A 144,179-nucleotide genomic window follows, 5' to 3' on the forward strand; every position below is an offset into this window, starting at 1 on the left:
GCATTGCTTTCTTAATGAGAAAAAAAGTTTGTTTTCTACAATAGAAATATAAATAGACTCCAATTTCATCAATTGTTCTTTGGCAGCTGTTTTTGAGGAAAGTGAGAATCTTCACATTCACCTAGTATGGGAGAGCTGAAATTTGACAAGGGTTTTCAATAATGAAGTGAGGTCATTCATGGGAGATAGGAGGCACAAGACCACTGGCCAGGACACTGTGCTGAAATGCACATAAGGAATGCCACACTAGGGTCCTCTCCAGGAAGAGAGTACATCCAACTTAGGTTGAATTTTTTTTTTTTTTTTTCGGTATGCGGGCCTCTCACTGTTGTGGCCTCTCCCGTTGCGGAGCACAGGTTCCGGACGCGCAGGCTCAGCGGCCATGGCTCACGGGCCCAGCTGCTCCGTGGCATGTGGGATCTTCCCGGACCGGGACATGAACCCGTGTCCCCTGCATTGGCAGGCGGACTCTCAACCACTGTGCCACCAGGGAAGCCCTTAGGTTGAATTTTTAAAAATCCTTACAACATAATGTACATCACGATAAATATAATTAACACTGCTGTATATTATATATGAAAGTTGTTAAGAGAGTAAATCCTAAGGATTCTCATCAGAAGGAAAAAAATTTTTTCTTCTATTTCTTTAATTTTGTATCAATATGAAATGATGGATATTTACTAAATTAATTGTGGTAATATGTAAGTCAAATCATTGTGCTGTACACCTTAAATTTATACAATGCTGTACATCAATTATATCTCAATAAAACTGGAAGAAAAATTAAAAATACAGTGGCATATACATATGTGCATGCTTTTGTAACCATCAGAAATATGCATGTGTGTATCCATCAGAAATATGGTTAAAAATACTCAAAAAAAAAAATCCTCCAATAGGCATCATTAGGCAGGTACCTCTCCCTGAACTTATTGGAGGCAGACCCATCATCTTTAAAACGGTGCTCTACACAAAACAGCTTCTCAAAATGTCATTGACAAATCAGATTAAAAAAAAATCAAATCGTGGGCTTCCCTGGTGGCGCAGTGGTTAAGAATCCGCCTGTCAATGCAGGGGACACAGGTTTTATCCCTGGTCCGGGAGGATCCCACATGCCGCGGAGCAACTGAGCCCATGCACCACAACTACTGAGCCTGCGCGCCTAGAGCCCGTGATCCGCAACAAGAGAAGCCACCGCAATGAGAAGCCCGCACACCGCAACGAAGAGTAGCCCCTGCTCACTGCAACTAGAGAAAGCCCGCGCACGGCAGCGAAGACACGACACAGACAAAAATAAATAAACAAAATTTAAAAAAATTTTTTAAAGAATTTAAAAATAAAAAATCAAATCATACGCTGAAAGTGAACTTTCCTTGACTTGATTGTGAAAAGAACTTAAGATAGGAGAACAAAGGTAAAAGATAAAGAAAGTGGTGGGAGGGAGATTAGGTCATTTGGGGAAGCATACCTCCTAGATGTGCAAGACAGAGATATGCTCCTGGTTGTGCCTTCACCAATATGTGAGAAAGAATTAAATCCAATTAAGATGTCCATTACTAAGTTGTAAACATATTAGCTTTATTGCAGTCAGGCCTAGCTGCCATCAGTGCTTGATTCAATGTCAAACACTGTTATCTCTACTCTTATAAAATATGCAACTCCATCTTTACTATAATGGGTTTAGGAAGGACAGAAAAATACCATGAGAGGTTTCTAGGTCTTTGACAGATGACTCTTCTTCCTAATTCCTACCCCAGTTTTGTGGCATTCTAGGGCAGTTGTCCACAACTGGGGGTGCCCTTCAGAATTATACCTAGAACTTTATAAAGAAAATACACATGGTGGTCCCCACCACAGACCTACTGAATTATAATCCCCAAGGCTAAAGGTTTTTTAAAATTGTTTTTGCTCGATTGTTTTTAATGTTTTTGTGGAGATAAAATTTGCTTACAATGAAACGCACAGATCTTAGTGTTCAGTTCAGTGAATTTGACAACTATATAAACCCAGTAACTACCACCCAAAACAAGATATAAGACATTTCCATCATCCTCATATTCCCTTGTGTCCAGTCCAATCTGCTCCAGCCTATCAGAGGCAACCATCCTTCTGATTTCTATCACTATAACTTAGTTTGGGGTTGCTAGGATTTTAAAAAATACAGGTAAGTGGGGTGAAGTATAGCTACATGAACCAACTTGAATAAATCTCAAAAACGTAATAAAAAGCAAAAAAACAAGTTGTAGAAAAATACAAGAAAATGATTTTATTTATATAAATCATTTACAACTTAAAGCAATGACAATTATTCTTTAGAGACATATACACATGTTATAAAAATATAAAGATGTACATGGCAATGATAATCATTTCAGAACAGAGGCTGCCTTTTGTAGAGTGAGAGGGACTAAGAATAGGGAAGAGCACTCAGGGGGTTTTACTTTTTATTTTTAAATATTTATTTATTTATTTAGGCTGTGCTGGGTCTTAGTTGTGGCATGTGGGATCTTTTACTTGTGACATGCAGACTCTTAGTTGCAGCATGTGGGATCTAATTCCCTGACCCGGGATCGAACCTGGGCCCCCTGCATTGGGAGCACAGAGTCTTACCCACTGGACCACCAGGGAAGTCCCGAGAGGGTTTTAATATTTTATTTCTTAAGCTGAGTAGGAGGTACACAGGTGTTCTTTATATTTGTACTTTATGTTTGTAATATTTCATAATCAAATAAAACTTCACAGCGGATTTTGATGCTCATGCTCTTATAATCTCTACACACCAAGAAATACTCAAATTTTTTATAAATAAATAAGTAAAAATTTCAAAAATCAAAATTAATTGTGCCGTCATCTGTTCAAGGAGCACTTTTTTCTTCTTTTTTTTGCAACAAACTAAGGTTCTATTGCAGGGCGACAAGCAAGGGGAGTGGGAGACAGCCTCAGATCAAACTCCAGCTTGTCTCTGAGTTAGGGGTTTCTTTTTTTAATGTATAAATTTATTTATTTTTGGCTGCGTTGGGTCTTTGTTGCTGCGCGCAGGTTTCCTCTGGTTGCATCGAGAGGGGGCTACTCTTTGTTGCAATGCGTGGCCTTCTCTTGCTGCGGAGCACAGGCTCTAGGCGTGCGGGCTTCAGTAGTTGTGGCACGTGGGCTTCAGTAATTGTGGCTCGCGGGCTCTAGAGCGCAGACTCAGTCATTGTGGCGCACGGGCTTAGTTGCTCTGCGGCACGTGGTATCTTCCTGGACCAGGGCTCGAACCTGTGTCCCCTGCATTGGCAGGCCGATTCTTAACCACTGCGCCACCAGGGAAGTCCTAGGGGTTTCTTAAAGGGGAAGAACAAAGAAGCTGGGGTTAATCATCATCTTGTGACATTTCTTTTTTTTCTTTTTGCGGTACGCGGGCCTCTCGCTGTTGTGGCCTCTCCCGTTGCGGAGCACAGGCTCCGGACGCGTAGGCTCAGCGGCCATGACTCACGGGCCCAGCTGCTCCGCGGCATGTGGGATCTTCCCGGACCGGGACACGAACCCGTGTCCCCTGCACCGGCAGGCGGACTCTCAACCACTGCGCCACCAGGGAAGCCCTCTGTGACATTTCTTAATCGTAGTCTCAGGAGTCAAGATGTTTCTGGTTTACAATTCTCTCACCAGGTAGTTCATGGCTCAGGAGTCAGGTAGTTCATCTTGCCCTGGAGAAACAAGGAGCATTTTAAAATTCTATTTTGGTCCTTACCCTATGTTCTACTGTAATCCATTAAGCGCATATACTCCATGAGAGCACAGATAGTGTTCTATTTAATCTTTTAGTCCTCTGAGTACCTAATGTTATATGCATGGCACTCACAGACAAAAAACAATTAAAAAACAATAGAAGATTCTGAACCTACCAATTGACCCACATTTTAACATTTCACATTTGCAGGTTTTCTATCATCCCGCAATATTTTAAGGCCTTTTGACATCTACAAACATCAATTTCACATCCACCTCCTTTTTAAGGTTTTTGGGTCCAAAACGAAAAGAACAGGCCCAAGGACCTAGTTATACCCATCTCATACCAGTCTTGTTATGTCACCACTATAACATTTAACATACTAGAGAAGGAGAAAGACAGCTGATACAAAGAAAGAAGATAAAAGATTTTTGTTTAGGATATACAGATTTATGGATAAACAGGAAAGCTTACGCATGAGTTGAGTTTCAAAGTTCTCTCCATGTCCTCTGTACATACCGCCTTATGGTATTTTTTGCACCATATTGCACCTACTTACAAGTCGCCCCTAATTAGACCATGAATGCCTAAGTAGTAGAGCCAGAATCATCTGCATTTTGTTCTTCTGAATCTAGTAGATAGCATTGCTCAATAAACATTTATTGGAATAAGGACAGGAAAAGTGACGGAGAGGAAGAGAAAAGTAGATGTGTCTGGCACATGGCAGGGAAGAATGGAAACAAATATGCAGAAAGAAGATGAAAGGAAGGTAAGTAAAAGTATTGATTAGGATTAGGTTCAGCTGTGACTGACAGAAACTCCAAATAAACAATGGCTTACAGAAAAGAGAAGTTCATTTTTCTCTTATGTAAAAAAAGTCTGGAGATGAGTATTCCAAGGCTGGTAAAGGCTTCACAAATTCTTCTTATCTTGCTACTTACTCAGACTTAAGATGTGTTTTTTGCCTCATCATCCAAGATGGCTGCTTAACTTCCAGTCATTATGTCCTCATTCCAGCCAACAGAAAGAATAAAGGAGAGAAGTGCTTACCCTCTCCCTTCAAAGACACTTTCTGGATGCTGCACACTTAACTTCTGGGCTTACTTCTCATTGCCCAGAGTTTAGCCATGACCACACCTAGTTACATGGGGATTTGGAAAATGTAGTCTTTATTCTAGGTGGCCTCATCCAGGAGGCAACAAGGGTATAAATATTTTTATACATTACTATGTTTATTATACAAATATTATGTATATTATATATATTTAATATTAATTGAATACCAGGAAAATGTACTGTAAAAATGTTTTTCTTTAAAACAAATTCAAGCTTATTCATTTTTTTCTTTGTAAAAGTCTTTTTTTTAAATGAATTTATTTGTTTATTTATTTATTTTTGGCTGTATTGGGTCTTCACTGCTGCGCGCGGGCTTTCTTTAGTTGCGGTGAGCGGGGGCTACTCTTCCTTGCAGTGCGCGGGCTTCTCATTGCGGTGGCTTCTCTTGTTGCAGAGCACAGGCTCTAGGCGTGCAGGCTTCAATAGTGTGGCACGCGAGCTCAGTAGCTGTGGCTTAGTTGTTCTGCAGCATGTGGAATCTTCCAGGACCAGGGCTCGAACCCGTGTCCCCTGCATTAGCAAGCAGATTCTGAACCACTGCGCCACCAGGGAAGTCCTAAAAGTCTTTCTTGTTATCTACTATGAATATAAATAACATAGTAGAGCTTTTAAATGCATGGACCCCAGAGGAGAATGTCTATATTTAAATCATGGCTCCATAGTTTACTTCCTGTGGCTCTGTAACTTTGGATAAGTCACTTATCCTCTCCAGTTGAAATTTCTTCATCTGTAAAATGAAGATAGTAATAGTACCTACCTTACAGGGTTGCGGCAAAGATGAAATGTATTAATACACATACTATATACAACAATAAGTGCTCGATGATTCTTAACTATTACTATTTATGGTTGAAACTTTAGAAGATTCAAACAATTAGAAAGAGTAGGAAAAGTAATCTATAGTCCCACTTCCCCCCAAAAAACAATAATAAAATGTTTATGTATTTACTTAAATATAATTGCTACGGATATTTTTATACTGTTGAAATACTTGTGTATATGATTCGTACCCTGCTTTAGTCCAGATCAACTTCTCTCCCTTCTCCATTCTGCTTTGTGTCCCCAGAAGCTGACCAGTAAGGACTCCATCAATAAGTTCTATTGCGTTCTTCTGTATGGATTAACCCAATACCACATAAGAGTATTTATTTTCCCCTCCCTCTTTGAGGGATTGCTGTGGGTTGGCTGTGTTCCTTTATGGAAGGTTCCATCTCCTATCAGAGGCTGTCTCTCTCATACCTACCCTTTCTGGGATCTTCCCTTCTGGCCTAGGATTGGTAACAGCTGTTGACAGACCCAAAGCTCTGCAATAATCCTTATTGGTTTCCCTAAACCTTTTGTAAATAATCCCTTTGTTAAATCCCCTCAAAATACGCAGTTTCAGTGTACCAGGTCCTTTCTTCCAGGACTTTGACTGACATACATAGGAGAACAAGAATTTTTTTCAGAGAGGTTATTTTAGTAGCTGTATAATATTCTATAGTGCCAATGTACCTTAACAATAATAACAATTACTTAATGTACCTGTCAAGTACTTTACAGACACCAATTTTATTTACTCCTCACCAACCCCAGGGATTGGTATTTTACAGATGAGGAAACTGAGCCTCAGGGAAGTCTGAAAATTTACTTGCCTTTGGTTTCAGAGCTGATAAGCAACAAAGTTAGCCCTACTTCTATTCTTCCCATTAAACCCAGTGGTTCCAAAACCTGGCTAATCATCAGAGGAAACTAAGGAATTTTTTTTCCCTGTGTCCACTCAAAGAGAGCTTAATTTTGTAGGTCCAGTGAAACCCAGAAATCTCTATTTTTATGAAAGTTGCTCAGGGGAGTCTGACGATCAGCTAGATTCGAGAAGAAATTACCTCATTTTAGTATGCATATGTTTCCTTTTGTTGGATATTCAGATCATCTGTATATTATATTTTTATAAATAAGACTGCAATAAAGATGGTTATATATAAAGCTTTGCCTTATTTAGTACTGTTCACGTAGAATGAGTCTCAGAGAGTGATGAGTGAATTAATGAGATAAATATTTTTGATTTTTTTTTTTTTTTTTTTTTTTTTTGCGTTACGCGGGCCTCTCACTGTTGTGGCCTCTCCCGTTGCGGAGCACAGGCTCCGGACACGCAGTCTCAGCGGCCATGGCTCACGGGCCCAGCCGCTCCACGGCATGTGGGATCTTCCCGGACCGGGGCATGAAGCCGTGTCCCCTGCATCGGCAGGTGGACTCTCAACCACTGTGCCACCAGGGAAGCCCAATATTTTTGATTCTTGATGTGCTTCGTTCAAATGTTTATTCATTTAACTACTTAAATATTCACTTAAAAATATTTTTTTTCTACAAATATTTATTTACCATGCTCCAAGCTCCAAGCATTGTGCTGATGGTTTGCAATGTAACAGTGAGCAAGACACATAGTGGGGAGATGGATATTAAACAAATAATTATCCAAATAAAATATTTAGATTATAATTGTAAGAGGGTCTATGAAGAAAAAATAAAGAGGACTATAAGCCTGGTTTGAGAATGATTAGTGAAGATATTCCAGAGAAAATGATATTTAAATTGAGGCTTGATGAATGAGTAGAAGTTCGCCATGCAAAGAGAAAGGAGAGAGCATTCCAGACACAGAAAGTGGCATATGCAAAGGCTCAAAGGTATGGGAGAACTTGGAAAGTTATATAAAACTAGATTTATATCATAAGAAGATGGTATAAATATACTGAGGTAAAGCAAGAGTGAATGAAAAGGGAGAAATTAAGAGGCTATTGCAGGGACTTCCCTGGTGGTGCAGTGGGTAAGAATCTGCCTGCCAATGTAGGGGGCACGGGTTCGCGCCCCGGTCCGGGAAGATCCCACATGCCGCGGAGCAGCTGGGCCCGTGAGCCATGGACGCTGAGCCTGCGCGTCCGGAGCCTGTGCTCCGCAACGGGAGAGGCCACGGCAGTGAGAGGCCCGTGTACTGCAAAAAAAAAAAAAATTTAGTTGATGGAATGAGTTGAGAATTGAATGATATGCACAGATGATATTTCATCAAATGAAATGAACAGGGAACTTCCCTGGTGGTACAGTGGCTAAGACTCCGTGCTCCCAGTGCAGGGGGCCCAGGTTCGGTCCCTGCTCAGGGAACTAGATCCCACATGCTGCCACTAAAGATCCCATGTGCCGCAACTAAGGCCCAGTGCAGCCAAATAAATTAATTAAAATAAATAAAATTTAAAAAAATGAAATGAACCAAGATGATCACTGCAGCCCTATTTGTGGAAATAACCTGTCTCCTAGTATAGCAAAAGATACTTATGCTCACTGATTTTATTTCTCCGAAAGTAAATACTCATTTTAAGGTTGGTATGGTGAAGTTATTTTTTTGAACAAAAATTGGGGCATATTGTTGGACAATTTATTCTATGTGAAATATCTATAAGAACAGGTTTGTAATCTTATAAAATTAAACCATTGTTAATTACAAAAAACCCCCGGATAGATGCACTGTAACTTAGTGAGGGTGAGCCTTCTGCAAGTAATATGTAAAAGAGGGATAATCCCTGAGGATGTTGAAGGAACACTGTAAAGGGATTAGCCTCAGGTAAGGGAAGAGATGCCTGTCTTGTTAACGGGAAAAAAAAATCAAAGAATGATTCACTGATAAAAGTTAACAGAGTTCTCTTCTATTATTATTTCTAATAATCTTCTACTATTATTACCAGTTGCCTTTTCTTTCTACAGTAAGAGATGAGGAAACTTGGTACTAGTGAGAGAGAGGCAGTAGGATTGGAGATGTGATAAGAGTAAGGAAGATCTATGAAGAATGGGTGTGTGAACAGGATATGGGAGTCAAAGAATTCCTGGACAGTGTTGTAAGAGCCCAGTGGAGATTGGAGACCATGAATTCATTGTGGTGCCAATCATACCAATTTGCACATTATGCTTTTTTCCAAGTGTTCACAGCAGCACAGGTACACATACGGATAGTATGAACCATCAGATTGATCGAGGCCTGGGATTTTTGCCAGACTGGTGCCAGAGAAGGACAATTGAGCCAGCGAGTTCAAAATAGTAGTCAAAAGTAGTTGATATTATAAACCACAGAGAATTTTATTCAGTAAAATGGGGTAGGAAGTGGGGAAGGAGAACATTTCTCTTAAGTAAAAGCAGTTTGAACAGGAGACAAAACTACCTCTCAAGGTTTGCCAGTAGGTGGAGAGGGAAAAGAATGAGACCCACCCAAGGAGAAAACAGAGGGAGAGTCCTTGAGGGGAAGGGGGAAAGGGATAGAGAAGAAAGACAGGGAGGAAGAGGTAGAGATGGAGAAAGGTAGGGAAGGAGAAAGGGACGAAGAGGGAGAGAGAGTAGGAGACAGACAGACAGACCAGAGACTAAGAGGACATTTGATTTTGTGTGTGATAGTTTTCCATTCTTAGTTCCCTGGCTATGTTTCAAACCCATGGGTTCAAGAGATTCCCCTGTATCCTTACAGTGAATTTGCTTCTTTGGCTGAAGTTTCTATTTCAAAATAGTCTTAACTAAGACAAGAAAATGTAATATAGACTCTTGTACTCTCATAGCGTGTTTTTATTTGTCTTGTTTCTGGGGTTAGGGGTGGGGGTGGGTAATGTATAGCCAAAGTTGATCAGTTTTTCAACCCCTAAAGGGCACTTCTGTTGAAGCCATCTAACAGCCCTATTGCATAAGGCTCAGAGTTCTGGCAGCCCCTCTGGGGCTTGGAGTCACCAGCAGGTTTCCCCAAGGGTCCCTGCCTCCTTGCCTCACTGGCCCTGTTCAGGAACAGCCAGGGCTTCATGCCTGGTGCTGCTGGGGTAGAAGGTGGCTTTTTTGATCTGCTGAGGATCTGGTCCTAGGAAAAAGGGAATGTGAGTCCTCTGTTCTTGACTGTATCTGAGATCTTTCCCCACTGGTTTCCTATTACGCAGTGAATCAGTTCACTCTTGAGGTAGGTCGACATTGCCCCCACCATCCGTCTCGTCTCTTTCCAGGTGGTACCACTTTGAGATCATGCTATTACTAACCCTTGTGTCCTCCTTCCCAAAGCCATCAGATACAGGTTTACCAAAACATCTACCTCTTGTTTCCTACTTCCTATCTACAATACTAAATACTAACAACGTGGGAGCTCTGAGGTTGCCTGTTTGGGCATTTACTTGATTGATTGATCTTTCTGCAGGCATTTAGTTTTAGTTTCCCACAACAGTAACACGCAAGCAACTCTCATTCTCTTCTCAGTCCTCCTGTCAATTTAACAAGCTGCTCTCAAGGCAGGTTCTATAGTGAATCCTTGGTGTGCAGAAATGACTGCAATGTTATTGATTTAAATTCCATGAAGTGATGTCACAATTTATTTAACCATTCCCTACTTGTTGGACATTTAGATTGCTTTCAATATTTGATTTTATAACTGATTACTATAAAGCATAACTTTATGCCAAGAAGTTTTTCTGTATTTAGGAAAATATGGGATTCCTCCTTAATTTTTCAGTTTTCAATACCACTAGCATGTATTTATGTTGTTTACTACTTAGCCTAGAAGTGTAGAATAATGACATTAACCACCCTCACCCTACCCTTTTTTTTTTTTTCCTCTGTTTAGTTTTCTTTGAACCTCTGACTAGGTTCAAAGAACTTTCTCCCACATTCTCCTTCTGTAAAATGCCTGCGAATCCCATTTTTCACCCTTTTCATTGCCACTTCCTCCCCATGTAGACCTCCCTCCTAGAGATGTCTGTCCTCAGGCTTGGATCTGTACTGATTTCTTTCCAGACCTATCACACAGTAGTCATCCTTGGACTATCCAGGGTCCTGGATCTGATGACCTACTCCTTGGTTTACTCTCTTGTTTTGCTGAAGTGCATCCTCCAATAGCATCCTGACGAGGGATAAAAAGAAGATAAACGTTTTGATACTATGCATGTCTAAATATATCTAAATTAAATGTCGTTTTCTAATTCTGAATTTTAAGGACAATGATCCATTGTCTTCTAGCATCCAATGTTGTTGAGAAACTTAATACTATTTTAACTCCCAACCTTTTGTATGTGGTCTTTTTTTTTTTTTTTTTTTGCGGTACGCGGGCCTCTCACTATTGTGACCTCTCCCATTGCGGAGCACAGGCTCCGGACGCGCAGGCTCAGCGATCATGACTCACGGGTCTAGCCGCTCCGCGGCATGTGGGATCTTCCCGGACCGGGGCACGAACCTGTATCCCCTGCATCAGCAGGCGGACTCTCAACCACTGCGCCACCAGGGAAGCCCTAATTTTCTTATCTTTTTTACTCCACCCTCATTTTTAATGTCCAAAAGCACCTAATGTTCTCTAATGTTTCTCCCTCCTCCCTTTCATTTCCCTCCCTCTCCCCCTTTCTTTCCTTCCTTCCTGAGAGAATTTCAGTCTTATTTAAGGGATATAAAATCTTATCTCCCTGAGAATGTTAATTTAATGTTAATCTACCGTCTGCATTATCTGTTTCCTCTGAGTTCTTCTTTTCCCCCTCCAGTTTATTTGTTTTGATCTCTGTCTTTACTGTTGGAAACTTTCCTCAAAGATCTGGTGATCCTTGAATGTTTGTTCAGATTTTCAAATGAATCGCTGCAAAGCTGATTGGAAGCTCTGTATGAGTGGGCAGTTCTTGTCAGCTTGTGGGCTTATTTTTAGATTAAAGAGGTAGTCAGCCAGCTTGTGGGTGTGGGTGTGAATGTGGTCCCCCAAATGTCAGTACGTGTAGGTATTTTCTCTGTAGCAATTTAGTTTATCAAGAGAAAGAGCCTGTAATCTGCGGGGAAGGATAAGCCTGGCCATTGGCACTGTAGCACAGGGTGAGGTAAGGGGACTGAGGAACCTCAGTTCAGTAGGCAGACTTTCATTTTCCTTAAATCCTCACTCCTGCCCTCTTCCTGCCTGTTGCTCCCCAGGAAGCCTCCCCCCAGATAAAGTACTGTGGGAGTGGGGGAGGGGTGGTTGGCTGACTGATGGGAGTGGGGCTTGGAGTGCTAACTGCTTTTTTAGTCTTTTCAGACCCCACTCATCGCTTTCAATGCCCTATTCCTACCACTGCCTTCCAGGGTACTGCAGGCTTCAATCCTTCCCTAGGTAGTCTTGCTTCTCGAGGGTATTCTCCAAGAAAGTTCTGCTAACCATTCCCCCACCTGCTTTTTGTCTTCATATGTTGGGGTCTGGGGGTACAAATATTTCCTAGTTTTATTGAAGATGGGGTTTGTGTTTCTGTTTCTCGTTCTCACTTTTTTGGGGGGTGCTGCACCGTGCGGATCTTAGTTCCCCGACCAGGGATTGAACCCCGGGCCCTTGGCAGTGAAAGTGCGGAGTCCTAACCACTGGACCGCCAGAGAATTCCCTGGAGGAGATTTTCAAAAGAAGAGGTTAGAAATTTCAGTGATCAGCCATCTTAATCCTGGGAATTGTGGAGGTGACTTCCAAGCATTTGCTTTGATCATGACAATCCAGACTTTATTGAAAATAAAAAAACCAAAAATCAAAACCAGCAGTTTTCTGAAAGCAGTTCTTTCTGCATGTACTTGTTCAATGGCAGTGCCAAGCAGTGATATGCCTAGCTATGCCGAAGAAGCCTGAGACCAAAGAGAAAATCAGCAATACTGATCCTATCTTTAAAATTTTGATATTCTGTTTTTTTGAGGCTTTCTGCACCAATTTTTATTTTTAAAAATATTGTATTAAATATTATTTATCTTGATTACTGAGCTTTTGGGGCACCCCTTAAATTTTGCCCCCTAGTTGAGTGACTTACTTGCTCTACCTTAATCCTGGCCCTAGAGGGGTATCGCATTCTTCATTAGCTACCCTCACCCCCCCGCCACCCCCCCCCCCCCCCCCCCCCCCCCCGTAAACCACTACAAATAAACATACAATCTAAGTAAAAGTAGCCTACTTATTGTGCAAACTTACAGCTTCAGGACAAATTTCACAGTCACCCTTCCAATCAGTTTGCCTTTTTAAAGAGTGTGTTATAGGTATTTCTGAGCCCTCTCTTCTGTTCATAGCAAGAGTTGGTCTCTTTCTAGGAAATACTGTATAGGATTGGGTCAAAGCGACTTCCTCCCAGTATATTTGAGATGCCAGAGCTCTATTGATGCATGTTGCAAAAAGGACAGGTGTGGCACTGCCATAATAATGAGTTCCGCAGCTTTTCTTACTAAGATGATGTGACATCAATGGAATCAGAAGCATTTCCCCTAAGTTCTTCTGGTGTTGATTTTTCTCCTACAAACCTTGAGATAAAGTAAAAGAAGTAAAAATTCTTCAAGTATTTCTACACCCACTTATACACACGGGCGGTGTCAGGAAAGGATCCTCCCTTGCTAATTGCAGGATTTTTGGTTGACTAAGTGGGAAATGGAGGAGGCAGGTGTTTGAGCTTCTATGGGGACTATGATACAGTGAGAGTGAATTTTTTTATTCTTTTCAGTTCTTGTTTTACCTAACTGTAGTGATGCAGAGGAGTCTTTTAGACCACTGTGCATTGTCACAGTGAAGATCAGTCATGTTGAAGGCATTCTCAGTCCTTGTGTGTTTATAGGAAATCTTAACTATTTTGGGATGCTCTGTCTATAAGCCATAGAGGCACCATGGCTACATAAAGACACAGTGGTTACCTCACCTTACTTGCCATACCACACCCTTGAGGAAGATCTAGAGGAGTGCTACTCAAAGTCTCAGAGTGTGCACCGTGGACTAGACTTAGTTCCTGAACTAGTATTACCTGTCTGTGTCCAGATAATCATGGAAATTGAGAACAAACATTTAGAAACTTTTATAGCAATTTGACAGAATAATTTATGTTTGTTGCATTTAATAATAAAAATGTCAGCTTGCATTTTTGAGGTCTTTCTTCTTTTTAAAGTCACTTTCTAGTAATTAATTTTTATTGTATTTTACAAAAGTATTTGCTGGCGATGGATTGTAAAGAAAAAACTTGGCTTTCATCACAGGTAAACAGAAAAATCTGGATCTGGAGAGCATTTTTTTTTTTTTTTGGCCACACTACGTGGCTTGCAGGATCTTATTTCCCTGACCAGAGATTGAACCCGGGCCACTGCAGTGAAAGCGCCAAGTCCTAACCACTGGACCCCCAGGGAATTCCCTGGAGAGCATTCTTGGTATTTAAGAAAGTGTTAAAGTTTTCATGATATTGGACTTGGCAATGAGTGGTCTCTTGGATATGACATCAAAAGCAAAGGCAACAAAGGCAAAAATAGAAAAATGGGACTACTTCAAACTAAAACTTTTGTGCATTAAAGAGCACAGTCAATGGAGTAAAAAGATAACCTTCTAAATGGAGATAATATTTGTAACTCATATATCTGACAAGGGGTTAATATCCAGAATATATTTAAAAACTCCTACAACTTAACAATAAAAAAATCAAATAACTTGATTAAAAAATGAGCAGAGGGGGCTTCCCTGGTGGCGCAGTGGTTGAGAGTCCGCCTGCCGATGCAGGGGACACGGGTTCGTGCCCTGGTCAGGGAAGATCCCACATGCCGTGGAGCGGCTGGGCCCGTGAGCCATGGCCGCTGAGCCTGCGCGTCCGGAGCCTGTGCTCCGCAACAGGAGAGGCCACAACAGTGAGAGGCTCCAGTACCGAAAAAAAAAAAAAAATAAGCAGAGGATTTGAATAGACATTTCTCCAAAGGTGATATACAAATAAGTGACACACATATGAAAAGATTCTCAACATCTCTAGTAATCAGGAAAGTACATATCAAAAGCACAATGAGATATCACCTCACACCCATTAGGATGGCCACTATCAGAAAAACAGAAAATAGGAATTCCAAATCAGCGGCACTATTGTTCATTTTCAACGGCAATGTATGATGGTTCCAATTTCTCTGCATCTTTGCCAACACGTATTATTGTCCATCTTTTTAATTATAGCCATTTCAGTGGGTGTGAAGATTACTGATTTTTAAGCTAATCAGAATAATATGTGCAAATATGACCAACTCACTCCCATTCAATGGTCCTAATTTGTTTTTCAGAATAAATTCCAGAAGTGTAATATAACATAAGAAGCCTTCCATGTTGCTATCCCTACCTCCCTATCTCTAGTCTCACCATCTGCCACTTCCCTTTCCTGCACTTTATACTCTAGGGATACGAATTGTGTGAAGTTTTCTGCATGCGCTTTGCTACCTCTAACCTCTGAAACTTTGTTTCTGCTTTTCTGTCTGCCTAGATTTTCCCTTTTTGCCTAATTTTTACTCACGCTTTAATACTACCCAGGCAATCATTTCTCATGGAGCTCTTCTCTAAATCCCCAGGTGTTATTATCATTTTTTCTACTAGGTATTAGCTTATGGATGTAACAACCCTATGAGGCAGGAATTCTTATCCTAATTTTATGCATAAGGAAAATGACCCTTAGAGACAGTGAGAGATAGAGATATTAGTAACTTGCCAAAAAGTCACACCGTAAGGGAGTGAAGATTGAATTAAATGCCATTCCTCTGTGCTCTCATAGCAGCCTCTGCACACATGGGTTCGTTTGTTTGTTATTTTATTTTTAATCTTTTGGCTGTGTTGGGTGTTCGTTGCTGCGCACGGGCTTTCTCTAGTTGCGGCAAGCGGGGGCTGCTCTTCGTTGCGGTGCGTGGGCTTCTCATTGCGGTGGCTTCTCTTGTTGCGGAGCACGGGCTCTAGGCGTGCAGGCTTCAGTAGTTGTGGTACACGGGCTTAGTTGCTCCGCGGCATGTGGGATCTTCCCGGACCAGGGTTTGAACCCATGTCCCCTGCATTGGCAGGCGGATTCTTGACCACTGCACCACCAGGGAAGTCCCACACATGGGTTCTTTATCTCATTACATATTTATTATCTCCTTATATCTCCCAATTCAATCATGCACTCATTTACCTATTCATTCTCCAAGTATTTATTTATAGTTTACCATATGTCAGGCACCGTGGCAGGTGCTAAGGACACGACGTTGACAAGACAGATCCTATATGGGACCTCATTGAACTTAAGAGTCTATAGGGGTGTACAGATGATGCAACTAATGGATATTTGCTATGGTAGCAAGTAGCAGAGGGACCTAATCAGTAGTTAAAGAAGCCTGGAAAAAATGATCTTGAAGCTGATAAGGATAAGGATGACTGGGGAACATCTTTAAGGATGACTGAGGATTAGTGAGGTAAACATCTTAAGATGTTTGGCTTGAGGGTGACATGTAGCATGTCATATTATATAAGTTATCTCTTTTTTAAGCCCCAACGTCTAGTGGCTTAAGAAACAAATATTTGCTTTTTTAGCATCATCTGCTCATGGTGCCACCTTCTGCTCCCACCCCTGCCCCCCACCCTGGCTGCCACCCTGATTCACTACCTGTGCAGCTCCGGCCACCTGGCTCCCTGTGCTAGCCACCGATATTTGGAGTTCTTACAGTAACACAGACATTGACAAGAAAGAGCAGTCTGAACTTGATCAAGGTTTGGTTGATGTTGAAGAAGTAGAAGAAGAAGAAACTGGTGAAGAATCAAAAATCAAAGCAGGTCAGCTGACTGTTCAGGTGTTGCAAAATCCTCAGATTCTTGCAGCCCTTCAAGAAAGATCTGATGGTCTGGTAGAAACACCAACAGGATACATTGAAAGCTTGCCTAGGGTAGTTAAAAGACAAGTGAACGCTCTGAAAATCCTTCAAGTTAAATGTGCATAGATAGAAGCCAAATTCTATAAGGAAGTTCATGACCTTGAAGGAAAATATACTGTTCTCTATCAGCCTCTATTTGATAAGTGATTTGAGATCACTTATGAACCTACATAAGAAGAATGTGAATGGAAACCAGATGAGGAAAATGAAATTTTGGAAGAACTGAAAGAAAAGGCCAAGATTGAAGATGAGAAAAAAGATAAAGAAAAAGCAGACCCCAAGGGAATTCCTGAATTTTGGTTGACCATTTTTAAGAATGTTGACTTGCTCAGTGATATGTTTCAGGAACATGATAAACATATTCTGAAGCACTTGAAAGATATGAAAGTGAAGTCCTTAGATGCAGACCGGCCTATGAGTTTTGTCTTAGAGTTTCACTTTGAACCCAGTGAATATTTTACAAGTGAACTGTTGACAAAGACACATAGTATAAGTCAGAACCAGATGATTCTGTTCCTTTTTCTTTTGAAGGACCAGAAATTAAGGCTTGTACAAGGTCCACATAGATTGGAAAAAAGGAAAGAATTGTCACTTTGAAAATCATTAAGAAGCAGAAACAAGGGACTTGGGGCAGTTTGTACTGTGACCAAAACAGTTTCTAATACTCTTTAATATTTTTGCACCTCCTGAAGGTCCTGAGAGTGGAGATCTGGTTGCTGCTGCTGAAGCTATCCTTGCTGCAGACCTTGGAAGTCATCACTTTTTACATGAATGTATAATCCCAAGATCAGTGTATACTTTACTGGAGAAGTTACTAAAGAAGATGATGATGATTATGATGAAGAAGGTTAAGAAGAGGATGAGAAAGGGGAAGAAGAAGGAGATGAGGAAAATGATCCAGACTATGACTCAAAGAAGGATCAAAACCCAACAGAGAGAAAGCAGCCGTGAAGCAGGATGTATGTGGCCTTGAGGGTAACTTGCACTGATCTAACTTCAGCTTCCTTGGAAAGGAGGAATTTACATAACTTGAAAAGCCTATTTCAAGTTTTTTGTTGTTGTTTGTTTGCTTGTTTTTGTAGCTTAAAATAAAAATATCAAATTAAAAAAAATGATCTCACAGTTTCTGTGGACAGGAATTTTTTTTCTTTTTCTTTACTTTCTTTTTTTTTTTTTTAATTTTTGGCCGCACCGTGCAGCATGCAGGATCTTAGTTCCCTGACCAGGGAAGAGTGGAAGTGCAGAGTCTTAACCACTGGACCAACAGGAAAGGCCCTGTAGTCAGGAATTTGGAAGTGACTTAATTGGGTAGTTGTGGCTCAGGGTCTCTCATGAGGTTACCATCAAGATATTGGCTGGGGCTGCAGTCATCTGGATGCTTAATAAATCTGGCTGGAGGATCTGCTTCCAAAATGGCTCATTCTCATGGTTGTTGGCAGGAGGCCTCAGTTCCCTACTGAAACCGTGCACCTCAGATTGGGACTTGAACCCACATGCCAGGACTTCACCCCGGCCAAAACCCAAGAGGCTGGGACTCGAACATGGCCAAAACCCAAGGTCTTCTAACTGAGATCACACACCTGGTTTCAGGACTTAATGAAGCTCAGGTTCTTGATGTCTCATTGCAGAAAGAATTCAGTGAGACATAAAGTGATAGGTGAGACGTGGATTTATTTAGAGAGAAACACACTCCACAGACAGAGTGTGGGCCATCTCAGAATGCAAGAGCAGCACCAGGGTATGGGGTTGTCAGTTTTTATAGGGATGGGTAATTTCACAGGCTAATGAGTGGAAGGAGTATTCTAGCTATTCCAGAAAGAGGCTGGGATTTCCAGGAATTGGGCCATCACCCACTTTTTTTTTTTGCGGTATGCGGGCCTCTCACTGTTGTGGCCTCTCCCGTTGCGGAGCACAGGCTCCGGACGCGCAGGCTCAGTGGCCATGGCTCACGGGCCCAGCCGCTCCGCGGCATGTGGGATCCTCCCGGACCGGGGCACGAACCTGTGTCGCCTGCATCGGCAGGCGGACTCTCAACCACTGCGCCACCAGGGAAACCCCACCACCCACTTTTTGATCCTTATGGTCGGCCTTGGAACTGTCATGGCACCTGCCAGTGTGTCATTTAGCATGCTAATATAGTACAATGAGCGTATACTGAGGCTCAAGGTCTACTGGAAGTCGACTTGTCCGCCATATTGGACCCTTTAGGTTCTAATCAGTTTATGTCATGTCCTCAGGCTATGTCGTTCTTTCAAAGGTTGTGTCCTACCCACTTCCTTCCTGTTTCACTACCACATGAGTCTATCCATAGGGCTACTTGAGTACCTTTGAAATATGACAACTTCCCTAAGAGAGAGCAAGGAGGTCACAATGCCTAATGACCTAGTCTTAGAAGTCATGCAACATCACGTTACCACATTCTACTCATTAGAAGTGAGTCACTAAGTCTAGCCCATATTGAAAGGGGAGAGAATTACACTTCAACTTTTTGAAAGTAGGAGTGCCAAAGATCTTGTAGACATATTTTAAAACCATCAAACATATTCAAGGAAAAAAAAATTCAGCATGGGGCTTCCCTGGTGGTGCAGTGGTTGAGAGTCCGCCTGCCGATGCAGGGGACACAGGTTCGTGCCCCGGTCCGGGAAGATCCCACATGCCGCGGAGCGGCTGGGCCCGTGAGCCATGGCCGCTGAGCCTGCGCGTCCGGAGCCTGTGCTCCGCAACAACGGGAGAGGCCACAACAGTGAGAGGCCCGCTTACCGCAAAAAAAAAAAAAAAAAAAAATCAGCATGGCTAGAATTAGAGTAAAAGATGACGGTAATGACTGATGAAGAGAGGACTGGTGAATGATGACAGTGGAAAAATTAGCTGGAACCAGATTCCTTATTTCCCTATTAATCTTAGTGATTTAGTTTTTATTTTTAGGGCAGTGGTAAGCCATTGAAAAGCTTTCTTTTTTATTTATTTTTAAATTTAAATTTGTTTTCATTTTTTAATTTTTTGGTCACACTGTGTGGCTAGCAGGATCTTAGTTCCCTGACCAGGGATTGAACCCATGCCCCCTGCAGTGCAAGCGTAGAGTCCTAACCACTGGACTGCCAGGGAATTCCCAAAAGTTCTCTTTTTTAAAGCTTTATTGAAATATAATTCATAAACCATACAAATCACCCATTTAAAGTGTTCAACTCAATGGCTTTTAGTATATTCACAGAATTGTGCGGTTATCTCTACAATCAGTTTTAGAACATTTTCATTACCCCAAAAAGAAACCTTTAGTTGTTACTCATCCTCCCTGTCCCTAGGCAACCACTAATCTACTTTTTCTCTCTATACATTTACCTATTCTGGGCCTTTCATGTAAATGGAAATGTGGTACTTTGTGACTGGTTTCTTGAAATTATGTTTTCAAGTTTCATCTATGTTGCAGTATATATCAATAGTTCATTCTTTTTTTGTTTTAACAAACATTTTATTTACTTATCTTTTGGCCTTGCTGTGCGGCTTGCAGGATCTCAGTTCCCTGACCAGAGACTGAACCTGGGCCACAGCAGTGAAAGTACCAAGTCCTAACCACTAGACCACTAGGGAACTCCCAATTTTTCATTCCTTTTTATGGATGAATAATATTCCATTGCATGGATATACACATTTTATCTATCTATTAATTGATAGACATTTGGGTTGTTTCTACTCTTTGGCTATTGTGAATAATGTTGCTGTGAACATTCATGTACAAGATTTTGTGTGGACATGTTTTCATTTCTCTTGGGTATATACCTAGGAATGGAATTTCTGGGTCATGTGATAACTATATGTTTAGATTTTTGAGGAACTTCCAGGCTGTTTTCCATTCATTTGCACCATTTTATATTCCTACTAGCAACATATGAGGGTTCCAGTTTCTTCACATCTTTGCCAATACATGTTGTTGTCCATCTTTTTGATAACAGCCATCCTACAGAGTGTGACAAGGCATTTCATTTTGTTTTTAATTTGCATTTTTGTCTTAAAATGTAGATTTTGGGACTTCCATGGTGGTCCAGTGGTTAAGGCCCCGTGCTTCCACTGCAGGGGGAACGAGTTTGATCCCTGGTTGGGGAGCCCGGGATCCCACATGCTGCATGCTGCGGACAAAAAAATAAAATAAAATAATAGATTTTGTTATTATTCAGGTATGACAAGGTCAACAGATCAGATTGCCATTGAAAAGACAGCTGTTATGCTCAGAGATCCCAAGAGGAGGTGGCACGCCATGCCATGGCAGAGGAAACCACCAAGTTCAGTCAGGAGGGGAGGGGAATGTGGGTAAGAATTTTATTGTGATTTCTGTGGTAACCACAAGTGAGGCTGAGTACGGTTTAGGATTGGCTAGGTTGAATAATTTCCATAAACCATGGGGCAAAGGGACTGCTCCTAGCTATGTGGTACCTGGCCGGGGGGAGTAAGATAGGGAAATAGTAGCCTGCAGTATAAGAGTTTGATAAAGAATGTGATTGAGGATTTGGGCTGTAGATTGGTTGGTTTGTCTATGAAAGGCATGCCTCCAGGCAAGTCGTTTTAGTGTCTATAAAAATTGGCTAACCCCGGCAGGGGAGGGGCAGGAGCTTCAGGTCAGCAAGGTCCCAAAATGTCAGAGCATCAGAAACGTACAATGCCCCTGATAGTTAATGTTGTTGAACCCTTTCATATGCTCATTGGCCATCTTTGGAGAAGTGTCTGCTCAGATCCTTTGCCCATTTTTAAATTGGGTTGTCTTTTATTATTGAGTTGCAATAGTTCTTTGTACATTCTAGCTACAAGTCCCTTATCAGATATATGATTTGCAAAAATTGTCTCCTGGGACTACCCAGGACTCCTTGCTTCCACTGCAGGGGGCACGGGTTCAATCCCTGGTCTGGGAACTAAGATCCCGCAAGCCTTGCAATGTAGCCAAAAGAAAAAATAAATTAAAATTATAAATAAATAAATAAAGGTGAGGGGTGAGATCTAGAGCACAGGGAATAAGTAGCCTTAGTTAGGAGGAGAAGTTATGCTGCTCCCATGGAACCAGGAAGGGTGGCAGAAAGCATGAGTGGCCATGTAGGTAGGTTTACTGGCCCGCTGGCAGGAAGCTGATGGAGTTCTTCAAAGGAAGGCCATGGCTGCACCCTCAATGCCCATCACAGGGCCTGCCGTAGAGTAAGGACTCAGTAAATGTTTAATGAACTGAACAGGCTTGGGTTTCAGTCATGATTGCATCATGATTATATCACGATTTCTAGATACGATCTTAGGAAAGTTACTTACTCTCCGTGCCTCATTTCCTGTGAAAGTGGGGATAAAAATCCCAGTCATTGAGTCAGAAACTAATATATATATATATATATATATATATATATATATATATATATTCACCAAAATCTGTTTCCTTTTCTTCTTGGACACACATCTAGATAATGCTTTGCCTCCTCCAGTTATGTTAGGCACATACTGACTGGCACATCATTGGCTCTCAATAGATGTCTAATGAAAGACTATAACTACTGAGATATTCCATTATAAACTTTGTTGTGTCACCAGTTCTTCCTTACCTTGATCCAAGATGACATCTTGTCTGGCCATGGAGGTAGTTAAGTCCAAATGAAAATTTCCTGTGGATGATCTTTTGTAAAGAATATAATTTGTTTTACACAGAACTAACTAATGATAATTAATTTCCCCCTAATTATAATTCATGGAGAAAAGCAGGTGGTATTCTTAATTCCCTGAATAGAACTGGAGGGAAGCAGTAGTTGTGGAAAACTTTTGCCAGAGTATTTCTCCCCCCACAGGCCCCCCCCCATGTAATTTAAGGGTACACTGTTATTAGAAGTAGTGTGAGGGACGTTTTGATTAGAGAATGGGAAAATTGAACTGCCGCTAACAAAAACTTGCTGACTATGGAGGTGGAGCGCTCTAGGGTTTTAGTACCTTAGATGAAGCTGTCAGTGATTCAGATTTTCAACCTCAACTTTTCTGGTTTAATAACATGGTCAAGTCAGTTACATGAATGCATTAAACAAATTCATGAATTCTCATGCCAACCAATTTCTTGTGCAAATAATATGTAAATCAGGATGCTAATTTATTAATTTACAATGATAAATGTAACCAGAGAGCAGGTTGTATGGCTTATCAGCTGCTTGATACACTCTTTTTTGGTAGGAAGATATGGGAGGCCATATAGTTATAATCAGAAAGTTTTCTGGTAAACTGAAATCTGGAGCAAGAAGAGTTAGATGGGCAATCTTAAAGGCCAGGATTATCGAATTATGGTAAGTGAATGTAACCATTTCAGTAGTAAGGACAGGCTTGCTAAGAGAGGGTTGCTTTTTCTCTACTGATTTTTTTTTTTTTTTTTCGGTACGCGGGCCTCTCACTATTGTGGCCTCACCCGTTGCGGAGCACGGCTCTGGACGCGCAGGCTCAGCGGCCATGGCTCATGGGCCTAGCCGCTCCGCGGCATGTGGGATCTTCCAGACCAGGGCTCGAACCAGTGTCCCCTGCATTAGCAGGCAGATTCTCAACCACTGCGCCACCAGGGAAGCCCAAGAAAATGTTTTAATATATGGTATTAATATATTTTATTTATATCAGTGCAGTCATAAAATATGGCTTTAAATATTTTTTTATGGAAGAAGGGACCCATAAAGGCAGAAGTGCCTATGGCCCCATGCAAGACCCAGTGTGGCCCTGTGCTGCCTGTGGAATAGGGTGGGGAAGTCTACTTAACTGAGTTGTTCAGGTGACAGATCAGTTTGGTTCTCATAAGCTATAGCCTCCAGTTGGTCCTTATCAGTTCAGGAGATACTTGATCCATCATTTACCTTACACTTGCCCTTTATTCTCAATTTAGACAGAGAAGACCAATGCTATTTACTGGGCTCCCTGAAGACCCCCACATAAATCACAGGAATATATATTTACTGGGAATTCCCTGGCAGTCCAGTGGTTAGGACTCCAAGCTCTCAGTGCCAAGGGGGCGGGTTCAGTCCCTGGTTGGGAACTAAGATCCCACAAGCCCCGAGGTGCAGCCAAAAAAACCCAAACAAAACCAAACAGAAAAGGAATATATATTTACTGAATTAAATGGAAGGAGACTGGAGAATTTGTGTACTGAGCAGGGCTACTCTAATCAATGATGGTCAATCTCTGACAAATTACTGTTATTTAACTTCCCTTTTCTATGTTCCATGCAGCTGCAAATTCCTCTGTATTTTGGAATCAGCCAAAAGAAAATGAGGAAACTCCTTGACATCATCCTACAAACCATCCTGATTTGGAACAGGTATTTTTCAGCAGTCCATCAAAGCAAATAATGAGAAATTCCTATGCCCCACCATGAACAAATATCCAATGTAGTACATATTTTGAAACACTCACATCTATATGGGACCTAAAGTAAAATCTGGAACTGTTTTACATGTGACAAAGGCACTTAGGTGATATTACATTCAGAGAGCAAGTTGGAATGACAACATTTTTTCTAGGAATGATAATGTTTTTCTAGGAAAACAATATTTAATTTTTTTCCCTTATCTAGTTTACTTGATTAAAACTCTGGATATCGGGCTTCCCTGGTGGCACAGTGGTTGAGAGTCCGCCTGCCGATGCAGGGGACACGGGTTTGTGCCCAGGTCCGGGAAGATCTCACATGCCGCAGAGCGGCTGGGCCCGTGAGCCATGGTCGCTGAGCCTGCGCGTCTGGAGCCTGTGCTCCGCAATGGGAGAGGCCACAACAGTGAGAGGCCCGCGTACCGCAAAAAAAAAATAATAATAATAAATAAAAAAATTGTACATACTTAAAGTGTATAACATGATGATTTGATATAGGTATACATTGTGAAATGCTTATCATAATTAACACATCCCATCACTTCTCATAGTTACCTTTTGTGTGTGTGCGTGCACACGAAGAACACTTAAGATGTATTCTCTTAGCAAATTTCAATTCTTAAAAGTTATCTCCTCTCCGTAGATATTCTTAGTACCCTATTCCTTCCTTCGAGATATTTGTTTCCTCACTTTTTAAAAAAAAAAAGCAGCACTTTATGCCTGCCTTTTTATAGATAAATAACTGCACAGAGAAAATTACTTTTTCTTCATGATTGAATCCATAATATCTGCAATTAATAACTACCATCTATTGAGCCTTTACTTTTACATGCTTTCATTATTTTAATTAATCATAAGTAGATATAATGAATGCATTAGAGAGATGAGAAATTTGAGTTTTAGAGGGCTTAAAGTAATTTTCCCAAGGCACAAAGCTTGCAGCTCCTGTTGAGTGTGGTAAAGAAATCTTTTATAAAGATAAGCCCACTGATATTACTTACTTTAGATAACAGCAATATAACTCACTATCCAGTTTCTACCAGATTTAAAATTGAAAAACACAGGAGTTCCAGCATATGTTGGTTCTTACTTTCTTTTAGTAATGTTATTGCAAAATGTTATTCTAAGTTTAATTGGGAATGAAAACAAGTATTTATCAGCCACTATGTAAAAGAGGAAAAAAATCCTGAGACAGATTTTCTTTTGATTTGCCATATGCTGTGTCATGGAGTAATGCTCATTCTTTTACTCATCAAGTGTTCAAGGAGTGTTTTGTACAAGGGTCTGAGTTTGGTAATGAGGAATACAAGACTAAATGGGAAACAGAACCTATCTTCAAGGAATTGATGATCTACTAAGGGAGATTATAAATATGTAAATAATTAAATTAAGTGGAATGCTCCAAGTCAAATTAAAAGGATAGAAATGTAAAGGTGGCATAAATTATTTTCGACTGAGAGGAAATCATACTTATGTTCTAAACAAGCATGTTTAGAATTTAGCTGTTAAATAGACCGAAGATGCTTTAGACAAATATCAAAGATTTGTTTATAATAAATTACAAAATTTTATTTATTTACAAAAACCCAAGACATTTTTAAAAATGTAAATTTTATTATTTCCTTAAAGGCCAGTCTTTCATCTAAAGAAATGCCAGGGTTCATCTTATTTAAAGTGTTAAGTGGTAGCATTTTGCCATTCTACAGATTCATCTGGCATTTTAGAGAATTAAATATTGTAACATAACCAACTGGAAGATTATAGAGAACAATGTGAGATCAGGAGTAGCACCCTGGTATTTAAGGTACATCAAGATACTCAATAATTCAGATATTCTTAAATTTCTTCTTTAAAATTAAAAGATACCCCATCTCAAATGAGAATGAGCATGATAAACAATCAGTTTATCCAATGTTTTAACCTAATGCTTATGTCTCATCCTTTAAAAGATGTGTTGTACTTTTCCCATTGGTTTAGAATTTAAACCAATAAGGAAGGAGGAAATCTTTATAAATATTCACAAAGAAGGCTGGCATTGTGGATGTTGAGTAAAGATTGCTTTGTTCTTCATTTGAGTCTGACTTTAGAACTTTATAGTATTGATGTTTTTCTTTTATTGATATAGGAAGCAAACACTATTTTTTCTTTAAATATTCAGCCTGGGTGATGTCTTGCTGGCTTGAAATATATTTTCCAGTGTTAAGAATACTTTATTTCTTTTTGTTCAGACCTAAGATGTGATGAATCCTTAACAATGTTCAAAGGAAAAATCAAGAATTTAAATGCCAGTTTTTATTATCATGCTGATATTATCAGCATGATAATCATTTTATTATCATGTTCATATTTCATATGAATAAAATTAATATTAACTTGCTAGATTTCTTTGAAGTTTATAATTACTAGGATTCTTTCATTACTAAAGTGGCATGTATCACTGTTATTAGTCTCTTTTAATGGATGTGCAGAGGCAGAGATAATGTCAGGGTCTCAGCAAAAGTTATTTATATCTTGAGATTCTGGGTACTTTGTTAAAATCTCTGCTGCTTCAAAATTAATAAAAGCATTGATAGGGGTGTTTGTATTTTAATTTCTTAACAGGGGCTCAAGAGACTTTTAAAAATACAAAAATCATACAAAAGGGAAAAAAAAAAAACAGACCTTTTTTTCCCCGTGTGGTTGGTTTCATTAGAACATGTACCAAACCCGAGGTCTCTGCTTAAATATTTCGGGTTTCTAAAAAAACCACTAGAATGTTTTCGTGAGTTACTGTTCCAACTAGACCTAAATGAAGATAAAAATTCACTTGCATTTTCCCCAAATTTCCACTCAGTTTATAGCAATTACTAAAACAACACTGACAGTCTGTCTCTTCGATGCAAAGGAATATTTTGTCAGGGAGCTACTTCTTTTCGCTACGAAAAACACTGATGGTGGAACAAAAAGTAATTGCAAAGGGAGGGGAACAGAGAGAGGAAAAAAACAAATAAGCATAATCACCACCCCCAGAAAGCAAGGGTGAAAAATTCGTGTGCCTGAAAACACAACATTTCACGTCAGAACACAGAAGAAGCAAACAAAGGAAGGCAGAGTTTAGGAGGACAAAAAAATGGAGCAGGTTTTGGGGACGATCTAATAAGACAGTGAATGCAAAAGGGCAGAAAACCTCGTTGCTTTTTCTTGGCACCTCAAAACTGAAGCTCTAAGCGGGGCAAAGGTCAGCGTCTGCGGTTCTACGTTGCAAACGTGGTCTCGTTTTTTTGTGCTTCCGCCAGCGTGTTCTGACCGCATGTCGGTGGCGCCGGTTGGGACCAGGCGGCCTCGGTCCCGGCTGCGGCCGCGGCTGCAGCCGACCCCTTTGTCTCCCGACTCCGAGGCGGCCGCGCCGTGTCAGACGCCCGAGCGCGCAGAGGGGCAGCGGGCCGCGCGCCCGGAAACCTCCCGCGGACAGCGCGGCGCGCGCGGAGGCGGGGTTCGCGCGCCCGCCGCCGCCTTGGCCTTACACGCCTCGAGTCAACGGCTCAGTTAGGCTAAGCCGAGGCCGCTTGGCTCGCCCCGCGGTCTCTACCAACTTGCCGCTGGGACCCGCGAGCTGGCGGGCCCGCCCCGGCTTCCATTTCCTTCCCAGCCTCAACCAGCGAGTACAATCTTGTGTTTCTGTTTTGCTTTTGAAGATTGCGAGAGAGTGAAGAGGCTTATACACGGCTGTGTCTAACACGGTTACCGCGCAGCTTGTTTCGGCCGAAATTACGGGCCCCTTATTGCTACGTTCACCAGCTCAAAACGGCTCCCGCCTTCCCCGAAAACCCGACGCATTGAAAAGGGCTTGCTTCTCCGTGTGACCCCACCACAGGGAGAGGGGGAAACACGTCAGGCTTTCGGGCTTTCGGGGGTGGGGGCGGCTCAGATGCAGCAGAACCGGCCAGGCCGGGGCCCGCTCTCAGTGGGGAGCGGGAGAGGCGGGAGCGCCCGCGGGCAGGGGTCGCCGGGGCTGGCCCTGCGGGGCGGGCCGACGCGCCGCAGCGGAGCTCGGGGACGAACCAGAGGTCTTGGTCGGGAGCCGGCGTGGGTGGGGGAGGCGGAGAGCAGCGATTCACCTGGGCGACGTGGCAGCCATTCCCTACTCTCCGAGACCCCTCCCCATTCGGCCGCCCACCCGCCCTCTCGCGGCTGGTTGCTGCGAGGCTGCTCTTCCCCGGCCGGACGGAGAGCGGCAGTGTCTCCCCGCCGGGCGCCCGCCGTGCGTCTCCCCCGCGCGGCCGCCGCTGCTCGCCAGCCCTGCGCCGTGCTGGAGAGCGCAGTGGCGGCGGCGGGAAAGGGCTGCGGAATCGCGGCGCTGCGTCTCACACTCGACGACGCGGCCTCGGCCTCGACGCCCTCCGCCCGTTCCCGGAGCAGGTAAAGGCGGCGGGTGGGAGGCGGGGCGGCGGGGCTGGGCTGAGGGTCCGGTTGGGAAGGAATCCCGGAGTCCCCGAATCCGAGCGGAGGGCCTGAGGTAAGCGGCGGGAGGCGCTGCCACTGAAACCCCAATCCCCGAAGGTGGGGGGCCGGCGCTGGCAGTCCGGCCCGCGGGCCCGGTCGCCCGGACGGAAGGGAAGTGAGGCGTCGGTAAGAGGCGGGCCATGGCGCGCCGCCCGAGGTCGGGCGAAGGCGGAAGCTGCGGTCGCTTTCCTGGCCCCCCAGTCCCTGGCGGCCCTCCAAGCCCTTGACACACCCCTCTCGCCCCCAGTAGCTTCCCTGTCAGTTCCCGCCCGGACTTGACCTCGAGGCCCTCCGAGCGCCTTCGGCTTTTCCCAGGCGGATCCTTCTTGGAACTTCGGGCCACCCTCCCGAGCACGTAGTCCTATTAGAGCTGTTTATTTACTCACTTCCAATCCAAACACAGCCTCTCCGCACGTTCCGAGTTTGGATACTGCGGGGAGGCATTCCCGGTTCCCGTTGTCTGTGCCGCTTGGATCGTCGTCCACACCCCCTCCCCCGCGGCAACTTTGATCCTCGCTGGGTCCCTCCTTGAGCCCTACCGTGATCCGGACCCTCTCCTAGAGGTCCGTGTGGAAATCCGTCTTGGATAGAGTGAGTCACTCGACCTGGGGCAGTTTATTTCTTAAGCTCTTGGTTAAAACGTGGTGTTTTTTGTTGTTTTCTCTCCGAAGGAGAGCTAGAGTAATTTAAAAAGAAAAAAAGTGTAAACGGCCGATTGCGCTCGCTGTTGGCTTTAAAGAATCTTCTTTTCGGCAACAGTCTTTAGAACTAGGATCTGATATTTGTGGCACGGACAGGTTTGTACACATTCTCGCCATGCAGTGGTTGTAATGTCTTCATAGCACAGTTCTGACTTGAAGGTAGGATTGGCTGGTTTTTCTACTCGACATCTTTAAGCCAATCAAGAAGCGGTGCTTGCCTGGAAACTGGATAACTCAGAAAAGGTGGGGATTGGTTGAGCTCAGAGAAAAAAATCCTGGACATGAACCTGGCTTCTCAGAAAAAACTGATTTGCAGCTGCCTCTCTTCCCCCACTTAAAAAATAATGTTACCATTTCATCTCAACAGCAGGCTTTTTATTCTTTTTTTATTATTTGTACTGTTTTTCTATCAAACGCCCAGCTCTCTTTTTAACTCATTTTAGCTTTCATCCTTCAGTTTTCAATGAAAGAATCTTTAAACGCCTTAAGAAATGTAAACATCATGTGTTTGTTTTGATAATAAGCATGGTTTAATTTTCTTACGTTGTCCGTTGTTAAAGGTCAGAAATTAAATCAACAATTTTTTGTTCCTGTGCCAGAGCCTTTATTATTCAAGTGGCTGTGGTAGGATGGGGGGCTGCCGTGATGGAGATGGTGAAAAGAATAGGGAAGAAGTGGCTGCTTTTCTGCATGGATGCTACACTTTAGTTCATGAAAAAAGACTAACGTATAAAACAAACAAAACCCATGACAAATCAGCATTTAGTACTTACGAATGTCAGTTTGTGCACCTGTTGACTTTAGTTGCTTTGAAGGGGAGAGTAAAGAGGACCGATCACTGGACTTCATATAGAAAAAGTGGGCTTAAGTTATTGAATGTTTTTTTTTTTATTAAAGTAGGCATAGTATCTGTACACAAGAGAGGCTAAATATATTATCAGTGTAGGTGCATGTTTTTTTAATACTATCTGAGGATTTTCCTTCTCTTAAAATCTCCCTTTTCTTCTTGATTATCTAATGATTATGCATGTCTTTTGATATGCAAATCAGTTAGAAGAGAATTACCGTCTTTGCCTTCCTTCTATTCAGCTTTTTATATGCAAACTCACATTCTAAGTCTTGGGAATAATCTTAGTTTGTCAGGTCAAACATTAAATCTTAGCAGATCACATTATTAAGTGCCTTTAGTAGTAGTTTTATTAGGAATTGAAGAAGAGATTGAATTTTTTTATTTTTATATTTATCATGCCAGTCTATGAGTAAGCCAAACGTCATTAGAATTATATCTGGGGCTTCCCTGGTGGCACAGTGGTTGAGTATCCACCTGCCAATGCAGGGGACATGGGTTTGATCCCTGGTCCGGGAAGATGCCACAGAGCAACTAAGCCAGTGCACCACAACTACTGAGCCTGTGCTCTAGAGCCCATGAGCCACAACTACTGAGCCCGTGCACCGCAACTACTGAAGCCCGCACGCCTAGAGCCCGTGCTGCACAACAAGAGAAGCCACCGCAATGAGAAGCCCGCGCACTGCAACGAAGAGTAGCCCCCTCTCGCCACAACTAGAGAAAGCCCGTGTGCAGCAACAAAGACCCAACACAGCCAAAAATAAATAAATAAATAAATAAAATAAATAAATTAGAAAAAAAAGAATTCTATCTGGACTCTTGACTTTTAATAACAATCCTTCCATCTTTTATCGAATTTTTGTAGCCATACCATTTAATTGTATAATGTTACTTTCATAATATGATATAGTATTTAGTAGAATGAATTTTCCCTATGTGTCTTTAAAATTTTTTTTTAATATATCTGCTCTATTTATTAAATTTAAGAATTAGTTTTGGAGACTGACATGAATAATATTTAATTTTTCTGTTCTGAAGCAGGGTATCTTTTAAAAAATTTTTTCTTTTGTGTTTAAATTTGTTTCTTCCGCCTGTAGTGTCTTCACTGTTCTCTGTGTCCTCCTCTCCCTAAACTCTCTGCTAACCTACTTCAAGATTTAGGTGGTACATGTTGTAAAGTCTTCTTTCCTTCCTTCCCCCAGCAGAGATAATCACGTACTCATTGTATTACCTCTGAACCATTACATACTTACTGCTATATTGAGCTACCTCCTCCCTATAGTAACTGAGTTTCACTGAATTTTACTCAATTCTTTTTCTCTAACACTAGTCCCAAAGCTATAGTTGTATAGATATTAAATAAATATTGGCATGAATAAAGGAGATATTTTACTTTAAAAAATATTTTTCCCAGTTACTATCTGTATGCTGTTAATTCTTAAATCTCCAACCCAAAGCTCTTTCCCGATAACCGACTCGTATATCATCTACCTTCATGACATGTTCATTTGTATGCTCCCACAGGTAACTCAGACTGAGCATATCCCAAACTGTAGTTATTATCAACCTTCCCTCTCCCAGCCTCAAACCAAAAATATGAAACAAACTGTGTCTTCTTTTTAGGGGAAGATTAAATGAGATAATGCATGTGTGCTAAGAATTCGGTAAATAGTAGGCGCTGCTAATAATAACTTGGCAGAAACATGGGCTATTCCGTTTCCTCTCTTTTTCGCTTCATATTCTGATTGATCACTGAGCCCTGTTGAATTCTTTCTTCTTAATATCCCTTGAACCTGTGCCTTTTCCTCTATTCCCAAGGCTAACATCCAACTCCATGGTTAGCATCATCTCTTACCTGGATTGCCGCAGTAGCCTCCTAAGTGGTTATCCCTTCTTCCAGTCTTGCCTTCCAATCCACTTTTCCCACTATAGCCAGAGTAATCTAACACATTTAAACCTGTAACTCCCCTGCTAAAAAAAATTTTTTTTTTTTTTTGGCCACACTGTGCGGCTTGTGGGATCTTAGTTCCCTGACCAGGAATCAAACCTGTGCGCCCCTGCAGTGGAAGTGCAGAGTCCTAACCACTGGACCGCCAGGGAAGTCCCAAAACATTTTTTTTTTGTGACTTTTCATCGCCTTCAGGATAAAATCTGAACTTTTGAAAAAATTTTTATTTATTTATTTTTGGCTGCGTTGGGTCTTCGTTGCTGCGCACAGGCTTTCTCTAGTTGCAGCGAGGGGGCTACTCTTTGTTTCCGTGCATGGGCTTCTCATTGCGGTGGCTTCTCTTGTCGCGGAACATGCGCTCTAGGTGCGCGGGCTTCAGTAGTTGTGGCTCGCGGGCTCTAGAGCACAGGCTCAGTAGTTGTGGCGCACGGGCTTAGTTGCTTCACAGCATGTGGGATCTTCCTGGACCAGCGCTCGAACCCGTGTCCCCTGCATTGGCAGGTGGATTCTTAACCACTGTGCCACCAGGGAAGTCCCTGAACTTCTTAATTTGGCTTTCAGGATCATGATCTGGCATGTTTACTTCTTCATCCTCTGTCACTTTCTCCTTTTGCCCTCAATGTGCTGCTAGTCATAAACAGTTACTTGGATTTCTCCCTCAAGATGCCACATTTGTTAAATCTAGGCCTGAGTACAGAAGCTTTCCTCTGTCTGGAATGTCTTACCTAGCTCCCTGCTTCCTTCCCCTTTGGTTTTGTTAGCTCATACTTATCTTTCAGGTCTCCGTAGAGGTGATGACCTCTCTAGGGAAGCCAGCCCTCTACTTGTTTGCCTAGCATTCTACATTCTCATTGTAATTGCTTATTGTTATCTCACCATATACTGGTTAGGGTGTAACAAAGAAAAAGGTAAATTGACTATGTTAAAAAATGATGTGAAGGACTTCCCTGGTGGTCCAGTGGTTAAAACTACATGCTTCCACGGCAGGGGGCACTGGTTCGATCCCTGGTCAGGGAACTAAGATCCTGCATGCTGCGTGGCATGGCCAAAAAAAAAAAAAAAAAAAAGATGTGATTTGCATAGAGTGTATTAAAAAGGGAATTAAATAGTAATTTGGGGGTTTACCTAGTAGGGAAGAGAAAGACATTATATCGGATAGATGAAAGTTTTCTTAGTAGGAAAGGCATACTAAGTAGGTCCTTTTACAGTTTCAGTGAAGTACACCTTTACATATAATTTCCATCTTATTCAGTTTCTCTGAATATTAGTTAGAGGTTATTAGTTAGGACTTTTTGGATTGCAAATAACAGAGATACAGTTTGAAATGGCCTATGGATGGAAAAGTTACTGGTTCAGTAACCATATAACAGAAAGTGTATGGATAGAGATGGCCATAAGGAGCTAAGGTGGGAACTTGCCCATAGTTAGATCCTTCCTATAAATTTTTTTTTTTTTTTTTTTGGCTGCACCCCGCGGCACGTGAGATCTTAGTTCCCCGACCTGGGACCTGGCAGTGAAAGCGCCGAGTCCTAACCACTAGTCCTAACCACTGGCGCCATCTCTCCCACTGCAGATATGCTTCTTCACAAAGTGGGACCTGGTTCCTGGCGCACAGGCTTACCTACTTAGAGACTAATGTCAGAGGATCTAGATAGAGTGGCTCACATGCCTGTCCTTCGACCGGTTCCTGCAGCTGAGGGGATGAGGTACTATGCCTAGTTCAGCCTAGATCATGTGTTGTGCTTACTTATATAGCCAGGGGTCTATTAGCAGGAATCAGGCCCCTGGTGGAGTAGGGGAGGAGAAGGAGTTCTGGGCAGACACAAAGAATATCCATTCTAAATCTTAACCACCCTTCTGACTTTCAATTTATTTTCCTAGATATTTTATTCATGGGAAAGAGATGCCCTGTATTATGGACCTGAGTATTCCAGGTACCGAAATGGTAAGTCCAGTATTTTAAAGGACTAAATTGGCTTTTTGGTTTATGCTGGCATATAACAAATATTTGTTAAGCTTTTGTTTGCTAAATAGAAACACATTGTGAGATGCTTATAGACTAGTAGTGTAAACAAATAAATACAAAGGTGCTAAGGTAGAGGTGTATCTAGGATGCAGTGGCAGCTCTGTGTAAATCAAACTTTGGGATAGTGGAAAACTTTCCTGGAAGAAAGTTAATTGAGGCAAGAAATATGGGTTGTGTGGGATGGGGTAGAGGGACTTTTGGGTAGAACGTGTGTGAGGCACAGAGATGTGAGATGGACCAGGGGCCCATCTATCTAGTTATTTGGGAAACAAATAATTAGATACAGGAGGAGTAGAGAGTACCTGGGGAGGAGTAGAGGAAGAGAATGGTAGGGGTAGGTAAGAGGCCAAATCATAGAAGTCCTTGAATGGTTTAACCAAGGAGTTGGAACTTGATCTTGAAAGCTGTGGAGTCATTGAAGCATTTTACGCTGGAACTCTCAGGCCTGAAGTGCCTGTGCAATATACACATGGATATGTCTGTCAGGCAGTTTTTGGAGAGACAGCAGTGAGCAGTCCTGAAGAGAGATCTTAGTTCTCTGCCCAGGAATTGAATCTGGGTAGCCTGGATGAAAACTAGGAATCCTAGCTGCTAGACCACCAGGGGCTAGAGGCTAGAAGCAAAGTGGCCCTGGCTCTTGCCCCCATTTGAAAGCAGGAATGTTTCAAGGAGGCAAAAACTGTAAAAACAGGTACAAATTTTATTATTAGAGACACAACACAACAAGTGGGAGAGCACACAGAGAAACAGTTTGTTTATTTAAGCCTGAAGCAAGGCAGAAATATACACTTGGAGAGAAAGGGTATGAGTCTCTTCTTTAATGAGAAGGAGCGCAGTAAAGAGGTGATTTAAATCACTTATATAGGACAGTCCTTCCGGGTCTTTGTTTACTTTAGGCCAATAATCTTGTTTCTTTTTTCACATCTGACCTGTCCTAGGACTCTCCCCAGCATGGGTGCGCAACTTTTTGCTAAGATGGATTCCACCGCAGAGGGCTGTTGGGGGTATGTCCTCACTTATTATGGGGTGGCGCCCCCTCCCTTTTTTGACCCCTCAAGGAGCCTTCCTGTGCATGTGCAGACAGGGAAGTTTTTGTCGACCTCAGGAGTGGTCATCTTATCTTTTTACTTCAGCAAAGCTCAGCTCTTGCCACTAACTTTGTCCTTGGAGTGTCTAGGGAAAACAAAGCTTCAATTTTACTCCACTTGACAAACACCAGCTGTCTAGCCAGGGGCCCATCTATCTGCTATCTCAAGGCAGTTAACTATATTGGAGTTTGGGAGAGAATTCTTGGCTGGAGTCATAGGTACTGAAGCCATGGATTTGGATGGGCCTAGAAAAAGGTGGTGGAGCAGAAGGTTGGGAACAGAACCCAGGGTAACAATGACACTGAAAGAGGAGCATGAGAAAAGCAATCAATGAAGGAGACTGAGAAAGGGCAGCCAGAGAAAAACCAGTAGGTGTAGGCGGCAGATTGCATTGGATCAAGAAGTCAACAGAAAGTGGGAAGTTGAAACAATAAATTGTAAACTACTTTTATTTTAAGGAACTGAAACTGCCTAGGAAATACTGGGAGTTTGGATAGTCTGAGTTAAGAATTCGCTTCATTGTTATCAATTCAGGGTGTATTGAGAAACCAAATTTCAAACAGTTTTTCCACTACAGGAATTTGAACTTTTTAGAATTAGAATTTTTAAAGATAGGGAGGAGAGGATGGAGGCTTTTTGGAGGGTGGTAGTTGGTAGGAAAGAAGTGGTTGAATAGGGCATGGATATGGTTTATGTACAATCAGTCATTTTGGGGTGTACAGAGCACCTAGTAGAGTATTCTGTGTATAGTTTCTGGAGCTATAAAGATTCAGTAAGTCTATTTTATCAGGAGACCTAGAGTTGATAAATGATGGTGTAGTTGAAATTAAATTTGTACTTCTTGGGATTTCTATTTGTGATTTTCTTTCCTGTTCTATTTCTGACTTAACCTCTCTTGAGTGAACATTTTCTTTCCCTTCTCTTATATTTGTTTTTCTTTGTAGTTAAACCCCTTATAGATTTTTTAAAAATTGTAATAAACGTATAACAAAATTTATCATCTTAACTACTTTTAAGTGAACAGTATAGTAGTGTTAATAATACAGTAAGTCCCCTACATATGAACAAGTTCCATTCTGAGAACGTGTTCATAAGTCCAACAAAGTTAGCCTGGGTACCCAACTAACAATCGGCTGCATGGTACTGTAATATAATAGATTTATAATACTTTTCACACAAATAATACATAAAAAAACAAAAAAAATAAACATTTTTAATCTTACAGTACAGTACCTTGAAAAGTACAGTGGTACTGTACAACAGCTGGCATACAGGAGCTGGCATCAAGTGAACAGGCAAGAAGGGTTACTGACTGGAGGAGGGAGAGGAGCTGGGAGATGGTAGAGCTGAAGGACCGTCAGCAATAGGAGACAGAGGGCAAGCTGCAGTTTCCCTCACACCTTACTTGATTGGACATGCGAGCACATGTTTGTATCTTTGGAAGTTCGCAACTTGAAGGTTTGTATGGAGGGGACTTACTGTATATACATGGTTAATACAACAGGTCTGTAGAACTTTTTCATCTTGAAGAACTGAAACTCTATACCCATTGAACAACCCCCCCCTTCCCCACCTCACCTCTAGCCCCTGGCATCTGTCATCCTACTTTGTAAGAGTTTGACTACTATATTTGTTTATTGAGGTATAGTTAATGGACAGTATTATATGTTTCAGATGTACAACATAGTGATTGACCATTTTTAAAGGTTATACTCCATTTATAGTTATTATAAAATATTGGCTATAGTCCCTGTGTTGCACAGTATATCCTTGTAGCTTATATATATATATATATATTTTTTTTTTAACATCTTTATTGGAGTATAACTGCTTTACAATGGTGTGTCAGTTTCTGCTTTATAACAAAGTGAATCAGTTATACATATACATATGTCCCCATATCTCCTCCCTCTTGCGTCTCCCTCACTCCCTCCCTTCCTCCCTTCCTATCCCACCCCTCTAGGTGGTCACAAAGCACTGAGCTGATCTCCCTGTGCCATGCAGCTCCTTCCCACTAGCTATCTATTTTACGTTTGGTAGTGTATATATGTCCATGCTACTCTCTCACTTTGTCACAGCTTACCCTTCCCCCTCCCCGTATCTTCAAGTCCATTCTCTAGTAGGTCTGCATCTTTATTCCCATCTTGCCCCTAGGTTCTTCTGACCACTTTTTTTTTTTTAGATTCCATATATATATGTTAGCATATGGCTTGTAGCTTATATTATACATAGTAGTTTGTACCTCTTAACTCCCTACACCTATCTTGCCCCTCACCCCCTTCCCTCTCCCCACTAGTAACCACAGATTTGTTTTCTATATCTGTGAATCTGTTTCTTTTTGTTATATTCATTAGTTTGTTTTATTTTTTAGATTTCACATATAAGTGGTATCATACAGTACTTGTCTTTCTCTGACTTGTTTCACTTAGCGTAATATCCTCCAAGTTTATCCATGTTGTTGCAGATGGCAAAATTTCATTCTTTTTTATGGCTGAGTAGTATTCCATCGTGTATATCTTCTTTATCTATTCATCTGTTGATGGACACTTAGGTTACTTCCATATCTTGGCAATTGTAAATAGTGCTGCTCTGACCACTGGGGTGCATCTGTCTTTTCCAATAAGTGTTTTCATTTTTTCTCACATATACCCAGGAGTAGAATTGCTGGGTCATATGGTAGTTCTAATTTTAGTTTTTTGAGAAACTTCCATAATGTTTTCCACAGTGGCTGCACCAATTTACATTCGTGAGGGTTCCCTTTTTTCCACATACTCACCATTTGTTATTTGTGTTCTTTTTTTTTAAATTAAAAAAAATTATTTATTTTTGGCTGTATTGGGTCTTTGTTGCTGCACATGGACTTTCTCTAGTTGAGGCAAGCAGGGGCTGCTCTTTGTTGCAGAGTGTGGGCTTCTGTTGTTGCAGTTGTAGAGCACGGGCTCTAGGCGTGTGGGCTTCAGTAGTTGTGGTGCGCGGGCTCAGTAGTTATAGCTTGTGGGCTCTAGAGCGCAGGCTCAGTAGTTGTGGCACTTGGGCTCAGCTGTTCTGCAGCATGTGGGATCTTCCCGGACCAGGGCTCGAACCCACTTCCCCTGCATTGGAAGGCAGATTAGTGACCACTGCACCACCAGGGAAGCCCCTGTGGTTTTTTTGATGATAGCCATTCTGACAGGTGTGAGGTGACATCTCATTTTTTTTTTTTTTAAGTCTTTATCAAATTTGTTACAATATTGCTTCTGTTTTATGTTTTGGTTTTTTGGGAGTGAGGCATGTGAGACCTTAGCTCCCTGACCAATCAAACCCGCACCCCCCCTGCATTGGAAGGTGAAGTCTTAACCACTGGACCGTCAGGGAAGTCCCGCATGTGGTTTTTTTTTTTTTTTTTTTTTTTTTTTTTGCGGTACGCGGGCCTCTCACTGTTGTGGCCTCTCCTGTTGCGGAGCAAAGGCTCTGGACGCGCAGGCTCAGCGGCCATGGCTCACGGGCCTAGCCGCTCCGCGGCATGCATGTGGGATCTTCCCGGACTGGGGCACGAACCTGTGTCCCCTGCATCGGCAGGTGGACTCTCAACCACTGTGCCTCCAGGGAAGCCCCCCTCATGTGGTTTTAATTTGCATTTCTCTGATGATTAATGATGTTCTGTAGGCCATCTGTATGGAACTTGACTACTTTAGATACCTCATATAAGTAGAATCATACACTGTTTGTCTTTTTGTGACTGGAATATTTCACTTAGCATAATGTCCTCAGGTTTCATCTATGTTAGAGCATATGACAGGATTTCCTTTTTTTTAGAGGCTGCATAATATTTCACTATGTATATGTGTGTGTATCCCACATTTTCTTTCTTTTTCTTTGTCTTTATTTATTTGGCTGCATTGGGTCTTAGTTGTGGTGCGCAGGCTTCTCTCTAGTTGTGGCACACAGGCTCCAAAGTGCGAGGGCTCAGTAGTTGTGGTGCGCAGACTTAGTTGCCCTGCGACATGTGGGATCTTAGTTCCCTGACCAGGGATCGAACCCGCATTCCCTGCATTGGAAGGCAGATTCTTAACCACTGGACCACCAGGGAAGTCCTTCCCACTTGTCTTAATCCAGTTTTCTATTGATGAACATTTAGGTTGCACAAACTTTTTTTTCTTAATTACTTGTATGTTCTTCTGTATCAACTAGTCTGCTGTCAACTCCTTGTGTGTATTTCATTTCAATTATTGTATCTTTCAGCTCTTACTGGTTCTTTTTTATATTTTCTTGTTTCTTGTTAAAATTCTCACTGTGTTCATCTCAATTTTTTCCAAGTTCAGTTAGCATTCTTATTACTAATGCATTGAACTTTTTATCTGGTAAATTATTTATCTGTTTCATTGGCTGTTTTCTTTTTGCCCAGGGTTTTTTTTTCTTATTTTTTCATTTGAAAGAAATCCCTTTGTCTTCTCATTTTGTTTAACTCACTCTGTCTCTATGAAATTAGGATACCTATCCCAGTCTTGAAGGGGTGTCCTCTGCATGTGAGTATGGGTCACATCTTCCCCCAGGGTGTGCTGGAAGCTATCACCTTGGTGTGAGGTGAGACTAGAGACTGAGAGGCTAGAACCAGAGACAGGTGTGAACTGGAGCTTCTCCCATATTCAGTGGCCATCACCACCCTATTATGGGCATCGTCAGGTCCCAAGGTGTTGGAGTTAGAAATCCTGAGGGTCGGGTCCTAGCTGGTCTGTTCTCTCTAAGTGTGCACTCTCCCCATGCCTGGTAATGGGGAGCAGCATTGAAGCAAGAGGAGCTGGATCGTGTGCCTGGTCCAGGCTGGGACACATGCTGGGACAGTTCTGGTATGCCAGTCAGAGCTCAAAACAGCTCCCTATCCAACATCTCCATGAGCACTAGCAATGGCTGCCCTTACCCCTTTCAGTACAGTGCTGGGCCCAAGTTGGCTCTGTCCCCCAAGGGTGAGATTGCATGGACTTTTAATTTGCTTCTACCTCTTGACTATTGTGAATAATGCTGCAGTGAACATGGGTGTGCAAATATCTCTTGGAGATCCTGTTTTCAATTCTTTTGGACGTATGCACAAAAGTGGGATTGCTGGATCATATTCTATTTTTACTTTTCTGAAGAACCTCCATACCATTTTTCATAGTAGCTGCACCGTTTTACATTCCCACCAACAGTACACAATAACTTTATTTATTTATTTATTTGGCTGCGTTGGGTCTTTGTTGCTGTGTGCGGGCTTTCTCTAGTTGCGGCGAGTGGGGGCTGCTCTTGGTTGCGGCGTGCGGGCTTCTCATTGCGGTGGCTTCTGTTGTTGCAGAGCATGGGCTCTAGGCGCATGGGCTCAGTAGTTGTGGCTCATGGCTCTAGAGTTCAGGCTCAGTAGTTGTGGCGCACGGGCTTAGTTGCTCCACAGCATGTGGGATCTTCCCGGACCAGGGACTGAACCCATGTCCGCTGCATTGGCAGGCGGATTCTTAACCACTGCGCCACCAGGGAAGTCCCCACAATATCTTTAACTTTTTTTTCTTCCTCAAGCTTGCTTTGGCTATTTGGGGTTCTCTTAATTTTTTATTTTAATTTTAATTTATTTATTATTTATTTAATTTTATTTTTGGCTGTGTTGGGTCTTCGTTTCTGTGCGTGGGCTTTCTCTAGTTGTGGCGAGCGGGGGCCACTCTTTATCGCGGTGCGCGGGCCTTTCACTGTCGTGGCCTCTCTTGTTGCGGAGCACAAGCTCCAGACGCCTGCAGGCTCAGTAGTTGTGACTCACGGGCCCAGTTGCTCTGCGGCATGTGGGATCTTCCCAGACCAGGGCTCGAACCCGTATCCCCTGTATTGGCAGGCAGATTCTCAACGACTGCGCCACCAGGGAAGCCCTCTTCTCTTAATTTTTATCCTTTAAAAATTTTTCTTTCATTTTCTTCCTTCCCTTACCACATGATTAAATTTTTCTTTTTCTTAGAACACATACGTAACCAGATATAACCTTTAAAATATGGAGTGTGCCCTGCTTTTATTAAAACTTTGTATATTTGAATTCAGAGTTTCAAATTAAGGGTTGGTATTTGAATTTAAAAAGGATTTTTTACTTTGTAGAGGTAAACAAACCAGTTTACTTGAAGCATGGTACATATAAAAAACTTTTATTAGCAAAATACATAGACATATATAGAAAAGTAGAAAAGTACATTGAACTCATGTAAACCCACCTCCTAGATTTAATGATTACTAATATTTTGCTACATTTGCTTTATATATGTGTATATTTCTATGTATATATAAATTTCCTGAGCGTTTTAAAAGTAAATGGTGGCAAATGAGGGTTTTTTTTTTTTTGTGTACTATACATTTGTATTATAAATGTTATATATATTTTGAACTTTGATAATTTCATTTAAGGATTAAGCTTGAAATTTACTCTTTTAAAAAATCATAAGAGGGCTTCCCTGGTGGCGCAGTGGTTGGGAGTCCGCCTGCCAATGCAGGGGACACGGGTTCGTGCCCCGGTCCGGGAAGATCCCACATGCCGCGGAGCAGCTGGGCCCGGGAGCCATGGCCGCTGAGCCTGTGCTCCGCAACGGGAGAGGCCACACAGTGAGAGGCCCGCGTATCGCAAAAAAAAATAATAATTCATAAGACGTATTATCTTTGACATATCTTCCAGAAAAAGGATATTCTCCTATATAACCACAAAACCATTATCATTCCTAGCAAAATTATCAGTAAGTCCCTAATATATAATACTTGTACCATATTCAGATTTCTCTAATTGTTCCAAAAACATCTTTTATTGCCTTTAAAAAATATGAAAATCTAGTCAAGAGCTACCCATTGTATCTGGCTGTCTCTTGAGTCTTTTTTAATTATAGAATTGTCTCTTACCTACCCACCCCCTTTACCACCCTCCCTCCTCCTCCCCATAATACAGATTTGTTGGCTCTGTTGGGAATGTCTGACATTTTGTATTGCTGATAGTTTCTTCATGGGCAGTGTAACTTTTTCCTCTATCCCCTGTATTTCATATAAACTGGGAGTGAGATTTAAAGGTGTTTCAGGTTCAGGTTAGACATTTTTGGAAGAGTAGTTCATTTAGCAATGCTGTGTACTCATATTGTTTCACTTACAGGCATGTAATGTTTAGTTGTCCCACCATTTGGATGCTGTGTTTGATCACCAGGCCAAGGTGATGACCACCAGATCGTTTTATTGTAAAATTATATTTGTCTTTTTATATCTTGCGAATAATCTGTGGCATGGTACTTTGGCACCAGGTATGTCAATATCAACCTTTCACCTAATGATTTTAGCCTTCATTGATGATTGTTGATCAGCTATTTAATTATGGTTTACGATATGGTAATTAGTTTTAGATCCTATTACATAGTTGTCTTCAATAAAGAAGGTTTCCCTCATCAATTAGCGCTATTTTGTTGCCTTGAAATAATGTTTTACTTAAAAGACAGAATAAATGCTTAGGTCTTTCCCTTGTATAACCATTTCCAGAGTGTAATAGTCACCTCTAATGGCGGTGGATGAAGTTGGTCTTTTTTCTTTACTTTGTGGTTTTCTCTTTGGAATATGATATATATCTATATTATAAATATGGTATATATTTTGGACTTTGATTTCATTTGGGATTACTATTTGATATAAATTTGCTTTTGTTACGTATGTATATAATATATCATCATTTACATTTTTTTTAATAGTAAGAAGACATTACGTGGATAACAGGAAGAGCTGTAGAGTTTGCAGGTGTCAGCTGTGGCCTTAATAAGCACATTGATAGCATCAGTGATAGACAGATGGTAAGTTTATTGAAGTCTAGAGTGAGTATATTTTACACATAGGTTTTCAAGCTTTTATTTACATATTTGAGTGATTAAAGAAATCTCTCATAAGAAGGAAAATGTAATCACATATTTTGTTACTAGAATTTCTCAAAGAGCTTGTGGTTGCATAAAACATGCTGACCCAAGAAGTCTAAAGAACTGTTTTGTGGTTTTCCCATTTAATGTGTGTTTTGGTGTCTTTGCTTCTAAAATACTACTTCTTACTCCTTCATATTTTACGTATTTTAGCCATCCACAAATATTTTTTGTGCACCTATTTTATGTATGGGACTATGACTAAATGCCAAATTGGAGTAGTATGTATCATAATCTGTGTTCTCAAGGAACATGGCTAATTGGGGAAATAAACACATACAGATGAAAATATGTCAGTAAAACCAACAATGTGAGAATCTAAAATATCTAAGGAAGATTAGTACTGGTAGTAAGTAATGAAGGAGTATAGAAAGTGTTGAAGAACTGTAGAGAAATACACTTTCCTGCCATTCTTTGGCCCAAAGCTGTGTATGGTTCAGCAACTGGCTTTTTCCCTTAAGAATATGTCTCAGAGATCTTTCTGGTTTCTACATTATACCTTCAACTTTTCATAGCTGCATAGCATTACAAAGCATGATTTTTTTTTGCCATAATTTATTTAACCATTCTTTATCAATAGTTAGTATGTCCAGTTATTACTTATAATAGTTCTTATGACAGATGGATGCATTTTAAGATTATTGGTTACCTTAATTTGGTTACATTTTCTATAAATACTGTCTTTTTTAGTGACACACCCTTTGGTACCTTGATGAGATTTAGTATCTACCTTCAGCTTATCAAGCAGGAGACTTAAAATCATCTTGTAGGGTAACTTACTCCCCAGTAAGTGATTGTATTGGTTCTTGGTAGCAGTTGTTTCTGAGAGAGATGTTTTCTGATCTTGTCTGGGATTGTGCCATATTTGAGTCTTCTAACTTCCCTATATGTTCCTTATAGAGAGATGATTTTTGTTTTTGTTCCTTTTAAAGGGATGATTTTTGTTTTCGTTCCTTTTATGGTGGTTTTAAAGAGCTAAAATACTATTGATATATTTGATTGTTAGTATCAGTTTTCTTAGGCCTGTTATTTCTAGATGGTTGATATTGAGTATTAAATAGAATATCTTTCTTGACTGTTAACAGAAATTTATTTCTGGATATTTTTCCATAAAGATAAGTTCTTTAAAATTACTAGCCCTTATATGCATGTAACAGATTTATTCATAAACTGATACAGGAAAATTTTTAAGTGTTAGCACTGTGTTGATGATGTAGTGTTTAGTAGGAAAGTTTTTTCCTGAAGTGTTGTTTATTGGTATATCCACTTTAATGGCAGTACTGACCATTACCATACCACTTCTAGAGTTCATGTTTACTTCTACTACTATTTATAGACTTCATGTTCACCCTGAATTTTTTTTAATGGTTAAAAGAACATATATCCTTATCTGTTAAAAAAAAAAAAAAAGAACTAGAGTTAATAAGACCTCTGCTTATCATGCTGAAATTTTTTTTTTTTTTTTTTTTTTTGTGGTACGCGGGCCTCTCACTGTTGTGGCCTCTCCCGTTGTGGAGCACAGGCTCAGCGGCCATGGCTCACGGGCCCAGCCGCTCCGCGGCATGTGGGATCTTTCCGGACCAGGGCATGAACCTGTGTCCCTGCATCGGCAGGCGGACTCTCAACCACTGCGCCACCAGGGAAGCCCCATGCTGAAATATTTTAATGATAATCTGTGAGCAAGTATGTATTGGTTAGCTTCTCTCAGGTTAAAACTGAATAATAGAGGTAGAAGAGCTTGGAAAATGGGTATATGAAATTTATATATATATTCATGGTATCACTATTAATAACAATTTATATTATTTGTTTTTAGGTTCTTCATTTGAGAACCAGCCCTTTCACATTTCTCCATAATATATCAAACCTTCTTACCCATCCTAATTTCCCATATCCTTTTAGAATATTTAGGTCAGGTATGTATATGAAGAAGCTACACAAGCTTGTTTAGTGTATTAATGAGACCTTCTTTATGGAAAAATGAAGATATATAAAATCAGGTGTTAAAAGTTAAATGTGAACATTACTTAAGTGAATAAATAGGATTGAAGTAAACTGGATCTACAGAGTGATTGGGAGGTAGTGTCAGCTATGTATGTTTTTTGTTTTTTGTTTTTTTTTGTAGTACGCGGGCCTATCACTGTTGTGGCCTCTCGCGTTGCGGAGCACAGGCTCCGGACGCGCAGGCTCAGCGGCCATGGCTCACGGGCCCAGCCGCTCCGTGGCATGTGGGATCTTCCTGGACCGGGGCAGCGGACTCTCAACCACTGTGTCACCAGGGAAGCCCAACTATGTATGTTTTTATACTTAAGAGTTTCTTCCCTATACTGGTTGGATACTTAAACTGCCTATATGTTTAGATCCTTTTCCATATAGGTAGACACAATAAAAAAAGGGGTGGAAGGATAATATAGTTTGCAAGCTGGAGGAAGTGTATAGGGAAGTCCAAGATTCACCTTTAATTGATAATAGTGGTTGTTTTTTCCCGTGATGATGAAAGAATGTATATATTATAGATTATTTGGAAAATGCAAAAAGTAGTTTATAAAAAGTAGATAAAAAAAGTAGTAGTTAAAAATAAAGTTACCATTACCCAGGATTTCCTTTCCAATCTAATATAGTCCAGTCCCATTTAGGTGTCTGTATAAATTATATTCAGTTTTGTGTCTTGCTTTCTTTTTTAACATAGTTTTTAAAAAAACTCTAGTTAATATCCAAAATATAGTCTTTAATGGCTGTATAAAATTCCATTCTTATGAATTTACAGGGATATTGTATCTAGTAGAGTCTAGCAAACCTGGGTTCAGATCCCAGTTTTGCTACTTAAGAGCCTTAAGCCTGATAACTTACTTTTTCTAGTCCTTAGTTTTCTTACTTGTGAAATAGGCATAATATTAATTACTGTTTTAAGAATTAAGTAAAATCATGATCTTAACATTCTAGCTGGCATATGTTAAGTATTTAATACATTGTACTTACCGTCATCAGAAAGTTTTTTATCATTTCTTTCTCACCAAATATTTAGTTGTTTTCCATTTTTCTTTGTAAAAAGTTACAGTATTTTGAACATCTCTATATAAATATTTATGTAGATCTGTGATTATTATTATTATTATTTTTTGCGGTACGAGGGCCTCTCACTGTTGTGGCCTCTCCCGTTGCGGAGCACAGGCTCCAGACGCACAGGCTCAGCAGCCATGGCTCACGGGCCTAGCCGCTCTGCCGCCTGCGGGATCTTCCTGGACCGGGGCACGAACCCGTGTCCTTGCATCGGCAGGCGGACTCTCAACCACTGCGCCACCAGGGAAGCCCTGTGATTATTTTTTATGATGAGTTCCTAGAAGTAGAATCCAAAAAATGGGTCAAAAAATATAAGTAACCTAAAATTTCTTGATACATAGTCAGTGCCATTTTGCTTTTCAGAAAGGTTATACCAGTTTACACTCATCACAATGTATAAGAATTTTTATTTTACTCTAGCCTTGCTAACACTGGCTATTGTCATTTTTAAAAATTATGTTTTATTTAATAGGCAATATAAAAATGTTTTAATCCTATATTATCTCTTTTAATTTGGTTTTATTAATGGGGTTAAACTTTTTAATGTTTATTGAGTATTTCTGTTTCTTCTTAGAATTCTGTACCTATTGCTTTCTCGTTCTTAGTTCTTTTTCCCTGCCTTAATCCTTTATTCATCAGCAGAAATTTATTGAGTGCTTACTATGTGTTAGACATTGTTTTAGTATTGGTATTTAATTTTGATATTTACTATAGTTTAGTGATGGCAATGCAGGAGTGAACAGAATTGACAAAAACATTTTTTTTCAAAGAGCTTACTTTTAGTGTCAGTATACTGGCATTAAACAAAATAAACATCTAAATTACAGAGTGATAACTGCTTTGAAGCAAAAAATAATGAAAGGGAGATGGAGAGAACTCTGTGTGCGCACGATTTTACACTGGGTGGTTAGGGAAAGCCTCACTACAAAGGTGCCATGAGTAAAGTCTTGTAAAAAGCAAGTCAGATACATATCTGGGGGGTGGGGAGGAGTGCATTTCTGGCTATGAATCAAGTGTTAGGGCAGTGAAGCAGGAGAATACTGGGTGAATTTAAGAAAGAGCAAGAGGGAGACTAGCAAGAAATGATGTGAGAGAGTTATTAGGGAACCAGACTGTTTAGGATTGTAACTAGGCCATTTTAAGAACCTGGGCTTTTACTCTGCATTAGATGCAGAGCTATTGGAGGTTTTAAAGCAAAGGAGTGACCTGATTTGACTTATGATCTACTGATTCAACGCAGTCCCTGTCAGTGTACTGTCTGACTTTGCAGAAATTGACGAGCTGACTCTAAATTTCACATGGAAAATGCAAGGGGCCCGGAATTGCAAAACAGTCTTGGAAAAGGAGAACAACGTTGGAAGACTCACATTTCCTAATTTTAAAATTTACTGCAAAGCACAAGAATCAGGACAGTGTGATACTGGCATAAGAATAGACATATAGATGAATGAAATAGAACTGAGAGTCAAGCAGTAAACTCTTATTCTCATGGTCAGTTGATTTTCAGCAAGGGTACCAAGACCATTCAATGGGGAAAGAATAGTATTTTCAACCAGTGGTGATGGGACAACTGGCTATCCACATGCAAAAAAATTAACTTGGACCCCTGTCTTACACCATATACAAAAATTAACTCAAAATGGATTGAAGACCTAAATGTAAGAGCTAAAACTACAAAATCCTTAGAAGAAAGCATGGCACATATCTTTGTGGCCTTGGTTTAGGCAATGGTTTCTTAGGACACCAAAAGTGTAAATGACAAAAAAAAAAAAATTCATCAAGATAAAAAATATGCTTCGAAGGACACCATCAAGAAAGTGAAAAAGACAACCCACAGAATGGGAGAAAATATTTTATATTTGATAAAGGACTTGTATCCAGAAATACAAGGAATTCTTAAAGCTCAGTAATATAGACAAGTAACCCTTAACTTTAAAAATAGGCAAAGGATCTGAATAGACATTTCTTCAAAGAAGATATATGAATGCCAGTAAGCACATAAGTGATGGTCAATGTTAGTTATTAGGGAAATGCAAGTTAAAGCCACAATGAGATACCATTAGGATGGCCATAGTCAAAAAGAGAGACAATAACAGGTGTTGGTGAGATTGTAGAGAAATGGGGAATCCCCATACAATACTGGTAGAAGTTGAAAATGGTGCAGCCACTTTGGGAAACAGTCTGGCACTTCCTCAGAAGGTTAAACATAGAGTTACCACATGATCTGAATATACATTGAATTTAGAACTGGCAAGATTTGCTGAATGATTAGACATGAGGTGTGAGGGAAAGAGGAGGCAAAAATGACTCAGTTTTTTTTTGCCTCAGCAACTGGAAACTTCTATTGCTGCAGTTGAGAGGATTGTAGTTAGGGGGGGTCTGCAGTGGAGTTTCAGAAGATCACTTAGACATGCTTGGTTTGAGATGTCTATTGGATACACAAAGTGGAGATGTTCAGTGGGTAGTTTGGTGTGGGTATGGAGTCAGGGAAGAGGTGCAGATTGGAGATGTAAATTAGTTAGCATTTTGTTAGTGTTTAAAGCCATGGAAAGATCACCAAAGGAGTGGGTAAGCTCCACTGTTTCCAAACTGAGTGATGAGGAAATCCTGAGAGTGGCACTGTCCTGAGAAGAAGATAATGTTAAACGTTCTTTGGAGGAGGGATTTATCAGCTGAGTAAATGTGGCTAGTAAGTCTAGACCATTAGATTTAATTTCATTTTCTCAATGTTGGTGTTAAAGAGATATACAGTCTGGCAACCTTGCTAAATTATCTGGGTAATCCAACAGATAATCTGTAAATTCTTTTGGATTTCATATGCACTCAATTTTAGTGTCTGAATAACGATGGTTCTATTTCCTCCGTTCCAATCTTTAGAACTTTTATTTCCTTTTCAAGTCTTAATGCTCTGGCCATGAGCTCTGGTACGATGTAGTTGATTATATGACTTTTCTTCTTTATTTTGTTAATATCAGGAATTGCATTGGTTGACTTTCAAATATATTTTTTAAATTAATTAGTTTTATTTTTGGCTGTGGTGTGTCTTCGTTGCTTGCGTGGGCTTTCTCTAGTTGCGGTGAACAGGGTCTACTCTTCGTTGTGGTGCATGGGCTTCTCATTGCAGTGACTTTTCTTGTTATGGAGCACGGGCTCTAGGCATGCGGCCTTCAGGAGTTGCAGCGTGTGGGCTCAGTAGTTGTGGCTTGCGGGCTCTAGAGTACAGGCTCAGTAGTTGTGGAGCACGGGCTTAGTTGCTCCGCGGCATGTGGGATCTTCCCAGACTAGGGCTCAAACCCATGTCCCCTGCATTGTCAGGCAGATTCTTAACCACTGTACCACCAGAGAAGCCTGACTTTCAAATATTTTGACAACCTTATATTCTTAAAATAAATTCAGATTAGTGATGCATTATTCTTATCAGTCACTAATATAATTTTTGTATTTTATGTAACATCACTCATAATTTATGTATTACTACTTTAATATTTTGTTTAGGAATTTTGTATCTATTTTCATGAGTGAAATAGGCTTGTAATTTTTCTTTCTTTTAATAACTTGCAGAGTTATCAGGTTATATTGGCCTCATAAAATGAGTTGGGAAGTGTTTCTTCTTTTTCTAGTCTCTGGAAAAGTTTGTGTAAGATGGGTATTAGATTATTTAGTGGAATTTATTTTATTATTTTTTTTATAAATTTACTTATTTATTTATTTTTGGCTGCGTTGGGACTTTGTTGCCGTTTGTGGGCTTTCTCTGGTTGTGGCGAGCGGGGGCTACTCTTCACGGGCTTCTCACTGTGGTGGCTTCTCTTGTTGTGGAGCATGGGCTCTAGGCGTGCGGGCTTCAGCAGTTGTGGCTTGCGGGCTCTAGAGCACAGATTCAGTAGTTGTGGTGCACGGGCTTAGTTGATCCGCAGCATGTGGGATCTTCCCGGACCAGGAATTGAACCCGTGTCTCCTGCTTTGGCAGGCAGAATCTTCAACACTGTGCCACCAGGGAAACCCGTAGTGGAATTTATTTATTTTAAAAAACTAGAAAAAAATTTTTTTTGGCCATGCACTCGGCATGTGGGATCTTAGTTCCCCAACCAGGGGTGGAACCCGAGCCCCCTGCAGTGGAAGAGTGGAGTCCTAACCACTGGACCGCCAGGGAAGTCCCTTTAGTGGAATTTATTGATGAAGCCATGTAGACTTGGAGTTTCTTTGTGGGAAGGTTTTAAATTACAGATTTCATTTCTTTAATAGATACAGAACTATCAGGTTTTTTAAATATCTGGTATGGTATGATGTTTGTTTTTTAAAAAATAATATGTGCATTTCATTTAAAGTTAAAAATTTATGGATGTTAAATTGTTTATGATATCTTCATCTCTCTCTTTTTTTATTTTTTACAACCAAGACAAAGAATTTATTCATTAATTTCAAACTAACAGGTGAAAAGGAAGCAAATTTCTTCCATAAATTGTATATAGACATATACTGGACTCCTAAAGAGATGCATCAGAGTCTTAAGATAATGAGAGTCTTGTAAGACAAGATTCATCTCTTTTTTTAAATGTCCGTGGGCTTGACAGTGATGTCTCCGTTTTCATTTCTGATATTGGTTGGTTGTGCCTTTTCTTTCTTTTTTTGATCACTCTTGCCAGTGATTTATTCTTGTGCTTTTTTTTTCCCCCAGGGAACCATCTTTTGACTTTTTCGATCCTCTGTACTGTATAGTTGTTTTCTGTTTTCTCTTTGCTCTTTATTATTTCCTTCTTTCTAGTTTCTTTGGGTTAGATTTGCTGTTTTTTCCCCCCAACTGTTATTTGGATGCTTAGATCATTTATTTTTTTAGCCCTTCTTCTTTTCTAATATATGCATTTGTATGCTCCTCTTCTACACGTGACTTTGTTTCTCACAAGTATGGATATATAACATTTTTATTTGGTTAAAAATATTTTCTAATTGATATTAATAATTATTTTTAAAATTAACTTTAATTGTATGTAATTATAATGAATTCTTCTTTGATATATAGACATGTATTTCTTAATTTTCAAGTAATTTGGTTTTCTAATTATATTTTTGCTACTGATTTCTAACATAATTCCATGTGTACTTGAAAATAAAGTGTATTCTGTGGTTATTGGGTCCAGTGTTGTATAGATATTAAGTCGTTATACTTATAGTATGGCTCAAATCTTTTATGGCCTTACTGTTTTTTCTCTCCCTTTTTCCACCTCCTCCTTCTTCTCTGTGTGTCTGTGGTGGGGACCTCCTTGTTCTAATAGTTACTGAGAGAGGGCTTTCACTAGTTGAATGCAAATTTAGAACTGCTGCATCTTCCCTGTGGATTAGACCTTTTGTCTTTGACTTTTATCATTGACATAGGTTACTGGTGATTTAGATATGAGCAGTTGTTAGTGTAGTGGTAGAAATGGTGGGGGCAAAATCCTGTCTAAGAAAGAATGGAAGGAGAGAAATTGGAAAGAGTTGCCATTTTCCTGTTTTTTTTTTTTTTTTTTTTTTTTTTTTTTTTTTTTTGGTGGTACGCGGGCCTCTCACTGCTGTGGCCTCTCCCATGGCGGAGCACAGGTTCTGGACGCACAGGCTCAGGGGCCATGGCTCACGGGCCCAGCCGCTCTGCGGCATGTGGGGTTTTCCCAGACCGGGGCATGAACCTGTGTCCCCTGCATCGGCAGGTGGACTCTCAACCACTGCGCCACCAGGGAAGCCCCCCACTTTTTTTTTTGATATACAGGTATTTTACATTTAAATGTGGCTAGATGTGTTAGTACTTCTTTTTCTTTATGACCTTCAATTTGTACTTTTCTGTATATAAAGCTTCTTAACTTCCTAAAATGGGATATTCACTTGCCCAATGGAACTTATATTCTAGAACAGTGCTGTCCAGTAGAATTATGGCAAAGTTCACTGTGCAGTATGATAGTCATTAACTACATGTAGCTATTGAGCACTTGAAATGTGCCTAGTGTGACTGAATTTTTAATTTTACATCCTCTTTTTCAAAATTAGACTTTTTGAGATTGTAGATTCACATGCAGCTGTCATAAATAATACAGAGAAATCTCCTGTGCTCTTCACCCAGTTCCCTCAATGAAAGAAGCATGTTTGCAAAACTTAGTATGGCATCACAACCAGGATATTGACATTAATACAGTCAAGATATAGAACATTTCCATCACCACAAGAGTCCCTCAAATTACCCTTTTATAGCCACACCTACTACTACCCTCTCCTTCCTCCTCCTTAACCTTTGACAACCGCTAACCTGTTATCTATTTCTATAATTTTGTCATTTCAAGAATGTTAAATAAATGGGGACCATTCAGTATATAGCCTTTTGGGATTGACTTTTTGTACTCAGCATAATTCTTTGGAATTTCATCCAGGTCTTGTGTATCAATAGTATATTTTCTTTTTATTGGTGACTAGTACTTCATGAATGGAAGTAACATAGTTTGTTTAACCATGTTACCCATTGAAGGGCATCTGAACTGTTTACTAGTTTTTGGTTATAATGAATAAAAGCTGCTACAGACATTTGTGTGCAAGTTTTTGGGTGAACGTAATGTTTCATTTCTTAGAGATAAGCACCCAGAAGTGCAATTGCTTAATTGTATGGTAGTTGCAGGTTTAGTTTAAGAAACTGCCAAACTCTTGTCCAGAGTGGCTTTACCATTTTACATTCCCATCAGCAGCATATGAGCCATCCAGTTTCTCTGCATCCTTGCCAGGATTTGGTGTTGTCATTATTCTTTATGTTAGCCAACTTAATAGATGTGTAAGTAATATTTCATTGTAGTTTTAAATTGCATTTACTTAATGGCTAATGATGTTGAAATCTTTTATGTGCCTATTTGTCATCTGGATATCCTTTCGGTGTAATTTTTTTTCTGTTTTTTTCCCCCCATTTTCTAACTGAATTATTTGTTATTTTTTCCCCCTCTGATTTAATTAATCAATTTATTTATTTATTTAAAAAATGTATTTATTTTTGGCTGCGTGGGGTCTTCATTGCTGCGTGTGGACTTTCTCTAGTTGCGGCGAGCGGGGGCTACTCTTCGTTGTGGTGCACGTGCATCACATTTTAGTGGCTTCTCTTGTTGCAGAGCATGGGCTTTAGGCACGCGGGCTTCAGTAGTTGTGGTGTGTGGGCTCAGTAATTGTGGCTTGCGGGCTCTAGAGCACAGGCTCAGTAGTTGTGGCACATGGGCTTAGTTGCTGTGCGGCATGTGGGATCTTCCTGGACCAGGGCTCAAACCCGTGTCCCCTGCATTGGCAGGTGGATTCTTAACCACTGTGCCACCAGTGAAGTCCCTGTTTTTACTTTTGAGTTTTGATAAAGTTCTTTTGTATATTTTAGATACTAGTCCTATGTTAGATACATGGTATGCAAGCATTTTCTCTCAGTCTGTCACTTTTCTTTTCATCCTCTTAACAAGGTTCTTCACAGAACAAAAGTTTTAAATTTTGATGAAGTACAGTTTATCAATTTTTCCTTTTATGGATCATACTTTTGGTGTTTTTGCCTAGCCCTAGATCCTGAAGATTTTCTTCTTTTTTTTTTTTCTCTAAAAGTTTTATAGTTTTATGGATTTAAGTCCTTGATCCATTTTTTTTAACTTTTTATTTTATATTGGAGTATAGCTGATTAACAGTGTTGTGATAGTTTCAGGTGCACAGCAAAGGGACTCAGCCATACATATACATGTATCCATTCTCCCCCCAACTCCCCTCCCATCCAGGCTGCCACATAACGTTGAGCAGAGTTCCCTCCTTGATCCATTTTGAGTTTTTTTTTTTTTTTAATAAAGTGTGAGACTTAGGTCAAGGTTTATTTTTTTTTATCTGTGGATGTCTGCTTGCTTCAGTTCCATTTATTGAAAAGGCTATATTTTCTCTATTGAATTGCTTTTGCACTTTTGTCAGAAGTCAGTTGGGCATATTCATGCTGGTCTATTTCTGGGTTCTCTTGTCTGTTTCCAAATCTATAATTTGTTCTCAGATCTATATGTCTGTCCCTCCCCTGATACCATATAGTCTTGATAAGTTTAGCTTTATAACACGTCTTAATAATTGAGTTGACTGATTCCTCTTGCTCTATTCTCTTTCAAAATTGTTTTAACTATTCTAGTTCCTTTGTCTTTCCATTTAAATTTATTAATAATCTTGTCCATATCCACAAAAAATCTTTGCTGGGGTTTTGATAGGAATTGAGTTAAACTGTATATCAATTTGGGGAGAATTGACATCTTTACTATATTGAGTCTAACAGCCCATGAATCCATTCATTTACATTTTTGATATTTTTCATCATGATTTTGTATTTTTAGCATACAAGCCTTGTATATGTTTTGTTAGATTTATATCAGAATATTTCATTTTTTGGAGCATTTGTGAGTCATATTGTATTTTAAATTACAGTGCCCATGTATTCATTGGTAGAATATATAAATACAGTTGCTTTTGTGTGTTTATCTTGTATCCTGCACTTTGCTGAATTCACTTATATGTTGGAGATTTTGTCAGTTTTTTGGGATTTTCCACATAGATAGCTATGTCATCTACAAGTAGGGACAGTTTTATTTTTTCCTTTTGAATCGGTATGTCTTTTATTTCCTTACCTTCTCTTACTTCACAGGCTAGAGCTTCCAGCATTGTCTTTAATAAGAGTGGTGAAGGTAGACATCCTTGCTTTGTTCTCAGTCTTAGGAGGAAAGCATATAGTATTTTACTATTAAATAAAATGTTACCTGTAGAGTTTTTGTAGATGCTCTTAATCAAGTTGAGGAAGTTCTCTTATATTCCTATTTTTTGGGTACCTTTTGTCATGAATGGGTGTTGAATTTTGTCACTTTTTTTCTTCGTTCATTGATACAATTGTGGTTTTTCTTCATTAGCCTGTTAATATGGGTGGGATACTGATTTTTAAACATTGAGCCAGCCTTGTATCCCTGGAATAAACCTCGCTTAATCATGGTGTATAATTCTTTTAAAATAAATTGCTGAATTCTATTTGTAATATTTTGTTAAGGATTTTTATGTCTGCATTCGGGAAGTATATGGGTTTGCAGGTTTTTCTTTTTTTTTTAACTGGCTTTGTCTGATTTTGGTGTCAGGATAACAATACTGGCTTCATGAAGTGAATTAAGAAGGTTCCCTCTTCCATTTTTGGAAGAGATTATATAGGGTTAGTTAATTCTTCTTAAAAATGTTTGGTAAACTTCTCCATTGAAGGTATTTGGGCCTGGAGTTTCTTTTTTGGGAATTTGTAAATGGTGAATTAAATTTCATTAAAAATCATAGAGCTTTTATCTGTTTCCTGTTGGGTGAGTTTGATAATTTGTGGTTTTTGAGAAATAAGTCTTATTTCATAGAAGATGTCAAACTTTCACATGTACATTTGTTTATAATATTCCCTTATTAGTCTTTTTTTTTTTTTTTTTTTTTTTTTTTTTGGCGGTACGCGGGCCTCTCACTGTTGTGGCCTCTCCTGTTGCGGAGCACAGGCTCCGGACGTGCAGGCTCAGCGGCCATGGCTCACGGGCCTAGCTGCTCCGCGGCATGTGGGATCTTCCCTGACCCGGGCACGAACCCGTGTCCCCTGCATTGGCAGGTGGACTCACTGCGCCACCAGGGAAGCCCCCTTATTAGTCTTTTGATGTCTGCAGGGTCTGTAGTGATTGTTTTTCTGTTTTTAGTTTTATTCATTTCTTCTCTGATCTTTATTATTCCGTTTTTCCTACTGGCTTTGGGTTTATTTTTCTCTTCTTTTTCTACGTTCTTGTGATGGGGGCTTAGATTATTGATTTGAGACTTTTCCTCTTTTCTAATGTATGCATTTAGTTATAAATTTGCTATAAATTTCTGCCATTGCTGCTTTAGCTGTGTCCTACAAATTTTGATATTGTATATTTTCATTTTTATTCATTTCCGTGTATTTTGAAATTTTCCTTGAGACTTCCTCTTTGACCCATGAATTATTTAGTATATTGTTCATGTTCCAAGTGTTTGGAGATTTTCCTGTTATCTTTTTGTTATTGATTTCTAGTTTGATTACATTGTGGTCAGAGAACATACTTTATATGATTTCAGTTCTTTTAAGTTTGTTGAGGTTTGTTTTATAGCCTAGGGTATGGTCTATTTTGGTATATGTTCTTTGGGCACTTGAAAAGGATATGTATTCTGCTGTTGTTGAATGTAGTGTTCTATAAATGTTGATTAGATCCTTAAAGGATGGTGTTATTGAGTGCTTCGGTATCCTTGCTGATCGTCTGTCTATTTACTCTTATTGAGAGAGGGGTATTGTAGTCTCTAACTATAATTGTGAGCTTGTCTCTTTCTCCTTTCAATTTTGTCAGTTTTTGCTTCACTTACTTAGTGGCTCTGTTGTTTGGTGCATACACATTTAGAGTTGCTACGTGTTCTTGGTAGACTGATCCTTTATGATTATATAATGTCCTCTATCTCTGCTGATTTTTTTTTTGCTCTGAGTTCTACTTTATCTGATATTAATATGTAAAAATGTAATTTTATTTAATTTTAATTAATTTAAATTTAAATAGGCTCATGTGGCTGGTGGCTGCCATATTGACATTGCAGTCCTGGAAGATGGAGAGAGCTATGACACAATAAATTTGATTAAAAGGTAAATTTTATAGTATGTTAGAAGGTGTTAAGGGCAATGGGTGGTTAGCAGGAAAGGGAAATTGGGGCAGAGAAAGTGGGTGATATGACTTTAAATTGGGTAATCAAGGAAGAAATCATTGAATGTGACACTTGGGCAAAGATTTGAAGGAGTGAGAGAGTTAGCAATACAAATATCTTGGGGAAAAGTATATTAAAGGCCAAGAGGGAGGCGGGCCATAGTAAGAACTTTAGCTTTTACTCTGAGTGACATGGAGAGCCACTTGAGAATTTAAAGCAGAGCCTGATTCATTCTGACTTATATGTTGTATGAAGATCATTCTGGCTGGTGTGTTGAAAGTAGACTGTAGGGGACAAAGGGTGGAAACAGGGAGGCCATTTAAGAGACAGGAATACAGGTGAAAGATGACAGTAGCCAGACCAAATGGTTAGAGCAGGTTTTTGAGAAAATATCAGACATTTGGTTTTAGGTGTGTTACATTTGAATTGTTTATTAAATAGATCCAAGTGGAGAAAGCAAGTAGATTGTCAAAGTTCTCCAGACCTATGAGTCCCTGCCCTTGTGGAGCTTACATTTTACTAGAATATGGGTAGTAAATACTATACATAAATAAAACAAATGGATAAAACATACACTATGTTAGAAGGTAAATCTTAGGGAGAAAATTCAAGTAAGGAAAAAGGGATAAGTGGTGTTGGGCGACTGACTTGCTGAGAAGGTAACAACTGAGTCCTAATGATAGGACTAATGATAGGAGGAAATACATCTTTTAGATACCTGGGATAATATTAGTTTAGGTAGAAGGGACCAAATGTAAAGGTTCTGAGATGGGAGCATGGCTGATGTTTGAAGAAGAAGGAGGCGAAGTATGGCTGGAGTGACATGAGCAAGGGAAAGAGGATTAGGGATGACAGCACAGAAGTAAAAAGTGTCTGTGTTATAGGCCCTTTTAAGGGCTCTGGCTTTTATCCTGAATGAGATGGGAAGCTAGTGGATAGTTTAGCAGAAGAGAGGCATGATCTGACCCTGTGGTTTAACTGAGTCACTCTAGTTGTTATGACTGAAGGGGCAAGGGTGGAAGCAAGGAGATTAGCTAGGAGACTTTTATACTAATCGGCTGTGGTAGCAGTGGAAATGGTGAGGAATGATCATATTCTGGATACATTTTGAGGGTTGCATTGACAAAATTGGCTTACTGATTGGATGTGGGCTGGACAGGAGTCAAGGATTATTCCAAGGTTTTTGACCTGAGCCGTTGGAAGGATAGAGTTGCATTAATTGAGATAGGAAAGACTAGGAAGAACAGGTGTGAAGTAGGTGATCAGGAGCTCAGTTTTGGACATGTTAAGCTTATGATGCCTATTGGACATCCAAATAGGTGTTCAGTAGGCATTCTCAGTATGAATACTGTTTTTGTTTTAAAAATGAAATAATTGTACTAAAACAGTGTACTCATTGTTCTGAAAATATATTGCATTTGTTAATATCTTAATTTTTAACATGTTCAATCCTGAAAAACTTGAATATTTTTGAGAGAGAAATTGTTTGACTGCTTTTTGGCTTTGCTGCCACCAGAGTTGATGGTACTTTCTTAAATAAAGATGTCATTCCGATTTTAGACATGGAAATATAACTATAGTCTGAGTGTTTCAACTTGCTTTCTATTTTAGGTCCTATTACTGCTGGATTGTGCAAGATATTTAACCCTATTTTCTTTGAGGTATGACTTAAATATCAAAAGTCTTAAATAAGAGAAGGGAAACATTTTAGTTTTGGAAGTCAGAATGCCAAGGAGAAGGAAAAATCTTGGGGGAAATCCTTTTCGGAAGACTACAAACTCTAAGGAAGTTGTATCCAGTGTTGCTAGTCATGAGGAGCCAACCACTACTCTTCCTTCCATGTGTGAGACAAAAGTTGATCAGGAAGAACTCTTCACCAGTATCTCAGAGATGTTTTCTGATCTGGATCCTGATGTAGTGTATTTGATGCTTTCTGAATGTGATTTCAAAGGTGAGAAAAAGTTTAGTTTGAACCCTTTGCATCTTATAAGAAGATTTCATGTACTATGCTATGACCAGTAGTAATATAGAAAATGACTACCTTATTTCTATTTTGTTCATCATTTTTTGAATATCTGCTGCGGACAAGGTATAAGTTGGGTATTACAAGGGATATGAAGAAGAATAAAGCTTAGCTTCTTCTTTCAAGAAATGTACAGTTGTAAGTGTAAGATGTATGTGTAGATATCATATTCTATGTTTTATTTCTTTTTATCTTCCCTCTAGAATAGGTTGGCACTATTTGACGTTTTGGACCGGATAATCCTTTGTTGTGCGTGGCTTTCCTGTGCATCGTAGGATGTTCAGCAGCATCTCTGGCCTGTACCCACTATCTGCCAGTAGCACATTCCTCCCTGCTACCCCAGTTGTGACGACTAAAAATGCCTCTATATATCATCTTATGTCCCCTGGGGGCAGTATCATCCCCCAGTTGAGAATCATTGACCTAGAATGTAAGCTCCTTAAAGACAGGGATTTAAAAATCTTTCGTTTTACTGTTGTGTCTTCAAGCCCCCAAATACCAAATGACTCAGTAGGATCTCAGTAAATATTTTTTGAGTGAAAAGGTAATTATAATTGTGGAAATGAGAGCTGATTAAGAATTGAGGCTAATAGAGTAGTGTGGTTTCAAAAATTTGGCTTTGGAGTCAAGAAAATTAGGTTGGATTTCCAGCTCTGTCACTTAACCTCTCTGGTTTCAGTTTTCTTATCTGCTAAGGAGAATAATAATAGTATGTACCTCATAGGACTTTTTCAGTGAAGGTTGAGTTTTCGTTTTTTTGGTTTGTTTTGATAAAGTCTTCAGTATAGTAAGTTATTAATGACTTGTAATAAATTGTTTAGATGTATGTTTGCAGCCATACATATCAAATTTGACTGATGAGTAAATTAAATATTGATGTTTAGCATTGCTATTGGCCATGATTAGTATAAGAAAAATTATTCCGGGTTTAGGGAGTTTTGGTAATGTGATAAACTTCCATTTTTTTTTTACATTCCGTGGTCTGTGATGTGAGCATATCTTATCTATCCTGTTATGATATGTATACAGAAAACCAGTTTTCAGCAGTTCACGTGATGCTCAGAAATGATAGTGTTTACAATTTTACTTGTGGCTTCAACATTTATTTCCTAATTTTGATGTGTTTAAACTTTATTTGTTGCACATACACTGACATAGCAATGAAGAATTACAAGGAAAATATATTACCCTTACATCCTAACAAAAAACATTTCTCTTTTCCAGGATCTTCTCTACACCTTGTTCATAAATAGTGATGTTTTGAGTAGTTTGAATAATAACATTGATGAAATTGTATATTCTACTTTTTAAACTTAACATAAGCATTTTTTTCAGTGTTGGCTGCAGTCTTTATATTTATTTTTAATAGCTTTCTAATATTCCATTGGGTTGTTGTGCTCTAATTTATTTAATTATAACTAAGTTTTACATGGATAATTACTATTGCAAAGAACATCTTGGTACAAATAAACTTTTCTGTCTTTTGGCTTTTTTCTCAGTCCCAAAGTTTTATTTTCTTCTATCACAGGGTTAGGACAGTTTTTGGCTCTTGGAAACATACTGCTAAATTGCCTACTAAAGAGGTGTGCCATATGGTATCAGCATGGGAAAGGGTGGGGTGGGATAAATTGGGAGATTGGGATCGACATATTCACACTACTACATATAAAATAGATAACTAATAAGGATCTACTGTATAGTACAGGGAACTCTTCTCAGTACTCTGTAATGACCTACATAGGAAAAGAATCTAAAAAAGAGTAGACATATGTGTATGTATAACTGATTCACTTTGCTGTACAGCGGGAACTAACACAACATTGTAAATTAACTACACTGCAATAAAAACTTAAAAAATAAATTTATTAAAAAAAAAACGGGGGTGTGCCTATTTGTAATGACACCAGCACTGTATAAGTATAGGAGTTTCGTCACAGCCTTTTGAGCATTGAGTGGTATTATTTTAAGATTTTAGGAATAAGATTTTACCTTTTCTTAATGCTACTTTTTTAAGATAAAGAGAAATGTTGAATATATTTGTGTATGATTGTTTATTAATTCTTGTATTGTGTGAATTGTTCATGTGCTTTTCATTGTTTTATACCATTGTTTTAATTTTTTTCAACATTCTGTGAAAGAACTTTTCTTTTGTGTTATATAAATATAGTTTGATCTTTTACTTATTTTTACTTAATACTGTTTTTTTCATTATATACACATTCATTTTTTTGGTTGATTTTTTTCTTTTGTGATTTTTCTATCACATAGATTTTTTTTCTTAGAAATACCTCTTATATTTGCTTTTTTTTCCTTTTCTTTTTTCTTTTTTCCATGTTTAGGGCTTCTAGCTTTTGTAGCATTGCTATAGTCTTCTAACTGGTCTCTCTGTCAGCCTTGCCCCCTCCAATCCCTCTTTGTTTTTCTTCTTAAGGGAACATAATTTGGGTGCTTACTAGGTGCCAGTCCTTGTGCACAGCCCTTTTTCATGGATTATCTCATTTAATCCTCACAACAACACTATGAGGTAGGTACTTTTATTATCCACACATTGCAGATGAGGAAATCAAGGCTTAGGCAAGTTAAGTAGCTCATTCAAACTGTTACTGCCAGCAAGTAGGGATTTAAATGTCGTTCTGACTCCTGACCAGAGCTTTTACCTACTGTGCTGTGCTGTTTCCACATTTATCTTCCATAAAACAAAACAAGATAAAACACAAAAATAATATAAAAAAGCCTCAAATTTCTGATGCTTAACAATTCTAATGGCTCTGTATTTATGTTATAAGGGAAAGAGCTCAGCAGTGGAGTCAGACATACCAGTCCTGGCTCTGTCACTTACTATCTGTGTGACTTGGGCTAAGTTAATGTACTTTCTGAACTTCATTTCCTTCATCTATTTGCTAGGAATACTGTAACTCATAGTATAATTTGAAGATTCAGTGAGATGACAAAGCATCTAGCCCAAATGCTATGACAGGTAGTTTCCCTTCAAGTTCCCTTAGAAAATAAAATTGATATTTCTTACCATGAAATACAGGACCCTTCCCAATTTCCGTTTCCAGTTTTATCTCCTCTTACCCACCATTACTACTTGTACTCGCATTCCAACAAACTTCTCTTAATACCTTAAACATGCTTTGTGTTTTCAAGACTGGCTTTGCCTTTCCCTTCTGTGTCTGACAAGTTTCTTTTTGATCTTCGACTCCCAGTTCACATATTACCTTATGTGAAATCTTTCCTTACTCTCCTATAAGGCTGTTAAGGCATTTGTATATTATAAAAAGTGTGCATTATTTAACCTATATTATAGTGTGATTGTCTTCTAACGTAATTATCTGTAATTGCCTCCATTAGACTGCAAAAATCCTTTGAGTGTAGTTAAAAGCCGTCTTATTCATCATTGTACAAAGTATGTCTGATACGTAGTACATGCTTATACATATTTTTTTGTATTAAGTGAAATTCATAGCATGGACCATATATACAAATTACATTTACTAGGAGAGTACTTAAAATACTTCATACTTAAAAGGACATGCAGTAGGTTAGTATTTGTTGAGTAAATCAACTGATTTTAGGATCTGTATAAACAACCCTAATGTATATAATTACAGATATTTTTACTTTTAATCAATAAATTCATCAGAGAATATCTACTTGATGGCAGTTCATTAGCCTAGTTTACTACTGTTTGTTTGAAAGTAACATTGCATGTCTTCATAATTTAAACCTTTCACTGATACAGACTGATATATTAGTAAAATATTAATTTAAGGAATGACTTGAATACTTATAAATTTCTCTGTATTTCATTCAATGTGAATTCTAGTATAATTTTATGTGGATTTTAATTAAATTATATTTTACTGTTTTCAATACATACGGATATATTTTGTTGTCGTTCTTGTTGTTGTACAGTTGAAAATGCCATGGATTGTCTATTAGAATTATCAGCCACTGACGCTAAAATAGAAGAATCGCCTTCAAAAAGCTTCGTTGCTTCTGAGAACCAAGTAGATGCAGTGGGATGTGAAATAATGGAAAAGTGTCCTCCTGAAGAAGAGAATGAAGATTCAAAAATGGATTCATTTTTGGACATGCAGCTAACTGAAGACTTAGATTCCTTAATACAGAATGCTTTTGAGAAATTGAACTCTTCTCCTGATGACCATGCATACTCATTTTTGCCTTTGCAAGATGTTAATAATCTTAGTAACCCGAGTGCATTTATAAATTCAGATTCAAGTAGTACGACTCCCATTCTTTCTACCCAAAATATGGATTTGAACAGTGAAAATGTAGAGAGTTCTACCTCTACATTAAGTTCAAATTCCTTAACTTCACATTCACTTTCAAATGAGTCCAAAAGTTTTACAAAGGATAACACATTGGCATTGGAAGATTCTCTTCTCAGTAGTTCTTTAAATGTAGCAAATGACACTACGATGGATTGTAGTAACCAAATTCAGAAAGAGCTTTTAGAATCTGTGTGTGTCGAGACTCAGTTCTCTCAAGCCCCTGTAGATTTGGATGCCAACGAACTTCAGGCGCCTTTAAACCTTACTGTGCAAAATCTGGGGCTTGGTTTACTAGGTACAGATGGAGATCAGAAATCTTCTGTCCCTGATATTTTTGTACCTTCTGAAGAATTCAATTTCCAGTCACACAAACAGACTGAACTGCTACCAAAGGGGAAGGATGTGAACTACTGCCCAGTACTTACCCCTCTCCCTCTACTGCTGCCTCCTCCTCCCCCTCCACCAATGTGGAATCCAATGATTCCTGCTTTTGACCTCTTTCAAGGAAACCATGGCTTTGTAGCTCCTGTTGTAACCACAGCTGCACACTGGAGACCTGTCAACTATACATTTCCACCCCCGGTTATTTCTCATACTTCCCCAACAAAGGTATGGAGAAATAAAGAGGGAACAAGTGCTTATCAGGTACAAGAAACTCCAGCTTCTCAGGTTGTAAGAAAGAAGACATCATCTTATGTTGGACTAGTTCTTGTTCTTCTCAGAGGGCTTCCGGGATCAGGAAAATCTTTTTTGGCAAGGTATGAGGTTTAATTGACTTTAAAGAAAGAGTGTAATGCATGAACTTGAATATTTATAACAGCGTAAATATGTGGAATACTTTTAGTTCATAGAGATGTTTACTAATTTTTTTAAACTTTGTAGCTAATAGCACTGTTTTCTCTAGAAGTTTTTATTGAATTCTTTCATCTCAGAATATTTTGAGAGACAGAATAGAGGAAAATATTAAAGATGATTCCAAGATTGTGAACTTGTGAAATCAACAGAAATAAGTTCATGTGGAAGAGAACTAATTTGAGTGGGAGAAAGATGAATTCAGCTTTGATTATAGAGATAAAGGGCCATAATTGATTTTGAATTCAAGGAAGTCTTATACACAAGAATTCTACTGGTAGTTGGAGATTTGGAAGTGTAGCATGTTGTTAAATAAGGTTTTAGAAATGTATGTTTGAAGAAAGAACATGGGATGAACCACTGATAGAGAACTTCAAATTCTCAGTGATTTATTTCTTGCAAAATGTGCTCTCAGTTGTTTTATCTCAAATACCCATCTATGTCCCTTTTGTAATCAAGGAATGTTGTGGATGCCTTGGTGTGAGAGACTAGAGTCAGGGTTAGAGGCAGCTTTGTTGTGTTTTCAGTAGCACTTGTTAAAGAGTGTTGTTTTCAAAGTTTTCTCCTACCCTCCTCCTTTAAATTCCAGAATATTTACATCTAATATATTTTATTTGCCAGTTTTTCCCTTTTCCTTCCAAATTTTAACTCTTTGCTCTCTTCTATTCTTAGCTGGGTCTTTTCTATTTGATCCTGGGTGTATCTAGCATTAGTGAGTATGCATGTATACCTTGATGAGCTCATTTTCAGTTTTTTTTTTTTTTTTTTGCGGTACGCGGGCCTCTCACTGTTGTGGCCTCTCCCGCTGCAGAGCACAGGCTCCGGACGCGCAGGCCCAGTGGCCATGGCTCACGGGCCCAGCCGCTCCGCGGCATGTGGGATCCTCCCGGACCGGGGCATGAACCCCCGTCCCCTGCATCGGCAGGTGGACTCTCAACCACTGCGCCACCAGGGAAGCCCTTCAGTTGTTTTTTTTAATGTCCTTTCTTAGTGTGGATTTATTTCCCAATAAATTTCCACATATTCTACTCATACACTTATAAGTATATTCTTCTGTTGACATAGGCTTTCTCATTGATTTAATGACCACAAGAATAAAAAACACTTTAATTTAATATTATAGACATTACAGTCAGTTATGATATTGCATTTTGTGAAAGATTGGAACAAAAGGTTGTACCTTAAAAAGTAATAGTGCTGTGACATTTGTTTGAAGAACTAGGTTTCAGAGGCCTTAGAGCCAGAGGCAGCTACAGTTAGCAATTGGGAAGAGAAAGAAGTGCGTGTCACAGAGTCAGAGCTTACTAATAATTTTTGAATGAATAGAGAGAAATAACTGGGAAGTACAGAGACATAGAAGCTGAGTTTTCTCAGAGAGAACAGTCCACAGTATTAAGCTAGCATGCAAGCCCAAGGAAAATGAAAGATGAAAAACAGCTTTTGGATTTATTGGAAAGAAGGTCATGAATGGATATCTTGAAAAACGATTTTGTTGCGCTGGGAAGGTGGAAGACCTTAAGACCTTAAAAAAGCATTTATACTAAAGCAGTTAAGGGAAGGAGAGAAGTTGGGTAATAGTTGAAAAAGGGGTCCTTAAAGTGTGGTTAAAATTTTAAAAGATAGCTGAGATGTATACACATTTAAAGGGAAAAGAGGAATTAAAGTGTCAGAGGGGAAGACTTAGAGATAAAGGAGAAAAGGGTAAATGTAGGAGTCTTAAAAAGTGGGATCAAGTGAGCATTCACCAGAATGTGAGCTCCATGAGTGCAAGAATATTTGTTGTTTTTATTCACTGATGTATGCTCAGTGCTTAAAACAGTGCCTGGCACTTAGTAGATGCTAATAAAAATTAAATTCAAAAGGTATATTTTAATATGGGAAAAGAATCTAAAAAAGAGTGGATATATGTATAACTGATTCACTTTGCTGTACACCTGAAACTAACACAACATTTTAAATCAATTATACTACAATAAAAATTAATTTAAAAGTATATTTTAACTTCAGGAATATTTATACGTTTTAGGAGAGGATAAATGGTGATATTTTACAAATGGTTAAGAGGGTAGCATTGTTATGTCTCCGTGGATTCTGTTTGCTTAGTTTTTGCACGCATCTCATTACATAGAAGATAAATTCCAGAGTCAAGAAAGAGAGATGGGAGACTTCCCTGGTGGTCCAGTAGTTGAGACTTTGCGCTTCCACTGCAGGGGACACAGCTTTGATCCCTGGTTGGGGAACTAAGATCCCCTGCAGCCTGCGCAGCATGGCCAAAAGAAAGAGATGTCAGAAAAGCCCCGCAAAACTATCTTAACTTTGTATAATTTAACAGATTAAATTAATAGTCTATTAACATTATATTTTTGGATGTTTTCGGCATACTCACTAAATTTATGGCAATATACAAAGAGCTTCATCTACTTTTGAAGGTACTCACCTAATGGGAAGTGACCTTCCACTTAGAGTGGGTAAGGTAGATCAGTGTGTATCAGGTGACCAGATGAGGGGATTGCCTGTGACTGATAAGAGTTCTGAAGCATTTGCAGTTGTCTGGTTTTCTTGATAATTAAAATGTGTTAATTTTCAAACCTTTATAGTATATAAAGCAAAGTAGCCTTGCCTCAGGTCAGTATACCTGGGAGTCAAACTTCTGCTTAGAGGATTTCTAGTGTGATTTTATTTTTTTAATATTTTATTTATTTATTTATTTAATTTTTGGCTGCGTCGTGTCTTAGTTGTGGCACACAGGATCTTTCGTTGTGGCACGCGGGCTCTTTGTTGCGGTGCACGGGCTTCTCCCTAGTTGTGGCGCATGGGCTCCAGAGCATGCGGGCTCAGTAGTTGCAGCGCGCAGGCTTAGTTGGCCCTCGGCATGTGGGATCTTAAGTTCTCTGACCTGGGATCAAACCTGCATCCTCTGCACTGGAAGGCATATTCTCAATCACTGGACCACCAGGGAAGTCCCTCTAGTGTGATTTGTTTGAATAATAAAATATTTTCATTCTTTTAAATAATAATATTTGAATTTTTAAGTCGGTTTTTTAAAAAATTAATTTATTTGTTTATTTTTGGCTGTGTTGCGTCTTCTTTACCTTGCGCGGGCTTTCTCTGGTTGCGGCGAGTGAGGGCTACTCTTTGTTGCGGTGCACGGGCTTCTCATTGCGGTGGCTTCTCTTTGTTGCGGAGCACGGGCTCTAGGCGCGCAGGATTCAGTAGTCATGGTGCGCAGGCTCTAGAGCACAGGCTCAGTAGTTGCAACACACGGGCTTAGTTGCTCTGCGGCATGTGGGATATTCCTGGACCAGGGATCAGACCCGTGTGCCCTGCATTGGCAGGCGGATTCTTAACTGCTAAGCCACCAGGGAAGTCCAATACTTGAATTTTTAATTCGGATTATGACCTTGCAAAAATTAGGAGAGAGAATTTAAATAGAAGAAAAATGAATGAAAATAATTACATTTATCATTCACAGGACTTTGCAAGAGGATAATCCAAGTGGAGTCATTCTTAGTACTGATGATTATTTTTACATAAATGGACAATACCAGTTTGATGTAAAATACTTAGGAGAAGCACATGAATGGAACCAGAATCGTGGTAAGAATAGACATCAGATGATGTGTAATATTAAGAGGAATATAAAGAAAAAAATCCACTTAGTGTTTGTATTTTGAGAGACGTATAACTTTTAAAAGTTATAATTATCTTTAATTCTAAACTATAACTATATATAATATAGGTAAAATTATAACAATTCTAATGTTACATAGTAAGTGAAAGAGGTAGTCTCATAGAGTTGTTATGAGAATTAAATGAGCTAAGTTTTATAGAATAGCTTAGAACATTGCATAACATGTTTAAGTTTTATTTAGTCAGTGGGTTATCTTGTCAGAAGTATAGTAAGTCAGATTTTCTGTGCTGGTCTCTGAATAGCTCAAGATGGTTACAGTTTTCTGGCTCTGTTTCCTGTTTCCTAAAATAGAATTTGCATTGTTAATCACTAGTCTTGCCTAGATTGGCTTAATTTTTATAGAGGATAGTGTGAATGTAAAAATGACTCTCCTCAAACTGAATCTGCAGGGAGATCATAGGTAAAACCTTAATTTCTTTATTAGTGCAACTGTCTATTCACTGAAGATGGTTTTATTATGAAATGTTTAGTTATGGATAGAGTTTTATGTGTGAAGTTCTTATTAAGACATATAGACAATATTTTACTTAGTGTTTCTTTTACGATAAATGCACTGTGAAGGCTATTCTTGAGTTTGTCATCTTTAGACATTGTTAAATTTTTCTAAATTCATTCTTGAACTAAATACTGAAGTGAAAACTCAGGAATACCAACACAAAAATAAACCGTGTGATGTGATGAAGAGCAATCTTGGATTTGCCAGTTACTAGCTGTGTGATCTTGTGCAAGTTATTTATATTCTCCAGGACCCAGTGTCTTCATCTGTAAAAGGGCTTAATAATACTAAACCCCGAGGATTCTTGTAAAGGTTAAATGAGAATGAAAAGTGCTTAGCCATAGTTCAGTGTGCCCTTTCTATAACAACAACGGCAACAATTATGATATGAAATTAATTGGCAGAACTCTTTTTTAAAAAAGCTTTATTGAATGAGATAAGAATCAAATCGTTTTTAGCATATTCAGTGTTGTACAACCATCACCACAATCAATTTTAGAATGTTTTTATCACTCCAGAAAGACCTCATACCCATTAGCAGTCACTCCTCATTTCTCCCCAACTCTCTCCCAGCCCCAGGCAACTACTACTTTTTCTCTTTCTATAGGTTTGTCTCTTCTGAACATTTCATACAAGTAGAATCATATAATATGTGGTCTTTGTGAATGGCTTTCTTTCATTTAGCATAACGTTTTTCAAGGTTCATCCATGTTGTAGAAAGTATCAGTACTTTATTCTTTTTTATGGCTGAATAATATTCCATTATATGGATCTGCCACATTTTGTTTATCCATTCATTAGTTGATGGACATTTGGGTTGTTTCCACTTTTTGGCTATTATGAATAATGTTGCTATGAACATGCCTGTCTATGTCTAACCTTTTTAGTAACTGCCAAGCTATTTTCCAAAGCAGCTGCACTATTTTACATTCCCAGTAGCAGTTTATGAGGGTTCCAACTTCTCTATATCTTTACCAACACACGTTATTATCTATCTTTTTGATTATAGCTATCCTGGTGGGTGTGAAGTGGTATCATGTTGTGGTTTCGATTTGCATTTTCCTGATGGCTGATGATGTTGAGCATCTTTTTGTGTGCTTGTTGGCTACTTGTTTATCTCCTTTGGAGAGCTTTCTATTCAAATCTTTTGCCATTTTTAAATTGAATTATTTGTCTTTTTATTACTGAGTTATAAGAGAGTATACAGAACTTTTAAAACTTCCAACTATTTTCCTTGTAAGGCTTATTTATTGTGGCTCATCATTAGTTCCCTGAATGGTCTAATTCCTTGGGAAAAAAGGCAGTTTTATAAGAAAATCTCTTGCACAAGGCATATAATAATTGTTTATTTCAAATCAAGACATCTTGTTTTTTGTCATGTGTATGCGTGTTTGCCTATATTTTTTGTTTTTAAATTTTATTTTGGAATAATTTTAGATTTATGGAAAGGTTTGCAAAGGCAGTATTGAGTTTCTCTATACCCCTCACCCATTTGGCCCTAATGTTAACATTTTATATAACTATGGTACATTTGTCAAGACTAAGAAATTAAAATTAACATTGGTACATTACTATTAACTAAACTCCAGATTTTACTTGGATTTTAGTTTTTCTACAAAAGTTCTTTTCTGTTCCAAAATCCAGATTCTGGATTCATGGTATCCAGAATCTTATCCAGGATACCATGTTGCTTTTAGCATGGTATGATATTGTTTTTAATGATAGCTTTTTTCCCCATTTATGCTATTCATACATGTAACATGCACGTCAAACTAAAATCAGACAGTTTTTATTTAATTTCTCTGATTATAATTTTAGTATTTATTATTCAACATTTCCCTATGTTTTAATTTTTTATATATTCAAAAGTAGTATTTAGAAATAGAGTTGTGAATAAAATTAGCACATATCTATGATTTTCAAATTATGAAAACAAGATCAGATTTTTAAAATATCAGGATAATCCTTAATATTGTTACTAAAAGTGATTTCTCATTTTCTGTTTGTATTTCAGCAAAAGAAGCATTTGAGAAGAAGGTATCTCCTATAATAATAGATAATACAAATCTACAGGCATGGGAAATGAAGCCATATGTTGCTTTGGTTTGTACCATGAATTGTCATAAGTCTAATAGTGGGTTTGAAATTATTGGGGGATGTTAATTACACAAGTGAATCTCAAGCAAACAGTCCTTGGACTGTATGTAACTGAGCTTTCTCTGGTCTTTAGCAAAATGAGAAAAATAGGAATAGTTTTTCCATAAAACTAAATTTATTCAATTTTCAAATTTTGAGATTCAGTTTTTAAATTCTGAGATTGTTTTTGTTTTTTGATGTCTTTTATGAAAAGATAGTGGTATTAAATTATAATTTTATGTTTGTGTGTATTTATGTGTATGTATGTGTGTGTCTACACACACACACAACCATTTTCTTATTGCTTTTACTTGGCAGAATCAAAATTTGCTGGTTCTTTCTTAGTCCCCAAATTTCTTTTGAAATTTTGCTATTCTGAGAAATTCAAAATTCTGTACATTCAGCTATTTTCAGTTCTCCAAATTTGCTGGATTCCTTTTTTGTCCAGCTTTGATGTCAGCTTTTTCAGGAAGTTAGCTTTCATTCACTTACTAAAAAGCTGAATTGGGCACTCTTTCTGCTTTCCTGGCACCCTGGCTTACTTCTGTCATAGTATTAAGCACACGGTTTTTATCAGTAGGCCATGGGTTGACTAACTTTTTTCTAGAAAGCACCAGATAGTAAATATTTTAGGTTTTGCAGGCCACAGTTTCTGTTGCATATTCTCTTTTAACAACCTTTTAAAGATACAAACACACACACACAAAAAAACTATTCTTAACTCCTAGGCTGTACAAATACTGGCTGATGGGCTGAATTTAGCTCTAAGCTATCCATTTTTCTTGAAGGTAAGCCTATCATTTTTTTCATCATTGAATCTCCAGAATATAGCACTATGCTTGGCATATAATTAATATATATTCATTGAGTAAATTGATGAGTGAAGCTTTTGTGAGTATGGGTATTGTTTGTTTTATTACCCCAAGATTAGCAGATCTGGCACATTGAAGCTCAGTTTGTTTCTTTAGTTAGTAAATATTGTACTTGCTGATTTATGTTCTTAACACATCCAACTTATACCCCCATTGCTGTGCCCAGTGCACTTGTACTGTTTTGAAGTACAAGGTATGATTCTTTACTTTTCTGAAGAAAATTGTGTCCTTTGAACAAGTGAGATTTTACTTCTGTGCAGGGCAGTAGAGGGAACAAAGACTTGATTTTAGTGCATTGGGAGCACTAAAATCACACACAGTTTGCTTTCTGGCCTTAGGAGTTTCTAGTTTCTAGACTAATATATTCACCACTGGGACCTGCTTCCCCCTTAACCTTACTTAACTCCTCTGTAGGTTTTTCTTAGCTTCCTGCTCTCATCTTAGAAAGTTCTTTATTTTCCTATGAAAATAGGAAAAAAACCACTTTACTTTCCTATGTAGAAAACAAAGAAGTCCTTGAATTATGTGTTTCTGATTTTCATTTAGGCTTCAGCCTTCTATAATGTTTTCTTTCCCCTTTTTTATTATATAATGATTGAAAATATGAAGCTATTTTTCCAGTATTGATTCCTTGACTCTTTGCAACTCTACTTAGAAGTATAAAGGACTCCTGCTTATCATAGATGGCAAATGCTTTTGTCTTCATAAAGAAGTAGATGAAGGAATTACTGTAGAGAAGAGGATCACTTTTTGCTTCTTTTGGTAGTAAGATAATGAAAGCTGTAGGGGAGTGGAATAGAGTAAACAGTCTATTACCATCTTGACTGTCATTTACAAAAGTAGCTAAAGTAGTAAGAGATAAATAGGGAGCAGTCAAATATGCTTAGTGGCAATTGGCAAAACGTGTGTGTGTGTGTGTATGTGTGTGTGTATGTATGTATGTATATATATGGCAAAGCAATATTGTCCCTTGTGGGCTATCATAGAGGTTGACCTAAGTCAGAATCCTCTTAAGTAATGTAACATATTTTTAAGGTTTGCCTATTGATATGGGAGTTGAAAAAGTCTTTAAATTGATAGTCTCTCTTTTTCTCTTTGTGTATGCATGAATTTAAAATTAATTTGATCCTAACAGCTGTATGATACCCCTTTAGGTAATTAGAGACCTGGGCTATTGCCAGGCCTTGAATCATTTGTATGAAATTTGGTGCTGAGGTGAGGAGATGGAAGTGAGTAAGCTCATTACAGGGTGTTATGTCACTACCTACCTTGGTGTCTGGGTTGAATTTTGGACTTTTCTGTCAGAATGACAGAAAATAGCAGTGACCACTCTTGGCATCTTGTCATAAAGCTGAGAGGATCAATAGTGGGAGGTGAGGTCAGAGATGTAATGGTGGTTGGGGAGATGGTAGGGCAGATTATGTAAGGGCTCATACATAGATCACTGTGAGGACTTTGGATTTTACCTTGGGTGACGTGGAAGATACATTAGTCTGCTCAGGATGCCATAAAAAAAATACCATAGACTGGGTAGCTTCAACAAGAGGAAATTAATTTTCTCATAGTTCTGGAGGCTAGACGTCCCAGATCAAGGTCCAGCAGGGTCAGTTTCTGGTGAGAGTTCTCTTCCTCCCTTGCAGGTGGCCATTTTCTTGCTGTGTTCTCACATGGTGGAGAGAGCAAGTTCTCCGGTGTCTCTTCTTTTTTTTCTTTTTCTTTTTTTTTTTTTTTTGCGGTACGCGGGCCTCTCACTGTTGTGGCCTCTCCCGTTGCGGAGCACAGGCTTACTTTCTCAATTTATATTAAGTACATTTTCTCATTAACACATATAGTATTTTTAAAACCATTGTATATATTTTCACTGTATGGCTGTATCTTCATTTCTTTAGCCAGTTCCATGTTAATAGACACTAAGTTGTTTGTATTCTTTTGCTGTTACAAATAATGGCGAACTGGATATCCTGCTGTGTATATATTTCTGCACTCTGACATAAGTTTTTATCAATAGCATAAATTTCTGAAAGTTCATTGCTGGATCAAAGAGACTGTGCATTTTACCAGGTAACACACTCATCAAGATTAGATAATCTTTTAGGTTCTTTCAGTTTTAACATGCTGTGAATTTGGAAACAATGAATTAAATTTCATGGAAGTAATTATTTTAAAATGCATTTGTCTTTTTTGTACGTAGTCTCAAAAACATAAATATAAAGTCCTTTTCCGGGAACCGGATACCTGGTGGAAATTCAAACCAAAGGAACTTGCAAGGTAAAACTTGGAGTTTATCTAACATGTTTTTAATTTCATGAGAGTGATAGAAAGTCCATCTAGATTTTTTTCCCCTTGTAAATAATGAACGAAACAAAATGTATTAGATTGCGGCTTTGCCACTTAAAAATTGATAACAAATTTTGTATTGCCTATAGGCTTTCTTTTTTCAGTTTGTGAAGAATTTGTCTTTCTGTTCCTAAATTGTTAATTAACAGTCAGAAAAATTCCAATTGTCTTATATAGTCAGTACTTTATTACTTATTAATAATATAATGTCAATATCTGAAACTAGAAGAGATTCTAGGATTTGGCAAACCTGAACCGTGTGCTACTGGCAGGAACAAATTGTTGTAGCTGCCTAGTGACTCACAATGCTGGACAGAAGTGAGGAGGTATAAATGGAAAAGGTAGCAAATGTTCAGCTGTCCAGGTTTTTCACTACCCACTCTGCTTTCCCCCCAAGGTTATACTTTTTTCTTTGATTGTTTGACTTGGATAAAAATGTTAACTCAGGACATGGACATACAGTGTATTTTGTTTTGTGCTATGTATTCCCTTAGAGATAGCCCTAAATTAATTTTGGTCAGGGTATTTTCTCCATGGTAATTTAAACTAATGTCAGTACTAAATAAAGGACAACCTAACTTTAGGATATCCACAATGTTGTGCAAGCATCACCACTGTTTAATTGACGAACGTTTTCATTACCTCAACAAAGAAACCCTGTATTTGCTATTAGTCACTCCCAATTCCCCTTTCCCTTGGCAACTACTAATCCGCTTTTCTGTCTCTATCAATTTGCCTATTCCAGACATTTCATATAAATGGGATCATACAATATGTGACCTTTTGTGTCTGACATCTTCACTTAGCATAATGTTTTCAAGGTTCACCCATGTTGGAGCATATATCAGTACTTCATTCCTTTTTATTATCCTTTTGTTACATTACTAGATACATTACTAGATTTGGTTTTCTAGTATTTCACTTAGGATTTTTGCATCTGTATGAATGAGTGAGATTGACTTAAGTTTTTTCTTCTTTGCCCTGTCTTGCCTGGTTTTGGCATCATGGTTTTAGGTTCATAAAATTAGTTGGGAAGTATTTCTTCTCTTTTCTGAGTTTATGTAAGTTTGAATGTTTGATAGAATTTACTTATGAAACTGTCTGGATCCTCTGTTTTCTTTGTGAGAAGTTTCCATTGGAATTTGTCCATTACACCAAAGTTTACAAATTTATTAAGACCGTTTATGGGACTTCCCTGGTGGCGCAATGGTTAAGAATCTGCCTGCCGATGCAGGGGACACGGGTTCAAGCCCTGGTCCGGGAAGATCCCACATGCCACAGAGCAACTAAGCCCGTGCGCCACAACAACTGAGCCTGTGCTCTAGAGCCTGCGAGCCACAAATACTGAGCCCTCGTGCCACAACTACTGAAGCTCACGTGCCTAGAGCCCATGCTCCACAACAAGAGAAGCCACCGCAATGAGAAGCCTGTGTACCGCAACGAAGAGTAGCCCCCACTCCCTGTAGCTAGAGAAAGCCCATGCGCAGCAACGAAGACCCAACGCAGCCAAAATATAAATTAAATAAATAAATACATAAAACAAAAAACTTTTTATTAAAACTCTTATAGTATTCTCTTACCATTTACATCTCTGCTGCATCTATACTTTTAAATACTAATGTGTTTATCTTCTTTTTTTTCTTGATTATTCTTAGCAGAGATCAGATTTTTTTGTTTTTATAAATTTATTTATTTACTTTTTAAATTTTTTTTTTTGCGGTACGCGGGCCTCTCACTGCTGTGGTCTCTCCTGTTGCGGAGCACAGGCTCCGGACGTGCAGGCTCAGTGGCCATGGCTCACGGGCCTAGCCGCTCTGCGGCATGTGGGATCTTCCCAGACCGGGGCACGAACCCATGTCCCTGCATCAGCAGGCGGACTCTCAACCACTGCGCCACCAGGGAAGCCCTATTTATTTGTTTTTATTTTTGGCTGTGTTGGGTCTTCGTTGCTGTGCACGGGCTTTATCTAGTTGCAGCAAGTGGGGGCTACTCTTCGTTGTGGTGTGCAGACTTCTCATTGTTGTGGTTTCTCTTGTTGCAGAGCATGGGCTCTAGGCATGCGGGCTTCAGTAGTTGTGGCACGAGGGCTCAGTAATTGTGGCTCGCGGGCTCAGTAATTGTGGCTCGCGGGCTCTAGAGTGTGGGCTCTAGAGTGCAGGCTCAGTAGTTGTGGCGCACGGGCTTAGCTGCTCTGCGGCATGTGAGATCTTCCCGGACCAGGGATCAAACCTGTGTCCCCTGCATTGGCAGGCGGATTCTTAACCACTGTGCCACCAGGGAAGCCCAAGATCAGATGTTTTATTAGCCTTTTCAAATAGACATCTTTCTGCTTTGTTGATCTTTCTATTATAAGTTTGTTTTATGTTTCATTCATTTCTGCTTCTTTTATTCTACTTTCTTGGCTTTAAAAAAATCTATTTTGCTTTGTTTATTCTTTTTTTTTTTTTTGGCTGCATTGAGTCTTCGTTGCGGTGCGCGGGCTTCTCACTGCAGTGGCTTCTTTTGTTGGGGAGTATGAGCTCTAGGCGCATGGGCTTCAGTAGTTGTGGCATGTGGGCTCATTAGTTGTGGCTCTCGGGCTCTAGAGCACAGGCTCAGTAGTTGTAATGCACGGTCTTAGTTGCTCCACAGCATGTGGGATCTTCCTGGATCAGGGCTTGAACCTGTGTCCCTTGCATTGGCAGGCAGATTCTTAACCACTGAGCCACCAGCAAAGCCCTAGGTCATTTTCTAATATGAGCATTTAATGCTATAAATTTCCCTAAGTATCATGTTAGATGCCCCTAGAATTTTAATATATAATATCTTCTTTTTATTATTTATTTTCTATTTTGCATTACTGTTACTTTAATTCTTTAACCCTTGGGTTGTTTAGAGCTATGTTTTAAATTTTGGAACAGATGGTTTTAAAATTCATCTTTTCAAAAAAATTGGTTTTCAACTTTACTGCAGTAGGTAAGATTGTGCAGTTTGTATGATACTAATTCTCTGATATTTTTAAAGATGTGTTTTACTAGTTCATTGTCAATTTTTTATAAATGTTCATATTTGCTTGATAATGTATAACAGTTATAGTATATTAATATATCATTAAATCATGGTTATTCTTTTGCTCGCATCTGTAGCTTTACTTTCCAGAAAATTTTGCTTGATGGATTAATGTTTAAGAGAGGGATGAGAAAATGTACTGTGGGAGAGGTGTTGATATCTCCCTCTATTATGTTGATTATGTCAGTTTTTCCTTATAATTCTGCCCATTTTTGCTTTAAATATACTGAGGATATTTTTTGAAGTACATATAAGCTTAAGATTTTTATATCACTCTAATTGAACCTTTTATCCTTGTCTAGTAATTTTCTTTTATTAATATTAATTTTTGTTATAAAATCTAATTTGTCTAATATAAATAGAACTATACCAGTTCTTTTAGTTAGTATTTGAGTGTTACTTCTTTTTCTATACTTTTCCTTTCAACCTTTCAGTATCTTTGTGTTTAGGTATATCTCTTATAACCAGTGTGGCTGGGTTTTAAAAAATTCACTCTATCTTTGGCTTTTAATTGATAAGCTTAGTTCTTTTACAGTTATTTTGGGTATTCATATAATTGGTCTTGTTTCTTGCTGTCTCTCTCTGTACTTTTTATTAATCTCACCTTTTCTGTGATTGTTTTTTCTCCTATCACAGAAAATTATATATTTGACTTTTTTTCCTCCTGTCTTGCCTTTTTTGGATTTTTTTAATTGAATGCAAATTTTCTTACTCGTTTTTTCCTTCTCTACTAATTTGGAGATTATATACACTTTTTAAACTCTTTTAGTGGTTACATTAAAAGTTTTATCATGCAGACTTTAAAATTAAACCATTTTCCTAGCTTTCCTCTTCACAAATGCAAGGACTTTCAAACATGTTAACTCTGATACTTACTTCCTTTCCAGCTCACGTGCTGTGATTGTCTGGAATGTACAGATGGTGTTTTCACTCGTGTAGTTATTTGTGCTGTGTGTAGTGCTTTGTGCTTAATTTTCCTTTCATTATAGGTCTTTCATCTGAGAATTTCCTTCTGCCTGACAGTTCATCTTTTAGGATTTTCTTTACATTGTAGACCAGTTTCATGTCAATCTCTTTCTTTTTTTTTTTTTTTTTAAATCTGAAAATCCTTTTATTGTCCTCATGCTTATAAGATACTTTTGCTGAGTGTATATATTCTAGATTGATAGTTTCTGTTATTGATGATGACATTTGTCCATTATTATTGTTGTCAGGTGTAATTCTAATAGTTGGTTTCTTTGTAGATGATTCGTTTTTTTAAATTTCTAGTTGCTTTTAATATCATCTCTATCTTTGGTGAATGACAATATCAGTACTGTGTTTCTAGTTGTAGATTTCTTAGTTATCTTGCTTAAGATTTGTTGGATTTCTGAGATTAGGAGATTGATGTCTTTCATCAGTTCTGGAACATTCTCAGCCATTTTTCTTTAAATTGCTTCTGTCCCACATACTCTCTCTTCTCTTTCTGGGACTTGGATTAGATGTATACTAGACCTCTTTGCTCTGTCCTCTATGTCTGTGTCTCAACCTCTCTTTCATATTTTCTATCTCTTTGCTTCTCTGTCATCTGAAACCAGATAAGACTGAGGTATTTAAATATGAAAGCCAGATTTCCCCAGGGGGCAAATGCTAATATTAGCCCCAGGATCCAGACACTAAAGTTGGAACCATCCTGAGATAGGAGAGTTTCAACTGGGATGTTTTCATTAAGACAAGACCCTTGAAGGACTAAAGCATACCATCTTGCCTCCTGGCAGATGCAAATTCAGATGCTGTATGAATGAAAGCACCCCCAGTTTAAGGCCTAAGGATTCCCATATATTAGATTCAACTAAGTGTGAGCTCATAAACAAAAACAAAGGAATAAGCTACCATGAATGAAAGCACAAATATAACGAACTTCATATTTGGACATCCAGAGACTTCAAATACTAAGAATGTTTTTTCTTTACTTGAACTTAAAATGTTTTAAAGTGTGTGTCTGCTTTAATTCGTATGGGATCCAGTTTTACTGTAATAGAAGTGTCCTTTGGCACATCTAGTCTGCTGTACTGGCATAAGTGGAAGCCTCTGTAGTGGAATTTTTTCAGTCACTAGTTAATAATTAATCAATTGAAATGATGGTCATGTTCATATGAGATTTTTTTGGCAGAGCTTGAGAATAACTTCTTTTAAAGTTATTAAGATCTGCTGTTTTTTTCCAAGTTGATGAAGGATGTTTGGAAAAGATTGTATGGCATGATTAAGAAAATGGTAATTTAGGACATTCTGAATAAAATGAAACTTAGAATCAGATAGTTTATATTGTATCATAATAAACCAGTTTTGATATTTTTATGTATTAGAAATGTATCGTTGTTTCTCTTAACATTATATGAGCCGATTTTTTAAGAACTTAATTACCAATGTTCCTTCTACCCTTTTTTTCCCCTGGAATTTTTAGGCGTAATATTCATGGGATAAGCAAAGAAAAAATAACAAGAATGTTGGAACACTATCAACGTTTTGTTTCAGTGCCCATAATCATGAGTTCTTCAGTTCCAGAGAAAATGGAACGTATCGAGTTGTGTGCATATTCTTGTGACAGAAGTACTAGGTAGGTTAAAGTCTCTATGTACAGAAATTCAATTTAAAAACTTAATTTTAAAAAATCTGATAATTTAGGAACTTCTAAAATCACTGCCAAATAACTTTAAAAATAAGGTAGGCATTTGTTGTTTGTAGGGTTTAGGTATAGTCTTACCTGGAGCAGGATATATATGGTTAGCAAGAGAAGTAAAAGTTTATGTGGGTGATGACATACATGGGGGTTTCATTGTCTTTTGGTTTATGTAGGTCCATGTTTACACTATGAATACTCCTGCCTTCTTTATTTAACTTGCTGCTATTCCAATATTTATCTGTTACCTTATCTACCCTCTATTGTTATTTGGTATATAGTCACATTACTTCTTAATTTTCTTAGGTATTAATAAAAATACTCTTTCAAGCTAGTATCGTAAAAATGTATTATGCATGGTATACTTTTACTAAGTAATAACAAGTCACAGCCTTTTGAAAGTTTGCAATTCAGGATAGTACTGATTATGTTAAAAACATTTAGGATACATAAACAATTGAATAAATAAGTGAGTAAAGAAGAGTCTTAAATATAAATAAAGTTCTGAATTGCTCACATTTTTTGATGATTAGGGATGAGAGACCCTTTTAAAAAGGAGTTGGGAAAAGAAAATTCACAAATGCTCTTTTATTGAGGAGCAGTATTGCAAAGTGGTTAAGAATATGGGCTCCTTAGCTGTATTTCCTGGCTTCAAATCCCAAAGCTTTGTAATCTTTGACAAATTATAAAATCTCTCTATATTTCGGCTCCTCATTTGCAAAATGGCAATAATAACACTTTGCTTATAAGGATCTCATAAGGATTATGAATTAATACTTGTGAAGGACTTATAAATAGCATCTGGTATATAGAAAACTGAATGTTAGGTGTGATTTCACTTAGGAAGGCTTCATGGGATAGTTGGGACTTTGAGAACTCCTGCAATAAAGAAAGAAAGGAAGATGAGTTGTTAAATAAGGAAAATGCACTGAAGTTGAAAGTATAATGATTTGGCAAAAGTGCTCTGAGTCTGAAATTAACATTGAGGATGGCTTTAAAAAATTTAGCAAGTGACATCTCAAATGAGAGCTGTCCTCCCTTTCTCTCATTTCACTTAATTGTGCAGATCATGTTGGTTGACTCTTTGAGACTTTGTAAATCAATCTTAAGCATTTTCCTCTGCAGCAAATGACAGGTGGTGTAGAGGCAGACCTAGTTTCACATATGTTAAGCTTAAATAGGTTGGAAAGGAGCTAGGGAGTGTCCTCTTCTGGGAACAAATTTAGAACCTTAACTTTAATATTTAATGCATAATAAACACCTTAACTGAAAATCTCATGTTAATTATTCAATTTGAAAGAATCTGAGTGCTTCTTGTATGCCAAGCGTTGTGCTAGGTGTTGGGATTACAATAAAGCGATGTGTTCATAGTGTATTAGGGAAGGATCAAGTGTCTCTCTTTCAGTTGAATGATTCTTTAAATCATAATATTAATGGCAACATTAAGAGATTTCCTTATAATACTTAAAAACAAATCTTACAGCCCAAGAGACAATGAAGATATTGCCTCTGAAAAAGAAGAAAATGTTTTATCCTCGTCTCTGAAGCATCCAGAGTTAATTGAAGAGAAGAAACATGATGTGACCAAAGAAAATTTGTTACCTGAGAATGTTACATGTCTCCCTAATGCAGATTTAAACAACGGAAAAAAAGAAATAAGTGGTATGAATCCTAACATTCAGAGTGCTTTCATTCACGAAGCTCCAGACATTTATTTTTCTAATTCTGAAAGCAAAGAACGAGCAATAGACAAACATGAAAAAGAAGAGCCAGTAGAAATGGCTCCTGAAAAAGAGTGTAGTAAAACCAATGCAGATAGTTTTGTAGAGAGAATATCACCAAGTATTTGCTGTGGTGGAAATAATCAAGAAGACTGTGGTCTTTCAAATACTGTACCACTTCAAAATGAAAAATCTTCATCTAGTGAAACGCTGGAAGAAAGAGCAGGAGTAAAGAAAAAAGCCTTTGGAAAACAAAAAAGCAAATCAACTTCGGAAAAGTTCCCAAGACAAGAGCTGTCTTTTGTTGGTGACTGGCCAGTTGATAAGTCTATCGGTCAGAGGACAAAAAGGAACCGAAAAACTGAGAAAGCTTTATCTATACACAGTGACAAAAAGTATAATTGCCCTCAGTCACATAAAGTATTAGACAGTAGTTTATCTGTGAGTATAGATTGTATCCAGCCACGAGGATCTCCACATGAAAACGTAGAGGATGACAGCAAGTCACAGTGTGATGATGCCTCAGAATCTTTCAATAGCTGTAAATATGGTACTTATAAAAATACTGAAAAAGACTCATTTAACATTGTGGGTGACTGGCCTTCATCTGATTCTTTAGCTCAGAGAGAGCACAGATCAAGAATGCCAAAGGCTGGCTTAAATGAACCCAACCTAGAATTTGGAACTAACAACAGTATGAATGAAATGTCCTTATATACAGCACGTGAGGCCTGTTGGGGCACAAGCCCTGAAGAACTAAAAACGCTGGGTAGTTCTTCTCGAGGAAGTTCTGAAATGCTGCCCAATGAAATGACCTGTGAGAATAAAACTTGTCCAAGTAAAAAGATTCATAGGCAACACACATTGTCTCTTACTTTTACCAATAGTGTGTCAACTGCTCCTGGAGGAGTGGGACCACAAACTTTAGCTGAATTTCAAGAAGAAAAGACTAAAGAAGTCCCTGGAATAGAAGTAGGCAAGTGTACTCAGACTGAACCACAGGATTTTGCTCTCTTATGGAAAATAGAAAAGAATAAAATTAGTGTTTCAGATTCTCTGAGAGTACTAACAGGAAGATTAGATGGATTTAAACCGAAAGCTCTCAATATTAACACAAAATTAGATGTTCAAGAAACAATTCCATATAGGGTAATGTATGACAAAAGCACATATGTTGAAGAAAGTGAGCTTACCAGTGCTGATGAATCTGAAAATCTTAACATTCTTTGTAAACTATTTGGATCGTTTTCATTAGAAGCCCTAAAAGACCTATATGAGAGGTGTAACAAAGATATTATTTGGGCCACGAGCCTTTTATTGGATTCTGAAACTAAATTATGTGAGGATACTGAATTTGAGAATATAGAAAAGTCATATGATGAAACACAAATTGGGCCATTTTCTCTGGGACTGAATTTGAAGGAAATTATTAGCCAAAGAGGAAGCTTAGAGGAGTCTAATTCTTCTGTGCGAGAATTTAGCCATGGAATTGGTATCAGTAACACGAATGCACAGTCCACCTGTAATTCAGAAAAGGAAAGCTTAGAGCAGGCAGAAATAAGAGCTGTAACTACTGAAAAACCTGGATTAATAACAGGTATACTTCCTAATGTAGATCTCAAGAATAATAATGAAGTACTTCCTAATAGTCAGGCAGAACTTTCAGGTTTATATAACGTTAAGCAGCTTTTTCCAGGCACTCTAAAAGCTACTACCACTAAAAATGTGAATGAAATGGAGAAGAATCCAGAAGTCACTGAGATTGGAGACAGTATAAATTCTTCTTTGAATTTGTCTGATATTTTAAATTCTGTATCGAGCACTTCGGATCTTGAATTACATGAAGAAATTTATTTTACTGACTCTTTTGACATAAATAAAAGTGAAAATCTTCCAAGGGATTATGTGAAATTTCCAAACACAGAAGAATTTATGAATGAAGATGAACAGGAAGTGGAAAAAATTCTAATGGCAGGGAGTGCTTTGTCAGCTGAAGTTACTGAAGAAGATAAAACTGAGACGTTGAATCCCACGCCAGTGATGGCCAAATCGCTGACCATAGACTGTCTGGAATTGGCATTGCCCCCTGAACTGGCTTTTCAGCTCAATGAATTATTTGGCCCTGTTGGTATTGATTCAGGTAAGGAAAAAGTAAATTACTTATATGTGTATCTTTGTGTAAGTAGAATATAGATAGAGGGTCTAGTTCAATTTTAAAATTATTTTATGTTACTAGAAGTGTAAAAGTAATTTGTGTTGCCTACCTTATTATTTTTGACACAGTGTGTTTGTAGAAGATTTTTAAGTATATAATTTGAAGAAATAGAGAGTATTTAGATGGACTTTGTATTCATCTTGTGCATATACTGGAAGTTTTCTCTGGTATTTACCTCATACTTATTTGCACAGGTACATCTTTTTGAATCCTTTGGTGCTACTCCAGATACACTTAAGGCAAGATAATTCCTTAGAATACGCCTACTGGAAAGTCTTGACTAATGGAAATGAATATATTAAATATATTTAGTGTAATGGACATGAATAACTTAAATATATGAAACATAATGTAATTGTACCTGCCAAGAAGTGTGAAAACAATGACATATTACATAAAAATATTCCAAGAGATTTAGAACTAGAGACATAGGTTAGTAATTAAAAATACAAATTAGTTTTATGATGCATAAGGTAGTTGAGTATGTTTTCTGCAAATGTATAATGAGTAATGATCATATTTTCTTTTCTTTTCTTCCCCCGTCACAAGGGTCCCTAACAGTTGAGGACTGTGTGGTTCATATAGATCTGAATCTGGCTAAAGTGATTCATGAAAAATGGAAAGAATCTGTAATGGTTGGTAGGCTTCTTTTTATAGAAAGCTCCTTTTGTGTACATTTTGTCACCTTTGCTCTTCAATAAAATCTGTTATATGAAAGATTCTATTGAATCTTGACTTTGAGAGAGAATTAATTTTACCAGTTAACAGGTTACTGATTTTTTTTTTCTCCTTCCAGTATTTTAGATTATTTCCAGACTGGCCAAATTATATAATTAATGATGGAGCTCAATATGACTGTTGATTTTTTTTTTTAATGGAAAAAAATCATAAATAGTTTTTTACTCCTTAAAGACTTGCAGTGCTAATTTTCATAAACAGTTTTTAAAAAATCACAGCATAAGAGCTCTATAAGTAGAAAAAATATATAGATGGAATCAATTTATAATTATATTTATCTGCTTTTATTAGATTTAGCAAGAATGATTGATAGTTTTACAGGGAGAAATGATTACTAGAGAAAAATAATATAAGCTTGTTTTCTAATGCACCCTGCTTTGCCAATCCTGTTCTGCCTCTGTGTTTAGGAGCGACAAAGACAAGAAGAGGTATCCTGTGGCAAATTAATGCAAGGTAAAGCACATATTTTCACTTCTAATATTCTTGTCTTGATGTTGAAACTTGGTGTGTGTGTGTGAATTTTAACTTTTTTTTTTTTTTAAGCGTTTATTTATTTGGCTGCGGCAGGTCTTAGTTGTGGCATGCGGGATCTTCATTGCCGCGTGTGGGATCTTTGTTGAGGTGTGCAGGATCTTTAGTTGCGGCGTGAGGGGTCTTTTAGTTGTGGCATGCAGGCTCTTAGTTGTAGCATGCGGGATCTAGGTCCCTGACCAGGGATCGAACCCGGGCCCCCTGCACTGGGAGCAGGCCAGGGAAGTCCCTGAATCTTAATTCATTTTAAATATACTTCCACAAAATATGTTACCCAAGAATTTTGATTTGCAAATAAAAGTTTTAACATTTAATATTGATACAAAAGAAAATAAAGCTTAAAGAAGAAAAAAGCCCCTATAATATCATTTAACTTTCAGTTAACACCTGAAAACTAACACAACATTATAAATCAACTATATTTCAATTAAAAAAAAAACAAACAGGAGTGCTGTGGAACACCCAAGGTGTGCTCTAATGCACATAGTCAGTGTGTTTCCTGTTTATGATTTTGCTCTGAATGAAGGGAAACTGTTCTGGTTTGAGAGCAATAAAGTATTCCTGTGTTTGAGAGTATCATTGAAATATTACTTGATTTTTCAAATTTTTTATTTATGTTAATATAATTAGAGCACAAAAGTCAACCTGCTTTTTGATTACATCTGCCAAATTGAAAATAATTGATTCCAGAAGATTTCTTAGATAGCATTGTCGTAAGTGGTTAGTGCAGGGCGGCAGACCTGTTACAGGGTCCTCCTTTTGTGCCTGAGTTCCTCCAGATGCCTCTTTTGTCCACTCCATACTAGGACTCCAGGTTGAAGATTCTTAACTTTAGTTCAGACCTGTGTTGTAGCTTCAAGAGCTAAAGCTGTTTGAGAGCTGAAGGTTCCCAAAGAGTATCAGAGTTATTCAGATGACAGTATTTGCTATTTCTTCACTCTCCAGGAAATCAAAGGAGTATATCAGAATGTGGTGCTTAGAAAAGCTGAAATATTATACATTAAGTCTTGTTATTATGAACTTCTTAGAATGTTTAGTTCCTTCCTTACGTTGAATATCATTTGTTCAATATTTATTGTAGACCTCCAATGGGTTACAGATTTGCAGAAATATTCATCCTTTCAGTTCTTGGAGTGGCCAAGCAGAGCTGACCAAAGCTGCTCACTTCCGGCTGACTGCAGCTTCCTCTGTTTACCAGTGTATATGTGTGTCACTGTTTTTTCTGTGTTGATGTGATATGAAAAAGAGTGGGGAAGCATTGAGTTGATTTACAGTAATACCCAGATCATTTGAATATTTCTACATTTATACTTGCTTGTGATTATGTGAAGATGTATTTTGAAACTTTGAAATACAACTCGGAATATTGTATTTATAAGCAAAGAGTAAAAAGTCATGTTTTCTGGGTCTCTCTGAGGTAGATGTAACAGAATGAATAATGCCTAATTTGTACATTTATTTTTGATGATCTGACACTATTGATACTGCTTTTGTAGATCCTTCCCTGGTTGGGCGTGTTGGTCTTGATAATCCAGAACAAAAATCATCTCAGAGAACGGGCAAAAAATTACTGAAGACTTTAGCAGCACCTGAAATGCAACCCTTATTGGATCATTGGAACACTCATACTAAAAAAGTATCACTCAGAGAAATAATGTCAGAAGAAATTGCCTTACAGGAAAAGCATGATTTGGTATGAGTTAGTATAAATATTAAGCCTTTGTCTCTGACTCTAATTTAATCATATGTTTACTTTTTGATTTTCATTTGACTCTACTTTTCCTAGTCTGAAATCATATTTTAACCTGATTGAAGTTAATGTTAAAATTGAAAAATGTTTTAAATGTAGTTTGAAGTTGGAGGTCTTTGCTTCTGGAAAATTAGTTGATATTCTATAACAGTAAGCCAATTTATGTTAAATCTGTTGTTTTAGATTTAATTTTGCAGGTGTATATATCTTATCTTTAACATTTACTTCTGCAATTTTTTAATTCTAGAAAAACATGAAAGAATATTTCCTTTGAAGATAATTTCATTTATAAGTTAGTAATAAGAAATGACACTTGCTATTAAAGAATTGTCCATCTTTGAAACAAAATTTTTTTAGAGAAAAATTTTAGAAACTTATGAATCTGAAATTAAGTACTCTTCTTTTTTATCTAACTTTGCAATTAAACAAGTTCAAACAGATATTTCACTTTGCTTTGAACTTAATTTTTGTTCTTTATTCAACATATCTAATTATATGATATGAAGCCGTAAGAGAATTTTGTTTATTTTGCATTTCTTTTTCTTAACGTTTTGTGGAATTCTGAAAATTAGTATTAGAGAATTTCAGAACCAAAACGGAAAAGACCTTAGAGGTTATTTAGTCCAATTCTCAAGGAAAAAAAATTTCTTAGTTGGTGATCTTAAAGCATTTTACCCTCTTTTTTCACTCATTTGACTGCTCAAAGGAACACCTTTATATTGGCTGAAATACATAGAATTGGGGCATAGAAAGAATGATGGGATTCTTCTACCTTCATATTTATTTCCCCCAGTTATCTTGTTAATTAAGTTGGAAATAAGCTACCATTACCATCTTTGCATGTTTACATAATCCAAAGAACAATCTCTTCAGTAGGATCTTATAATTTAGTGTTGTTTCAGATATCTTCTTCAATTTACATATGTAATAAATTGGAGAAATAGATTTTCTTAAAAAATAAGGAAAGCCTAGAACTTATGCTCAAATGGTGTGACACTTTTTGTTGAAATGCCATTTTCCTCTACTGAAACTTATCTTTATGGTTCTAACCTGCCTTTTAATCTCTTAGTATAATAATGAACAAAAAAGTTTCTTTGACTTTCCAACTTAATTTTTTTTTTTTCTCCTATCAGTGATTTTTGCTTTTTTTTCCATGGGTTTGGTAATAGAAGCTATACTCTTCATCCCGAGGGTATTCCCCCTTAGAGCCTCAGTTAAGAGAATTTCTGGAGAAATTTCTCAGTAAGAGAATTTCCCAAAGGAGAAATATCATTTAAATTCTTCTAAAGCAAAGCATATAAAATAAACATTAGGCATAATGTATGAATAGGATAATTAATTGTAACATGATTATGGTTATGAGTTTTCAGTTTATTGATGGGACCCTAGAATTTGTAGTTTAGAAACTCTGTGATCTGGCAGATTGCTAGTAAATCTGATCACTGAATTTTTTAGTAAGGTCGGATTATAATGTATATCTTAAATAAGACGTGAATATTTAAAATTCTTGAGGTGGCTTGTTTTCATCACTCTTGTGATGTCTGATCAGTTCTTTTTACTGGTCAGATTGTCACCTATTGTGGTTCTTTTTTTATTGTTGTTTGGTGTTATAAATGGCCTAAATATGGTTAGGCTTCAAAACCATTAACTATTCCAGGATTTTCCTAAATTATTGTAATTTTTATATTTTCAGAGACACCTTTGAAATTTTATAGGAAGTTATTTTTCAGACATTAGGATTTTTGGAGTAAACAAAAATATTACATAGTTAAATCACAATGTCAGTAAATTGTCTTAGAGTTAGAAATCACTTTAAGAGTGATTACCATATTCCTCAATTAGAATTCACATGGCACATTTTAGGAAAGCTCTTTCGGTTTGGCTATTTAAACAATCCAAATATGACTTTGAAAAAATAACAATTAGTAACAAATCTCATGCAATTACTTTGGAGTAAATATGTTTGTGAAAAAAATTTTTTTATGTGAATTTTAAGATTTTCTGTCAACCTGAATTTGCAACTTATTTGTACATTGTAGTTTCTGCCCATTGAGGAGAATATGTTTTTGAGGACGTTGTTCACAGCATCACACAGTGTCCCTTTAATGAGGACCCATGGGAGAAATTTCTCTCAGGTCTCAGTACCAGAAAAAGCTGTACTTCTCCTGAGCAACTGGTTTGTTTTTATTTTATGGACACTGAGAATCTTTGTTTCCCCCTTTGCTTTGGCCACTAAGAAGCTAAGAACTGAATTTGTGGCCCACCTTTAGCAATTGTACAGGATTTTGTGGCATGCATTTATATACTAATTTTACTTGCTAGCTTTATCCTATATTCTTACCTTTATTTTCTCTACTCTCTGACTTCCTTTATTTATATCCTGTTTTTATATATATATATATATATATATATATATCCTTTTTTGTATAATATGATTGAATGTGTTGGGTGTGTATATGTGAGAGTATATATACACATGCACACACATATATGTATATGTGTGATTGTGTGTATGTGTGTGTGTGTTAATGAACAGCTTCAAATACTTAGCAAAAAATGGGATATAAATAAATTGTGCAAGAATACTTATATTACTAATTTCAGCCTTTAATCAGTGAAGAAAGTCTGTGACTGCTTTTAAATTATTAGTCTTTTTGCAATAAAATAACCATGCTTTTGGGTCAGCATAATTAGTATTGTAAATTCCATCATAAAGATGGTTTTTGTCTTTTTTTTGTTTGTTTTAGAGAAGGGAGCCGCTTATATTTGAAAAAGATTGCGCCACTAAACTAAAGGAGAAACAGCTCTTTAAGATATTTCCAGCCATTAACCAAAATTTTCTGGTGGACATTTTCAAGGACCACAAGTGAGTGCTAGAAGGATTGTGTGTAATTTCTGTTGTGATGTCATTGAAAGCATATGTCATGCATTTTAATCTCTTATTTTTATTTTTCTGTTAACAAAAATAATATAGGTATATTATAAACCATTTAAATGCAGTAATGTAGAAAGTGAGGAGTTTCTGTCAATTGGTTCATATTCCTCCTTAGTTTTTTCTCATATACATACACTAATGTATGTGCGTACATGTGTACCTATTTGCTTTTGTGTCTATATAAACACAAAAATAGGTTGTGTTTTATGTACTGTTTTGTAGTTTTACTGTTATTTGTTTTTTCTGTCCATACTTTGTGATCTACTCTTTTCTTTTTAAAGTCTACAGAGTATTCCATAGTATTCTTAAGTGATTTCTTAAAGTACCGTAGTTTATTTAAACATGCTCTGTTTATGGGCTTTTTGACTGTAAGAAAAGTTGGAAACCATGTTGCACTGAGTATCCTTGAACATACATTTTTGTGTGCATGGATGAATGTTATTGTAGGCTAGTTCCTGAAAGTGAAATTGCTGGTCCAGAGTGTGTATATTAAATTTTTTTACAGCTAATGCCAAATTTCCTTTTAAAAGGGCTTTCCATATTAGTTATATACGCTGATAGCGTAACCTGCCCTGGATATTAAGAATCTTTAAATTTTTTGCCAGTCTGGTGCGAAAAATATTTCATTGCTGTTTAAATTTTTATTTTCCTTATTACTACTGAGGTTGAGCTTTTTTCCATTAATTTCTTTTTCTATTAATTGCTTACCCTGTGCCTGTCTTCCTTTTGACTGTTTGTATTTCTTTCTAGATCTGTGAGAGCTCTTTATATATCATGTGTAGTTATCTTTGTTAATATAGATTATAGTAATTTTTTCTGATATAGCCATATACATATTTTAATTCATGTTTTATCAGAAAGTCTTTTCCCTTATTGGTTCTGAGTTTTATCACTTTTTAAGAAAATCTGTCCTACCCCAATATTATGAAAATATTTTCTGCAGTAAATTTTTTTTTTTTTTTTTTTGCGTTACGTGGGCCTCTCACTGTTGTGGCCTCTCCCGTTGCGGAGCACAGGCTCCAGACGCACAGGCTCAGCAGCCATGGCTCACAGGCCCAGCCGCTCCGCGGCATGTGGGATCTTCCCAGACTGGGGCACGAACCCGTATCCCCTGCATCGGCAGGCAGACTCTCAACCACTGTGCCACCAGGGAAGCCCTCTGCAGTATTTTTAATAGTTAAATTAAAAAAGTTTATCTAGCATTTTTATGTGTATGGTATGAAGTAGAGTTTAACTTAATTGTTTTCTCCAAATGATTAACTGGATGAATAGGTCACCTTTACCCACTGATATAAAATATAATTACTAATATTTACTACATTCTCAAATATACATTTTCTTTTATAGACTCTTTGATTCCATTGAGCTATTTGGTCCTAAGTTTCCACCATCTTGTTTTAGTTATTGTGGTGTTGTAGTGTGTTTTGATGCTTAGTATGTTAGGAATGCTTCTGGTTTAAGTAATACATACTTTCGATCTTAATGTATTCCTTAAATTCCTATTTTAGCAAGAGTTGTTTTAAATAGATGCCTTTTTAGAATCTTTGGAGAATCCAATATAGATTTTTTTTCTTTAGTTTATTAGTATATTTCATGTTAGTCACAGTAATTTCTGGAATAAAAAAATCTTTCAGGTTTTATTTTTTTCCTTTAATGTAGTGTCAGAATTGATTTCAGGATTTTTGCAACAGTAGTTAAATGAGATAAGTCTGTGATATTCTGTTCCTGTGTTATCTTTGTCAGATTTTGGTTTTAGGGTTGAATTTGGTGTTTGGCTTAATAAAAGAACCTGGCAACAAGACTGCCATTTTTCTCTGTGCCCTGGAAAGTTTAAATAAATTAGTACCTTGAAGGTTCTGGGGTTGTGCCTTTTTAGGGGGAAGGTCTCTTCGCTTTTCTTTAGGGAGAAGGTCTTTTCACTATCTTTTTAGGGGTATTTTTTTTTTTTTTTGCGGTACGCGGGCCTCTCACTGTTGTGGCTTCTCCCGTTGCGGAGCACAGGCTCCAGACACGCAGGCTCAGCGGCCATGGCTCACGGGCCCAGCCGCTCCGCGGCATGTGGGATCTTCCCAGACTGGGGCACGAACCCGTGTCCTCTGCATCGGCAGGCGGACTCTCAACCACTGCGCCACCAGGGAAGCCCAGATGTTTGCTTTTTTTCCATGAGTCTTTTCTGGTAGTTTGTCTTCTAGAAAATCATCAGGTTTATTATTGTTAAGTTGTATATAATATTCTGTGATAATTAAAAACATTATTTTGTATTTATCATGTCCTTTTTTCCTTTCCTAATTTTTTTTTCTATTTTCTTTGTTATTGCTGTTTATCAGATTGACCCTTTTAAAGAACAGGCTCTTGGTTTATTGATCAAAGTCTGTTTTATTTCTCTAATCATTTATTTTTGGTGATTCTTTTCTATTTTTGATGGTTCCTTTCTCTTTAAATTTGTTATGTTTTCAATTCTTTGGTTAGTTTGTTTCCTTTCAATCTTTAATAACAAATATAGTTAAGGGTGTGAATTTTTTTCTGTATAATGTTTTTGATATATATGTAATGTTTTGCTTTTGATATGTAGTATTTTCATTTTTTTTCTAAATAATCTCTAATTCACTTTGACTTTCTAATTTATCCAAGAGTTTTATATTTTCTAAATGGTTTGATAGTTTGGTGGAGGGGGGGATTACTGTTTGTTTTGTTGTGTTGGGGTATAAGAATGCAGCCTGAAAGAGTCCTGCTTTTTGGAAGTTGAGATTTCCTTTGTGGTTTAATACATGATCAGTTATTATAAATATTGCACAAAGTGCCTTTTTAAAAAAATATTTACTTATTTATTTGGCTTCTTCGTGTCTTAGTTGTGGCATGCAGTATCTTTCATTGCAGCATGCTGACTTCTCTCTAGTTCTGGCTCGCGGGCTGCAGAGCGCGCAGGCTCAGTAGTTGTGGCACATGGGCTTAGTTGCCCTGTGGCCTGTGGCATCTTAGTTCCCAACCAGAGATTGAACCCATGTCCCCTGCATTGGAAGGTGGATTCGCAACCACTGGACCACCAGGAAAGTCCCTGAAAGTGTTTTTGAAAAAGAATATTCTCTGCTGAGTATGCAGAGTTCTAAATATGTCACTTGAATCAAGTTTTTCATGATATTATTTCAATCCACAATTTTTCTATTTTTTTTTGCTACCTAAACAGCTGTTTTCTTAGAGTTGTGTGTTAAAATATTCCAAGGCACTGGGGGTTAGGAGGGTGGTGCTGGCATATGGCAACTCTCTTCTATGGGGACCTAGGACAAGAAGCCCTGATGTGAAATTACCCAGAGTTGTGGTTCCCCAGGCAAGGTAAGGGGACTAAGTTGAGTCCTTCCTCTCGATGCTCAGAGTGATTGGTCAGTCAGGCCCCTCGGGGCAGGTATTATGGTATTAAATGATTACCTCCATTTGTCTGCCAACAGGTGGATAATTGTCTCAGTTACCAGTAGCTTCAGTTTCACCCTGGGTAAGAAAGGTAGGTTCGTTCAGTTACTGCAGTATACGCCTGCAGTGTCATCTTCCAGGGCCACACACTGCTAACAGCGCCTGTGGTGGAGACTGGCTTCCGGCCCTAGGAGTGGGCAAGCCAGGTGATTTTAAGAACTAGTTAGGATGTGGTTAATTTCTGGTAGTTTCTAGCCCCTAGAAACCCCAATTTGTTGAGCATATGTGAGGCGGCAAGATGATAGTGCTCAAGGAGAATTGGTAGTCCCAAATGGTTCCCCTTCAAGGGTTGTCTTTAATAAATTGATGAATAGCAAAATATCACAGTATTTTAGATAGCTGTCACATTTCAAAAACAGTCCTTTGTGGTCAGCTCTTCATTATCTGGCCATTGGAAAAGATCAGAGGCATAAATAGTCTGAAATAATGAGCAGTATAAAATCATTTATAATTTTCTTTGGAATGAGTTTCTTTGGATACAGGGACATTAGCGTTTCAGATGTTTGTCAATTTTTGTAGAATTTCGTATTCCACGTAATATAGTATCACCATGAAAATATGCCTAAATAATGTAGGGGTGGGAGGTAGGGTAGTGTTTTAGTTTTTCCTTTCTATATCCCTGCTTAGAATTTCTTTGACTAGAACACCATGGTATAAGTAAAATGTAAAATTTGACAGGATAAAAATGTCAGTTTAAGGATTTATTGTCTGTTTTTGATGTTTGAAGGAAACTGGAACCATGTGTGAATCCAACAAGGGACTTAAGTATAGGTGATAAGATAAAAGAAAGATTTGTGGAAAATTTACCTGGAATAAAAGATAAGAAAATTAATTAATTATCAATATGTTACTTTTCGGTATTCATTAAAAAAATTAGTTTTTGAGAGCCTCTAACTTGACACTTTCCCTCTGTTCATTCTTGAGTCTTGAGATACACAATGAGCATTTAATTTTCATGTTAAAACTCAGAAGTGAGCCAATTTTTCATATTCTACGAAGATTTTGTAAGATTGCTTATGTTAATGTTTCCACATAACTTTTATTTTCATTTATTGACTTCATATTTGTACTTCAACTCTCTACAGCTATTCGTTAGAACACACAGTGCAATTTCTAAATTGTGTTCTTGAAGGAGACCCTGTAAAAACAGTGGTAGCACAAGAGTTTGTTCACCAAAATGAGAATGTCACTTCTCATACTGCACAGAAGTCTAAGGAGAAAAAGGTATAGAGCTACTTAATTTTTTACAGTAATGGTAAATAATTGTGTTTGAAAATATAATTGGTTTGTTAGATAGTTTAATGATAATTTCTCACCATTTTTCATAGGCTGGAAATTTAACCACCAATAGCATATTTGGTTTAGAATATCTGTTTGCTCAAAATAGTGAATTTATAGCTGATTATATTTTTTTCTTTAAACCCTTTGTGCACAAGCATTGGAATTTCTGTAACTTTTTATGTGTAGACTACACAGTAGAGTATGAGGCTTAATTGAATAGCAGTGGGTGTAATATGATGGGTCTTAGGGCATAAATAATGTGGGTGGAAATGTTTAGCCATTTGAGTGTCGATAGTGACCTGTGCTCACACACAGGCTTCTTGGTGGCGGCAGCAGCAGCAGCCTTAGCGTCTCCTGCCCGTCTCTGGGGTCCGCGCTTTTAGCCGCGGCTAGCGCCTGTCTCTGGAGCTCCTTTAAGCAGCGCTCTTAATCCCCTCTCCTCGCACACCAGGAAACAAAGAGGGAAGAAAAAGTCTCTTGCCTCGTCGGCAGGTCCAGACTTTTCCCCTGGACTCCCTCCCAGTTAGCCGTGGCGCACTAACCCCCTGCAGGCTGTGTTCACACTGCCAACCGCAGTCCTCTCCTGGTGCTCTGACCAAAGCCCGGGCCTCAGCTCCCAGCCCCGCCCATTCCGGCAGGTGAGCAGACAAGCCTCTCGGGCTGGTGAGTGCTGCTCGGCACCGATGCTCTGTGCGGGAATCTCCCCGCTTTGCCCTCCGCACCCCTGTTGCTGTGCTCTCCTCTGCGGCCCCGAAGCTTTTTCCCTCCGCCACCCACAGTCTCCGCCCGCGAAGGGGCTTCCTAGTGTGTGGAAACCTTTCCTCCTTCACAGCTCCCTCCCACTGGTGCAGGTCCCGTCCCTATTCTCCCGTCCCGTCTCTGTTTATTCTTTTTTCTTTTGCCCTACCCAGGTACGTGGGGGGTTTCTTGCCTTTTGGGAGGTCTGAGGTCTTCTGCCAGCGTTCAGTAGGTATTCTGTAGGAGTTGTTCCATGTGTAGATGTATTTCTGGTGTATCTGTGGGGAGGAAGGTGGTCTCCGTGTCTTACTCTTCCGCCATCTTGAAACAGGAACCTGTTGGATGTACTTTTGGTGTCATATCTAAGAAACTATTGCCTAATTCAAGGTCATGGGGATTTACACCTGAGTTTTCTTCTAAAAGTTTTATAGTTTTAGTGTTTACATTTAGAGCTTTGATCTATTTTGGGTTAATTTTTGTATATGGTGTGAGATAGGGGTGCAGGTTCATTCTTTTGCGTGTGGATATCCAGTTGTCACAGCACCACTTGTTGCAAAGACTGCTTTTCCCCATTGAATTTTCTTAGCACCCTAGTTGAAAATGAATTGACTATAAATTTATCACTAGACTCTCAGTTTCATTCCGTTGATCTGTATGTTTCTCATTATGCCAGTACCACAGTCTTGATTACTGTAGCTTTGTAGTAAGTTTTGAAATTAGGAAGTGTGCGTTTTCAACTATTTTCAAGATTATTTTGTCTATTCTGGTCCTCATGCATTTCCATGTGAATTTTAGGATCAGCTTGTCAATTTCTGCAAAGAAGACAGTTGGAATTTTCATGGGGATTTTGTTGAGCCTGTGGATCAATTTGAGGTGTATTGCGATCTTAACAATATTGTCTTCCAATTCATGAATATAGAGTACCTTTCGATTTATTTAGGTCCTCTTAATTTCATTCAACAGTGTGTTGTAGTTTTTTTTTTGTTTTTTTTTTTTGCGCCACGCGGGCCTCTCACCATTGTGGCCTCACAGGCTCCGGACGCGCAGGCTTAGCGGCCATGGCCCACGGGCCCAGCCGCTCCGCGGCATGTGGGATCTTCCCGGCCCGGGGCACGAACCCATGTCCCCTGCATCGGCAGCCAGACTCTCAACCACTGTGCCACCAGGGAAGCCCCTGTTGTAGTTTTGAGTATAAGTTTTACATGCCTTTTAAAAAATTTTTGAAATTTATTTCTAAGCATTTTATTTTTTTGATGCTATTATAAATGAAATTGATTTCTTAATTTTATTTTTGGATTGTACATTGCAAATACATAGAAATATAATTGATTTTGTATATTAATCTTGTATTCGTTTTAGGCTTTTTTTTTCTTTTTTAAACAGTCATCAATCATCCTGCTATACTTGCTCATTAATAAGACCACTCAGGGTAGTGGAGCACCACTTGTATGTTGCCTTTTTTCTTTGAATATTTCACCATCACTTAGCTGATATGTAGAACTTAGGTAATTTTGGTTTTCTTGTGATCTGTTAGTGTGTACACGGAACAGGAACCAAGTGTACTGCTGATGCCTGTGTTCATCATGGATAGGTGCAGTATATTATAAGATTCAGGGAGTGTACAAGATGATGATGAGACCTTCAGTGCCAAACTGGGAATGAAGATTACTTTTTCACCTGATAATAGAGCAAGGCACTCTTGGTCATTATGGCGATAGAGGAAGTGATGGGGACAAAGTGTGCTTGCTCAAAGTGGGAGATGGTTAGAAAATGTTGGAATCAGAAAAGGGTTTGTGAGTTGTGTAAATGTTGGCCAGAACGTAAATTTGGGTAAGTTATACTGGAGATTATTCTTAGCCTTTCTCAAAAAAACATAGGTAGGTGTCACAACACTGATAAAAATCTTTTAAGATTTTGAACAAAATAGAATAGTCTGTCTTTGATATCCCAGGATCCCAAGGGATCAGAGATAACTAAAGGGGAGTATCATGATACCAGTAACATTTTGGTTTATCTGCTTTGTTCAAGAAACTAACATTTATTTAAAACTGTGTTTTATTAATACTACTACTTTTTCCCTTTAGCCTTTAATAAAATTTGCAAGTTTGTTACCATTGGAAATGGTTTTGGTATAATAGTACATCACACTTTCAAGTGACACTAATTACATAAATTCTTAGGCAGCACGTATTTCATTTGGCCCTTGTTAATGAAGTAAACCACATCACTATGAAAGGGATGTAAAAATAAATTTTGGTTTTATTTAAAAAGAGAGTAGCTATTTGATAAAGTGTCTCTCATTATGTACTGTCTGTTTTGGGCCACGCCATGTGGCTTGCGGGATCTTGGTTTCCCCACTAGGGATTGAACCCTGGCCTCTGGCAGTGAAAGTGCCGAGTCCTAACCACTGGACTGCCAGGGAATTCCCTGTTTTTTCTTTTTTAAAAATAAGCAATGAAGGGTCCCTTCCCAGAGAACCAAATGTATTTGCATTTTTTAGTATGAACACCAACACAGAGAGATTTTAAAGCTATGAAATGTTTATGTCCATATTGTTAGGCACTATGGGCTTTTCAAAGGTCATAGAAAGTGTTTTTATTATCCTCTCCCTGGAAAATCTTTGATTTTATCAGGGATGCAAGCCATATACTCACAGAATATTTAAACGTTAATATGAAAGAAGCTTGTGAAGCTTGACTACTGAGCATGACATAAGGATGTAGGTCCTATGAATATTCGTAAGTAAGAGAGAGCCTTGGGTTTGTTGCAAAAAATAAACTGACTGTATATTTACAGATTTTTGACTGTGGTAATGAGTTAGGAATATGGTGACGCATTAATTTTATTCTTTTCTATTTGGTGGAGAGTATTGAGGCATATTTGTATAATAATTATTATTTTCATTAACCTTGTGTTTTAAATTAGAGTTAGTTTAGTTTCTTTAATTCAGGGTCTCATATGGGTAACAACTACTTCATGATATTTCAGAAAACTCAAGAAGTCAACACTACCATAGCGGCTAGTTGGTAGTTAGCTGGTTGAAAACTGCCCATAAACCTCCTTATGATTTTTTACCTACTATAAGGCATGGTTACTCCACATGCCTTTCTGTTTTAACAAGAATATTTTTCAATTACTTTATCAATTGGTTTATAAAAAATATTGAAATATGCCATTACTTCCTTCAGTGGTTGGACTGATCCTTTGAATGGGTTTACAAACTAAAATTTGGAAAATATTGCATTTAGATAAATGAGCATCATTCCTTGAATATCTTATATTCTCTCTTTTGGCTTGATTTTTTTTATTTTCATAATTTTAGAGAACTTTTTAACATCTTCTAAGATAAGAATGGTTAAAGAAGGAGTACCCTTATGGCATGAAAAAGTTAACAATAGTTGCCAAGTGCATGACTTACTAGATAGACAGTAGGGAGAGTCTGTTTTTTAAGAAGAAAGATAAAAATTAGTAGAGCCCAGTTTTCATGTACATTTTTTTGAAGGTAAAATGTGTGCTTTCTACTTTCTTTCGTATTTTACTTATTGTGTAACACCGTACAGGCAAAGAAATTGAAAGAGACTGAAGATATACCAAGCGAACCATCTTTCCAGGATTTTGAGTACCCAGAGTATGATGACTACAGGGCAGAGGCTTTCCTGCACCAGCAGAAGAGGATGGAATGCTATAGCAAGGCAAAGGAAGCTTATCGGATGGGGAAGAAAAACGTTGCCACGTTTTATGCCCAACAAGTAAAGAGGAAAATTATTTTTTCTTTGTCACTTACAACATCTGAATAATCTTGAAGCAGTTAATACTCATACTGTGACTGGATTAAGTTATTCTGGGGAATGTACATTGTATAAGTGACATAAAGTGCCCTAATATGTAAGAAATGTATGGTTCTGAGAATTCTTCCGGCAGTCCATATTTTCTTTTAGGCTGGATTCAGTACTGCTTCTAAACAGATATGAATTTTCTGGAGGAAAGGAAGCAGAATGTTAATATTGGCCATCCCAGGGTGGGATTACAGAGGTCTTGTGCTTTCTATCATGCTTGAATTTTAAGTTGTGTATCACTGTCATAGTCAGAAAAAGAAAGTTACATTAATATCTCTCAGGGAAGTAAAATTTCTACCTGGTCTCATACAGCATGGTATTACAAGAAACCTGATGGATTTACTTTTCGTTTTCTGTGGTTCCATATTGCTTACTTTTTTATGATGGAGCAGAAAAAGGTATCAGACTGGTATAACCTTGTGAGCAATAATAGCAAACCTTGAGGAATGACTTCAGGGGTAACTGCAAGGGTTTAAAGGGTTGAGACTCAGGATTATCAAAAGATAAACCAGTGGATTCCTTCTTGAGATGTGTGTTGTTTATTTAAGTGTCCTTTTCCTATGATTTTTGGATCAGAGAATGTGTTAGAAATGATGATTTAGTAGTTTAAGAACTATGTTATTTGTCCACTGAAATTCACCTAAATTTTGGTGCATTCTTGCATATTAGCCCATTGCATTATTTAAAATTTTACATTTGTTGTTGCCTTTTTTGTTCTTCCTTTTATTTGGGGCACTATTTGTTTCCTCATTGCTTACTAAGTAGCAGATATCAAAAGTGATTACTGATGATATGTTTATAATTAAAGGGTAGTCTCCATGAGCAGAAGATGAAAGAAGCCAATCACCTTGCTGCTGTGGAGATCTTTGAGAAAGTCAATGCCTCCCTGCTGCCACAGAATGTTTTAGACCTCCATGGGCTGCATGTGGATGAGGCTATAGAACATTTGATGACAGTTTTACAGGAGAAAACTGAAGGTAGGACTATAGTCATGACAGATTTTCACAAATTCAAGGAAGTCTGAATGTGCAGGCTGAGGATATCTGTGCCACATTTATAGATGTTTGTATTAGATTCATTCTTCAAGAAAACCTTGGGAAAGAATTCTAACTGCCATGTCCATTAACATTTTTATTTTCCTGTTTCAGTTACGTTTGTATTCCTTTGTTATAATTGTCAAAGGGAGGGCATGATGTAATCTGAGAATCCTCTGGACCATTCAGGAATATAATACATCTTTGTTCAGTAGACATTTATTAAAGCTAATAGATTCTTATTAGATGTCAGTTGCTCAACAGATGTTTAATAAAATGCAGAAGTAGGGCTTCCCTGGTGGCATAGTGGTTGGGAGTCCACCTGCCGATGCAGGGGACACGGGTTCGTGCCCCGGTCCGGGAAGATCCCACATGCCGCGGAGCGGCTGGGCCCGTGAGCCATGGCCGCTGAGCCTGCGTGTCCAGAGCCTGTGCTCTGCAACGGGAGAGGCCACAACAGCGAGAGGCCTGCGTACCGCAAAAAAAAAATTAAAAAAAATAAAAAATGCAGAAGTAAATTAGGTGATAGGATTTTTATAGAATTATCATAAAGGCAGGATTTATGAGTGTTTGCATTTTGGTAGTATGCCCTTCTCCCTTTCTGCTTGTATTTTGTCTTTGCAGGTCAGTAGGAATGCTACTGCCTGCCTCTTACAATCAATATCATGTACTTTATATACGTTAAAGTATCTTGTTGGTTTATCATCTTGTTTCCTTTTCATCACCAGATGGTAGCACTTGGGAAAATTCAACCTGTTGTAGTACCCCAGACTCTAATACTAGGGAGTCATCTCCTCTTAGCACTACTAGGATATTTTTGAATTCTCAACTTGGCTTTCTCTTTGTCTTACATTTTATTGTGGAGACATGGAATCCATGCCTCAGTTATTACTCTGTGGTTCAGTAATACTGCTGTGTCATTGATAGCTGTATTGTTCTGGTTAATTAATTTGTATATATTTTAGAAAGTTTTATACTATATGTTATACAGGTTTATTAGTTCAGCACATATAGGTTTTACAATTCAGTTGTAATTAAATACTTGATTAAATATAATTGATATAAAAACTTTATCATGAAAACCACATTGAAAAAGTTGCGAGTAAAATAACGAACACCTGTGTACCCATGAATGTAAGTAACAAGTGATAACATTTTACTGTATGTGCTTCATATATATATTTTTTGTTGTTGTTGTTCCTCCCTTTGCATTATCCCCAATCCTTTTCTCTTTCTTCTCTCCCCTTCTGATGGAAATCAACATCCTTCAGTTTGGTCTGCATCATCCTGGACAGTTTTGAAAATACCTTTACTACGTGTATTATACATTCATCCATAATTGGTCTATAGTATCCTTTTTGTGAATTTTAAAAAATGAACATACATGGTGTCACACTATATCGTCAGCCAAGCCACTTATTTTATTTTTACCCAATACAGTTTTCAAGATCTACTCATCTCGACGGATTGAGTTTTTTTTAAATTATAACTGCTGTGTAGTATTGTGTGACCTTATCATAATGTATCCATCCCTCTATTGATGGACGTTTAATTAAAATGTTGCAGTGAGCTTTATTTTGCATATCAACATGTGTCCTCTTATCATTATCCTTTTTCCTAGCTTTTTATATTGAAAAATTAAAAACCTGCAGAGAAGTTGAAAGAATTGTACAATATACATATTGTACAAATTTTTTACAATATATGAGTTGTACATATATCCTTTACCTAGATTGATCAGTCGTCAACATTTGGCCACATTTGTTTATATTATCTCTAGAATTTTTTTCTGCTGAACCATTTGATAATAAGTCTCATTAAACATTGTGGTGCTTTACTTTTGCATACCTCAGCGTGTTTATTTCTTGAGGACAAATTCATTCTCCTACATAATCACAATACATTATCACTTTTAAGACATTTAACATTGTTATAATGATGTTGTCTAATACACAGGCCATATTCAGATTTTTCCAGTTATATGGAAATGTCCTATGTAGCTGTGCCATGTCCAACCCCCAATCCAGGATCTAGTCATGCATCATATGTTCCAGTTGATTGTCCCAAACCTGTAGCCTCCTGTAATATAGAAGTGTTCCTCAGTCTGTTTTTTGTTTTCCATGTTATTGACACTTTTAAAGACTCCACGCCAGTTGTTTGGTAGATTGCCCTACAATTTTAATTTGTCTAATTGTTTCTTCATGATTAGATTCAGTTTAAAATTTTCTTGGTGAAAATACTGCATAGGAGATGTTAGGTCATCCTTGGGGAACTAATCAAGAGACATATATGGTCAGTTTGCCCCAGTATTGGTGGTGTTAAGTTTGATTTCTTAGCTTAATGTGGGACTCTATCATATCAGATTTCAATTTGTAAATGTACCTGTTCTTTCTTTGTAATCAATTAGTAAATTTTGGTGATTGATACTTTGTGGCTGTGTGAATAACTGTTCTCATTTTGCCTAATGATTTTAGCATCCACAGATGATCCTTGTCTGAATCAATTATTATATTGGTGGTTGCATAATGGTGTTTTAAAAAAATTTTATTTTTTAAAATTTATTTATTTTTGTCTGTGTTGGGTCTTTGTTGTTGCACGTGGGCTTTCTCTAGTTGCGGTGGCTTCTCTTGTTGCAGAGCACTGGCTGTAGGCATGCGGGCTTCAGTAGTTGTGGCTCACGGGCTCTAGAGCGCAGGCTCAGTGCTTGTGGCGCATGGGCTTTGTTGCTCCGCGGCATGTGGGATCTTCCAGGACCAGGGATCAAACCCACGTCCCCTGCATTGGCAGGAGGATTCTTAACCACTGCGCTACCAGGGAAGTTCTCATAATGGTGTTTTATAATTTTGTGTTCCTTCTCTGTTTATTAGCAGACATTCTTTGATAAAGTAGAAGATCCCCCTCCCCCAGTTTTTTAAATAGAATTTTGAAAATCTTGGAGAAAGAACTAGAAAACAACAACAATAAAGATTAGAAAAGAGAAAATTTAAGAGCGGTTTAAATACATTATTTAATCTGGAGAAAAGAAAAGTAGAAGTATTATATGGAAGTATTATAAGGGAATATTTTGTCTATAGAGGACGAGTAAATCATTTACTCAGTAAAATTTGATTATCTTCTGTATTCTAGACATCAGGGATAAAGCAGTGAAAAAGACACACAATCCCTGTCTTTATGGAGTTTGCTGTCTAGTAGGATAGATGACAGTGAATAAATAGTTACATAAATGGTTAGCATTGTGATAAAAAGTACAGGTTGCTATGTTTCATTTAGCATAAATTCCCAGATCCCTACATAATTGTTCCTTGGCCTGTCTCTACATTCTCATCTTGTGTTTTGCTGCTTCTCCTTTTCTTTATGTTTATCTACATTATCATTTGTTAACCTCCAGATTAAGTTAGGCTCCCTATTAAAAGCCTCTCATAGTACTCCTCTGTATCACAGTACTTATAAAAAGCTTGTTGTATAATTGATTATTAAATGTCCATTTTTTTGGCCAAGAATTGAGTCAATGATGATTATTGAATCATTATTGTATATTGAGCCTTTCATTCACCACTTTAAAAAACTTTTGAATAAATGACTGAATAAAGGGTAGGTATTCCTCTCATTTTATAGTAAGGAAACTGATGATATAAACAGTTTAATAAAGTGGAAAATAATAAGTGTCAGTAAGGATATAGAGAATTGGAACCCTCATATATTGCTGGTGGGAATGTTAAATGGTACAACCACTGTGGAAAAGGTTGACATTCCTTGAAAGGTTAAACACAGAGCTATCATATAACCCAGCAGTTCTGCTCCTAGGTTTGTACACAAGATAATTGAAAACACAATTCATCCATACAAAAGCTGGTACATGAATGTTCATAATAGCCAAAAGGTGGAAACAACGCAAATCTATCAACTGGTGAATGGAAAAAATGTGGTATATCCATACAATGGAATATAATTCAGCCATAAAAAGGAATGAAATGCTGATACGTGCTACAACATGGATGAACCTTGTAAACATTATGCAGTGTGAAAGAAGCCAGATACAAAGGGCCACATATTACACGATTTCCATTTATTGTACATGAAATGTCTAGAATGGGCAGATCAATAGAAACAGAAAGTACATTAATGTTTGCTGGGACTGGAAAGGGGGGATGGAGATTGACTGCTAACAGGAACAGAATTTCTTTTTGAGATGATGGAATGTTCTGGAATTAGATCGTGTTGATGGTTACACAACATTGTAATAATGTACTAAAAACTACTGAATTGTACATTTTAAAATCATGAATTTTATGTTAGGTGAATTTTATCTCAATAGAAAAAATTATGAGAATAAAAGTGTTAAATAATTTATGTAAGGTGATACTGGATCAGACTCAAGATACAAGCCCTTTTTGGAAGCCAAAGCCCATCTTGTGCGTGCTACCTGTGGTAGCCTGTAGTTACTGACATCACCAGCAGATGGTAGTATTGTTGAATAGAAATGTGTCCAGGCGAAAAATCTGTGGCTCTGCCCCACATTGCTTTTAGTCATAAAAGATGATTGTCAAAATTGGGGATGAATTAAAAAACAAAAAAGATATCTGAACCTTTTGTGTCTTCTTATTGAAATATACACCACTACTACTCATGAAGCTTCTTTTGCCCCCAAATAACCAGAAGCAGGTAGAGCCTTTAGATCTGACTACTACTTTATACAGATTTATAGGGAACAGAGGAACATGTTAGATGGCACCATGGGGATACAGTCAGCAAAATCCAGACTGTAAATATCTAGGATAAATGATCTAATTTTTTCAACAAATTGTAAAAAAAAAAAAAAGATAAAAGAAAGCACACACACACACACACACACACACACACACACACACACACGAAGGAGAACGTTTAGATTAAAAATTAAGAAATATATCAACCAAATACAATGTGTGGAGACTTGTTTCAACCCTGATTCAAACAAGTCACAGTAAAAACATTTTTTTGAGACTACTGGAGGACATTTTTAGCCATTTTTAGAAACATATTAAGGAACTATTTTTTACTTTGTACCATATGATGGTGACATTGTGGTTATGTTTTTTTTAAAGGGTCCTTATCTTTTTGCATACATACTGAAATATTTACAGTTGAAATGATAAGAAATCTGAGATATGGTTAAAAATCAGTTAAAAAAGGTGGTAAGCAGGATTAACCTGAAATTTGGGAACCTAAGCATATTATATTAATTCATTCAATAAACATCCTCTGACACCCTACTTTGAGGCATGTGAGAACATTTTCAGAGCAGTAAGTAAACTATTGAAAGGTGAAATGCTGTAAATGACTGACTTAACTGATGAGAGGAGCGGTAGTGAAGGAGTGATGAGAGCTGAATTATGGTTAGTTGAGATTTTTTTTTTAAGTAAGCATTTATTTGTAATATCACATACATAAAGAACAATGCACAAATAATTATTGTATAGCATAAAAACTTTTTACAAAGTGAATACCCATGTATAGCCATCACCCAGAGAGAGTTGAATTTTGAACAAAATGTTGCTTGAAGTTCTGGAGGTGGATCTTAAGCAAAGAAGGAATTATAAATGCAGGACCAACATATCCACTAAAATTCTAGTCTAAATATTGCCCTGGAGATATGAGACTCGAAAAACAATCTGTTTGTGGATCTGGTGGAGTCTTAGGGCAACTTACTGAGCAGAATATGGAATGTTTATGTGTATATGTATTTTATGCTAAAGGTCAAAACTTGTGCTTTTTTTTTTTTTTTTTTTTTTTTTTGCGGTACGCGGGCCTCTCACTGTTGTGGCCTCTCCCGTTGCGGAGCACAGGCTCCGGACGCGCAGGCTCAGCGGCCATGGCTCACGGGCCCAGCCACTCCACGGCATGTGGGATCTTCCCGGACCGGGGCACGAACCCGTGTCCCCTGCATCGGGGAAGCCCAAAACTTGTGCTATTTATAACTGAGGAACAAGTATCTATTGAATTATTAAATCAGCTCCTATTATTAACAAGTTTTTTTTGTTATTTTATTGTAGCTGTTACTGACTTTCAGGATTTATATACTTGATTTTCACAAGGTCATTTCCAAAGCAGAAGCTGTGGTCTTTTAAGAGTCTCAGGTTCATTCGATATTTTAAAATCATCTGTTTGGAAGAGTTTCTTAAGTTAATAATTGATTATTTTTAGCGGTAAGACTGCAGTCCATGCTATAATTAGTGGATTTGCTAATGGCTCTTCCTGAGGATGATATTCTATAAAACAGTTGCCTTATACCCCATTTTATTGTTAAGGAAATAGGCACAGATAGGCTAAGTAATTGTCCATGGTCCTATCACACAGTCATTTAGTGGCAGAGCTGCTAATCAGACCAAAGCTGGGTGGCTTCAGAGTAATAGAGTTGTTGTAAAGATTCTTAGTTAATAAATATAAGTCACTTAAAGCAATGCCTGACTCCATGTGTGTAATAATTGTTAAGTATCATTAATATTATTGTTGTTATCATTATTTCAGAGAGAAATTCTGATAACACATGGAAATCTCTCTCCCCACAGGAGAAGTCCCACTTAAGTCTTTAGGTGGATGAGTTGCTAGGAAGCTTCCATACTTAAAGTGTAGGTGAAACAGTACATTTAAAAACATTAATTTGGGGATTTTTGAAGTGATAAATCTCTAAATCCTCATGAAAATTATTTCATACGTGTTTGAGTAAAGGTTTGTTTTCTGTTGAGAATGTAAGATAGATCAATTTTAACGGTTCCAATTCCTGTTGTAACAGAATTTAAGCAGAATGGTGGTAAGCCCTATCTTTCTGTGATTACGGGGAGAGGAAACCACAGCCAGGGAGGAGTTGCTCGCATCAAACCAGCTGTCATTAAATACCTCACAAGCCATAGCTTCAGGTGAGTATAGATTTCTGTTATCGATAATGGCAGTTGCCCATATGCAGATGGTAAACACTAATAGTTTGCTCAGAACAATTTGTTAAAATAGTTAACTAAATTTAACCATCTGATTCTAGCCATAAATTCATGACTAGATTATGATATATAACATTCCTTTCTAGATTTATGATGTCCACTAAACCAGAAATGAAAGAAAAATGTTTGTTATTGAAGTAATCATTTGACAAAACTATTTCTATCATAAATTAAAAATCTAAAACTAAGTATATTTGTGTTTTTTTGATAATGTATCATTCAAGGTAGTTAGATTATACATATCATAGTTTAAGGTTGCTGTTTAATTAATTCCTTTGAAAAGAAATAACATGTCTGTGGATTTTGGAAGGAGTTGGAGCTTCTGCTAAAATGTGGTTATAATTTGGATGTATTTAAACATTAGTGGAAATCTCCAGTCAGTTACGAATTTACACATCTTCATAAATTAAGTGCCATTATTGATCTTAGCTGACAAACATGAAATGTCCTTTTTCATTAAGTGGTTATGAAGAATCTAAGTACCCTCCTTCCCTTACTTCCAGTTTTAATGAATGTAGCATATTTTGTTTATGTCATGTGATAAAATGTTGGCTATATTATAGAAAATGGTAGTGTTAATTCTGAGCATGAAAATAGATGACATTTTAGAGTTACTTTTACAAAAGGAGTAGTTAGACCACAACATTATCATGTTGGGATTGATGATCTGTTTTAGAGACTTGTGTTTCTTTAAATTTCACAGTGAGGGAGTTGAAAGCATTTCATGGCCTGATGAATCAGACTTACCTATTAGAGATTTCTTGGTACTGTTACAATGCATAGAAATAATGTAATGCAGACATCGCCTTCTCCTTCATGCAGCGTGCTGTTGTTCATGAGGGTCAAATTCAGGCTTGAGAATTTTAAAAAATCTTAAATTGTAATACTTAATTAGGAATAACCCCCAGCCTTAGTCATGTATTTATTTTGACAATAGATTAAAAGGAACATAAGCATAGATATTAGTGCTGGATTTAACTTAAAGGAGAGTGTTTTGATAGTTAATATTATGTTTACCATAGGCACTTGAATTGATTACAAGATTATGTTTCTTAATCAGTTTGAAATTCTTATCTTTAAAATAACTCTTTTTTTCATTTCTGCAGGTTCTCTGAAATTAAACCAGGGTGCTTGAAAGTCATGCTAAAGTAAAATAAATGTCCTTGACTTAAAAGTGTGAAGGTTTGTAGGTTAAAATTAGTTTTATTTGCAGTAATTTAGTCAACTGTACTGTAAATGTGTGTTTTATTAGAAGTAATGTCCAGTTATAAAACAGAAAAACACTATGTTTTTCAAAATTCAAGAGAAGTTTAATTTTTTACTGAATCACATGCCAAATATGTAGTCTATTAAAAGTATTAAAGAGAATTTTTACTGATTACAAAATATCTAAGAAAATTATCAGCTGCAGTTTTAAAGATTGAAATGCTCTGATTCTTTCTCAGACAGAAAATGTAACCTTTATATTAATTGTTGTTTGACGTTTAGTAAAGTCTTAAAGGTTTCTATGAGAAGTATTTAAAGTGCTTTGAGACCTGGTTCATAATACAAGCCCTTCAAAAGCTTGTATTTAAAAAAGAAGTACTGGGCTTCCCTGGTGGTGCAGTGGTTGAGAATCTGCCTGCCAGTGTGGGGGACACAGGTTTGAGCCCTGGTCTGGGAGGGTCCCACATGCCGCGGAGCGTCCGGGCCCGTGGGCCACAACTACTGAGCCTGCGTGTCTGGAGCCTGTGCTCCACAACAGGAGAGACCGCGATGGTGAGAGGCCCGCGCACCACGATGAAGAGTGGCCCCCGCTTGCCGCAATTGGAGGAAGCCCTCGCACAGAAACGAAGACCCAACGCAGCCAAAGGTAAATAAATTAATTAAAAAAAAAAAAAAAGTACTAGTACCAGTAGTAATGAAAGAAAGGAGATCTAACAAAAACACTTGAGTGCTTTTTGATTTCAAAACAATACAAAAAAACATTTTGGTGTATCCTACAGGAAGGAAGACATGCTGTTGCACTTTCTTCTGCTTTGTATATGATCGTGATCTCTTACCTTTTGTTCCTTTGTTCTGTGTGTGTACATTTTCTAGGAATAAAGTTGGAGTCTGAGATTATATTGCAATTTTATACCTTCCATAGGCAGGCAAGTTTTCAGAGAAGGAAAAATGGTTAGATATCTACCAAGTGCTGCTGTCTTATAAAACTGCTTCTAGTCTTACAGAACTGTCTGTGTAAGTGGTATTGAAGACAGTACTAAAGAGCTATATTTTATATTTGAGGCATGTAATTTCTAAACTACAGTAGGTCAAAATCCTATTAACTTAAATAGATATAGAAAACTTTTTTGATATAATCATAAAAGAAATTTTTACAATTTAAAAGTTTTTTACCTTTATTTTTAAAAAGAACCAACTTTCTGAAAGGAAACTTTCATTGACTTCTGTTTTTTGGTGAGCTAAAAAGTCCTGTTAGTATGTCAGTTATAATTTCCTTTACACACAAGTTTAGTGTGGCGAAGTATAATTTTCCAATGTGAGACACTGGCTTAAATAAATCTGACTTTGGATATGAAGGATATTTTCAACATATGTAATTTTAGCAAACAATTGTATTGTTTTTTGATAAGCTTAAAAAATTAATTGGATCAGGAATGATACGATTGAGCTATTACTGAAAGAATCCTGAATTTCGGAATGGTTTCCCAAAAGAACAGACATTTTAATGAAAATAAAATTCAAAAAATGTTTTTATATATCATAAAAGCATGCTTGTAAAAGAAGAGCCATATCATTGAATTTATTTCCACAAAAATAAAAATATATGTTTATTACTTAGAAATAGTGACTGGTATTGAAGTATTATTCACATTTGTTACGTTTGTGGTAATTTGTTAAAAAAAAGAAAAGAATGCCAACAGTTTGGCATTATGTTTTTTGTGATGTCTAGAAGAATTGTGTACATTAAAAATAAAGCAATTCCTTTCAGCAACTTATTATAAAACTACAACTGTTAATGAAATAAAATCTTTCTATATATAAATTGATATGATTTAAGAAATGTGAATAACAATACTAAAACCTAGAATTATTCTAGTGTGTGCAGCTGCATACTCATTTTCTGTGTTTTTATATTTCCTTACCCAGTTTTAAAAAAACATCACTTTTGAGCACTTCAGCTAGACTTATTTCAGTATTATTTATTATAATTATGATTGATGTGGGAGCAGTCAAAAAGAACAAGAGGTGGGGTATTTTGTGGGCAGAAACCAAATGAAAGAACCTATGTTTTGTACTGTATCAACTCTAATTTTATGCTTTATTTGGTAAATCTAGGGTATTTCTTCTTAATCATCCATAAATATATAGGCAAATTTTGAGCATCATAAATGTTTTTATGAAGTTGTTTAGTACCAGACTGCCTCCTACCCCACTATGTAGCATAGTTTAACCAACACATAATTATGAAAGAAAATTTTATAATTGCCCCTTTCTTGTTTTGCCTATTTCTAAATCCTGTATGCCAAAGGTAAACAGAGTTTGAGGATTATCAAATTTTTCTCTTTTACCCATTTCTAAATCCTGTGTGTCAAAATTAATGATAATGTGGGGATTATCAAAGTTTTGATGTATGTATTGGTATATTTGTGCTAATATATGACTTACTAGAATGGCTCTTTGCAAAGTTATTAGTATTTTAAAAGTATAGGGCTTCCCTGGTGGCGCAGTGGTTGAGAGTCCGCCTGCGGATGCAGGGGACACGGGTTTGTGCCCCGGTCCGGGAGGATCCCACATGCCGCGGAGCGGCTGGGCCCGTGAGCCATGGCCGCTGAGCCTGCACGTCCGGAGCCTGTTCTCCGCAACGGGAGAGGCCACAACAGTGAGAGGCCCGCGTACCGAAAAAAAAAAAAAAAAAAAAAAAAAAATTATAACACTTCTATAATTTGCAAGAGTTTAGTAACAGTTATATTCTTTCAATAGTCTCTTACCAGTATCTACCAGGGGAAAAAGAGAACTAATGTGGAAACCACAGGGAAAGTGGGGTTGGAATGAGGGGACTCTTAACAGTATTTCCAACTATTCATTTCCTTCCTTCAACAGGAGAAATGGAAGCATGTTGTCTTACATTTATTGGCTGTTCATATATCTCTATATTGTTTTCAAGTTGAGGTTTCTTCAATTTATTAGTGTTTCAATACTACTTGCAATTCTAAGGCCTTTAAATATAGGACATATTGTATAGTAGAAATCCTGACTTTAAAGTGTCTTGTGTATTATAACACATTTTGAAAAGAAAAGCTAAATAATTCTGTTGGATTGTTTCCAATCCTTTATTTTGGTCTTTTTCTTTTTAAATTCAAGTGTTTTGTATGCTTAGAAAAAGGACATGTATAAAAAGTAAGATTGGTTTTTTCTGAGCTGGAAATTGGAAACTTTGAAACTCAGGAAATTGCTCTGACAATGTTTTAACTGCTCTCAATTTAAGAAAATGACAAAATGTATAAAAAAGACAGAAATAATGTGTGCTGTTTTTTTCCAAGTGCTTTTTCTGAGTGCTTTTCCATTGTGCAATTGAGGTGAAGTTTGATAATTTTTCTGTGTAGTGGTTAAATATTGCTCATTTTTATTTACATAGTAAAGAAAACAGATTTAAATGTTTGCGTGGCCAAAAAAAATTGTCATTTAAAAGGTGAAGTAAGTTTGTGTAGAATGTATGTTAATGGTGCTTATTTTTAAATTGTAATTCAAGTTTACAGTGTTACTTAATGTCTCTTTGCAGAGTTTATTAGAGAAATAAGGCTAGAATACATCTACATCCCGAAGAGCTTTTTATAACTCCACATTACATGATGATGAATTTTATTATTTTCCTTAAAGTTGAGCAGTTGAATTTTATGGTCCAAATGATGAACCCTGATTAACAAATGATTGAATTAACCATGAGACTTCTCATTAAAATATATTGCAGCTGTCAGTTGGAGAATATATTATAAAATTTTCAGATAGTATATAAGAAACAAAATACTTTTATTTGTACTATAAAGAAAATGTAATTTTGCTGTTAACGCTGTACTTTTTTATTGAAAATGTTTATAACTTTGCTTTTAAAATTTCTTATGAAACGATTTGCAAATTATGTACTTAATTTAATAAAATACTTTAACCACTGTCTAGTGTGAGGATATCCTTCATTTGATGTGGTAGGGTTAGTGGTTTAAATATTAAAATATATGTGTATGTGTAACTTTGTAATTTCAAGGGAAAAGGGTCAAAAAATTTTCATTTTTGTACCACACCTTTTATTCTAGTTTAAATTATCTTGCTATAGCAAATAGGGGTCTACTTTTGAACCAGGTAAATGCGTTAGCTAGGTTTGTCTTTTCATAACCTTATATCTTTTGACTGATGTCAAAATTAAGAATTGCATCTCTAAAGGATTCAAGTAATACTTTAATTAATATTAAAGACCTTTGAACTTTATTCACCTCCAAAGCAGAATAATTTACTCATTTAGCAAGGACTTAAAAATATTTATACAACAAATATTTATTGAGCATTTGTTACTAGGGATACAAAGTGAGACAGACAGAGCTTCTGTCCACAGGTATCTTACAGTCTCATCAACTATTTTGTGTATAGTGATTTATATGGTGGAACACTTTTCATATACATTATATTTTAAGACTCAAGAGAATTTTATTACATAGGTGTGTTACAAAAGCTTAGACTGATTTGCCTAGTTAGTGATGGAGGTAAGACTTCAACTTAGATTCTCTGACTCCTAGTATAGAGCAACAGCATTTGTCATAACAGTAAAAATAATTACTGAAAAAGAGATAATATCCTATTATCCCCAACTGAGAGAGATGTGGCTCCACAGTATATGTCTATGAAAGCCTGTCGTTTATAAATCTGCCTTACTCCTTTATCCAGGGGAAGCTGGTATTACGGATTTTCCCAATGGCAAAGATAAAAGTTCATTTTTCTCTTAATTGAAAATTCAGAGATATAGAGAGTCCAGGACTGATGGGCATGCTCTTTTCCACAGTTTTTGGGGATCTAGGATCCTTTTAGCTCACCACTCTACCATATCCAAGGTGTGGCTCTCATTTTCCTAAAGCAGTGTGAGTGGCTACAGCTCTGATCATCACATCTACATTCTGTTGGAGGGAAGACAAAGAAGGGAGCAACAGGCAAGTGCCATGATCTTTTATAGAAGAATTATGGAAGCTGCCACAGGACACTTCCACTTACATCTCATTGGCCAGAACTCAGTCATGTGGTCACATCTAGCTGCAAGAGAGGCTGGGAAATTGTCTTTATTTCAGACTGCCAAATATTCAGCTAAAATTTGGACATTCTCTTGGAGGAAAGAGAATGTATATTAGGGGAATGAAGAGCAGTCTCTGCCACATCATTTTTGATTACTGAATGCAAGTAATGTGAAAATTAGTTCTTATATGTTTATTCAACAGATCTTTGTTGATGACTACTGTGTGCTAGGAATAATAAAAAAGATATCATAGTTGTATGTATTTAAACTTAAATATTCAAATAGTAACCAACATGGCTGATGGAATGGGTTTTCAGTTGACAATTTAACTGCTAGTGGGATCACTTTTAATTTAATAACTCAGTTGTGGCAACTAGATTAAGTACATAAGTTATTTCTAGTGATACTGCTAAATATATTTGCATAGTGACTTCTGTGTTTTCTTAAACATTCATTAATCACATCCATGTGTACAAGCAGTACTTGGTACAAGTGATGTAAAGCTAAATAAACTGGGGTAGGGAGATGTAAACATGTAAATGTCCTAAGAACTAGAAGCTGTGTATAAAGAATTGTGGAAGCACTGTGGGGAATAAGTAATTCTTTTTGGAGGTGGTAAACTTGAACTTTGCTCTCTTGATTGAATTTTTAAGTGACTTTTTGTAGGGAAAAGATTAAACACTGCAAATTTATGGCTTTTGTACATGTATAACCATACAATTGTACCTTTCATAGGTTCTGGAGCGCTTCTCTGGGTAATCTCAATTTAAATTTAATTTTGTGACTGGTGTAAGACAGTGGTCCAATTTCATTCTTTTGCATGTGACTATCCAGGTTTCCTAACACCATTTATTGAAGAGAGTATCTGTTTCCCCTTGAGTATTCTTGGCTCCCTTGTCAGATGTTAGTGGGTTTATTTCTGGGCTCTCTGTTGTGTTCCATTGGTCTGTGTCTGTTTTGATGATTGCTATAGCTTTGTACTGTAGTTTTAAATCAGGAAGTGTGATGCCTCCAGTTTTGTTCTTTCTCAAGATTGCTTTGGCTATTCAGGATCTTTTGTGGTTCCATACAAATTTTAGGATTGTTCTGTTTCTGTGAAAAATGCCACTGGAATTTTGATAGGGATTGCAATGAATCTATAGATGGTTTTGGGTAGTGTGGACATTTTAATGTTAACTCTTCTGATCAATGAGCATGAGATAATTTTTCCACTTATTTGTGTCTTCTTTTCTGTCATCAACCTCTTATAGTTTTCAGTGTACATATCTTTCACTTCCTTGGTTACATTTATTCCTAAGTATTTTATCGTTTTTGATGCTATTGTAAATGGGGTTGTTTTCTTTATTTCTTTATCAGATAGTTCATTGTTAGTGTATAGAAACACAACTGCTTTTTGTATGTCGATTTTGTATCTTGCAGCTTTACTGAATTCGTTTATTAGTTCTAACAGTTTTTGTTGGCGTGTTTAGGCTTTTCTATATTAAGATTATATCATCTGCAAACAGTTTAACTTCTTCCCTTCAGACTTGGTTGCCTTTTATTTCTTTTTCTTGAGTAATTGCTCTAGCTAAGATTTCAGTACCGTGTTGAGTAGGAGTGGTAAGAGCAGGCACCGTTGTCTTGTTCTTGATTGTAGAGGGAAGGCTTTCAGCCTTTCACCATTGAGCATGACGAGTCACCTTGGCTTCAGTTTTCAAAGTCTCACTGGGGAGCAGTGAGAAAAGACAATGGCCAGCAAACCTGGAGGCTAAGAGACACCCCATAAATATAGCACCTGAAGGGGCTTCACCCTTAGTGGGGATGAATCAGAAGTAATTTTTCCCTTCTCCTCCTTCCCACTGCCAAAAGACTGCAAGGACTCAGTCTTTTGGACTGCAAAAGACTCAGTTGCCTTGGCACTGAGCAGAACAAGAGACCAAAAAAAAAAAAAAAAAAATCATAAAAACTTAAAACCACTACTGGCCCTCACAGATTAGCAGCCCAAAGTCACATGATGTAGGTAGTCCAAAAAACTTCAATGAAGTGAGTTTGAAGAGGTTCCAGCCCGATAATGCCACCATTAGCTGCCTGGCAGAGACAAATGCACGTCTTCTCAGGGAGAATACACCGTCATCTTGGTGGATTAAAAAAAAAAAAATCCCACAAATTATTTCCAAGGAAAACAAACAGTTTATAATAAAATAACCAAGCATACAAGGAACTAATTCACCAAGAGTGCCAACTAGTAGAAATAAGAGAGCAGAAACAGACATGTAAAAACTGTCTTCATTGGTAACAATAGATTAAAACATAATAAAAGATATATCCTATGTTCTTAATGACCATATATGCAGAAATCCTAACAAAATACTACAAAAACAAATCCAGTGATATATAAAAAGGATAATATATCGCAACTAAGTGGGTTTTACAAGGATATAATTTACCACAGTAACAGAAGGGGAGAAAAAAGGAAAAAAATCATATGGTTAACTTGCTAGATATGGAAAACGTATTTGATAAAATTCAACACCTATCATGGTAAAATACTTCAGATACTTAAGAATAGAATGGAATTACTTTAGTCTGATAAAGAGTATTTAAAAATCACAAATATATTTAAAGGTAAAATATGGAAATCTTGCCTCCTGAGATCAGGAAGCTAGATTTATATGAATTAAAATCAAAATGGATTCCTACCTAAACATATACATAGGTGGGCTCCAGAAGGATTAATGATTCTGTTGTGACCCGTGAAGCTATAAAATTGTGTCATCAGTTTTGAGAATCACGATTTATCACTTCTGAAAATGGGATGAGCCTTACCATAGATTTTTTACAAATTGCCATTGGCCATTTTTTCCCACAATTAAACATTTCTGATATCAGTATGCGTCTTCATATACTGCATCTGAGATTTCATTAAATATGAAAAATAGTTTTGGAAAACATCTTTGTCACGTAGGGACGGGGAGGAATTTAAAACACCCAGAAACAAAAGCCATAAGGCAAAACTGTGATGCATCTGATAACAAAATTAAGGTTTTCTGCCCAATGAAGAATATGAGTGACAATAGAAAATATTTGCAATGTCTGAGGGACAAGGAACTAGTTTCTAAATATAGAGGAACTCTGGTAAAAATAAATCTAACAGGAAAATGGTCAAAGAATATGGTAAGGCCGTTTACAGAAGGAGAGACTAAAAGCCAGCAAGCCAATAAACAGATGCTCAAGTTTATTCCTAATAGGAGAAATACAATTAAAATAAAAATGAGGTATTCTGTCACACTTATTAGTCTGGCAAAATGGAAACCTGGACAATGCTACATGTTACTCTCATGCACTACTGGTGAGAGACCTGGAGAGCATTCTGGTAGTGCTTAGTTGAGTTAAAATGTTTATATATCCTATGGCACAGCAGTTGTACTGCTGGGGGGTGTATCCCTAAGGAATTTCTACACAAGTTCACAAGGACGCAGGAACTTGGAGGTAATTTAGGTCTTCATTACTGGGAGAATGTGAAGGTGGTGGATAATACACTATTGAGTACTGTGAAGGAGTTAGAATGGGCAGTGATGTACACACAGCAATGTGGATCAATCTTAAAAACAGTGCTATGTTGGAAAAAAAGATGTATAGCACAATACTATTTATGTAAATTAAAAATACACGCACAAAAACAATGCATGTTTTACAACAGATAACAATGATACACATGCAAATACAAAGTTTGCCTGGGGGTGAGGAAAGGATATGGAAATGAGGAAGGCAGCAAAAAAGGAATAAATCAATAAAATGTAGGGGCCTTACATAGAACAAAGGTGATAGTTGCCATGAACTAGGGAGAATGACTAACTCAACCCTCTGCTATGAAATCCACTAAATAACTTGGTGGGCCGGGTGTTGGGGGGAGGCCAAAGTCTGCTTGTTTCTAGAAACTGATGCTTAGACATGCTTTAGTTTGGTTTGGGTCATCTTTGCCCAACTTCTGCTAATGCTAAAACTGCATGGTAGAGCCAATGGTTACAGTAACTGAGATCTTTTTCTGAAAAAATACCTGGAATTGTTCTTGTTCTGTTAACTGAACCCTGACTAATAACACAATGAGGTTGCTAAAATTGCTTAGCCAGGTTATTAAAATGAAGTAAAGAAGAGGTTATCCAGGATCTTAAGCTATTTAAATCTTATTGGAAACGGCAAGCTTCCCAGAAACAATGTAGACAGTAAATAGTGTATCTCTCGGGAGACCTGTGCTTGGCTGTAGCAGTCAGAAATGAAAACAGATTTTTTTGGTAGTTAGACACATGTTGTAATTTTGAGCAAACAGTTCCAGAAGCCATTATCCAAATGCCCTTTGGGAGGTTTCCCACTATCAGCTTTATATAAGCTAAAATCAACAGTCTAGGAAGCTCAGACTTACAGTTTATCAAGAGAAAAGGAAGGCACGTTTTACCTGGGCTGTCATAACAAGCTAATGAATTGGCTTCTCTTTAGGTGGATCTTGGTAATACTACCTCTTTGGAGTACAGTGAATTAAAAGATCAATTGGATAATACTGTTAAGAAAGATTTCCTGCCTTTAATGGGTCAGGTTGTTTATCCCCATTAACTGTATAGTTGTGGTCCCATCTGATTGAATGCAGAATATTATGTTTTTGTTTTGGATTTTTTTTGTGGCTTCTACTATCCCAGAAAGGTATCTAATACATAGAATGAACCAGTTGCTCAAAAATCAGTGGAAATCACCTTATATTGTCAAAAACAAAACCAAATTCAACTTTAATCTGACCAAGCCTATAGATCCAACACGCAATTTATAGGAATTACAGAAGACAGAGGAATATGTTAACACCGTGGGATGCAATCATCAAAAATACAGACTGTGGGAAACTCTAACAACACAGTTTCTTCAAAAATTACAAAGAGAAGAAAAAAAAAAACACAAAGGGAAAGGGAACCTATAAACTGAGATTTAAGAGGCATATTAGCCATTGCAATTTGTAGTCCTTATTTGGGTGCTGGTTCAGAAAAAAAAACTATGAAAATTTTTATGACAATAACAAGACAATTGGCAATGTGAAGATTGATTCGTTACTTAATTATATTAAAGAACTTTTTTGTCTTCTTTTAGGGATGATGATACTGTGGTTGCATTAGGAAAACCCAGTCATGCTTCCTGTGTGTTTCTTTTCTGTGTGTCTCCTTTACTATTCACACAGAACACTTCACTTCTGGTCACCAAGTGTGTAGTTTTCACCCACACCAAGCAATTGTCTGTAACACCAGTGGGTGTTCTACAATTCAACTCAATTTGACACTATCTACCCAGAGATAGCATCAGATTCCACAGGTTAAGGGCTCAGTCTCACAAGACTTACCCGCCCCCCCCAACTTCAGATGACAATCACAAGTAGTAGGTCCCCAGGTTACCCACAACTTTTTTTAAAAAATAAATTTATTTATTTATTTATATTTGGCTGTGTTGGGTCCTCGTTGCTGTGTGCGGGCTTTCTCTAGTTGCGGCAAGCGGGGGCTACTCTTTGTTGCAGTGCATAGGCTTCTCATTGTGGTGGCTTCTTTTGTTGCGGAGCACGGGCTCTAGGTGCGTGGGCTCAGTAGTTGTGGCTCGTGGGCTCTAGAGCGCAGGCTCAGTAGTTGTGGTGCACGGACTTAGCTGCTCCGTGGCATGTGGGATCTTCTCAGACCAGGACTCAAACCCGTGTCCCCTGCATTGGCAGGTGGATTCTTAACCAGTGTGCCACCAGGGAAGCCCCTACACACACTTCTGTCTGACCTGGCTACATATTGGAGATTCTCATGACCCTCTCCTCAATTTCAATTAATTTGCTGGAGTGGCTCACTGAACTCAGTGGCTCACTGAAACACTTCCTTATGTTTACTAGGTTATTAAAGAACATGATAAAGGATACAGATGAACAACCATATGAAGAAATACATAGGGCAAGGTCTGGGAGGGTCCTGAGCTCAGGAACTTCTGTCCCTGTGGAGTTGGGGTGTATCACCCTTCTGGTGTGGAGGTGTTCACCCACCTGGAAGCTCTCTGAGCCCCATTGTATTGGGGTTTTATGGAGGCTTCCTCACATGGGCATGATGAATTTTTTTATTTTTATTTTTTTCTTTATTTTTGGCTGTGTTGGGCCTTCATTGCCTCACACGGGCTTTCTCTGGTTGCAGCGAGCGGGGTCTACTCTGTTGCGGTGCGCAGGCTTCTCACTGCAGTGGCTTCTCTTGTTGCGGAGCACGGGCTCTAGGTGCATGGGCTTCAGTAGTTGCAGCACACGGGCTCAGTAGTTGTGGCACACGGCCCTAGAGCAGCCTTAGAGTGTGCAGGCTTCAGTAGTTGCAGCACACAGGCTCAGTAGTTGTGGCACATGAGCTCTAGAGCACAGGCTCAGTAGTTGTGGCACACGGGCTCAGTTCCTTTGTGGCATGTGGGATCTTTCCAGACCAGGGATCGAACCCATGTCCCCTGCATTGGCAGGCAGATTCCCAGCTACTGCGCCACCAGGGAAGTCCCTGGGCATGATAAATTTAAAACTCTGTTTCCATCCCTCTCTCCTCTCTGGAGGATAAGGGATGGGACCGAAAATTCCAAGCTTCTAATCATGACTTGGTCTTTCTGAGGACCAGCCCCCATCCAGGAGGCCACCCAGAGTCACCTCAGTAGAATAAAAGATTCTCCTAGGGCTCTTATCACTTAGGAATTTATAGAGGTTTTAGGAGCCCTGTGTCAGGGACAGGGTCAAAGACAAATATTAGAATAAGAGATGCCCCTTATGTTCTTATCACTTAGGAAATTACAAGGGTTTCAAGAGCTCTGTGCCAGGAACCAGGGGCAAAGACCAATATATATTTTCTAATCTCACAGTGGTTGTATTTTTTTGAAGAGTCTTTGCTTTTTGAAAAAATGATACATATTTACATAAAATGATAATGATGTCTGGGATTTTCTTGAAAATAAGATGAATTGGGTGGGGGTACTTATGAAATAAGATTGGCCTAAGTTGGTAAATGTTCAAGCTGGGGATTCATTATTGTATAATGCCTATTTTTGAAAGCATTTAAAACTCTATAATAAAAAATATATTTTAAAAAGTTGGTAGAAGAGCTGAAAAAGTGGATTCTAGACTTGGCTATGCAAATGACTTCCAGAATACAGCAGAATTAACCTGCCATAGTAGCTGCCACCTCTGTCATTATTAAAAGATGGGCAATCAGGAGGCCACTACGACTTACTCTCAACATACCCAGAGCTTGTGACTAGACACTAGAAAAATATTGCCAAAAACCCTGGCATCTCCATAACCTGACTTTTTAGCAGAATGAGCAATAGCAGTAGATAGATGGCCTCCAACTTATTTCCGCCTCCCAAATCTCATAAGAGTATATCTAACTGGTGGAAATTATTTTATACCCAGATTTTTACCTGCAAGAGGAGTCTAGGAAATGTAGTTTTAAACTTTCCAGCCAAGTCTCATTAGAAGAAAGTGGAGCTGGAGGATGAATTATCAAATGTCCATATTTACAACACTTATGGTACTTGTCAAATCAGCCACTAGAAATAAACTAGGTTGATGAATTTATCACAAAAGCCTTGCATGTCAACTAAGGTATGTAGAGGTATGCCAGGGGTTACCACAAGCCCAGGATAAACTTAGCCTATCTTTCAGAAGCATTAATTTTATTCAATGGCAAATAATGCACATTATTATTTAATGTACCTTATTTGTATATTAAAACAAAAATGGATAAATTGTGGAGAAGAATGGAAAACTGCCTTAATTTTTAAAATACAACAGTAGGGTTCAGACGCAAGAGGGAGGAGATATGGGGATATATGTATATGTATAGCTGATTCACATTGTTATAAAGCAGAAACTAACACACCATTGTAGAGCAATTATACTCCAATAAAGATGCTAAAAAAAAAAAAGTAGGGTTCAAAGAGATTAATCTTCAGGCTATTTACCTGGACTCTCCCCAGAGTAGTCTCTCAAACTTTAGCATACACAATAATCATCCACAAAATGCTCAGTTAAAATACAGATTTTTGCATTCCTTCAGATTTCCTGAAACAATTTCAGGAGGTTGGGCTCTGAATTTTAAATAAATACCCCAGATGATTCTAATGCAGGTGGGCCACACCTTAAGAAATGCTACCCTAGTATGATAGGCCCCCATGAACACTTTATCCTTTCCTTACTCAAGGTAGCGTTTCTTGGCTTCTACCCCAATCCTGGTTTGCAGGTTCTCAACCATAATTAACTCTGCAATGGGACACAGAAAGAAATATGTACTCTTTTAAGTTTACATGCAGTAACTTATTTAATTCTCATAACAATCCAGTGAGGGAAGTTGAAGAACAAAGAGGTTAAGTGACTTGAAGTTTACGCAGACAAGAGGTGATGGGACCAAGGTTCAAACTAAGGCAGTCAGGTTCCAAAGCCTGTGCATTTAACTATGATGTCTATTACCTCCAAGCAATGGTCTAAGAAGCTCAGACTTCAAATTTATCGAGGAGAAAACCAAGATACATTTTACTTGCACTGTCATAGTGAGCTAATGAACCTCCCTGCCCTCCCTGGCAGTCTCCTCAGAGCCCACCAGGCTTCACTAACAGTCTCGTCAAGGCCCTTTAAGTTTTCACTAATTTTCTCCTCAAGGTTCTTCCAGCTTCTTCCAAATGCCAAATTCCAAAGCTACTCTCACATTTTAGGTTTTTGTTATAGCAGAACCCCCTTTTGGTACCAAAATCTCCATTAGTTATCTATTGCTGTCTAAGAAATTATTCCAAGACTTAGGGGCTTAAAACAACAATAAACATTTATTATCCTTAGAGTTTCCCAGGATTCTGGGAGTGGTCTACCTGGGGAATTCTAAGTTGGAGTCTTTCAGGAGGTTGTAGCCAACATGTCTATTGGGGTATCAGTCATTTGAAGGCTTGACTGGGGCTTGGAAATCCACTTCCAAGGTGGTGGCTCATTCATATGTATTGTAAGTTGGTGCTGGTTGTTGGTGAGAATCCCCAATTTCTCCCTATGCGAGGGAGAAAGCAGCCTCCCACAGGCTGCTTGAGTGTCCTTCGAACATGGCAGCTCTCCCCAGAGTGAGCAATCCATGTGAGCAAAACAGAAGCTGCAATATCTTTTATGACCTAGTATTGGAAGTCTCACACCATTATTTTTTTCTTTTCCATTATGGTTTATTACAGGATATTGAATATATTTCCCTGTGCTATACAATAGGACGTTGTTTTTTATCCATTCTATATATAATAGTTTGCATCTGCTTGTCCCAAAATCCGAATCCAACCCTCCCCCAGCCCCCCTTGGCAACCACAGGTCTGATCTCTATGTGAGTTTCACACCATTATTTTTGCCAAATTCTATTTGTTAGAAACAAGTCACTAAGAACAGTCTACATTCATAGGTAGGGGAATAAGCTCTACTTTTTGAAGGAAAGAATGTCAAAGAATTGGTGGACATTTTTTTAAAAATTTATTTATTTTTGGCTTTGTTGGGTCTTCGTTTCTGCGCGAGGGCTTTCTCTAGTTGCAGCATGTGGGGGCCGCTCTTCATCGCGATGTGTGGGCCTCTCACTATCACGGCCTCTCTTGTTGTGGAGCGCAGACTCCAGACGCGCAGGCTCAGTAGTTGTGGCTCACAGGCCTAGCTGCTCCGCGGCATGTGGGATCTTCCCAGACCAGGGCTCGAACCCGTGTCCCCTGCATTGGCAGGCAGATTCTCAACCACTGCGCCACCAGGGAAGCCTGTGGACATCTTTAAAGCACATCATGTCTACCATGTGCCAGGCACTGCTAGGTACTTTGCAAATGTATCCAACATAATCTTTATAACCACCCTCAGGGTAGGTATCATTACCCACATGGCAGAGGTTGTCAGCCTACCCAACAGCTATTCTTCTTTCTCATTATCCCAACTCTTTTTGTTCAGGTATCTGGTGGCAAGGTGCTCAGGAAAGATTGACCCCTCTCTAGCCCCAGAGGGTGAATTATGATTGGTTGAAAAGGCAATCATAGCACTCCCATTTCCCTTTGTCAGTGACCGGTTAGAGGGTGGATATATGACCAAGCCAAAGGGACTAGAGGATTCTACTAGGAGGGTTCTAGGAAAGGTTTTCCTCACTAATACAGAAAGGCACATGGGAAGTGCGCTGTTCTTCAGCAAGACTTTATGTCTATTTGTGATGCCTGGAATTGCAGTCTCCAATGTCGTAACCATGAAGAGACACATCCAAGGCCCAACTCCATGAAATAAGGATTGTAGAGCATAAAGAGGAAAGAAGCCTTTTTCTTGATGACATCAATGAGCCACTGAATCAACCCTGGAACCAATTTTAACCACCTTGTTATGGGAGACAACGTAGGTTGGCTGGGTTTTCTGTTACAGCTGAAAGCATCCTAATGGACATACACCATTTCACAGATTAGAAAAAGATGTTCAGAGAGGTTATGTCACTTGCCCCAACTTTCCCAGCTAATAAGTAGCAAAATCATGTTTCAGATTGAGATTTGTATATTTTAAAAACTTGGTATTTGTGTATTGTATCAAGTGATTTTTCTCCAGCAGTTATTAGGAGTCAGAGAGGAGAAACAGAGACATCAGTTGGGTTAAGTAGAATCAGTGGTTGGCAAACAGGTATGGTAGGTGGTCAATGTGGGAAGGAAGGGAGAAGGATGTTATATATGTAAAGGGTGTTATATATGTAAAGTTGAAATGGCTGACTGGGAGATACATACTAGGTAAGGAGTCAAGTGGCACCCAGAGGGGGCTGGTAGACTGGGGAAATGGAGATGAATAGTGAAGATAAAGAACAGACTCAGAGCATGTGAGGGAAAGTGGAAGGAGGTTGTAGATAGGGAGAGAATTTCAGAGTACAAGATGTTAGGGATGTGAATATTTGTTCCCAGCAGAGTTTGATTTGTGGCTGAGAATGGAGATGATGGTTGTCAGAGTGGAGAAGGTCACAGAGCTGATATCAAATTTCTGGATCATCCATTTAATGTACATATTGCCCAGGAAGGTGACAGGCAATGGAGTCTCGAGGAAGATAGATTGAAAGCCAGTCTGCTGAAAATATGGATGGATTAAAAAATGTTTTCTTTATTTGCATGGTCTCCATCCTTCACACTGATAGGATGTGACTCAACACAGCCCATGTTGAGGAAAGATTTATAAGGATTATTCTGCTTTTATCTGCTGTTTTGCACCAAGTAGAGAGATGAGATGGATGGGGTCATTGGGAGGAGCTGAGAGGATTGTGGGAAATGAACAGTTTCTCAGTTCTTTCTGAAATAATTCTTTGCAGTGGGATTTCACTGTTATGTTAGAAGTGACTCTTTCCTGTTCATTTATCCATCTGAATATATGAAAACCAATGAAATATACTTTAAAAATCACCTACTATTTTGAATTATCTCAGTTTCCTTGTGGGTATAAACAATGGGGAATATTTTTTTAAACATACTTGTCTGAGTACATTTATTTTTATTTTATTTATTTATTTATTGGCTGCATTGGGTCTTCTTTGCTGCGTGCGGGATTTCTCTAGTTGTGGCGAGTGGGGGCTACTTGTCGTTGCAGTTCACGGGCTTCTCTTGTTTTGGAGCATGGGCTCTAGGTGCGTGGGCTTCAGTAGTTGTGGCACATGGGCTCAGTAGTTGTGGCTTGCGGGCTCTAGAGCGCAGCCTCAGTAGTTGTGGTGCACGGGCTTAGTTCCGCAGCATGTGGGATCTTCCTGGACCAGGGATCGAACCCATGTCCCCTGCATTGGCAAGTGGATTCTTAACCACTGCACCACTATGGAAGTCCACAATGGAAAATTAATGGCACTCTCTTGAATCTCTTTGTTAAGACTCAGAAGCAGGGGGAGCTGTATAGTACGAAGTTCTCACTGTCTTTTTAAGGTCTGGGCTAAGTTTTTCTTTTCATTGTTCTGTCTTAGGTAAAATTAATTTCTTCCTTTTAAAAATAATGTCTGGCATGTGGTTACTTAGGAATCTGTTTTTAAAGGACCTTATTAATTTTTTATTACACTCGTGAAATGAAATCATTCTAGAATTTCTGAATATACTTTCTTCCTTGGCCCTCATATTTCTTGGTTCCTGTCCTTGGAGTCATGTTAACAGTTTTAGGTCATATGCCTGTGATTTCACCATAAACTAACTCAGATCTTTTTAGAAAGCAGGGAGGATATAAATAAATGCATTTATGTGTTTAAGGGAAAAAGAAGCAAGGTGCAAAAGAGAAAAAGAAGCAAGGTGCAAAAGGGTACTTACAGTATGATCCCATTTGTGTTTTTTGAAAAAGATTTATATAGATAAATCCACTTATATACTATACATCTCTTTCTGTGTACACACACACGAATGCAAACCCACAAATAGAGTGAACAGAATAGATCCTGGGTCTTTAATGACTCAGCCTCAGAGCATATCGTGTTCAGAAGACAGTAAAAGTAATTCTAATCTTTATTTGTATTTCTCAAAGAACTTACAAGAAGCACTAGTATTTTATATAACTTGTGTTATGTAACTGGTATGAACACCTCTTTAAGTCTGCATTCCCACATAGTCTTTCTGTCGCCCACTCTCTCATATCCTGTAGATAACCGGAAGCCTCTGCCCCATAGTTCTTATTCTCCCTTTCACCAAAACCCTCCCTGATATCTTTGCCAGTGCTAGGCCTCATCTATTACCCCTCTTTTCTTTCCTTTTCCTTTTTTTTCTCCACATGGTGAATAGGCCTGGACCTTTATTTATTTATTTATTTATTTATTTGGTTGCACCAGGCCTTAGTTGTGGCAGACAGACTCCTTAGTTGCAGCTTGCAGGCTCCTTAGTTGCGGCTCACCGGCTCCTTAGTTGTGGCATGCGAACTCTTAGCTGCAGCATGCACATGGGATCTAGTTCACTGACCAGGGATCAAACCCGGGACCCTGCATTGGGAGCGCAGAGTCTTAATCACTGGACCACCAGGGAAGTCCCAATGCATATTTTAGAATACAATGAAAATATCATACTTGATAGAGTGAATTATCTAGTGCGTAACTTATATGTATATTATTATATTTCACTTTAGGCTGCTTTACCAAATGTTATACTTAGATAATTTAGCTGATATCTGTGATGATCCAATGTTATAAGGAAAAGCATTAATATACCTTTTTAAGCTCTCAAATGGATACTTTCACAGCTAGGAGAAGACGGGGAGGGCAGATCCTGGAGATCTAATATGTAAGTGAATTACAAGGGAAAAGCCAAATTTAATAGATGCACATTTTCCTGAGCTGAATGAAGACTTGAATTTGCAGGTACACCAAGTTCTAGACAGGATTGATGAGAAAAGGCACATACTTAAACACATTCTGACAGAATTCCTGAATCTCAAGGTTGAAGAGAAAAACCTTATAAATTTCTAGACAGAAATAAGGAATTATTTACAAATAGAAAAGAATCAGACTGGCATCAGACAGTGGAATAATGTCTACACCTTTTGAGAGAAAAAAGATGTAACCCTAGAGGTCTCTTTCCAACCTAGAATTATTCACCTGCCAGGGTGAAAGGGATGCAGAAATGTAAGGATACCAAGAATATATCACTCATATGCCCCATCCAAGGAAACTATAAAAAAAGGACTCTAACTAAACAAGTTAATGAGAATAGAGATGTCAAGAAAGGAGAAGGTGAAGTAGAAAGGAAAAAATGGTGAGTGAACAGTGAGCTTTGTAGTAAACATGGATAATGATGGATTGGATGGGAATGTGTACTGCATATGTTCAATAAATAGCCTTCAGATAAATGAGACTCACCTAATGAGAGCCTGGAAGTAAAAGTTGTAAAATTTCTCAGCAGAACCCAAGAGGTGGGGTTGGGGGAAGGGAAGTGGAAATTAAAAGCATTCTAAAAGTATTATTTTATTGAGATGGAGAGAAAGTATCAAGAAATAGACTAACATGGTGGAGAAATAGTATCTTTTCAAAGACTAATAATAAAATATGCATTTGGTGATGCACATTAAAAAAAGAAGATAACCACTAGTGGAATGGGAAAGAATAATATCATTTTGAAATTAGTAAGGGGAAAAGGGGATAAATTATAACTTGATTATACTAGTAAACATAAATTAAAGGAAAAAGGGAAATTAATGAAGTAAATTCAATAGAAGCGTAAGCAAGAGAGAAGAAATAAATCAAGAATATTAGTGATTATATTAAATGCAAATGAGCTCAATGTTCCTATCAAAAGACAGAGACTGTCACATTAGATTAAAAACAAACCCAGTGGGCTTCCCTGGTGGCGCAGTGGTTGAGAGTCCACCTGCCAAGGCAGGGGACATGGGTTCATGCCCCATGTCTGGGAAGATCCCACATGCTGCGGAGCGGCTGGGCCCGTGAGCCATGGCCGCTGAGCCTACGCGTCCGGAGCCTGTGCTCCGCAACGGGAGAGGCCACAACAGTGAGAGGCCCGCGTACTGCAAAAAAAAAAAATACAAACCCGGCTATATGTTGTGTACAAGAAGCACACTTTATGTAATAAAGAATTATTTTAAAATAGATTGGAAAAGCACATAATGCAAATAAATTAAAACTAGGAGAGGAAATATTAATATCAGACAAAGTGATAGTGAACAGGAAGAAGAACATTGCCTATAAAAGATGTAACCTATGAAGATATGCATCAAACAATACAATAGCTAAATATTGTAAGGACATATTTGTATGGACAGCTAAGTATATGTAAGGACAACTGCATTAAAATAAAATTAGAGTAGTTTTTTATTATACCTTTTTCAGAACTAGACAGATCTAGTAGATCAAAATATTAAGAAAGACCATACAAAGACTAATATAATCAACATATATACATTATTAAATATGCACAGTATCTTACATTCTTCAGAGAATAATATATATTTCGAAATGGCCATTGACTATATATGAAAAGTGGCCATAAACTTTGCCACACACACACACACAAAAAGAAAACCAATAAGAAAATTTTAAAGTAGAGATTTTTACAGGTCACATTATCTGATTAAATTATAAGTAAATTAATTAAATTTTTAAAAAATAATTTAATCAATTATTTGAAATTTAATACTGCCATCCTGTGATCATTTCACAATATACAGGTCAAATCGTTGTGTTGTACCCCTGAAACTAATGTAATGTTGTATGCCAATTATACCTCAATAAAAAATACTAAAACAGAAAAAATTCCACCCAGAAAAAAAAAAGACTACCCTCCTAAATAATCTTTGCATCAAATTAGAAACTAAAATTGAAATTGTAAACTCTCTAAAGTGAGAAAGGAAAATCCAACAAAACCAAATCTACACGACCCAACGAAAGCTGTATGCAAAGATTAGAAATACATGAATTCAATATTCATCTTTTAAAAATTAGAAAAAGAACCAAGAAGACAGTAGAAGAGGGAACTAATAAAAAGAAAGACTTAATTTGATGAAATGTGGAAAATAGTAGAAAAGAAAAATAAATTAAAAGCACTCCTCCCTCACCTGCCACCCAAAGATAAACTCCTTATGAACCAGAGGGTAAAAACAAACAAACAAAAACCTAGTAAACCTAAAATACACATTTAACTTAGCAATTCTATTCAATAATTCTCATGGAAATAAGAACATAAATCTCAAGATATATTACATATTCAAGGATATTTATTTAGTAATGTTCATAGTGACCAAAACTGAAAACAAAGTGCCCTTGCAAAGGTAATGCTTGAATAAGCTGTGTTATAGCCATGCTGTAGAAACATATACAGCCATAGAAAAGATGACTAAATCCTCTTCCAGTTATCCATTGCTATGTAACAAAGTTCCCCAAAACTCTTACTGATGTAAAACAACAATTTTATTATGCTCATGGATTCGGTGGGATTTGGACAAGGCACAGCAGAGATTACAAGCACAATTGAGATGGTTTGTTCTCTGTGGTGTCTGAGGCCTCATACAGAAGACAAGAAAGCTGAGGGTGACTTGATGGAAGGGATCTGGAATTTTGTGAAGGCTCATTCACTCACACGTTTGGCAGTTTGGCTGTTGGCTGAGACTTCAGCTAGAACTGTCTGTGAGAATTTCTACACATGGGCTCCCTGTGTAGCCTGGTTCCTTCACAGCATGGTGCTGATTAAGAGAGAGAGAGACAGGGAAACAGGGAGACAGGGAGACAGGGAGAGAAAGAAAAAGAAGAAGAAGAAAGAGAAATGGGTGGAAGATGTGTCATGTTTTCTAACCTAGTCTTAGAAGTCACACAGCATCACTTTTGCCACATTCTATTTGTTCAGACAGTCACAGGCACAGCTGGTTCAAGGGGAGGGGAAATAGACTCCACATTTTTATTGGACAGTGGCAAGGTCCTGGAAGAGCATGTGGAACCAGACATATTGTTGTGGCTATTTTTGGAAAATACAGTCTTCCATAGATCCTTACCAGTTAGGGCATCCCATGATGTATTGTTAAGTAAACAAGCAATAAAATCAGAAAAGGGTACATAATATAACTTTTTGTAAAACAGTTAATGGCAACTCCAATATGTATATATTTATGATTATATGAACAGGCAGAAGGCTACGTAAAGATAAACAGTAGGTAGTTAACTTCTGTTGAGGAGCTAGAAAGAAGGCAGAGGTAAACAAGAAAAAAAGTACGCTTATATCTACCTACATACATACAAATATAAAAAAGTGCCAGTAGTAGCGATAAAAATTTGGAGAGTGGGGACTTCCCTGGTGGCGCAGTGGTTAAGAGTCCGCCTGCCAATGTGGGGCACACGGGGTTCGATCCCAGGTCGGGGAAGATCCCACATGCCGCGGAGCAACTAAGCCTGTGCGCCACAACTACTGAGCCTGCGCTCTAGAGCCTGTGCTCCGCAACAAGAGAAGCCACCGCAATGAGAAGCCCGTGCACCACAACGAAGAGTAGCCCCCACTCGCCGCAACTAGAGAAAGCCCGCACGCAGCAAGGAAGACCCAACACAGCCAAAAATAAATTTAAAAAAAAAAAAAAATTGGAGAGTGGTCTTGGCAATGTTGAATGTGCATGTGGGTTCTGAAGAAAAAATTTAGAACAGTGGAAAGGGCTGTGATATGGACCAGATGTCGTAAGTTTCACAGACAGCATTGTTTTGATGGAGCTCTTATAATTAAGTAAGATTGGGGAATTTCCAATTTTATTGCCTATGTTAACAGAAATAGACAATAACAAACTTGAGTCAAAGTGATCACCCTGTTGTCATCAGGGAAGATAGTTTTGATTTTCTTGAAAAGGAAGTTTCTTCTCAGATTTTATATTTGCTCTATTATTTTAATAAGAATATTGTATTAGTGTAATCTTTGACCTATGAGGTCAATGTCTGAATAGTTACATCCACTTTATGGTTTCAAAACTTTTAAGTCTAACTAGTTATAAATGATAGTGGAAGGATTACTTTCTGATGTCTAAATGTTGCATTCTCCTTGGAGTATCAGTATTGTTTTTTGTTTTTGTATACACTTCACTATGTGTGATTAAGTGATGTATCTGCACTTGTTAGCACTTACATGGTCATCGATTGTCCATACATTTCTTTCCTTCCTTTGCTTGCTTTTTTTTGGGTTTTCTCCTAATCACTAGTACTCTGAAGAGGCTGGGGCAAGGAAAAGAGTCTGAACATAAACCGAAGGACTGTTGCTTTGCACGGACTTCTTGTCTAAGGCTTGTTTGCATGAGGCTGAAATCAGCGTTGAAGTGTAAGTCAGCCAAGGAGTTCACTAACATTCCAGAACCACCTAGAATCAAAGAGACCAGTGACCTCCGAGATTGTGGGTGACTGTCTTCCCCTTAATCCTTTTAGCAATGGATTCTCTCCCCAATGGTAGCAATAATTCAGGATCGAGTATGATATATTTGAGGATCTTATTACAAGTTTACCACTAGGGGTCAGAAATTAGCCCATGAATCCTGCACACTTTCACCAAGAGTATGCTAGCTGATAATGCTTTATGTATTTTTCCTTTGTTTCCTACTTATGACGAGTTTCAGAACACTAATCAGATAGCTTTGAGGTTTAAAGGGAACCCCTGTAACTTTTTTACACCAAACTTTAGTAACTGGATTACTTGGAGTCTTTACTCTAATCCACCCTCAATCATTAAATTTTTTTTTGGCCTACTCACTATACACACTTACAGTCCCAACATAAGAGTTCATTGTGGTAATATAAAGATTACAGATAAAATAAAAAATGAACTAGGTAGACGTCTAATAAGGATCTCAGCAGACCTCATCAATTTTTGTGCTCTAATTAGAAATTGTCAATTACATATATGTTTTCAGCTGTATCCTTTTGGCCAGATGCTACCAAATGAGATAATTTCCTGTTCAATAGCTATGCTGAGTTATGCATTAACTTAAATGATTGAGTTAATGTGTCAGGGGTCATTTAAGACAGTGTAACTGTCTTTCAAATATCCTCTTGTTCAATGATGTCTCTCCTACTTTGGTTCCTCTTTGGTGTCTGGAAAAGGATTGAAACTAGGAAACAAATGATATGAAATATATATTTTACATGTTTACACTTGAGAGATTTAATTGTTTTTTGGAACTTGTTTGAGAATTCAGTTTTCATATTTCGGTGAACTCAGATTGGCATATTTTATTTAGTGGTGTCCAGTTTAATGATTTTATCAGTTATGCTGGGGTTTGGTAGAGGCATTTTGATGTATTTGGCCAATCTTGCTGGGTTGCGTATTTAAAGGACTGAGCTTCCACTTTTCTCCGTCTGTCTTCTGCCCTTGGCTAAGCCCTCCAGAATGAAGTGCTAGAACATGTTATCATCGTCCTTGTTTGCTGTGGGCCTCTCCCTACTGCTAGGAACTAGGTAGGAAAATAGGATTCAAGCTGCAGGAGAAGGCTGCCAGCCCCCTTGGTGCGATGAGAGTGCCGTCTTGTACCTCACCTATTGCTGCCATGATTGGTGTCCCTGCTACTTTTGCTCCCAGGGATAATGCTGGGTGCTAGTCTCCATGCAACATGGCCAGAGAAGCAGTTCAAGGCTGTCTGATGACATTTGGGTTTAGCTTTGGATTATCGCCTAAGATGTGGCAGGGTATTATGGGTTGAACTGTATTCTCCCAAAATTCATACTTCGAAGTTCTAACCCCTAGTATCTCACAATGTGATCATTGAGTTAAAATGGTGTCCTTTGGGTGGTCCCTAATCTAGTACACTGTGTCCTTATGAAAAGGTAAAGTTGGACACAGCGATATGCAAAGAGGGAATATAATACAAAGAAACACAGGGAGTAGCGGGCCATCTACAACTAAGAAGAGCGGGGCCTGGAACAGACCCTTCCCTCACAGCCTCAGAAGAAATCGACCCTGCTGACCTTGATCTTGGACTTCTAGCCTCCAGACCAGTGAGACAATAAATTTCTGCTGTTTAAGCCACCCAGTCTGTGGTCCTTTGTTATGGCAGCCCTAGCAAACTAATATAGTGGGTTTAGATCAGTTCATCTCAGCTGTGTTTGTTTAAGTCTCTGAGAGTGACCATTTCACTACAACCTTCCCAACAATATATATTGTAGTCTCCCAATATCCAGCACATGGCCTGTATTAATGTTTGAAGACTAAATGAACAAAAGATTATATTGAATCTATGATGTTTCAAAGCTAAGAACTTTTTTGTCTTTTTGCAAAAGCACCACCCAGTTTTCCCTGTAGGTATCTCTGGGAGTAGGTCCAGGTGACACTTCCCTGATGCTGTTTGCTCTCCCAACTCCCCATCCCATCAGCAGAGAACATCCCTTGCAATCAGGCCAACTTTCCCTTGAGCCCCTCATGTCCTCAGAGGGGCTGGTCTAGGAAACCTGTCTGTTATACCACCTCAGTAGATTGCTCAGATCCTGGATGTGAGCAAATCCACAACCCAAAGTTGCAAAAGGAAGTTGACTGTCCTAACTCCTGGACCTCTCTGGAAGGTACCCTATGATGACAAAGAGTCCTTGCTTAGAATACAGCTAGATGAGGATTCGATGTGATCTCTGCCATGTTAGGTACTGTGGGGATATGGAATAAGAGGAAACACAATAGGACACATAATTGCTATACTACAAGGTAGCATTATGATAAATACTATGGGGAAGAGGCTATAGGGAAACATAAAGAAGTTTACTTTGACTGGGACAGCCTGGAAGGGGTTCATGGAAGATGGAGCACCTAAGCAGGGTTTTGTGGATGGAGATGGAGGTAAATGTGCTCTGTGCAAGGAGAAAATGTATACAAGGGCTCAAAGTGATGGTCAGGATATTCCCAACAACACCTTCCCTTGAAAAGTGAGCCTGAAAACAGGATGACATTCAGTGGGAAGACATCAGTGTGAGTGGACCAGTTAGTTATAATTAAATTGTGTTCTCACTGCATGGTGCCTGGTCTGGACTCCTGTTAAATGTTTTGAATATCATTCCTACTAGTAAACCAACAATATTTCTTTTTCTCTGTGTTGTAACTTCTTCCTCTCCTCTCCTTTCCTCCCTTCCCCTATCCTTTTCTTCTTTCTTTTTTTTTTCCAGAACTGATTTCAAGAAATAGAAGGTACAGATTTGAACTTTTTACCCATAAACGTTCCTTGATTTACTTATGATTATAAAAGCAATAAAGCTTGTGAGAAAAACACTAAAAAAAAAAAGAATTTTAAAACTCTCTATTAATCCTATTCAACACAAAAAAACTGCTAGCATTTTGATGATTTTCCTCTGCCAACTTTCTGCTTTGTATATAAATTAAATATTTAAATAGCTGAGATCATACCTTGCATATATTTTTGTATCCTGTGTTTTACAATGAAAGTTAAACCATGCATCTTTTCTTATGCTATTAAAGGTCATGATAATAGTTATGAACATACTCCGTAGTATGGATTACTGTAACATAATTTATTTTCCTGTTTTTGGACATTCATGCTGATCAAAGTTTTCATCATTAATAATATATGTGATGAACATCTGTCTCCACTTCTGATTATTTCCAAAACTAGATTCCTTTGAATCTTTTGTTATCTCCTCTCTTCTTTGATTATATCATTGTTTATCATTCCAGGAGTGGAGAGTGTATAATTTCAACAAAAAAAAACCCTCTCAAGGTGATTCTGATAGGCATACCTTACCTCTCCCCCAACTCCAGTTAAGAACTGCAGGATTACGGCAATGAAATCACTCCATGGTGTCTGAAGAAAATAGGGTAATAGGAACATAATAAAGACCCCAATAACCGTGACATGTCTTTTTTCTTTTCCTTTTTTTTTTTTTTTTTTTTTGCGGTACGCGGGCCTCATCACTGTTGTGGCCTCTCCCGTTGCGGAGCACAGGCTCCAGACGCGCAGGCTCAGCGGCCATGGCTCACGGGCCCAGCTGCTCCGCGGCATGTGGGATCTTCTTGGACCGGGGCACGAACCCGTGTTCCCTGCATCGGCAGGCGGACTCTCAACCACTGCGCCACCAGGGAAGCCCTGACATGTCTTTTTTCACGGAGTTAACTTTAATTATTCAAGCTCCCTGTGTTTGCCTCTAGACTTCGAAGTCAAAGCAGATGTCACCAACAGCCAGCTCTATTCTGCCTTCTAGAATTTTCCTCCAGCAGGGGAGGAGGAGACCTGGGGCAGTGCCCTGAGGAAGCTCAACTTTGAAAACAGAATTTGCACAGTATTTTGAATGTGAGGTGTTTATGAAAGGAAACGGTTAACTAGGTTCTTTGTGGGATTTTAGGTGATCTGGTATCACGCAGAGAGAAGGAAGGGAGGAAAGAGGTAGTTCTTCCTTGCTTTGCTTTTTAAGACTTCTTGCTCAACTAGAGCACAGACTTAATGTGAGGATATCTGACCTTTTAATATCAGACAAATTATTATCTGTCACCTGAGCCCTCATTTGTATTGTGTAGGGTTCTGGGTCTCCTTAAGGCTGCTTCCAGTTCTATCATTTTGTTCCGCAGTCATCTTGCACCCAGGCCTTTTTTGGTAAGAGCCGGTCTTACTTTTGTAAATCATATATAGCCTAGATGTCTGTTGGGGTCACCCTGTCTTTTGAAATTCAAATAAAATTGCCACAACTAAATGTTTTTATTATGAAATGAGAGTAACTGAAAAGAGGCTGAGCATTTAACTTAAGCAACTTAAGAAAACAAAGAACAAAATAAATCAAAGAAAGTAACAGGAGGGTGAACTGTTTACTCAGAAATGAGTGCAGTGGAAAAGCAGTCTACCTTTCTGTCGCCTGTCAGTGTCAATACAAGTGAACTAGGTAAAATCAGAAATGAATGAATTAGAAAATAAAAATATAGCAGGAGTTGGTAAGTAAAACCAAAAGCTGTTCCTCAAGATATATAAATGCTATAGAGAGAAGTCTGGCAAGACTCACCAAGAAAAAGAAAAGAAAAAACAATTCAGATTTAGGCATGATACTCACAAATATGGAAGAGATAAAGGAATTACAAGAAAAATTAATGGTACCTGGTACTCGGGCAGCATGTGCATTTTTGGTAGATTTCAGTGATTATTAACAAAACACGGGCACACTTTATCATTGTAAAATCAATGAACAAACTTAATCTTTAACTACAATTTGTAACAAGGACAATGATCTAGCTCTCCAGATAACATAAAGTTGCCCAAGGCTGAAGAAAGTTTTTGAAAGGTTTGCACACAGGGTCACCCCTGATACTTGCTCAACATATAAGCTAAATATATAGGAAACAACCTTCCTTTGAATGTTAACGGCACATTTGCCTCAGATGGGATGACAGGTTTGTGCAGCTGCTGTTTGAGAGCCCTGCCTGTCAGGGCAAGACTCATAGTTGAAACATCTAATTCCTACCTTAGGCTCTTCTATTTGCTTCTTCTAACTTGTTGAGCTTTTGCAGCTGGTACTTCTATTTGATTTGTGTGTGGCACTCTGACTTTCTCATTTGCAGTCTTCAGTTTTCTGTCTGTCTTCATTTGCAGAGTTCCGTTTTACTGATCCAGGCAGGTGGCAAAAAGGTTAAGACCATTTATAAGGATTAGATGCATTCTGGAGCAGTTATTTATGGGACATATCAGATATTAAAACATTTTGGAAAACTCCTGTCATTAAGATGCCGCAAAATAATGGTAGCTAATGTTTATTGAAACTTCCTATGTTGCAAGGGATGTTTAAACACCTGGTATGTACTAACTCATTTAATCCTCACAAAGCCCTATGAAGTACAGATGCTAGTATTATCCCCATTTAATAGCCGAGGTAACCAAGGCACATAGAAGTTAAATAACTTTCCTGAGTTTACACAGCATAATCAGGATTTGAAATCAGGCAGGTTGGTACAAAGGATTGTACTCTTAACTATTACATTATTGCCATGTAATTTTGAAAGAATGATAAATCATAATTATAGGAAAATATTGTTTACATTTTGGAGTGGTAAATAGTCTAATCAATCTCAGAAATTAAAAACTTGAGCACAGCAAAAGTCACCATAAACAAAATTAAAAGACAAATAACAGACATAGAGATATTTTTGTAAAATATATATAAATTATTGATATCTTTAATATATAAATAATTTTCCTAAATCAATATGAAAACAATAAATAATTCAATAGAGAAAAATGGGCAGAGGATATAAATATACATTTCAGAGAAGAAATAGAAGTGACCAGTAAATATGTGAAAAGATGTTGAATCTCACTAATTAATTAGTACGATATCACTTTTCAGCTGACAAAAACTAAAGAGATTTATAATACCTAGTGTGGTGAGAGTATAAGCAAATAGGTGCTGTCATTCATCACTGGCAGACTTCTCTGGAATGTAATTTGATAATACCTGCTACAATAAAAAATACATCTCTTCAGAAACCTTGCAAAGTCTCTTCCTGTCATTTATTCCACAGGAATACTTAACTGCTCATGCACAATTGCATTAAAGTGTTACATTGTTTTGTACAAGTACAGCACTTGCAATAGCAAAAAAGTCAATTTACATCAACATGGACTAAAATTAATTGTGATACTTCCATATGATGGAATACTATGCTGTTATTAAAGGATGAGGTTAACCTATCTGAAAATATGCCATGGCACATTGATTGGTTAAAATAAAACAGAACAAAAACATGTTGCAAAACAGTATGTCAAGCATGACTATTTCTGGTGTAAAGAAAAATGATATGCAAAATATATGTAAACATGTCATTAAAACATGCTAATATATGCAAAATATTGGTTCTAAAAATCATTCCATATTGAATGGGAAACATAGCATTTATACCTATTTTTCTGGGAATTTGGGGAAGCTTATGCTTAATATAAGCTCTAATTTCTAGCTTCCACTGAATGAACAGCCTTTTAGTGTTTTGTTCTCTCTTGACCCCTTTCCCTTGATTTTCCAAAAAACCTGCTCACACCAGGCTATTGTGTATACAGGATTTTTACTGAGAATTTGGTGGTAACATTAGGGAATTACATTGTAGCAGAGTACACTAGGTGACTTAATATTAGTCATCTTTATTCTTAAAACTTCTTTAGCCAAATCTGTACCCCCATCCTCTCCCCCAAATAGTCATTGGTGGCCCTAACTTGTCACCATATTGCTAGCCCTGCCACGCCACGCCCCCCCCCCCCCCCCCCGCCCTTCTTCAGCTTTCTGTTTTCTTTTGTGCCAGCCCCAAACCTCCGACTTTCTGTTCATGTCTTCTGGATAGTAATTTGATGATATTGTTGTCACCCCTCTTCTAAAAGCATTTTTGTCAGTAGCTTATCTCATAAATTAATATATCAGGGTCTTCCCTGGTGGCGCAGTGGTTAAGAATCCTCCTGCTAATGCAGGGGACACGGGTTCGATCCCTGGTCTGGAAAGATCCCACATGCCACAGAGCAACTCAGCTCGTGTGCCACAACTACTGAGCCTGCATGCCATAACTACTGAAGCCCACGTGCCTAGAGCCCATGCTCTGCAACAAGAGAAGCCACCACAATGAGAAGCTGGAGCACTGCAACGAAGAGTAGCCCCTGCTCGCCACAACTAGAGAAAGCCCGCATGCAGCAACGAAGACCCAACACAGCCAAAAATAAATTAATTAATTAAAAAAGAAATTAATGTATCAATTAGGATTAGGTTAGGTTGTGTGTGACAGAAAACTCAAAAACAATAGTGGGATGTGCAAGATAGGAGTCTATTTCTCTCTTTTGTGAAGATGGAACCCAGAGGTAGGCACTCCAGGGCTGGTGTGGCAGTAACAGGCTCATCAGGGACCCAGCCTTCTCGTTCTTCCAAACTCAGCTCACGGCTTTCATTGATTTTGTGGTCCAGGTGGGCTGCTCAAACTTAAGCATCTAAGAAGGAAAGGACAAAAAGAGCACCCCTCTTCCTATATGTCCTAGCCTTCGTTTCAGCTGGAGGTTGCCCACACCTCAGTAATCAGAACAAAGCCACATAACTACGTGCAGCTGAAAGGAAGGCTAGGACAGGTTGCCTTTATCTTGGGCTGTAGTGTGCTCAATTGAAAATTATTTTCTATTATTGAAGAGGGGGATTGAGGGGAATAACCAGCAGTCTCTGCCACATCTGCTAGTGTTTCCCTTGCACAAAAGGAAAGGCTTTTCAGGTACGAAAGAGTGTTCACTGTGGCTGGAACAGAACATGTAGTAAGGCATGGGACTAGAAAAGTAGGCAGGGGACATGTGAGGAAGGGCTTTGAAAGTCAAGTTGGGAAGTTTGAGTTTGGCAATAGGACGCCAAACATATTCTTATACTTAATATAAATTCTTCCAGGGATTTATACTGCCATACCTCATTTTATTGCACTTCATTTTATTGTGCTTCCCAGATACTGCATTTTTTTTACAAATTGAAGGTTTGTGGCAACCCCGCATCAAGCTAGCCTATCGGCGTCTTCATTGCTTCCTTCGTGTGTCTGTGTCACATTTTGGTAATTCTAGCAATATTTCAAACTTTTCATTATTATTATATTTGTTACGGTGATCTGTGATCTTTGATGTTACTACTGTGACTTGATGAAGGCTTGGATGATGGTTAGTATTTTTTTAGTGAAAAAGTATTTTTAAATTAAGCTATGTACATTGGTTTTTTAGACATAGGCTGCTGCACACTTAATAGACTACAGTATAGTGTAACTGCACTGGGAAACCAACAAATGTGTGTGACTAGCTTTATTGCGACATTCACTTTATTTTGGGGGTCTGGAACCAAACCTGCAATATCTCCAAGGTATTCCTGTTTGTATGAGTTACTTCACTAAATATATATATATATATATATATATATTTTTTTTTTTTTTTTTTTTTTCTGTACGCGGGCCTCTCACTGTTGTGGCCTCTCCCGTTGTGGAGCAGAGGCTCCGGACGCGCAGGCCCAGCGGCCATGGCTCACGGGCCTAGTCGCTCACGCGGCATATGGGATCTTCCCGGACCGGGGCATGAACCCGCGTCCCCTGCATCTGCAGGCGGACTCTCAACCACTGCGCCACCAGGGAAGCCCCATTTTATATTTTTTAATGTAAAGGTTATAACATATGAGTCCCAGTATTTAGAAAACAGGGGAATGGATAAAAACAATCTATGGGCAATTGTATCCCCCTAAGACAATTCCTGTTAGTGGTTTGGGTTTGTTTCTTCACAGTCTTTGAAAACATTGTTGTAATCATAGTGCATGTACAATCCCAAGTCCTGTTTTTCTTTTTTCTTTTTCTTACCCACATAATCTTACATCATGTGGCCACATGATCTTCCTACATATTATTTTTAAATAACTGTATAATATCACAGTAAAATAATCTACCTAACCATTTCTTTTTATTTTCAGCTTTATTGAGACATATATGACAAATAATATTGTGTATACTTAACCATTTCTTTATGACATTCTACACTGTTAGCCATTTAGGTTGGGTATTGGCTAATTTTTTTTTTTTGGCTAAATTTTTTCAATTTCAATTTTAAAAAATTTTTTTTGGCTGTGTTGGGTCTTCATTGCTGTGCACAGGCTTTCTCTAGTTGCAGCGAGCGGGGGCTACTCTTCGTTGCAGTGCGTGGGCTTCTCATTGCGGTGGCTTCTCTTGTTGAGGAGCATGGGCTCTAGGCGTGCAGGCTTCAGTAGTTGTGGCACGTGGACTCAGTAGTTGTGGCTCATGGGCTCTAGAGCACAGACTTAGTAGTTGTGGTGCACAGGCTTAGTTGCTCCGTGGCATGTGGGATCTTCCTGGACCAGGGCTCGAACCCGTGTCCCCTGTATTGGCAGGTGGATTCTTAACCACTGTGCCACCAGGGAAGCCCCAATTTCAAATTTTTTTGTTTCAATTTTTTTCAATTTCAAATTTTTGTTATATGTTACTACATCGTTAGAAGACATTCAGTTGCAAGTATTAGAATAACGAACTGTGGCTTAGATAATACCTGCATTTTATTATCTCACATAGTAAAAATTAAGAGGTGGAGAGTGGGTCAACAGTGTTCTGGCTCTGTGCCTCTGCAGGTTTCTGGGCTTTCCCGTGTGTCCTGAGATGACCGCTTTAGTCATCAGAGCATCACATTCTCATATGACAACAGTCAAAGCATGAAAGGAAGGCAGGTGTTTTTTGACGTCTCTCACTGATCTACCCGGTGAAGAATACCTTTCCCAGGAACACCCAAGAAGACTTTCCTGAATATTTCATTGAGTGGAACTGGGTCACATGGCTACCCATAGCTGCAAGGGAAGCTGGGGAGCCGGGAACCAGAAAAGTCTCTTTCACTACCTTAGACTGGACATCATGATTCATTCCCTGATTTGGGACACTTTGCCCATCACCAGACAGAGATTCTTTTTAGCAAGGAAGAAGAAATGACTTTGGGGAAGGTAGACATTCAAGTTAACAGTTAAACATTGGGACTTACTGCAGACACAAAGAAAACCACATAAATGGTTTTTCAGGTTAAGTTCTCAAAAACCTGCCCTATATTGCTACATGGGCTAGAAGAGAGAACCAGATCTTCAGAATATGGCACTGTGATTTCACATTACTTTTTAAAAAATTGAAACCACACATACCTTTTTTTAAAATAAAAAGTTCCCAGCAAACCAAAAAACTGAAGCGAAACCACATGCATTAGAGAATCACTGACGAGAATAAACTGTATGTTTAGAGCACTTTATTAAGAATAGCTGGTAATGTTTGTTTGACTGATTATAGAGTTAATCCTTACTGATAGCTAAACATTTGCAGAATACAAAAACTCAGAGAAAAATAAATGAAAAATCATCTCCAATTTCACCATTCAGAGATAATCACCATTACTGTTTGATATAATTACTTTTAGTCTTTCAGACATGAATAATTTTTTTCATATAAAATTAGGATTTTATTGTACAGATCCTTTATTTTTGTATCTTATTCTTTATACTAATAAATCTATGACCATTTAAAAATAACGGATTTTCTGCATTTTTTGCATGTCTCTCTTCAGTGTGTATCTCTTATCATGTTTTAATGAATCAGTTGGGAAAAGTAATTTGTTTTCTGCAGGGAAAATGCTATAGAGGTAAATTGATCTAGAGAGTTCTCTTACTAACTGGCTGTGTGGCCTTATATAAGTTGCTTAACCTTTTTTTTTTTTTTTTTTTTTTTTTTTTGCGGTATGCGGGCCTCTCACTGTTGCGGCCTCTCCCATTGCAGAGCACAGGCTCCGGACGCGCAGGCTCAGCGGCCATGGCTCACGGGCCAGCTGTTCGGCGGCATGTGGGATCTTCCCGGACCGGGGCACGAACCCGTGTCCCCTGCATCGGCAGGCAGACTCTCAACCACTGCGCCACCAGGGAAGCCCTGCTTAACCTTTTTAAGTTTCAGTTTTCTCATTTATAAAATGAGGTTGCTGAGAATAATAATAATACTTGTTTTGCTATTTCACAGTGATCTTGTGAGGACCAAATACACGAATATACATAAAAGTACTTTGTAAGTTGTAAATTGAATCTGAAACATAAAAATTCAAAGTTAGAAGAAAACTTAGTATTTTAATATGTTTCTTCCAAAGCATTAAAAAAAAACTCATTATTTTATATTTAGAAGATTAAAAGGCAGGAATTATAGAGAGCAAAACAATCTTACTTTATGTTTTGAATAATAAATATACCATAGAGATAGCTTTGTTCAAAATTATTTTAAAAAAACCATTTTGTTTCTGATAAATATTTAAGAACTTAAATTTCTTTTTTGGAAAAAATGTTTTAATAGAAATTTTGCCTTTTAAAAGGTTTATATGGTTTAAAAAAAGTAAAGGGTAACCAATATTTTATCATTGGACATTGAAATTGTTTTCATTTGTCTCTACATTAAATAAAACTGCACTGAACATCCTTGGAAATAAATCTATGTATGGGTGTCTTATTAGTTTGTGAAGATAAATTACTTGAAGGAGATTGGCTGACCACAGAATTCACCACAATTAAGGGATGTTTTTGTGAGACAATTTATAATTTACATTTATACTCATATATGTGTATCTATGTACTACTATACACTACTCATGTGAATTTAAATGGTATGAAGGTATATAGGTTTATGTATATGTGTATGTATTTTAGACACATATACACATAGCTATTTTTATACATATACATATTATATGTATATTGTATCTATAAACATGGTGGAATTTAAATTCACATGAGTAGTGTATAACAATCCTCATTTCTTCATACTATCCCCATCCTGATTATTAACTTTTTACTTACCTTTAATAACTGATGATATTATAAAAAAAAGTAAAGGTAATAGACATTTGTTTATGACTAACCTTGAAGTTTTATGTATCATTTTAAATGTCATTTAAACAGAAAGATTAAATGTCATTTAAACAGAAAGATTAAAAGAAAATTAAGGAAAATTTACAAAAATACTCCCTTTTCTCCTAAATGATTAAAAAATGCGCAACTATAATAATTTAGGTAATAGTAATCATAAGAAAACAGCAGATTTAATTTGAAACCAAATCTTGCAATCGTTGACTGCCCTTGGCACAAACATGTTTACCTCTAATGAGCACCAAGCATTTCCCACTACCTCTTTTTTTTGAGCTGACACTGAATAAATTTCCCAGAAACCTCACTTTTATTTCTGAGTACTCCTTTCTTTATCTTTCCCAGAAGATAAAGCTACTAGATAGACTAGGATCTTTCCCAGCTATGATTTCCATTTTAAGGGAAATTTAAGATTGGACTTCTAAGAGGTTTAATGCAAAAGCCGCTGGAATCTCTTGTTTTTGAAGTCTGTGTGGAAGTGGAATTTGCATCTGGTTGGAATCATCTAAATGTGACCCAGTATAGGCTGAGCGATGAGGAAGATGACTTTGCAACGTTCAGCTATGGTTCAGTGATTCTATTCTGAGAATCAACTGCTATAAAATCACTGGTTATTACGCAAAACATATTGAGACTGAAGCAGTAACAAGGGTTTATGGAGGAAACAGGTAGACTTACTCAATGCAGTTTAAAAAAACCCTATAATTTTCTATCTGGCTTACATAGGTGTTAATATAAAAAATTTGGGAAATACAGAAAAGGAAAATGTAAAAATTACTGGTGTCCTGTCCCCTAGAGATTACCTCTATTAACATTTGCATATGTGTACATAATAACAAGTTGAATTCAAATTCAAGTTTTGTCTTGCTTTTTTTTACTTAACGGTATATTGTGTGCACATTTCCATGTCATTAAGTATTTTTTGATTTATAGTGAGTTGAAATTGCCTGCCTCTTAGGAATGAGTCACCATCAGCAGAGATGAAATCAGTGCCTTCTAGAAGGAAGTAGTTGCCTCTACTGCCTACACCTGCCTCTCTTTCATTGCACCCATAACTATTTTTCTAATAAGCAATGCCAACTGGTGTCAAGTCTCAGCTGGATGACGTGATGTTTTGTTTTGTTTTGATCTATGGGCTGAAGTGCAATTTATAAATACCCTAAGTACAAAATTTCGCACAAATGTTTCAAGCTAGTTCTCTCCATGAAGGTTGCATCAGTAATAAAGTGAATGGAATTCATGATTTTACTTAGCAGACTCAACATTTATCATTTAAGCAAGTGGGTATTTCCAACATAGGAAGTTAACTGGTAAGGAAGAAGGGCTATGCTCCTCTGAGTCTGGCTTCCCAAAGCTCAGGCCACATTATTCCAGGTTTGTCAACAGGTGGAATATAAATTTTCTATTGAAGTAAACACCGGCTTAAGAAGTATGCTACTTTCTGGTAAGCTTAAAGAGATACTGAACTGATTTTCTTAACCATTTTTAATATTGTAAACAGAACCTTAAAAAACAAATGAACAAAAAACAACTATAGGGGCTTCCCTGGTGGCGCAGTGGTTGAGAGTCCCTGCCGATGCAGGGGACACCGGTTCGTGCCCCGGATCCAGGAAGATCCCACATGCCGCGGAGCGGCTGGGCCTGCGCGTCCGGAGCCTGTGCTCCGCAATGGGAGAGGCCACAGCAGTGAGAGGCCCGCGTACTGCAAAAAAAAAAAAAAAAAAAAAAAACTACATTCATCCAAGGACAAAAATGTACACACATTCCTGGCATTTGTGCAAAAAATTTTAAAAACTGCTATGTGAAAGTAAAACACCACTGGTCATCTTATTTTCGACTCAGAACATACCC

At 38.0% G+C, this 144,179-nt stretch overlaps 1 protein-coding gene and 1 pseudogene across 15 annotated transcripts; both read left to right on the top strand.

Annotated features, from left to right (window-relative positions):
• Positions 1-16,207: 16,207 nt before the first annotated feature.
• Positions 16,208-17,478, top strand: LOC101318958 (nucleosome assembly protein 1-like 1 pseudogene; annotated as a pseudogene).
• Positions 17,479-28,107: 10,629 nt separating this feature from the next.
• On the top strand, positions 28,108-111,386 carry N4BP2 (NEDD4 binding protein 2). 15 transcript variants are annotated; one of them, XM_073805169.1, is made up of 22 exons: positions 28,778-28,894; positions 33,681-33,744; positions 34,764-34,829; positions 42,614-42,712; positions 56,461-56,543; positions 58,214-58,553; positions 62,544-63,681; positions 67,248-67,372; positions 69,977-70,065; positions 73,162-73,238; positions 78,799-78,951; positions 80,498-82,875; positions 83,500-83,585; positions 84,096-84,141; positions 85,716-85,912; positions 88,717-88,835; positions 93,455-93,593; positions 97,949-98,137; positions 99,033-99,201; positions 106,031-106,154; positions 107,339-108,084; positions 110,998-111,386. In XM_073805169.1, exons 6-21 carry the CDS (start codon positions 58,328-58,330, stop codon positions 107,382-107,384), a joined length of 5,301 nt encoding a protein of 1,766 aa, XP_073661270.1. In that variant the 5' UTR covers positions 28,778-28,894; positions 33,681-33,744; positions 34,764-34,829; positions 42,614-42,712; positions 56,461-56,543; positions 58,214-58,327; the 3' UTR covers positions 107,385-108,084; positions 110,998-111,386. The 15 variants fall into 15 exon arrangements, with proteins under 15 accessions (XP_019783858.2, XP_073661272.1, XP_019783856.2 ...); XM_019928297.3 differs by lacking the exons at positions 28,778-28,894; positions 34,764-34,829 and adding an exon at positions 28,151-28,219; XM_019928300.3 differs by lacking the exons at positions 28,778-28,894; positions 34,764-34,829 and adding an exon at positions 28,151-28,219 and having other exon boundaries at positions 69,977-69,999.
• The last annotated feature ends 32,793 nt before the right edge of the window (positions 111,387-144,179 follow it).

The sequence above is a fragment of the Tursiops truncatus genome, chromosome 5 (genome assembly GCF_011762595.2).
Source record: "Tursiops truncatus isolate mTurTru1 chromosome 5, mTurTru1.mat.Y, whole genome shotgun sequence".
NCBI classification, from domain to species: domain Eukaryota; kingdom Metazoa; phylum Chordata; class Mammalia; order Artiodactyla; family Delphinidae; genus Tursiops; species Tursiops truncatus.

Bases quoted from the DNA above. Each gene is read 5' to 3' on its own strand.
- N4BP2 (XM_019928299.3), top strand. From the start codon at position 58,328: ATGCCAAGGAGAAGGAAAAATCTTGGGGGAAATCCTTTTCGGAAGACT. The intron at 78,952-80,497 runs GTAGGTTAAAGT...CAAATCTTACAG, and splicing joins TCTTGTGACAGAAGTACTAG to CCCAAGAGACAATGAAGATA. The intron at 82,876-83,499 runs GTAAGGAAAAAG...CCCCGTCACAAG, and splicing joins CCCTGTTGGTATTGATTCAG to GGTCCCTAACAGTTGAGGAC.